The sequence below is a fragment of the Gavia stellata genome, chromosome 5 (assembly GCF_030936135.1).
Source record: "Gavia stellata isolate bGavSte3 chromosome 5, bGavSte3.hap2, whole genome shotgun sequence".
In the NCBI taxonomy this organism is placed as follows: domain Eukaryota; kingdom Metazoa; phylum Chordata; class Aves; order Gaviiformes; family Gaviidae; genus Gavia; species Gavia stellata.
This window is the reverse complement of record NC_082598.1, coordinates 55323866-55468044: the sequence shown is the minus strand read 5'-3', so window position 1 is coordinate 55468044 and position 144179 is coordinate 55323866. Positions and strand designations below refer to the sequence as shown.

The following is a 144179-nucleotide window of genomic DNA, read 5'->3' as shown; positions in this document are numbered from 1 at the left end:
GGAGGAGGTTGCGCAAGCATCTACCCAAAAGCAGTGGGGGCTTCGGGCCCTGGACCCTACAACCGAGTTGTGTTTGCACCAACGCTGTTACCCCGCTGCCCGTTTAGGGGCATGTGGCTCAACCCATAAGCCGGTGACTATTTTTCCTAATGCCACCACCTATTGCAACCCAGCCGGTCCCTTCTTTAAGTGATACATAGGCTACCCCGTCGCTGCCAGAAGTCATTGATTATAGGGTATGTTAGCAATAATCCCACAGTTAACGTCTGCTGGTTTGTTAGAGCAGCGAACACCCTCAGCTTTGCTTTTAGCTATTAATTAACCAACCAGTCATTAACTGCTGCTAACAATTGATTTACAGGGAATTATTGCTTAAATAGCGGGAGGTATTTAAGATGAAAATAAATTAAAACAAAGAACTGCTGGATCCTTGGGCACAAAAAGGACTCCTTGTAATATAGAGCATGGCTGCTACAGCACTGTAATTAGAGAGTGATAAACAGTCATTGGGAAGTACGTTCCTTTCCAGAGACAATGACATTATGTCTCCTGGAAAGAGCCCCTTTGTCTGCACTAATTGAATGATCTGAAATGAATGATGTTATCAGAAACCTAACCGAGGCAACTAATGTTATATTTATGGGTTATCAAAAATGTTTAATCATAGCTGCGGTCTCTCCAAGATGTGTCATGGACACTGCAGCATCCAAAAATATGATTGAGGGCCGGGGCAGCACATTATCTTAATTATAAAGGAGAATTACAAGTTATTCCATTGGTTCTGCCTCCCTCCATACTGGCAGAACAAATGAGACCTATTAACCTAAGTGCAAGCGAACACTGCCTCCTAATGACATTTTTTCCTTTCCATGGGCAGAGAGAGAGCAAGCATATTTTTTTTCCTAGGAAATAGTGACACAAATCAATTTAGGGTGCTTGTGACACGTGAAACCCCAATCACAACTTCTCCTTTTGAATCTGCCTGGGTTTGTGCCACCAAGGTCAACGTTTGGGTTGACTAAGTGGGCGCTGCTGGGCAGGTCAAGGTGCATGTGCTCTTTCCTGGCCAAGTTGAGCCATGTTTCACTGCCCTCTCCTGGAGCGAGAGGCTGCATGCTCTGCTGCCTTTTAGGCCCTTTTGATACCCCAGCACTAGTAAAAATGTACTTAATATGGGGGCACAGGGAGAGGACTGCTTTTTCAGACCTGAGGCTGTGATTTCTCTTACTGTGAGCTTCTGCACGAGATGGACAGGGAAGAGATGGGAAGGTATTGCTGAAAAAATAGATCCTGTGCTTCAACTTTTGAGATCATTTGCTTTTGTGGATATATGTCGTTTTTTCCCCCTCACTTGCATTTTTGGGAGTTGGTTTCTGTAAATAGGCTGGCAAAACTGTGACCCAGCCCAGGTGGTGAGCAGTGCCCATGGCAGCGGCTCCGGAATAACTGCTCGAGGGTTTTGCTTGAGGGTGATAAGGATACTGAAGTAGATGGTAACTGAGGACAACATCTGACTTGCTACGGAAGAAATGGCAAATCTTTGGTCACTTTGAGAAAGAAAATAGGCAGAGCCCTGAGCAGAGTCCTGCCTCCTGCCAGCAGCTGTGTCCTAACCTGTAGCCTTGCCTCTCTCCCTTTCATTTGCCTGGATAAATCGGTGTAAATCGTATACCCAAGCTGTGGGGACATGGAAGACCCCCAGTTTCAAATCTTGATGACTCCCCTGCCCTTTCATTCATTTATAGCTACAAGAATATTTAACTTTTTGATTATCTGTAAAATAAATAGCTGTTTATAAACGGCTGTAGAGAACAACAAAAAACTGAGGAGGAAGTGGGGATTGGGATATTTTGCATTTCTTCATCCTACCAGTCCTGCATGGCTGGATCTCAGTACGTTTTGGTACCAGGAGGTGGCACTGGTAATCCCAGAGATCTGCAGGAGATCTGAACGGAAAACTGTTTGGTAAAACCTCTTTGTTAGTAAGAGGTACAACGACAGCTGTGTGAGTCTTCGCAAAGGTCTGCATGTCTGTTTTGGCTTTATTTAGTTGCCTGCAGAAGAATGGGAGACAGCCCCTCTCTAGCCAAAATTCTCAATTCAATCCCAAAAAGGCAGTGCAGGAGTTTTATGGGTTATTATAGGATGTGAAAAAGTGAGCTGCTGCTAGCAAGGAGAGCATCAGTACCGTGGTTCCCTAATGCATTTATAGTATTTCAGAACATCATCAAACTATTATAAGGTCAGACATACTTAATCCTTCCAAAATATGCCTGAGAAAATTCCGATGCTCCTGGGGGAGGGAGAATTAAGTAATACTGGCATGATTTTTGGACTGAAAACTCTTTTGTGATGGTTGTAGAGCTAGAGCTAGAGCCTAAATGCCTTCAGGCGCTGCAGCGCTTGACTCCTGGGTCCCAGGGAGAGAAATCTAGATGCCTGGGGCAGGGTAGGTGCTTTGCATCTCAGGGTGAATCAATGGACATCAGAGTAGGGAATCTTATTCAAGGTGTTTCTGAGACTTCGGTCCATGGACTGTTGGTACTCTGTAAGACATCAGGAGGTATCCTGTCTAAGAACTGCAAAATTATTTTTAAACACTCATGTGTGCGAGCAAGGAAAGAAGCAAAATTGGAGAATAAAAGTAAGAAGTGAACAAGCAAATGTCAGCCTGCCTGAGTTTTGGTTCTGATGCAAAATATTACAGTAACACTGCACAGGGTAGTCCTTGGGAAAAAGAATTGTTTGTGGTTTTGGGTTTTTGTTTTTTCTTTTTTTTAAGATCTGGAATCACTCCAGGGTGTCCTCTCAGGGCTGCGAGGAAGGCCAGCAGCTGCCCGCCTCTCCAGAGGACAGGGCTTTTTTCCCCTTGGTCCTTCAGAGAGCAGAGAGGCCTACAGTCTTTTCTTGGAAAATGTGAAGGGTGCTTGCGGTAACTCCTGCTTGAAGGCGTTTTGGAAATAGTGGGAGCATGTTGTTCAAATCTCCCATCAGCCTAAGAAATTTTAAAGCCACGTTTTTGATCTCCAAAGAGAGTTTTGTAATTGCCAAGCCATAAGAGTATGAATAAGGGATGCCTTCTTCAAAGCTCACTCTGGGGCTTCCTGATTTTGTTTCCTAAGCCTGATGGAGGCATAAGCACTAAGCGCCAAAATACAGCAGCTGTGCACATACCCAGATGTGCACCTTCCCTGCACAAAAGCTGCTTCCAGTGCTTGGCTCAGCTCAGGCAGAGTTAGCTGGGCATCTCAAGCACAGCCCTATATTAGGCTTGGCACGCCTGAGGAGTAAGATGTGGCAGGAAAACTAAATAAATTGTGGTCTATTGGAGGACTCGATATTTTTAGACAGCTGATGTGACCGGTTTTAGTAGGAAAGAAAGCCCAGTCCCCCTCATTACACAAAGCCTATCCAACTCAAGGTGCAAACTGCTTCAGACTGGGGAGCAAGCAGACTCTCAGCTTTTCTATTTTAGCTCTGTGTGTGAGTATGAAGGAGCCAATAAAACTAATAAAATAATGATTGATTTAGTTTGTCTAGTGGCAGTTGTTTGTGTATCACCAGCTCCTCTCAAAACAGTTACCATAGTAATGAAAAATATCTGCAAGGATTTAGAGATTTTTAGGGACAACAAATGCACAATTTAGTCCGAGAAGTATCCAAGAAAGAAGTGATTAGGAGGAGGTCATACTGGGTACTTCTCCGACTAAAATCTCTCCATGCACATCAGGACTTAACCCCAGGCCCTGTTCATTTGCACACCTGATCTTTGCTCTTACATCCACATCTCCCAAGATCAACAGGGATTGCCTATTGAATAAATTTGCTTCCTTCTTTAACCAGGCTTTGACAAACTCAAAAGAAAATTCTTTGCCTAAACATTCAGCACCGTTCACTTTTTATGCAGTAGGAACTGACCTGCCATTTATTTAATGTCATGTTTTTTCTCACATTTAGTCAATATGAATTAATCTCTATTGTTCTTAATGCAACTTAATGAAGTCTTGAATGTTTGAAACAATCATATAGCTGATGAGGTAGATATAACAATTACTTTATTGTTTTTCTCTGTTATCTAATTAAGGCAGTTTTTTCTAATTTCAGCTTTACTTTGGAATTACAAATTCAAGGGAGTTAATACAGGGAGAATGATTACATTGCTATGATGTTGAACAAAAATATTAGAAAAGCTGCTAAAATACATGCTAGAGCACTAGTAGCAGCATTTAAAGTAAGCTTGTTTTCTGTTCTCTCTGGTCAAATGAGGTTTTTTGGTGACTATCGGAGAATTTATGTCAAGCTACAGTAAAAAGACTCTGAAGAGAGTCTGTCAGCAATTTTAGGGCCCCAATTAGTTTGTGGGTTCCAGGTACTTGAATGAGCTTTATGTGAGGTGTTGCCTGAAGTCATGGATAATTCACGGAATGGTCGTTATATTCTCTCTTCTCTCTTTTTTTTTTTTTTGTTATTTAAAATGCAAAAGGCATTTATTCACCCTTTCAGTTTTTCTTTGAGGCTTGATGTGTCATTAAATCCCTGTTTAAAAGTCCAAATAAATATTTCAAGGGTCGAGTGCCCACAGTAAAGACCATGAGCAGGAAAGGTCTGCAGCGAGGGCTGTGAGCAGCTCTGGAAATGCCTGCAAAGATTTTCCTCACTCCAAGCTATGCAAAATATTTGAGCGGAGGAGAGAGGATAAGGCTGACATTTGGATTAAGAGGAGTTGAGCACTAAGTGTTTTTGAGACTGAAGATCTGGCAGCAAATAAGGTGAACCGAAGTGTAGCTTATCTGTTTGGCTGGATTTCCAGGGCTAACAAGTCCCTTGTCCAGGAAGCAGACTGATTGCTGAGGGAGGAGTGGGGCTGGAAAAATATTTTTTTTACTGAGGATGCTTTCACAGGTGCTCTTCCCTTTTGCTGATTATTCCCAAACAGCTTTTTTCCTTCATCTGTGTGCAAGGCTCACCTACATCTGGGTGCCAGCATTTGCTCCTGAAGGGCCACTTTTTGACAAAATATCAGGGCAGGGGGCTTTACAATAGCCTTGAGATTGGTGTCTATATCTGTCTGGTCTTCTTATCCAGCACCTCTCACCAGAAGTTAATTCTGTTTCACCTACAAGATTTTGTTAAAGCTGATTTTATCCAGTGGAACAGTTAAGGCATTGACAAATAGTAATGAATAACAACAAAATACCAATTGAAACAGCAAATCTTTCCCTCAGCTGGTTTTATTTGAAACATCCAAAATTATTTCTGCATAAATGGAACTCCTCAATGAAGAAAACATTTCTTAAAGAAAAAGAAGCATCATGGGGTGCGAGAAGGATCTCGCATCTTAAATCCATGCTTGGAGGAAGGGCATAGATGTAAAATACTGGTCTCTGTAAATTCTCTGCAGAAAAGTGTTCTGTAATTTCCTGGTGATGGAATGGAAGATAGAGACAAATTCACCTAAAGGGGGTTTAACAGACTCCAAAATATGCACAGAAATTTTTTCAACCATCTTATGGTGTTCAGTTATGATGCTATGATTTTTAACTTCTATATGCAGAACATACTGCTCTTGGGAATGATAATTTGATTTCTATGGCTTACTTCCACAAGGGCTGGGCAGGTTCGTCGTACAACCAATCCTGCCACACCAGATCAATTTGATATTTCAGCTTAAATGGCTCCAGGACCAGTGAAGGAATGAGGGGGAACACCCCCCACACCTTCCTCTTGATCCAAAACTTGCTTGCATATAGAGGAATGATTCCGCAGAGAATTAACATTTGCTGTTAAATACATAGAGGCAAGGGAGACCTTTTAAATACAACGTTCACATCTTTGTGCACGTTATTTTCCCAAGATTAAGATCTTTTGGCCTTGAGCGCAGGAAGCTTCTCCTGTCATCTAATGAGCAAGCCTGAAGTACACATAAATGCAAATGTGACCCAGGAATTGAAAAAAAATAAAAACATGCAAGCGACAGGATCCTGATTCAGGACAGGACCCAGCTATCTGCACTGGTGCTTGCCTGAAATTGCTTTGCTCTGCTGCGAGACATTAGCCTGCGTTTTTGGATGGCCCCAGCAAAACTTGAAAGGTGGTGTTTTGAAGTGCTGCTGGCTTTTCCTACAGTTAATCACAGATCTTGTTAGGAAATGAAGGAGAGGAAACTGGGCAACCATGCTGCTCAGCCACGAGGAAACGCACAATGAGCGTGATGAAGCCAGCAGCTGCAGGACAATGGGAACAGGCTGGGGCTATTTTTGTTAGATGTGAACAATCAATTGAACGTGTGAGACCTTATCATGTTCCCTCCCCGCCTTCTCCCCCTTTCTTCATTTTCCCAAAGAGAAACAGCTTTCCTTTTCTCTTAGCAAAGTTGATTACCATAATAATTTTCTCTTTCATCTCGGAGCAGGTTTCTTTTGGAAGTCTTTGATGGCTTCCTCTGAGCACAGTTATTGTCTTGCTGTGACTGAGTGATTTGCAGCTGGGTCGTCCTCAGCATCGTGAAACCTGGAGCAGCATTTGCCAGTATTTACAAGTGGGTAAGGGTCCCCTCACCTCTCACTTGCTGGATGTGGATGCTGGAAGCATTTCTCCCAGAGTGATCCTCACGGCAGAAATCTGAATTTGAACTGGGCATAGCTTTCACAGATGGAAAATAATCAGCAAGCATTCGCATCCTATCAGATGTAATGAGAAGAAATACATAATTAAGATGGTAATCAGTGCTCCAATGGCTGAATTCCCCCTTATCTTTATGACTCTCTTCTCAGAACAGTCGTTTTAAATGTCACAGTAATATTAGCTCTGAAAAATGGACAGACATAAATACATGATTTATGATGTTAAATGAGAAGGAAAGAAAAAACATATCTTGCGCTCTCTCTAAACAGAACTACATTCTTCCTTTATGTTCAGATATAACTGTATAACCCCCTGATATGGTTATGTCTAATTTACGTTGTTTCAATGTTCTGTGTGCCAATAGCAGATATACTACCCTAGATTCTCATACTTCATAAATATGAAAGGAATATTAATTTATAAATGAGCTTTTCTAACATCTTGTGATATTTCAAGCATGCACTGAAGCAGCACTTCAGGCTTGCTATTAATATTTTTTATCTTCAGTTCTTCAACGTGTAAGTCCTTCTCCCTTTATTATGCAGCCTATTAGTCACTTAAGATCGATACTTTCTGCACTTCTACCTATTATCTTAATGTCACTGAGATCTGGCTAGAACTTCATAGCAGCAAGTAGAATTCTTGCTACTACTTTAATTTCATTATAATGACATGTTTACATTGGTAACAGTTCAATCAAAATTGGATGTGTTTATAACACTTTGTTATAAACACTGCAGTTTAGATTAACAGCTTACTTCTACTTTACTACAAGGAAACCACTAAATTGACTCTAATTCCTAATCAATATAGCTATAATTCTTAGAATTGAAATAGGTTTTTAAGTGGTCTTGCCCGTGCTGCTAAAGGTGACATGGCTGTCCTGTAATTTGTCATCCAGCTGCTGCAGAATCCATTTCCAAACAGTTGACTGTTTCATTCTACTTCTGGTTACCAAAACCAGCAAGATTTAATTACAGGTTCTTCTTCCAATTTCCCACTGCCTTTCCTTCACCTGGACTTGGTTTAATGAGCAGTGACGTTGTATCATGAAAGCAAGTCTTGAAACCTCTAATGACTGAATCCATCATCATAACACATCCATGCCTACTGCAGAGGAGATGATGCTGGTAGGTACAGCTGGCTGACTCCTCCTTTAACCCCTGGTCCCCCAGGGTCACTAACTTTCTCTTACCATCCCGTTTGGGTGAGTACAACTACTCACTCCACTCCACTGTCCAAATATGCTTCTCTGTTCCAGATTTGTCTCTACCAGTCACCATCATTTTTCTCAAAATCAAGCACAATTTCACTGGGAACAGCTGCGGCTCACACTCAGCTCAGCACTGAGAACAAAGATCACAGTTTTCTCAGAGTGGCGAAGTCGATGCTCTGACCTCACCGGTCATATCTGAGAAGCCCTAAACAGTGCTTCTGATCAGAGTTCATGGTTTAGGAATTTATCCTCCATTTCAGGCTGGTCTACAACACAATGACACAACTTGCAAGCATTGCAGTGTCATGGTCTGCACCTTGAATAACTATTTTTGCCAGTGTTTTGGCTACGTTTCAGCTGAGGACCCAAGTGTGTTTCTAAGCATGCCTCAGGCACACCTTGCTCTCATATCAGAGGGTACCAGTTCCTACCCAACAACTCCCTCTTTCCCCTCTTGTGGGGAAAAAAACCCAGCCACAGAGGACCAGGACATTTTTTTGGACAGGTCACTCATCTAAACAACCAGGCACTTTCCGGGCATGCCTTGGGACTTGGCCACTGCTCAGCTCAAATGCACCCGAAAGAGGCTTGATCAACTTCTCTCCCTCTGACTAATCTTCCCCACTGCCTTCACAGCCGTCATGTGAGAGGGAGTTTGGCCTTGCGTACTTGAGCAAAACTTCAGATAGACAAACACTGATCCATTGATCAGATGTAATATGGCATCTTGATGTAGATTGGCACTTTGTAGGCTAGGCAAAAGCTATCACTGAAAGTAGATGCCTAATTCCCATTGACTTCATTTCTGTGGCTGCTCAGCTCCATAGTGATGGAAGCTTTAAAGGAGGTGCTGGGTCAGACCCTGCCAGAGGTGTTTTCTTTTTGGATGCAGCTCCAGTGGACTGAACTGCTATAGACTAGGGAAAAAGAGCTTCCAGACAGGTAACCCACGTCTAAGCATAATAGCACTATGCTTACTGTTTGCTTGCTTTTTTCATCTCATAACTGACTTTTTCTGAACAGAATGAAATGAGTTTCAGGAAAGCCTTTTAACAGCCTACATACTTCCATAACGTGGTTTCCCAGATTTCCTAATGAAAAAGGAGCTTCAAAACCTCTTCCCTGAAACAGCTGGAACTAAACTTACTTCTTGGCACTGTGACCCTTCCCTGGAAAGACTGCTGACCTCTGACTTCGGCTCTGAATTGCACGGTGAAATGCCTAGAAACTGGAGCGCTGTTTTGTCGGTGCTTCTGGGTATTTAAGAGCTCTTTCATCAAGGAGAGATGACAGCTTTCTTTTCAAATCAACTCACTCAGGAAAAAAAAAAAGCAGGAGGAAGGGGAAGGAAAAGCACTCAGCTCACACAACACAAAGCTCATTTTTGATGTCGCTGCAGACAGAAAATATTTTTAATCCATTTCTCACAAGTGAGTCTGAGTTCAGTAAACCTGGGACCCCTTTCCACTGTCTCAGAGGTAGTGAATCAAAAGCAGGTTGCCAACAAATGCTGAATATACTGGGCTCTCTGTCATATTGGAGTAGGCAGGGCTGATGGGACCCCAGCTACCTAACTTTAACTAACACTGGACCTGTTTTGGAAGCTCCAGTGTGAGCAGATGGGTCCCTTCAAAGGCACCCACCTCTCTCTGCTGCTCACTGCTTTCTTAGGCACTGACTGCATGGGTGTAAACGGTGCCCAAGCTGGGCTGACTGGATCCTGTCCCATCTTCTAAGCAGCTTTTCTCTATCTAATGATGGAAAAAAATCTTTATCATTTCCAGTCTCTGTGCCTGAGACTGTAAATGTGAGTCCTTTTCCCAGTGAAGCAGCTTGACAGGTTAGCAATGGCAGGTTGTTAATACTTATGATGACTTCAAGTACAATATCAGATTTGTTGCCTGGCTTGGGGTTTGTCTAGACGGGTTGTTTTATTAGATAGCAGATGGTTTGGAAACTGTTTGCTGTGACAGGGCTGAGCGGAATTTGAATTCTCTTTTCCCAGACCAAAACAGGGTGGGGTAAGGGAAAGAGGAGAGCAAAACTCCCACATTTCCCATTCAGACTGAAAAGTGCATATACATGTATGTATGTGTGTGTATATTATTGAGGGAAATGAGCTTCAGTGTGCTGACCGCAGATCCTTAAGCAACTGATCAATCGCAGGATGAATTTCCTTAGTACACCCTCAGTGCCAATATTGGGAAAGTGAATTTACAATCTTTGAATATTTAATTTTTGCAATTTTGCACGAGATAAATGAGCAACAGCAGGGCGTATTGGCTGGACCAAAAAAACTGCATCACTTCAGATTCTGGTATTGGGTAATTGGATCTACTCTGTTTATTCGAACCCGTGTGGGCAGAAGTTGAGGCTGCCTCCTTTGCAGAGAGGTCTGAGAATAAAGTGTTTCTGGCAATGATTTTTGAATTTCTCTTTTGTTCTAGGACAATCTTCACACACTCAGATGAATTCATTTGCAGGGGAGGCAGCAGCTCTCTCCCCTCAGAGATAGCACAAAGCTCTGCAGATGGGCTTTGTATGTCAATATGGACTTAAGTGTGAAGTTTTAAACAATTTCCCCTCTGTCTTTCCTGACATAAAGGTCCCCTGGGGAGGAACTGGTTACTGAGTCGAAAAACTGTAAGTGTCGTGAAGCAATGCCTGTTCTCCAAAGAGATGTGAAGCTTTTGTTTCTGGCTGCACAGGAATGAAAAGCCATGTTTCTGAGCAGAAGCTGGGCCATCTGCGCTTTGAAGTATTTCAGATTTTATCCCCGGAGCCAGAGTATGTGCTGATAGAAAAAAAAATCAATGACAGGTTAAAATTGACAGCCCACAACCTCGGTTAGTATAACAGGGGTAGTGTACAACCACGTTTTGGGCTTATGATTCAGGGCTGAATAGTGCTTCTGGCTTTAAGTCCTCTGATAGTGCATCTGGGGGGAAAACCAGCTGTTTCAGGGGCAGGGAACTGAGGGCGAAGGCTGGGTGCCTTAGTCTAGGGCAGGCAGCAGAACTCGCAGCCTTGCTTGGCAGGGCTTGGGGTGGGAAATCTTTCATACCGCTTTCCTTGCCACCTAGAGCAAGGGGAGAAGCAGCAGCTCTGAACGTGACTCCCTGTTTCTCGGGGGATGGCATAATTGCACACCAGCCTGTATTTATATCTGTGTGGGCAATCACATTTTTAAAGAGGATTATGCACTGCTTTGGCTATTTCTAACCTTGTTTAATCACAGCATCTGCTGAAATGTAACTGTGAAATGTCAGGGAACTCTCAAAGGTCACATCTGGCTCAGGTAGGCAAAAACTATCAGAGTTTTTGTGTCATCTTTCTACACAAGACCTCGACTAACAAACCTCTGACACTTTTGCAGGGTGCATCCATCAGGAGAAATAGGCACCTAACTGCAGGCCTGTACTTTTGTATTTGTGCATTTTGGATTCCTTTTTCATCGCAGGATGATCCTGTAATGAAAGATTTTGGACTGGATTTTGTGGCAATGAGCTATCTACCATATCATCTTCACTCTGCAACCAGGTATTAGCAAACATTTTAATATAGAAGAATGTGTATCATTAATATAATTAGTGGTAATAATTCTTGTGCTTATTTTTCATGCAGAATCATGCCAGTGGCAAGCTGCTTATTCAGGGAATAAGAGATGCCAAATTTTGCAGTGATGTGCCAAGCAAAGTATTTGCTGACACTGACTGATGTCTGCCCTGGTGCTGAGGGCATGCAAACAATGTGTTACTTCAATCTCCAAATAGTTTAAAGGAGAATATAGGCCTTATGCTTATTTTTTTCTATAAAGGCATGCATTTGTCTTGTCTGACATAGTTTTACCGGTCTATGGCTGCTACTCATCAAATAATTGACAAAATGGTAACACCCAAATTTTGCAGATGCCTTAGTTCTCAAATATTGGGCTGCATTTTTGACTGGTGTTAACTCTGGAATGAATGTATGTGCATGATGAAGGGATTTAAGGTTTATCAGACAATAATACAGTAGCATCAGGATGTCTGGAGTTAGTACTGTTAATTTATTTAGTGCAATTCCCCAGGATGAGTAAATGCATTTTTTTTTTCTGCACATTAGAAGCTAATGCTTGATGATAGCTGCACATTGCCATAGAAACCAGGACAAGTACAGCTCTAAGTCAAAGGTTAATTTATAATTATTTTTAAAATCATCTCACTCAGATGCATCAGTGTAGACAGAACTTGCTCAAAACCTGATTCCTTACCAAAAAATCTATCGTTCTATTCTAGCTCTTCCAAAAATACATTAACACGGCTTCTGTTTGCTTAAGGCAGATTCTCCATAAGGTGTTATACAAGATAACTGTCTGGTTTTGAGTGTTTGTAGCTATGTTTGCAAATGACAGAATGACTGACAGCACAAGCTCTCTGTGGGATGGCTGTGGACCAGAGCACGGATGACTCATTGTGTATGATGTTGTTTCACACCAAAGTGTTTGCTCTATATACTGAACATGTGTGCGAGTCAATAGCAAAAAGTTCAAGAGCAAACACAGCTTAGGTGGAAATAAATTCACAGTGACTGAAATCATTATGCCCAAGTCAGAAAGCTAATTTCATCGAAGGGTGGATGACAAGTGAAACACCTGTTTAAATGCCTTTTTAAAGCAGGAGGTTTACTTGGGATGGTTCCCCTGTCCTCCACAAATGCTTGAGGGTTGGGCAGTGAGAACAGAGGGTCTTGGCATTTCCTTGCAGCAAAAGCATTTTCATTCCAGGGATGGGCAGAAGCGAGTTTGGGTCGCTGCTCAGATCTCCCCCATACAATGGCAATACCCAACAATTGGGTACTATTTTTCTCTTGGAAGCGCACACTTTTGCCGAAGACTGGCTTTCTGCCTCGCCTGTTTCCCCAACTGCCTTTTTGGTGTTCAGCAGAAATCTGAATAGTTGTTTGTGTATCGGGAGCTGTTTATTCACTTTGTTGCCAATTAACCCTCCCCTACAGCCCTTGCACATCTATAAGGCATAATTAAAACCAAACTCTTTTTGATTTGATGATACTGTTCACGTCCTCCCGGGAACAGCCCCAGTCTCAGGCTGGCTCAGTGGTGAGGAAGTGCCCCCTTCAGCTGGCTCCTCTCTCCCCAGCTGAATTAATAAGGATCTGTGAGAACAACATGACACTACCTCAGTCCCTCAGGGGCACTTGACTGTACCTCTGGGCCACATCTTCTTTCATTAAGAAACCCCTCCACAACGTATGTTGGGAGGTGTCCAGTCTTGAGGGACATTTTACTGAACATATAAAGGCAATTTCAACTCTTGTTGTGCCCCGTCTGTGAACGTGTGGCAAAGGGACACAGAAATATTCCTCTTATCTGACTGGCAAATAACAAAAAAAAAATCACTTTTACGCTAGTGTGGGAGATTAAACTGTATAATTTACTTTTTAAATCAGGTTTCTTGTGGGGTGTGGGTATGAGCCCACAAAGACTTCAGGAATCTTTACTGGGTTTTGAATTGTGTCTGTAAGAACCTGTTGTAGGTGAGGGGCTGGTTCAGACAGTGCTGTCCCATAGGGAGCACTGGGGTGAATAACCCCCCAGTGCTTGCATGGAGTCTGTTGTGCGTGGTAACGTGCGCAGGGAGCTGGGAAGCAAAGCACGTGTACCTGGAGGACACCTGTAGTCAGAAAGCCTCAAACTCATTCCCCAAAGTCTCTGGAAATGTCCCTTCTGCAAAGCCTGTTTCCACATCCCAGATTTTTTCTTGCAGCCCATGTGTTTCTGGAGCAATGCAGCCAATGAAGCTTGAGGGGTTCATACCCTCATGGAGTGACCCGAGACATGGCTGAGCTTCATCAGCTACAAGGCTCCAGATGTGGAAAGGACGAAACAGACAGGGAATTCCCATTTCCTCACGCCACAGCCAGGCCACAAGGCTGCAGTACCGTCCCTCCCTTTTCTGCGCTTGCAGAGGTTGAGCTGCAGCAATGGCAGCTTCACCCCAGGCGAGCCACCTCCTGGGAAGCTGGGACCAGCCTGAGGGACAAATTCAACCCTGAAAAACAGCCGGCAGAATGGCATGCAGATCAAAGGGGTATTGCAGAGCTCGACTAAACGAGATCCCTTAGAGACTTTTTAAAGCATTTTAGCTCACCCTTAACTTCCTTAAAATGGAGCACAGGTTTTCTCTGGGAAGAAAGGAAAAAAAAAAAAAGCAGAGGTTGGGACATGCCTTGAAAAACACAGGCACCTGAGGAGCATTGCCATCTTCTGCACCCCTGTCTGCTCAGTAACTCTGTTGCTTACAAGAGGTTTATTATTGCTGTTGTACCTTTTGAAATATGACACTGCAAATCTCTGATGCTGGAAAAAATGTTTTGTGATGACATTTAAACATTTTAAATGTGGTGTGTATGTATCCAGTTTCCCACAAGGTGTGGGCAATGTGTATGGGTGTGAAAGTGCCTTCTCAGGAGCAAGAGGTAGAGCAGTTATTTCAGCATTTCATGTGCCTTGGTCAATTTGGTTTTGATGAGAGGTAGAGTGGTGTTTTTTTCAGTTTCCATCCTCTAGCTTGGTTTATCAGTCCATCAGTGGACACAGACACCGTAAGTGCATGAAAGTATTTGCATGTCAGTGAAGATTTCCAAAAGCGTACAAGCTACAGTAAGCCATCATATTTTGCAGTTAAATTCCATGTCTCTGATGGATTTCCCCACGCTGTTGCTAGGAGATGAAGGTACTGCCTAACAAAGGATATATTGACAAAAAATTTTCCAGAACAAATCTATCTTGTTATGGGAAATAGAGCTTCACATAAAATGGATATTGCAGGATTTATTTCCCTAGTGGTGGCACTGGCAAAATTACACACATCAAATTAAGGTGAAATTTCCCTACCATGAATGCGTTTTTGTTTTGTTTTGTTGACATGAGGACTTTCAATGTGTTTAATGCCGAGAGCACTGTTGCCTTCCAGTGTGTTTTGTTGCTAGGCTAATAGGATGAACACAACCTACGTTAGCATTTTTCCCTCTTCCCTTCTCTACTACTTCTCCCTTCCAGGAAGAAATGTGGCTTATTATAGTGGTTTCCTTTTTTTTCATGACTCTTCTGGGAAACATGGATTTCTTTGCTTACTTTAAAGCAGGGAAGAAGTGTGCATGACTCTGGACATGTTGGGATTTGGCACAAAAGCAGCCAAATGCAATGGAAAAGCAGATCAGCCTCTTGCTTTACAGCTCTAGGCACATCTACATTAAAAACAACAGAACACAAAGTTGAATGGAAATCTAATAAAGAGAGGAACTTCAGGAATTCTCATGGAAAGATTAAATTTCTAGAGAATGACAAGTTTTCTCCCTTTCTTGTGGTGATGTAATGAACACACAACAAACGGATTTGAACAGCAAAAGCAAATGTGGCTTAAGTCACATAAAATAAAACTCTTTCCCAGAGAATAAGTTTAGCTCTGGTGTGGCGATTATGTTCACTAATCCACTGCCGTCCCATGCCACTGTAAGGGTCTCTGGCTCTAAACACATGGGAGTAAACAGTTCACTCTCCAGAAAGATACGTGAAGGCTGAAAATGAGATTGCCTCTTACCTTGCAGGGGAGGAAAGGAGGCAGGGGGAAACACAGACCCCTTCATTTTCCTACATGCATCATTGCACAGGGCGAACAGACAATTTGAACTTTTTTGTGTTAAAGCTACCACATCCCTTCCTCCACAGCTGTGCAAATGTTGGGCTGGTTTTGTCTCGGGCGTGAATCAGCTCGCCCAGGTGAGCACAGACCAGTGGCAGATGTGGTCCCCTCCTCCTCTGTTTGAGAATGAGTGGTGTGGAAGGGAATTAGGGCAGAAATCGTCACTTCTTTCCATCCCATTTCCTTGACCTGTCCCGTCCTGGGATGCACCCTTACCTTCTGCCTCGCAGGGCACAGTGAAGGTGAGCCCACCAGCTGGGCAAAAAATGCAGGTGGGGAAGGAGGTGACACATCAAACCTGGAGTCACTCGATTGCCATCTGTCATGGCCATTCCCCATTTCATCAGGAGAGGGGGAAATGCTGGTTTTGTGGTGTTGATGTGAATGCCTTCAAGAAGCACATTTTCCACAACAGTCCTGGATGTCTGTGTCAACTTTTGCAGCACTGGCAATCGCAAACAAAACTTGCCAGAAGCCAGAAATCTGCATTTAATTTGTCTATAAACTTGCACGGGGTTTTAGCTAGACACGAATGCATTCAGATGTTATCTCTACTTGTTTTGATGGGCGGGGGAGAGGGGACAACTGGGAAGGGCCTTGCAGCTCCCACTGTTACTGCACTTATCCGGTTTTCTGCTGTAATATCCTGTTTTTAGATGCTTACAGTTTAGCCAAACATTAACCATTTAGGATGAGACTGACCATGCTGGGAAGGTGCAGACCGGCACCTGCGAAATGTAAGTAAAAATAAAGTGATGTATTTTTTCCCAGATCAAAGCCAAGCAGGGGGAATAATTCATTCTATATTAAAAGATCACTGCAATCTCTTTGCTTTGAAATTTGGCATGGTGGTAGCAGTTAGGTCACAGTGCTGTTTGCAGAACATATGGCAAACCACGCACATTTAGCCAAAATAAAAAATAGTATTAATAAGCTCTTAAAGCACAAGCGGGAGCACACTTGCATTCAGCAGAGACCTTGGTTTTCATAACTACACTGCTTAAGGATTTGCTCCTGCCAGATGTGCCCTGAGGGTCTCCCCCCACTTGCAGCTCTGCAGGGTGTGGATCCCCTCCCCACCGACCTGTCCACCAAGCCTTGAGCACAGTGTAGGAGGCACCAGTCAGTTCTGTGCAGAGGTACAGCTAGAGGGTGGATAATGGAGTGGAGCTGGGAGCTCAGGCAACCTCCACCCGAGCTAAAATAGAACTTCGATCTCTGCTGAGTAGTGATGTCTTCTCTGGGCTGGGGGCCGCCTGCGATGGGATGACATAATGCAAACAAAGTGACACAGCCAGTACATTACACCAGGCAACCTGGAGCGGGAGGTTTGGGAAACAATCTGTTTGATGGGAAAAGAAGGAGAGCCAAGGAAGGAGAAAAGATAGCCAAGGTGACAAAGGAGGTTTGGGGAGGAAGGGAAACTTACTGGGTAAAATCTGAAGACAGATTGTGAAAACCAGGAGCTCTGAGGTGAGGTAACAAGTTGCATATTAAAAGATGACCGTGGCATAGGAGCAGTGACTACCAGGAGACAGTGGAGTAACAACATCAAGAAATTAATGGAACGGGAAAGGAAAAACAGAGAAGAGAGAGTTTTTCCTCCTTCTTTTACATTTATGCCAAGTGCTTATTTTCTTTATCCAGCACAGTGTAGTTCCCATCCAAGGGTGATTCATGGGGGTGGTTAAAAATCAGTGTGAAGTTTTCTTAAGCTCTTTCCAGCTTCAGGCCAGGCACAAGAGTAACTCTCTTTGCTGGACTCACTGGCCTCTGCCATCTTTGTGGCACTGGTGACTTCTTTTTGAAACGTTGATAGGGAGGTGGTTGTAAAGCTCCCATTTTCTACTGCCTGCTGTAGGTCAGCAACTTGCAGCTGCTCCCGAGATCTGTAGCCACACCATTGCTCAGCTTCAGAGAGCTCCCACTGTTGTGAAGGGCAGTGCTTCAGGATCCTACTCTCCATGACTTTTGGGTGTCAGCCAAAGCTGAACAAGGACTTTCAAAGCACTAGAGTCTCTATTAGTTTAAATGGAGCTTAGAGCATCAGGTGTGACGGCTACAAAGTATTGTGGAAATGTTGGTGACTAGGGTGCATTCACAAAGGACAATTTTTGCTTACCAAAGAGTTAATCTGAAAGATGCTCACATATAGCAGTGACTATGCCTCGCTGTCATTTGTCAGGTATTTACTGAACTTCAACAAATTCTGTTCGGCAGGCTTGAATCAGCATGCGGTAAGTTGGTCAAATGTGGCTGAACTCTGTGGCCCCTTAACTGTGAGTTAAATATATTTTTTGTTCCACTGAGTGTTTTTTAAACAAACATATTTTCCAGAGTGCTCCCTGTAGGATATGGGCTACCATTGCCCATACATTTATTTAGCTCATGCATTGGCAAGTTAAAGTGGAAAAAGCCTTTTCACAGAAGCTGCAAATAGAAGAAAATCCTAGTTATATGCAAAATCCTATTTCTTCTATGATCCTGCCCTTACAAAGAGTAACCACAATTCTTTTCCTATCCATACCAAATTAGACATTTTTTGGTACTTGTATATAGTATTCATCTGCTTTTAGTGGCTCCTGACTTAGTGAAGAATGGATGGCCTGTGATACCAGCGGGCTGCTCCACTAAGCATCTCAAAGCTCACTACAGAGTGACTTTAGTCACTCCTACGTTCCTAACGCTGCTCTTCCAACGTCTTAGTTTATTAAGCGTGCCTTGGGCTACAGTCTTGTCTCCTGCTCTTCTATTTCCTTCCCTCCTCGGCTCACTCATAAGTGTTATTAATTCAAATATGTTTCAGATACCTCTGTTCACTGAAACCAGTTTATAGTGCTCTTTACAGAAATGGTTGGAGCTGACTTCAGTTTTCCACTCTGCTCTCAAAGAATTGATAACTAGAAGATTTCTGTGATCTGTTCAGGTATGTTGGCGTAAGTAAAAGATTCCTCAAATTGTATAAGATGGGAAAATTCCAGAAACAGAAACTATAGTTTATAGTTACCTGTAAACTATGGAACACCAGACCATTCCCTGACTCAAGTATGAGCACATACACACTGTATGATAGTCTTCATACAAACGATACTGAACTCTTAAAAAGCATTACAATGTCCTAAAAAGATTTTTAAAAAAAGAAAAAAAAATCTCTATTAAGGTAACTTTGTTTTCCCTGATCAGACAGTAGGAATTAATTGCATTGAAAGAAAAATCTTTTCTAGTTTTCCTGCTTCGCTATGATGTGGGTTTTTTCAAAGAATGGGTTTATTTATGAGGAAGGTAATTAGTCATTAATGCTTCATTGCAGTTACCTCAGTAATGCATGAACTTCAGCATGTATGAAACCGGCCTGTTCTGTTTTTCAAAGACATGCTATAAAATTCTTAAAGCACATTTTGAAAGAAATACTAGTTGTGTTCAGCCACTAAAAAAGTTTCTTTATTGTTCCCTCTTCTACATTCTGAATTACTTAGAAACTGCAGTTACACAATCTTTATTTAATGTAAAAAGTAATTTCTAATACTAGGACCATAATGAAGACCTTCCAAGAGAAGGATGCAAAGTTAACCAGGTTGTGGAAACATGTATTCCAAGTAGACAGAATGGGATGGTAAATGTAGTTCCAAAATTTCTTTGAGAAGTAAGGAAAAATATTCAAAAGGTTTTGTTACATACTTCCATGATCAAAAGATGACTTATCTGTGACCAACTAAACATATCAATGGGTATGAACTGAGAGTTAGCAGGGGGCAAATATTTATTCTTATTTATCATTCACTTGGAGACATACTGGTGGTTACTAAAGTTAGCATTAGCATTATCAGCTGCAAGTGATTGTACTTTTGTTGCATTGCACTTCAAACATTTCCAGCATTCTAAACATGATTTCACTTGCTCTTCATCAAAGCAATCAAGCTGGCAATGGATTTTTCCCCTTTCAGTTATATACTAAAAAACCTAATACACGTAATACACTAAGAAAAAAAATATTCATGTGAATTCAGGCATTAATGCCATACTTTGCCTTTGCAAGCCAACCTTTACTTTAAGGGGGACCAAACATATTACTGAGCTATATTCTTCTTCTACTAGGAGTATCTCTTTAGCTATAGATGAGTCCTTGGAAAGTACCATTTAACTTGTTACAAAAAAGTAGGACTAGTTCTGTTAGTTCTGCAGCAGTTGCCTTGGTGTTTTCTGGGGTTTTTTTCCACTTTTCCTAGAACCAAAAATATTTCTAACAATATTTTGTTCTGAAATGCTATATTATTTAAATCACTTCTTTGGTCCTCTCCATTTGCATGCTGTCTTCTACCTGACAATTGGTTACCATGAGCAATGGAGAAATTTCTGCACTGACTACAAGAAACCTTTGGCAGTTCTTCCTGTTCTGACTGGTTCTGTGCAAAATCATCTCTCACTCCTTTCAGAAAAGACAAAATACGGTCTTCCTTAGCAGAGTGTCTTGAATTCTTAAGGGGACATGACTGTGATAGCACTGTTGTGGTCTCAATCCAAAAGGGACATTACAAAAAGGGACAACAAATTCACAAAGACTGTAACATATATTATTATTATTAGACTGTATTTCTCATTATTATTATTAGATCATGATCTTTCTTTCTGCCTTGCATTTGTGTCCTGATGATGCGGTTATCCTCCCATACAACTGCTGTTTAACTCATAAAAACATAAAGGATAAAATCATCTTTGGATACAAATGTGGCATGCAGAGCAATCTAGCGGCTGTGCTTTTAATTAGACTACAGCTATTTTGCATATCAAATATATCTGTTTGAATTTCAGCAGGAGGTGATATAATTTACATACAAAGACTGTAAAGAGATGTGGAGCCCTCTGTGTTTAAAGATACCGCTTAAATGTAAACCACTGCTCTTTGATATTAAGTACACAAGGTTTGGTCAACCAAGTGGCCTGGGGAACACCAACAGCTTTCAGCTGAGGACTTGGGTCCTCACTCAGGGGGAAGCATGTCCTCTCCTTTCCTCCCCAGGTCCCTGCTCAGGGGCCCTGGTTCAGGTTCCTCAGCTGCAGGAGCAGCCTGGCAAAAGGACCTAAGGGAAGATCAAGTAATTTTTTTAAATGAATTTTCTACCTTTGTTTCTCTATTTACTTCCCACACAGTCTTTGCTGTAATACAAAGAAAATTGGCTTTCTAGCACGCTTTCAAGTCCAGCGCTGGACATAGCGCTTACTGAGCCCTTGCACAAAACCCATGCTGCTGCAGCTGTGTGGCAAACACTTGCTGTTTACATAAACATTAACAGTGAGAAGTTTTTCTTTCTCATTTGCCATTTCCTTGCCAGGTTTGCAAGTGCAAAGACAAAAGATCTGGGGAAATACTGTGTTTAAACCAGTGAAATCTCAGAGGAGGAAGACACATCTACGATTTCAGGTGCGCACTTCAGTAGAGCAACACAAAGGGATAAGTTTTCTCCTTCTCACTTGCTTTCAATTTCTTTAATTTTTCCTAATAGTTTAATTAGTTCAGGTGATTTAATCAACAATTACACTGCTTGGGTTTGCTCTGAAAAGATCTGAGTGAATCAAGTCTTCCACCTTCTTTTGCAGCAAATTAATAACGTAAGGACCACTCGTTAAGCAAGTGGGAGCTAATCAATCTAAGCAATAGATTAAGAGAAAATGAAGCTTAAAATCACAGCCTGGTAGCCACAGCTAGCTGCTGGTTTTGGCTCCCTGTACACTGCGAGGGAGAAGGCAGCATGTAGCATAAAAAACAGGGTTTTTTTTCAAGTATTGACAAGGAACATACTTTTTATTTTTTATGTTACATTCACTTCAGCAAAAAGGCCTCACCATTCAGCTTAGCAGCCAGTACCTCCTGCCCACCGCAAGCAGAAAAAGCATCTTGACTAAATGTTGGTGCCATCTGGGGTGGGCCGGGGAAGTAGCAGGGGTCTTCCCTCTGGCAGCAGCGTTCCTCTGTGCTGCTGTGAGGAACCAACTGGGGTTTTTTTTCTGAGAAGCAACACCTTACAACTTGATGGTCATCATGTTTTACCCCCTGAGGTGGCGAGCACCCCGATCTTTCCTCCTTTCCCTTCCCGGGGGTGCGGGGCCGGGAGGAGCAGGCCCCAGCCAGGCCTGGCCCGGGGCGGCGGCGGGCCCCCAGGGCGGCTGGGCCGGTGAGGCCTGAGCACACTGGTTGTTCACAGCTTCCATCGCTGTTAAGGTATGCTTCAACGTTGTTGGTGTTTATTAACTAGAGACGTATTCAATAATAGTTATTTCATGGTTTTGTTTCACGAGGGGAGCCCAAAAGCCATGGTGCCAGAGGCTGGCTCAGGGAGGGCCCACAGAGGGGCCTGTCGGTAAACCCCAGGCACAGTTTCTACTGGGGGGTGCGTAACCTTTAACTCTCCTCAGGAGAGCAAGCCTTATGTGTATTTTTTTTTCCCTCCAGCAGCTCCTGGGTACATGGAGTAACGTCACCCACAACCTGGCAGTGAGGGCGAAGGCCTCAAAGAGACGAAACCCTGAAGAATTACATGAAAACTGGCAGATGGAGAGAGGATTGAGAACCCCTGAGTTGTGTCCCTCATGAGGGAAATAAGCAGTGCCAGCCCCGCACTTTGCCTTCTCCAGTGCCCATCCAGCAGGTACGTTTTGGAGCCGGGCAGAGGAGAGGTGCCCAGGCAGGGGATAATGCTGGTAGGAGGGGTTGGGCATGGTGGGGGCATGTGGGGAAGGATTGGAGTGGGGGAAATGAAAGCATTGCAAGGGTGGGGGAAGAGCATGGAGGTGGAAAGGGAGAGAGGGGGGTGACACAAACCCTTGGAAGACCAGGCTTCACTTCACTTCACATCTGCTCACAGCATGACCTGTTGGGTCCTCAGAGCTACACCACCCTCCCCTCTTGCTTTCCTAAATGGAGCATGGCTAAATTCCTGCAGTTGCAAAGATTTGGTTATTACTGAAGCTCCTTTTCCTCTTGACCTCTGTTTCTCTCCTGTCTGAAAGTTTACTGGCATATCCACATTACAGATTTTTGTTTGTTCGTTCTTAGGAATTATTTTTACCATCCAGACAATTTGGGATGGTACCAGGAAGGCAGGCAGCGGCATGGCTTTTATTTTGTCGACAGTTGTCATGATGGGTGGTGACAGCAGAGTTTCCATCCACTGTGTAGATAGTTATTTGACTGTGACATGACCTTCAGATTAGATAATCATGGGCTGTTGTTTTTATCAGATCTGCCAAGAAAAAAGATTGCTTCCTTCAAAAACAAATTAGAATTCATGATTTTCCCAAGGAAACTGCATACTTTTTGGGTATAACAGGGATATGTTTTTGTGACTAAAGTCCTTCTTCTTTTATGTATATGAAGGAAGTAGAGTAAAATATGGCCTTGACATTTCTTAATGATGCTGTGCACATGTGATGCTGTACAAGACAGTGGTTCCTGGGATCCTGGAACTTTAGATAATGTAGGCACAGGCTTGTACTTCATTTGCTTTTTAATCCACTGGGCAATGTTATACAAGGGAAATATTTATTTCACAAAATAACCAAAAGCCTGTCTTCATTCAAGGATTATTGCAATTAATTCATATGTGAAGAAAACATTCTAATAGTAGTTGCTGTCAGTGTTTTTGGAACAACAGCCCCCAATCTGCTTGGGTTGTGTGCCTAAGCCTTCTCTCTTTTATATTGCACATTTTGCTGTGAGATTTGTTGAAAAATAAGAGCTTAGCCAGTGCGTCTGAACATCATAGACCCTTGCACACTGTGTTCAGACTGTGCCATGGTTTTCTTCGGGGAGTATGTGTTAACTGCCAAATATTTTATTGACATCAGGAAGTGAGCTTTCTGCTACTGGAAATACGTGCTGCCAAGTATAGCATTCCTAAGTAAATATGGAAGCAGAGATCATTGTTTATGGTCCACCTATTCATCCATCTGAACCTCTGTACCCTGATGTCCGAAAGCAAAAGGGAGTTTCAAAAGTACACAAGACCACTTTTCTCCTCATTTGACTTTGGGCCTGATCAGACTCCTTGTGAAATCAATGGGCATAGACTCTAGCGCTGTGCAGTAGGAACTCCTTCCAGAGGTTTCATTCCTCATTTGGAAGTGTGATGCAATTTAGCAACCATCTTGGGGTGTTTGACTTGAATGAGAGACAATTTTCAGCATTATCCTAACTCCGATTCCACCAATTTGAGGCAGGCCAGGGCTGTCCACCTGCAAATCCCCACTGTCATATTTTTTGTGATAAGTCACCTGAATTTTTATGAAATGTGCTGTTTTCATGGAAACAGGGACTGATGCTGCAGCCTGCGCATTGCTTCACGCAGTAGTAATAGCTGTCTTCCTGGCTTTCCTCCCTATGAACTGTGATTAAATGGCTTGCGATTTTTACATACATATATGTGGGTGTATGCGTACGCAGTGTAGTACATTATTAATATGAAATTAATATCTCTTAAAATGAACACTACCTGAAACAAAGAAATGTTTAACTTACTTAGCACTCAGCTCAGTTCTTGCCCCGGGATAAACTCCCACTAGCTTTGCCCGAGTAAAGAATGAGAAAGAAAAAAAGAAAAAGGTTGTGGAAGGTAATACACCTCTGTAGTTATACAAATAACAGCTTTGCTGGACATATGTCTAATCTGAGACTGTGTAGTCTAGATTTATTCAGGCTTTGGTCCACCTGCCTCAATTGCCGTAAATACTTCCATTTAAATACGGAAAGAGGTTAGTATAGAGAAACATTCTGATTATATGCAGAGTAGTGATTACACCCACGTGGATGCTGTGGGATACATTCACTTCATTGGTCCAAATGGACCCGATCCTGGCTGTAACAGCCAAGGAGTCCTGTATTAACGTCTGGCAAAGAGAAAGAGGCTGTTCTTATATCCAGATGGTTTCTCGCTGCTGTTCTGGCCCGGGAGGGCAGCAGGCATTCAGGACGGTGCAGAGCAATGTCAGAATCTCTCCAGCTACTACCAGGCAGCTCTGAGAGAAGGAAACTGGGTTAGTGCCAGATTTGCTTGCTTTTCCCACTGTGATATGCACCCAGCACAGCTCAACCGGTCTAAAAGATCTGGGGTGTTATTTCAGTTCTGTCGGTCTCTTACAATTGTTAACTAACATAATTTGTTTATTTGAGGAGATAGAGCATTTCATTGTGGCTGCTCTGTTGTTTGTATCCTATTTGGGGATGTTGCAGAACGTTCTTTAAACAAAAAGCTTTGACCTTTTATTTTTTAAAGTCTTTGTGCAAAATAATCCGCTGTACATTTACATCTTGCGCTCACCAGTGTTGCTCTTGCTTTCACGTACTCATCTATATTTCCATAAAAAGTGTTTTTCATTCTATGCTTATTTAATATGTTTATACAGCAATATTTCTATTACATATTTAATACATATATACACTTATATACATAAATACATAAAGCTATTAAAGCCCTCCTCTTTTGGGGCTATTACGGCCTGCATTTCAGTAGACATTTTAAAGGTCCAATTAACCAGCTTTAAAAGTCCTGGAACTCCACAACTCAGTTATGCCACACTTTCTATACACAGCTTTGTGAGCGTAGCTATTACTGCATTGTATGACTTGTTAAGTGTAGTTGAGTGCAGTGGGAGCCAGGGAGGCTGCGTTTTAATCATTACATTTTAAAAGTGGCTGCTTTTTTTTATGGAACTCACGTATATGCAGTCTCTTCTACTATACATCATGTACCACTGTAGTCTGAGCTTTGGCTTAACATGTTTAAATCTCCAATCTGTGCTTAATGGCAGGATGAAGAATGATGTTTTTCTGTCTGTCCTAGGAAGAAAGGTATTACTTGTGGTGGCAGCATGCTCACTATAGACACTTACTATCTTAGAAATTACTTTAGAGAATTATTAACTATGATTTATATTTGTATGACTGGAAAGAAAGAAAATCAATTAGTACTGGCCATTACATAGCCCTGAGCTAGTAATATATAGGCAACAGATCTTATCAGTTCTTTTGGGATTGCCAATTATCCAGCTTGGACGATACTAATAGGCTTAGTATTTGGGACACAATTCTGCTAGGAAAATTCCTTCAGGACAAAGCTTGGCATCTCTGATTTCGGAATGGAAGGGTTGCAACACAAAAAGAAAAAGGAAAGAATGAAGCTTAACTACCATTTTAACTAAAAAATTGCCTTTGAGACTAAAAAATGATGGTATTTTGTACTGAAACATTAGTTTACTTAAAAAGATACTAACATACAGATTAACACAATAATGATGCACACCCCTTATACATGTGATATCACATCCTGAGCCACTTGCAGTGAGGGGAGTCAGCGGGATTTGGAAATGAGTGAGAACTGAAGTGTGACTCAGGACTTTCACCTGTAGGGATAGTGTTGCTACTGGTACCTTGAACAAGTTTTTGGGAGGATGATATCAAGCAGCCAACTTAAATAAGTGAGGAGCTCCTCGCTCTGTTTAGAAGAACAAGTAGCAAATTTTCTCCTCTCTGCAAAATATCTAAGTGATGGAATTGGAGCAGACAGAAATTTTACTAAGTAACTTAATTCAAGTTGTGTCAGTCTGAAATAAAAATAGAGCAAAGCATTTCTTCCCAGGAGCGAGGAGCTGCAAAATACAAAGACACATACAGTTACAGGGTGCAGTCGAGTCTGTATGTCCCCTTCAACAACTCCAGTGGTATTGTCTTAATCCCTGCTGCTCTGCTGGACCTATGATGGACAACAAGTCAGTTGTGAACCTTAGCAGTAGCTCCAATGTCCTGTGACAGTTGTGTAAAACCCATGGGTGTATGATTCTTCCTTATGTCCGGCCCTCCTGTTCAGGCCAGGGCTATAGCCACCCTTCACTTTCAGAATCATTAAAAAAAAAATCTTGTGCATAGCTAATTCCAGTATCTCAGCTAGTGATTTGGAGGAAAATTAGTTAGAGCTTAGTGCACAAGAAGCTTGAACGGTTCTTGATCTTGTTTGTTAAAATCATCCCATAAATAATCAAGGGCTTCCAAAGACACAGGTCGAAACACAATTCAATTCCAGGCACACAGCTGGACTATCAGGCAACCCTTCAGCTGGGACATGAACATACTGGTGTGTTTCATCATCGTGAAATATGTTGTGAACATAGCCTTGCCTGATTTTTTTTTTTTTTTTAAGCAGGCATTGGGGTACAGTTGGAGAAATCAGCTTATTGCAGGACCTTTCCAGGACAGTTTGGAATGCTGTTTATACTCTTACAGACATCATAAGCTCATTTAAGCCACGTACACATTTGAGTTCCCCTAGGCTGATTTATTTAAATACTTTTCTTTTTTAAAAAGGAGAAATCAGGACTCAAGAGCTGCTTGGAAGATGAACTTTCACACAGTAACACCCTTACAGGTATCTCTGATGTAAATGGAATAGGGGAAACCTCTTTGGAAGCCAGGGCTCAGTGGGAGCGTTTTACTGAGATTATCTGAACTATTGCAGCTAAGAGATGCCTTGGAGAAATCCTGTTTGACAGCTCAGAGAAGAGAATACCTTCAGAGGTATTTAAAACTTACATTTTCTTACTTTACAACTTGCTTTTGTAGTAGGTAACCTGAGCTGGTAATCCACCACCGTGTTTCTCAGGCACATGGAATAGAAAGGTCTTTCAGGCCATGAAAGCAAGACAAGGGTGGCGACCACATGGCTGTGGCATGCTTGTCTGCTGCAGGGTTCATTGGAGGGGAATGCAGAGTACCACTTAAAATGAGAGGTATTCCTCAGAGAGCCTTATGGTTTGCCAGGAGGCGCTGGGGGTGCCTGTGGAGGACAGTGCTGGTGTTGCCACTGCTCTCCCATGGAAGGCAGGTAATGGGCTGGTGGGTCTATCTTGTGTTGGGCATTACTTGACTGCAGCACTATGCACACTACCATGCAGACTTGTCCGGTAAAGCTCTAGCTGGGGATGGAAGGAAGGAAATCAATGAGTCACCAAGAATCAGTGCACAGCCCTTCCTGCTTTCTTTTGAGAAGTGTTGTTAAGCCTGTCACTAACGAAAGAACTGAAAACAGACATAAGACCCTGGCAATTACTGTGGGGCTCTGCTTTAAGCAAATAATAGGTGGTGTCTTTTCACAATTGTAATAATGTTTGCTCATATGGCTTCCTTTGCTGCAGTATTAAACTGCTTTTTAATATCCACCAAATCAGACACATTAGCAAAGAACAAGCTCATCTTGCATTTCAGCTACTGCAGTTATCTTCCACTAAGTAGTTCTTATCAGTTTACTAACTTTATTTCACCAACAAGGATGGTGAAACTAAAGCCAGGATGTGGCCATCCCTGAATTCATGTTGTGAGTCTTGCATACCTGGCAATGCTCCAAGAGGAAGCCCTTGAGAATTGATCTGCAAAGTTTTTTAACTTTGTACTTGGGCACAAGCATGCACTAAAATCTGTCAAGTGACTGTGTATGGGTGAGCTCTTGAAAATACAGCTTCCACAGTGCACTGCATTTGTTCACTTAATCTATGTTGTCTCACATTGTCATCCTCATCTTATTTTCTTCATCACCCTGCTAGCTCTGCTGTTGTGGATTTCAGAGGGTCAGTAGTTCTAGGAGATAAACCCAAAGCCATTCTACAAAGTACAAGCTTCACTCTTCTGTGAAAATTGTTTTCTCCTTTTATCTGAGGGATATTTAAGGGTTTAAGCTCACATCAGTTGCCTTTTAATCTTTGTTTTGTAAACTTTCCATGACCTGTCAGCAAAAATGTTTGCCACCTTGCTCTACTCACTGAGTAGGGTGGCTACAGTCTCAAGAAAGCTGCTGCTTCACGCTATTTTTAGTGCCCCTTTGGATTAATTCCCTACCTCTCTATGACCAATCAACACTATTATCCCACAGTCCACATTGCAATCCTGCAGAGGGTGACTTACAATGAATTCCTTTAGACATACAGGTGTTACACTAAATTCAATTAAGGAATTCAGAAAGATTCTTACTCTTCATAAAATTATTCAAATGTAGTCACTAAAAACGATCCAGACAGAAAATATATAGTGTGTTCCCTCTGAGGACTCCAGAGACAAAAGCTGCCCTGGTCTGTATTAGGAATGAATTAGGACAAATTAGTGCAAGGTGTTCTGAGAATAATCTAAAAGGACATAAAAAGTCTGTCCTAACTAAAATAAAAATCAGCTTCTAAAGGGGTTAGTAAAATGGTTACAGCTTTTGTGTATGGGCGAGGCTTGAGAAAGTAAGAGTGTAATTACATTTTTATTTGAAAAGAGGACTTTCTAGGAATAGAGTTACACATTTGGTTTTCATTTGTGCTTCTGGTTTGGCTTTAGCTTTGACTTCTGCTTAAGATTTAGCCTAGGTTTTGGTTTCAAGCGTAGCTGTACCCTGGAGTTATGCTTTCTGTGTTCCAGAGAGTCTTGACAAGGAAAACAGAGCCTCTTTAAAAGTAGCCAATTAAAATAGCTTATTTTTATTTTTATCTTCCAATTCCCTGTAGGGCATCCTGTTAGCAGTTCCATAGCAGAGACAAACCCACTTCTTCAGCAGAAAAAGGCAGGTAGTTTTGGCTGCTGGAGTGTCTGAGATCCCTGGGGCCTCAGGGGTCCCTTGTCTTGCAGGAGGTAGGAATGGTGCCACTGCATGTGCAGAAAGCTATGTGAGAGCCCATGGAGCCCTGCTGAAGGCCAGGCAGGCAGATAGACCATGAGTGGCTTTTGCATAGATAACAAGAGGGAAGGAAGGAAGCAACTGGGGGAAATGCAGCAAGACCTAAGACAACTTCACAAGAAGCTGGAAGGAGGAAAGGAAGCAAGGCTGCGGCCCCAGAGTTGTTCTGGTGCTCGGGAGTGCACCATGGGTCCTGCCATCCTTCCTCTCTTCCACCTATAGAATAATGACAGAAATGGTCAAATTTGGGGTTGCATCTGAGATGGAACTAGAAAATTACAGCCCTTCTGATTTTGTGTTTGACCTGGAAGTAAAACTCTAACAGTAACTGAAAATCCTGGCGCTTTTATTTTTCCTTCGTTGAGAATGCATGGCCAAGATTTCAGACTTGAGAGACTAAATTAGGCTCCTAAACCTCACATTTAGGTGCTTAAATAAGCTACTTTCCCAGAACCTGCTGGGTGATTACCAGTAGCAAAGATCAAGCTACTAATCTTGGTGGCTAAAAAGGATTTAGGAGCCTAACATTAGACACCCACTGTTGAAGCGTGCTGACGTTGAGTTTTAGCCCATTCCTGATTTATATATTTTTATTTTTGTGAAGTTTTTTCCAAATGCAAGCCCGAGACTCCTCTTGATGTCTTGTGTTAATAGATAGTGTTTGCAAAACTCTTGCCCTCACCCATCCCACAGCCCATCGTCAGACATTACAGGAGTTCAGACATATTGGCTGAAGGCTGCCAGCAGCTCTCCCTGCTTTTACTGACAGAGGAAATGCATTTGGCAAAAGGTGATAACTGCATTAAACTGAAGGAGGACTTTAGCAGTAAAATAGCCCCACCTTTTCCACATCTGAAGTAATTTTCCATAGTAACTTGAGAAGGAGTATCAGCCAGCTACAGAAGTGTGAGCACTATCTTCATTTTTGTCTCTTGGCCAATTATTTCTCATGTTTTTATGATCTCCAAGAGAATAATTTGGCTAGTGAGACCTCAGTTGTGTAGGTTTGCCAGGTAGTCATATGGCCAGAACCCACTCCAGCTGAGTATATACTGCATTGCCTGTTGTATAAACAAGGAAAAATGTTATCAGTGCAGGTGCAAAGGGGAAAAGTGAAATTTGAGTATAGGGAGATGCAACGGGGCGGGGTGGGGGGAACCCAGAAGCAATGCTAGTTGCAGGGAAATGGAAAGCATATCAAAACTGTTGAGAACTGGGAAACAAAATGTTAAAAGTCTCTCAATACTGAAAGCAAGACAGAAAGAAGTGTTCGGCCAAGTCTTTAGCTCCATGTTGTTATGGGAGGTGCACAAACCAGGGAGAACTGGCCATGTTAGTGTAAGTGCCTTCTCTGTTAATTACCATGACAAGTCTATATGCAATGGGTTGCTCCTTCATTACTCTAGCAGTTGGGCACTCAGATACCTGTCAGTCACATTAGCAAGGTCATGTGTGGTTATAAATGACAGCTGATTCCTGCATAAAGAGCAGTTGAATTGCAGAAGGGCAATATCGAGTGCTTTCGTTGACATGTAGCTCATGTCTGTCTTACCTTTTAAAGCAAATGTGATGTCTGCTTCTCGTTCCACACCCTGCTACTTAGTACTGCCTATATTCACTCATTTTTGTGCATAGTGAATGTCACAGGCCAATGGTTCAGCGAGTTCACAACTATAACTCAATCCTAGATCTGATGTGATGGAAACTTCCTGTTGTTGGTAGTATTGTTTCTAACTTGCAGATTCTGTTCTGCCCCATAAATTGGGCTAATGCCCAATGGAAATAAAGATAATCCCTATTCCATGTAGTTCCCGCTCTCAGTGAGGCCAACATACTAATACGCATAGGAATGCAATATGAGGCTGGAGTAGGATGCAGGAGGTTTGCACAAAATAGAAATACAGGACTCCTATTCACATGCCACAGTTTCTTCTCCAGGGCCTAAAACTATAAACACCTGCATGTATAACTTTGTATGTTAAGATGTTCAGCTGAATTTAATAGGAATAATCATTATGCACTCAGAGTCCAGATTTGTTAAGCTGTCACTAAAATAAGTATAGAATAGGTGTGAGCAGAATTTTCCAAAGTGATCAGCCCTAATGTTGCTCACTGAAACTTGTTGGTTTTGCGTTTTTTAATTGACTTCCCTGGGAGCGCAGTTAGGCCAGTCTGGAAGGAGTTGAAGAATCTGCCCTGTAACTTTGGCTAGAGAGCAGATCTGGTCTGGCTTCAGCACAGACTGGGTCTGGCTGAACACCCGAAAACATTATTTTCAGTTAAATTCCTTAGCAAATATTGCTATTTACTCTCCAAAACATGTACTAAAAGGATCTATATCGCCAGCACTGAAGATGATCAAATGTTTAAAAAATTCTTTATCAAATAAATCTTTCAACAAAAAGCAGAAAAACTCACTAAATAGTCAGCTTGATAAATAGTATTCCATCAGCTCTACTGTTTGAAAGATTTTGTGAAAAAAATCCATTTTAGAAGAGGGAATAAAATAAAAATATGGCCTGAAAGAAGTGTATTTCCAATCCAATTGCAAATGTTGTCAGTAACCAGCAATCTAGCCTGGATGAAGACACCTCCCAGTCATTGTTATTCTTGAAGGATTTTGTGACTCTTCCTGTTGTTTTGCAGTGGGTGGCTCAGTGACTCACCCAAGGGCCTCCCAGCCAAACAGGATCCCAGGGAAATGAAAGTCTTTCTAACACCAATTGCTACGGAGTGATTGAAGTGCAGGAGCCCGCCTCCCCCTCCAAAAGCAAGGAGTGATTGCTATAAACTACTCGATCAAAGTAAGGAGACCACAGAGGAGGGGCTGGCTGTGGGTTGTCAGTGAGGTATTGCTCCCCCTGCCCCTTGCTCATTGGTATTCTGCTGGAGCAGTACTAATGTCTATATATCACTTCCTGAAACACATGTGTATTTTCCGATGCTTTTTTCTTTCAGGCACTGAGCTAATCCAAGCAGTCTTAGTTGTACAGCAGATCCAAGCATCAGGTTATATAGTGATTTCCAGCACCTATAGACTATGTTGAAACAGTCTTTTCTTGTAAAGCTCTGTTGTGCAGTGAAGATGACAGAAAAGGGTTATGCCAATTAAATTAAATAAAAATCTTAGGCTTCCTCAATGAGTACGTGAACAATTGCCAACACTTTACATTTCTTCTAATGCGGATGAAGCTATTCTGCAAAATTGAACTTTCTCTCAGTACAGTAATACCCCTGCAAAGGAGGAGTTTTGTGCTATCATTACATCTACTTCAGTAAATGTGATGATACAACATGTCACTTCACAGGTTTTGGCTATTTCTACCCATCTTTTGTTAACATATGGTTTTGATAGTCTGCGTATGAGCAATTGCCACCTGAGGTAGCCTTTGATACACTGTGCATTTCATCTTGTTACTCTAATGGACTAACCCCCAGGCTTCCCAGCTGTGGTCTGCACGTGCAGGCTGAAAATGGGCCTCCAAATCTGTGGGTGATGACAAAAGTTAGATAACCAGTGGATTAATAAATAGATAAATGATACATTTTCCAGACTCAAATTCTACCTCATAGACTTGCAGGATAGCAAGGGACCTACAGAAATGGGAGTCAGGTATCTGCCATGAACCATGGTGCATTATCTCTGACAGATATTTAGCCTGTTTTTACATGCTCCCGGTGATGGCAATACTCCCTGTCTTCAGCCAAACTATTCAAACAGTAGAAAGTCAATGAAAACAATATGCCGTAGTTTTATTGAGTGCTTACTTCCTTCATGAATGTGATTAGGGTACTCAGCCTGAAACTATAGTTGTGTGGACTGCATTGTCCCAGCCTTGTCATTGTTCCTCCCTTCTTTTCCCATCCCTCAAGAAACAAAAATAACTAGTCTGTAGAAGCAATTGATGTCCACCTGCTATTCCCAGCACTGAACAAAAAATGAAAGCAAAGTACTAACTTCAGCATCAGAAGTGCTGAACTTCAGAGTGTAACTTCAGTTGATTTACCGGAGCTCACTGGGGTTTTGCTTTTCAGCTGAGCCATGGGGATTAACAGTCTCCTAATCTGATCCAACTGTAGAGGAAAATATGTTGTGTTAACTTGTCAGAGCATAATATGTAGATTGTATGTTATTCATGGAGAGCTGTAGGAGAGAAGCAATTTTTAAAAACTATTCTTTGCCTAGCCATCTTCTCATGGTACCCCAAACTTATTTGCATAGGTCTTGACACCAAATCAGCATTTTGTAATGTTACATTGAGATACGGTGTTGTTGCTGCAAACACCCACAGTGCTAATGTCCCTGAGCATAGTTTTATAACTCCAAATATATGATGGCGTATACCATAAAGTTAATTAAAAAAGGTGATTGGCATAATATGTAGTAGTTTATTAACAGCTTTTTGTTACTACAAGCATTTTCCATTGCTACTGAACAGTCCTAAGTACAGTATGTGGCAGCACAGAATGCTGGTAGTCCATTTTTATCTGCTGGCTGTTGTTTTTTTCCCTTAAAAAGTTTTAGTCTTATCCCAGCTGTCTGGAACAAAAATTTAGATGAGTGTAAGCAGAGATGAATGTGAATCAGTGCGTTCCTGATGACAAACTGTCCAGCAATATAAAAAATTACCAAAAGCAGGTATGTGTGAAAATTTTTGTGCATTTTCCAGCTATCTGTGGATGATCTGAAATACCTGCTTTTAGCAGGTGCCCAAGATGCCTTTATTTTCAGTAGGCTACTTACTGCCTAACTATTACAAGCTGTGGAAAGCATTCAGTCCCTTCTGTATAGCTGAATAAATTGGAAAGTAGAAATGCAGAGAACAGGAAAATGCTTATGATATCTGTGAAGGAGCAGATACACAGTCTGCTAGGAAGCTGAAATGCTGGGGGTATATTTTGGCACAGAGATTTTACCCACTTTTCTTGGCGACTTTGTTTCCTTATCAGACCGGACATGCATTGTATTTTGCATGTGTCAAAAAGTGCTTGCCAGCAGGTCTCATTTGGATAGCGACAACAGGAAGTCTGAAATACACCAAAGGAATGAAGGCTTGGGAAGCCAGACACTGAGGAGCAGCAGTAATAGCTATTCTGGATAAGGAGGTTAAGCCACAAAAAGTTCAAGCCTATCAATGCTGGAAGTTGGATTGGAGAAGATGGTAGATAGCTGCAAAAAAATAGAACATGAGGAACAATGCCAAGCAGAGAGGAGCTGTCTTAAGTTCAAGAGCAGCTCTGTGCAACAAAATGTCTCCTAGACATTGTCTTGGAGCATAACTTAGTCTCAAATAAATAAGATGTGAATTCTGGCTTCTTGTTACGAGTTCCAGAAAAAGCTGTTCATTATGAATTGTCTCTTTACCTCACTTCTGTGACGGAATAAGAGATGCAGGAAATGAGTGTGCTGGCCCGGCAGTTCCTGCATACTCTCTATCTGTCGATCATTAAATTCTGTGTAGCTGCCAAATCTCCTGTAACTCTCCCTTTTTCCAACCCCACATCCTGCAGCTCAGAAGTTCCCAGGGTCCTCTATTTCTTCAAATCTCACAACGTTGACAAACAGAAACAAAACTGGGCAATGAGGATTCTGAACATGTTTTTTTCAGTGACTCCTTTTATGAGTGGATGAAAACATAGGTTTATAATAGATGCTGGGACACTAGCATAGCCATAATGTTGGCTGCTGAGAAAGCTATAATACTGTGTTGTATTTAGGTACAATAGGCTTTTTATAATCAGATATTTTATAATGTTCTAAGATGTTCTTTTATGGCACTAGTGGTCTGAAAACAAAGCTGACACTGTTAAAAACTATAGCTTAGACAGACCAACGTACAGAGTATCCCCTCATGGGACTGACGAGAAACTTGAGACATTTTTCCACTGCTTGTGCAGAGGAAACCAAATGGAAAAGAGAAGCCACAGAAACTCAGCTCGGCAGAATTTTAATGTCCAACAACATCTTGCCCAGGAAAACTGACAAGTACGGTTGGAAGAGAAAGTACATCTTGCTTTTCAGTACTGAGGTCCACTGCAGTCTCATTCTACTGCCTATGTTTTAACCAGGCCCAAAAAGAATGAGCTCATTGCAGTTTACTGCAAAAAGACAAGATATATATCTGGACAGATAGTGGCGCGATTAATTCAGCCTTTTTGAAAATTAAGGCATGGTTCAAACACATACTTCTGTTTTGTTTCCTCTGAGACAGCCAACCTTATAATCATTCCATGCATTCCAAATAACACGAGAAACTGAGGCTGACTCACTGTTTCCCATTTCATTATCTCAGGATGCAAAGCCTATAAACACATTCTGTGTGAGTCTTTACATGACATGAAGTTCCTTGCTCTAAGTTTGAAAGCCCATGTTTTTTTATATTCCTAGAATGACTTTATGGTCTCTCTCTTCCAGCTCTCCTGACTCCCCATATGTAAGCATGAAATATGACTTGGGGCAAGCAGTACCTTTCCTTCCATAGCTTTCTTCTCTCTGCCACTGTAGTTATGCTTAAGCTTCTCTCAGACTAGCAAGATCAAAATATCTGTACATCAGTAAGTCACCAATAGAGAAAGAATGGACCTAAAATGCTGTCCTTAGAAGGACCATGGCTGTTAAGTGGCACATTGCAACTCCAAGCGAGGAGCTCACAGAGTCAAGGGACAACCACAGGGTGACTAGTCAACAAAAACAACCAAGTACACAGCTTTTCAAGTACATAATCCAGATCTGAGTAACTCCTGAAGCCAATGAACCAGGTCATCTGGTATAGGATAAATTGGTGTCCTTCCATTAAAATATATTGTCTACTGGATTAGGAAATAAGGACTGAACACAAAAATGCAGCTGTCTTTATTGACACCCAAGACTCATGAGAAGGTGAAATAAACTGTGGCTCAGGACAGAAATAGAGGTTTTGGAACAGGAACATGAAACGCGTAAGCGCACAGCCCTCTTTCTACCTCTCTCGTGTTTTGCTAGAAGCAGCAATAGAAGCACACCGTGAGAGATGGACAGAGGTAGCTCAGGAGTATAAATTTGCTGCACCCTTTTGTCAGTGACATGTATCTAGTGAATACCTCAAATATACAACATCCCTTGAAATCTGGCAATCCAGCAGAGTGGCAACTACATTTCGACAAATATGGTCCTGACTTGTATCAATTGCAAGTGAATAAACATTGAACCAGTTCCTTCAAACATGTTTTCACTCCCTGTAGTACATCAATAGAGTTCCAGGTATGAAAGAGTAGGAAAAACATGCTCTGCAGTAACAGATATCCTTACAGAGTCTGTTGGTATTGCAAATAAACAATATTCAAGCCTGATAGCTAGAGTTGCAGTAATTCTATTAGATTTGGCCTTGAAAAATATCTTTTGTAAAAAAAGTAGTGAATACAGGCTAAATGCATTTTTGGTCTTTAATGCCTACATAAAGGTATCTAGGCACTTAGAGATTTAGTGGAATTTTTCACATTAGTAGCTGGCTTTGAATCAAATCAATGACATTTAAGCATTTCCGTGCTACAAAGACAAGGTGGCTATCTTCGTTTTTTAAGCACTTAAGTACATTTGTGAGCCTGATCTTTCATATCTTTAATATTATTGTGTGCAGAGGAATTTGGGCACTGACATTTCTATTCCCTGAGATGTTCCAATGCTTCCATAAAAAATTCAGAACAAATATCTACATTTTAAAATGTCCCTCAGCATGAATTTTCAGAGTAACTTCTATACATGACCATCAAAATATCTTGGTTTTGTACTGCTATATTCAAGTTCTTTGGACTTCTACTTTATATTAAAATTTTAATATATGTAATAGAGTAAAACAAGTGCTTTTAAAAGTGATTTTAAAAAGGAACAGAAAGTGTAACTAAACAATGTATTTTGACACTGTTACAACTGCATTTTTCAATGTAAATTTACCCTGCTTATGGGAGTATAACCAAATGTACAGGTAAGTCATAGGTAATTTCTGATAAAAGATGACTTTAGATATATTTGCTGAAATACAGACGTAGCAAAACAATAGGAGTTTGAGATTATCTTGCTCTTTTTCAATCATTCTGCTATAAGAGTTAAAATAACCATCAGTGGAAGGGATAGCAAGCATCAATGGGAAAGGCCAGCAAATTTAGTCAGTGTGTTTGTTTCTTCACTTTAGTAAATCAGCAAAAACTGTGTGTCTTTGTATCTTTTTGTTTTTGTAAAGACTTTGACAAATTTACTCTTCACACCCACATTGGAAATTGCCAGTAGCCCATAGCAAGGCAGCATGGCTGTCCATATTATTTCCTGGTTTATGCAGTGGTGTTGAAGAATATTGAACAATATGTAAAATTTTTACATTCTCTAAATCTGAAGGGGATTATTTGAACCTCATAGGAGAACTGTGCATAAAAAGGCAATGTTTTGCTCCAAGCAATGTGAACTGAGAAAGAATATATAAATACAGCCTGAGACCAATAAATCTGTAACTGCAAATCCACTGTGGCAGTAAATGGTTTCCCTTTAATAATGAAATACCACACTGGCAAAAAAAAAAAAAAATATTGTAACTCAGGCTACCCCAGCCATTATTGGACTACAAAATAACGGTATTTTAAAACAGAGAGTCCTTTCATTCTCTAAAGTGCTCTTTGGTCATGTTTCAAGTTTTATTCTGCAACTAGGAGGGCTAAAATCTTACTTCAAAAATGTGGAAACTGAGACTGTCACACAGTCACTTGTTCTGGGGCTCAAAGTGAAACTCCAGATATTCCAACACTGGCAGTAATACCACAGTTGGCAGCAGTACTGATGACCAAATTTCTCTTTATAAAACAAAGCACAAGTTGGCACTAAAGTGAAGTTTCTTGGTTTGAGGAAAGAAAGAAAAACATTTATTCAATAAAGGAAAACTTATTTGTCGGTAGGGAGAAAGAGAGAATATTTCTGTTCAGTGAACACATAGAGGAATAATCTTTTGCTACAAAGATCACTGTAAGTTTTTAAAACCTTTAATGATTGCTTTTTAAAGAAAAAAAAATGTTTCCATTGACAAGAGTTGTGAGAATCTCTCTTCTGCAGCTCAGATACTACAAGCCAGAAGCTACAACCCAGCTTTAGCCAGAGGTTTTCTTTCAGTGACTAATTTGAGCTGGTCCCCTTCTATTCCTATTATTCCTTACTGTGTGTGCTACTGCTATTCATACCCAAGTTTGATCTTGCAAAAGTTAGCTGCCTTTGATGTTGGCGTTAGCGAGTATCTCAGAGGGGCACAGTTCTTTTGATGCTTTAGGGAGGCAGTAAATTGCCTTAGGACTCTCTGAGGTACAACTCGAGTTGCATGACATGGTGTAAGGCAAAGACACTTGGTCCTTTTTCTTTCTTTCCCTCCCAACCCCTTGCATGAGGTTGGGGAGCCTTTTCCACACTTGTACCTGCAATATGGGTAGCTGCTGCAGGGCCACAACACTTTGTGCCCTTTCTGTCTTCAGTGAGTTGCAGGTAACCACCACCATCATCATCTTCAGCAGCAGCAGTGCGCTAAAGATCCCTTGGGATCCCTGTTCATCTGCTACTCAGATGAACAGCACTGAACTGAATCAATACTCTCTCACACATTCAGATAGTTTCTCTGGGTCTCAAAACCCAAGGAAAGGATCCTATCCTCAGGCCTCTTAGATTTTGCAGAGGTTTCATTTCAGTTAATAAAATAATATTCCTTTCTGTATCCTTCTTCAGAATTAATATTTCAGGTGGTGGTTTGGCAATGCAGTAAATAAAAGGTTAGATTCCCTCTTATCACATCAGAAACAGCACTAACCTGGGATGAATTCACTTTCCATGTTCAGACTTATTTTTTTGCTTGAAGGCTTTCTGCTGCAGCAGTTACTGCTTTTCTAGCCCGTTCTAACTATGTCGGCACAAAACTAGCATAAAAACAGAGCACTGACGCTAACTCCCTGCCATATGCTTTGATCAACTTGACGGAATTGTCATTGTGTGGCCCACCTCTACTCTGAGTCAAGTTTGTATTACTGTGTGATCCTTTCCAATGATGGTGAAAACATAGTCTCGCTAAGGAGAACTGGTATGTTTACACCTCTCACAGATGGAAATACCTAAGTTTGTCCAAATAAAGTGCCAGAAATTCATTGTCTACCATCAGTTTTCTATTGAGCACCAGTTTCTGTCATCTGCAATGGGCAGAGGATGTGTCATAGCCTTAAGATGTAGAAATGTAATTTCTTTAACTAAACAAAAGTCATTCCACACACGATGCTGAGCTGCTACCATTTTCCTCATCCCATGAATAAAACAGTACTGTTGTTGGAAGCACTGTGGCTTAGCTCCTGGGAGTTCCTGCATGTGAAGCCATTCCAAAACTTCCCTTTATAGAGAGAAACAGCTATGAGGAAAAAGAAAATCTTAATTACTGCAATAAGTAGGGTTGACTATTTAATGAGTCAGGCTGTTTGTGAGGTCAATTTTTCCACCAAATTTTCCTGAGAGAGGGATATGAGCAAACATACTGCACTGCGTTCTCATTGTGATTGAAGTTTTGTGATTAATTGCCATCAGCTGCCTTGAATCATTAAGGCACAGAGCAAAACAGTACTACGAGATCATGTTTTGTTAGCCTTTAACTCTAGACCTCTGCTTGGGTTTCTTACAGAGAAGTCGAAGAAATGGCTGTGAGAAGGAAGGATACCAAAGTTTCCCAGATCAGCTGGTCCTGAGGAGTAGAGAGCGATTCTGCACTGGCTTATTACACAGCCAAGGTAAGAGGCTCACTCTGGGAATTGTATTCCCATCCCATGGCACAACAAGTATCTATATAGAAGAATAAAGAAACTTTTCCATTACTAATGGAGCAGACACAGTTAAGGCTAGTTGCAACTTTTCAAATTAAAAAAAAAAAGAAGCCTGGTTTTCATTCAAAGAAAAAAAACCACACCCCCCAGCCTTAACTCTGCAGATCCCAGAGCCTCTCCCTGCCAGGGCACCTTGCTGGAGTCACTTCCTCGCCCTGTGCTGGTGGCCCCTCACATCCTCTTGGTTGCAGGATGGCAGCTCTCTCAGGGAGGCACTCTCTCTGCCTTTAACGTGAAGCAGCTGTGATTTTCACCAAAGCCACTTTACACAACACAGAGGAGCCCAGTGAAGGCTCCTGTTGCTTGTTTTGCCCCTTGGTTCCCAGCTGTGTTATCTCCCACTACCTGGGCTCCCTTGCTGCTCATAAATGTTCCCTTTAAAAGTACCCCCAGCTACAGTATGGAAGTTGGTGATGTGTAGCATAGTCTAAAGAAAGATTTGCCTCTGTTCAAAAACCTTCCTGACCTCGTGGCCGAAGAAGAACAAAATAACGTATTAACAAAAACACGGTTCACTGCCAAAGAAAAGGAGTTCCTGTAAGGACTGAAACAATAAATCTCCTCCGTACTGAACTCCCAGAGGGAGTATGTTGTGTTTCCTCCTGTTCTTTATCAAAGTCCCCAAAATAAGCAGGAATGGGCAGTGACTAGGCACAGTCTCTACACACCTTTTTCCATGGAGTAATTAAGGCCTGCCTCAGAGTGAGAGAGCACTCCCTGCCCAGCTGTGCAAGGGAGAGCTGACAGCACCACCACCACCACCAAGCATGAAGCTCCTGGGGATTGCCTTCTTTTTCCTAGCTGTACTCTGTGTTTGCACTGTGGGAGGTAAGTTCTTTGGCTTTTTTGGATAGACTTGTCACATTTGTGGGGTGTTTTGTGAGCAAAAGCTTAGCTGTCAGTAGCTGGGTGCCTTTTTTTTTTTCCTTCAGTGCAGTGATTGAAAGACTGTGTGTTGGAGGAGAAGAAGGTACTAACTGGTAGTTGAGTTATATGTGTTCTGTGAAAAACTTTTCTGCCATTGTATTTTTGTGACAGCTCTCTTTCTAGGTGTCATGAAGCTCCTCAATCTGAGAGGATTTAAAAGTAGAGGTATATTTACAAAGGTTTTCTGTTCTGTTTTTCATCTTTGAAATAAAGCATCTTTTGTAGAGATGGTTTTAAGGGTGGAATTGAAATGTCTGTCAGATTTTGCAAATAGTGTTCTTGCAAATCATATCTATCCTGATGGATTTCCCTGGCACTATGCCAGCAATAAGTTTGGCCAAGGGTGTATCTCAGAAATTGTTTTAGTTTTGCCCCCAAAGATATAGGAGCTTACAGCATTTATCGAGTGTTAGATAATGAGGAATGCAAGCCTAGGGGTGATATTAGTTACTGAGTGCAGTATCTTTTAAAAGTTATTCTCAAATGCACAGATTTCATCAAAGTTTGTGGTGTTCATATGGTCACTGAACTGTTGTCTTCATTATTCGTTAGCTTGAAAGAGCATTCTTTTACAGTGGAATTAACTAGTAAAACTAGTAAAACCTGAAAGGCTGAGAGAAACTGTAACAAGGGCCAGAGTCTATCATCACCTTTGTCAAAAGAAGTCAAATCTGCTTTTTATCTGTACTTTCATTTGCTGACCCTCTGGTGTGAATACTCATAATCAAAGCTTCCACAAATGCCTACAGGTTGCCTATAAGGGAATTAATGAATCAGAAGTTAAAAAATTGATAATACTAGATTAACTGGTCTAAAAAAGGTAAACCAACTTTTGCTCAGCTTATTTGTAAAATCTAGAAGTGTCTTTTGTGGTGTAGCTTATGCTATTGCTTGGGGTCACTGCTGTTAGGAAAAAAAAAAATCAATAAAGGAGATTAAAAATAAGATTGTGCCACAGAAAGAACTACTTTTAAAACTATGTTAAGTAAGTACAAGCCCCAAAAGTCTGTGCTGAGGTACTATTTATTCTCTGTCTGCTACTCCTAGTAAAAATAGCCTTCCTGTCATTGTTAAACCTTTAATTTCACAACTTCTGAAAAGCAAAGTGGAGTTGGATCAAAAAGAGCATATTTAACACAACAGTCCATAAAGCTTATCAGAAAGCAACGTGCAAAGGTGGGAGGAATTCTGTTGCTTTTATACAATCCTTTCTTTAAAAAGGATTTTCTTTCTGCATGATATGAACAGGACAGAACTGATGACATTGAATAAGCAAATTTCATATAGGATACATTTGCTCTGAACAGTTTTGGTTCCGTAAAAGTATTTTTTTAAAAATGCTTTATTGCAAGGCAAACATAGTAGTGAAATTCTGTTGGTAAATTCACATTAGAAAATGAAGAATATGTGTGGGGAATTTTGGAGTATGTTTCTATCTACCTTGTGAAAGCAAAAGAACATAATCTGATCAAGCTTCCTTCAGGCTACCCCGTGCATCACCTGTTAAGACAGAAGCAGTTTTATTGTCTGTTATATGGGGCTGGACCAAAGTCTTTGGATTTCCAATGTTTGTGATCGCTGAAGTGTCCTGGACATCTGGGCTGTAACGGCAAGATCTTATAATTTGAAAAGAGGAATGGGTGGTAAGGAGGCTGACACTAGTCTCCCTTGTGCTCAGTCTCCCTTTTTTGAGCATTGGAGACAGCAGCAAGACATTTCTCCAGTTGCTTAGAAACACTTCCAGTATTTTAAAATTATGCTCAGTAAAATCTAGAGAAGGTCAAATCACACCCTGGTGTTTTAATACTTCCTCCCCCAGGTTTTGGGGTAGTTTGTCTTCAAAGTTTACCAAGACAAGCAATATATGGGCTTGCAGCCTCTTCACATAATACACACAAGCTGCTTGTCTTTGTATCTTTTGTAAATCATGCAGAAGTGGACAAGGATGTTTCCATTGTGGTTAGGAAAGAATGTACCAAGTCTCCTGCAGGCCTTCCACATTTCATGCTTTGTCTTCAGCCTGTATGCTGGTGGTGCTTTCTTGGTAATTTTCTAATTCATCTTGGGATCTTTCATCCTCAGAAGTCCCTAATGTTTTGGTGGGATCTACCCTCTGTCAGCAAATTACTAGAGGCTCAGTTATGTACAGATGTGGAGGCCAATAGCTTCCTGACAACTTGTCCCTCGTCTTGAGGCTTTTCTCAACCCTTTGAGAGCTAAATGGCATGCTTAAAGCAGGAGTTCCTTCATGCTCACCTCAAGTTGTTCAGTCTTCCTGGCATATTGCCCGTTATTCTTACCTGCTCCAAAATGTATCTCGGATAGAAATGCTTCCTGGATTGGTTCATAGAATTTCCGGCTTTAAAAAACAGACAGCACTGGAATGGGTCAAAGAATATATTGCCAAAAGATTGTAATAAAATATAAATGCTCTTGAGTCTGCATTAAGACGTAATTACTTTTAAAATGTGTAAAGGTGAAGTTTGCTCTTCTAAAATACGAGGAGAGAGGAATTGGCATGTGCTTATAATGTAAGTGCTTAGAGGTTACATCTTCCTGTGCCTTGGCCTTGTAATACATCATGGCTATGGCTACACACCATAGCAGATGTCGTCCACAAAGTGCTTGTAGCACACCACAGCTTCCTTCTCACTCAGGCACCCAGGTTTCTTTCTTGCAGAAACGACAGCAGAAATGAGTGGGGTTGTGCTCCTTTTAGCATCAGTCTGGATGCGTTCAGATCATGCACTCAAATGCGGGAGCTGGAACTTGCTGTCTTGCCTTGTAGGCATACAGTGGGTGGGTTTATTAACGTCTGATTAGTGACCCCTGTTGACAGCTAGCAGTACCTTTCTCCAGGAGTGCTCTTGTCAAAATTGCTGGCACTCCAAAAAAAAAAGGGTGCATCTCTTCTGGAAAGGTAGGAGCAAATCTAGGCATTGAGAGCCTGGTCCAAAGGCCACTGAAGCAATTTGGAGCTGTTCTATTCCACTGTGGATCAAGGCTAAGTTATGTGCTTCCCAACCCCCTTCCCCACTAAGGGGATGCTGTGGAGCCTGGGACATCATCCCAGCCCTACAACACAGCAGATTAATCCTGGCTCCCAGGCTGATAGCTTGAGAAAAGTTCCACTAAAACAGGGCTCCTGTAGTGATTACATACATTTGCAGCCGCCTGAACTCTGCTCTTTTCAATGTTAACTAGAGGAGATAGATAGCCTTTTCCATCTGCTGTGCTCTCAGCTCACAAGCTTCAAGTCTTTTAAAAAATTCATTTTTAAAATTAAATACTAACTAAACCGTTTTGAGCAGTTAAAGCTTTTGAGCATGGTCTCCCCTCATTCTGGGTTATTATTCATGGCTGTGCTCTGGGAGAGACCAGCAAGGCACAGACTGTCACAGTCGGGTCGTTGTCTCATCTCTGAAAATTTGAGAAATGTGAATAGGCTTTAGATAACCAGCTGCTTTCTCACACTTTTAGCTTGCTTGAACCCAAACTTTTAATGTCTTGAGAGTTTGTCTGTTGTGAAAGAAGTATGTGTTTTTGTTGTTTCCGCCATTCTTAGCAGTTTGCAGGACTAGCTTTCTCAAAAATCAAATGGTAGTGCTGGAGCTTACTGTAGCCTTTAATTGAGTTTTTGTTGCTGTACAGATTTTTTTCATCCTTCCCCTCCCCCCCCCGCTGCCACATTTCTTTCCTTCATTAGAGCTTTCTCATGTTGGGCCAGTTTTGCCTAATGGTGTAAATGTGTATTTATTACCTTTTTAAAGGTGTATTTATTACTGGACAGAAGAAAACTGCTTGTTCTAGCCCCAAACATGAATGCAAGTTTACTGTATTTACTGAGGATAGAAGCAGATGGCTTGATACCTGCTTGATAAGGAGATTATGATTTGTAGCCAAAATAAATAGAAACTGAATTTGAAGGGCAAGTTGCCTGCAGCATTCGGCTCCAAACCTGAGAATACATAATGCCATATAACATGCCCAACAAATGGTTCTCTTCTGAAAATTTACAGGAATGTTTTCTCTTTTATTTAGCTGTCTCTTTTATCTGGGTTAAAACCTAGAGTTCTTATTAATCTTTACTCGTTTATAAATTAGGAATAAAGATCTCCTTAGGCTCATGTTTTGGTTTGGTTTTATGGGTTTTTTTCTAAATAGGAAAGGACTTTGAATTTGGTCTCCAATTATTTATACCTCTGAGTCCTGTGTGAAGAACCTGCAAAAATACAAATTAAAAATAACCTTTAAGTACTTCTTAACCTAGGAAAGGGAGTATTTTTAACTGGTACCATTGAGTAGCCAGGCTAACTTGACAGTCTAAAGATGAGTAAGGCCCCACAGTAAAATCACATGGGAAAGATATCCCTATTACTTGTGTTCCTCATGAAGGGGGGGTGGGGTGCTGTTTGTTTGTATTTTTTGCTGAGACAACTCAAGGAAGACCCTTTAATGGTTTTATTTTGCTATTCTGTAAACAGAGAGACAATGCTGGATTTGTGTGCATAGCAGCTGTTATTTCCAAATACAAGTCAAGAATTAAAGACCTGGCTCCCATGGAGGACAAACATTTACTTTTGGTTTCAGCTAGGACTCTAAAAATAGGTGTCCCAGATTTAAACAGAAGAGTCGAAACCCTGAGTCTCACCATGTCCTGCCATGCAAGCCACTGTTATTGTCCCAGCACCTGAGCTATCAGGTAGCGATACCTTGGCATTCATCTTGTGAAAGTGGATCCTTGGATGCCCTAACAGTGGCACACTGTATCAGCCAGACCTACCTACAATAGGAAAAGAGGTTTGACACAATTTAATATGATGCTATCTTTATGCTGTGCCTTCCAAATCTACCTCCCCATGTGAGAAAGCTGTGCTCTGATGATCACTTGCTGATATAAAGGCTCTAAGGGAACAAAATTCAGCAGGTGTGATCTGCTCGGGTACTGTCCCCTTCCAGGAGAGGTAGAAAGGGAGTAGGAAACCCTCTGATGCCACGTGCATATGTACTAGATGCTGGTCTGGAGGGGTCGAAATTAATTCCAAATAATTTTTTTCTCGGCAGCCAGCCTAGACAACAGCCCCTTTCAGGCCAGACTAACTAGTTAATAACGTTCCAAAGGTTACGTTTCAAACTAGTAATAGGGCAAGGATTTTCTGATTGCTTTTATGCAGAAAGTGGATGCTTGCTTGACTTTGGTACAGGTGAAAATCCTAACCTATTTATCAAAAGAGTACTTTTACAACAATTTTTAATCTCTTTTTTCCAATGGCACTAACACACTCCTGGGTGTTAACTGCATGTTGTAGATAGCAATGCATCTCAGGTTGCTGAAGCCACAAAGCAAATGGCACATAGTTTTGCATCATATTTATCTGCTGTAACCTTTCTGCCTTGTCTTATCACTCTAATGAAATTACGTGTTTTGCTGGGATAGGAGCACTACACCAGCCTTGCTGTCTGAAGATTTCTACAAGATATGTAATCGTTATAAAAAGCACATTCAGTTTGTCTTAATGTCATGATTTCTCAGCGAGGTACTTGGTTTGAGGAGTGTCAGTGTAATCAAAACTTTAGGGTTAAATCAATTAAATTCCTCATTATATTAATGAGATGTTTATGCTTCCTGCAGATCTCTTCTTTCATAATCTTTAGCAGGAGATTAATATCATATTTCAGCTTGACAGGTCTGGCTATTGAGGCAACAACTGATCAGAATGGCAAAAGCTTTGGATTTTAGTTAGTCTGAGGAAAATGGTGCCAGGAGATTTACTAACCTTCCTGGCCAAGGATTTGCATTATTTTCCTCTGTAAAATACCTTACTTATCTATTGAGGTGTGTTTTCATGGCATGATAATTATTTGAAGTGATCAAAGCCCCATATATTCCTTCATTTGTAACTAGTTTTCCCAACTCTTCGCATGCTCAACATTGAGTTTAGGCTTTTATTTGAAATACAGTGTTGATAACCTTCTAAATGTTAATGTACGTGGTGCTATCTAGCCCAGTGTGAGGACAGTCTGAAATCATCTTTCTTTGACAAATTAATTATCCCTCCTCGTCTTAGCACAGGTTACATATCACAGCAATGTTGTTGATGTGTAAATATCAGTGTTTGCGAACTCATTCAAGGGTTGTGGGAGCAAAAATACTAGCATTATTAGGCGAAATGGCAAAAAAGTTGGATTGCTCTGGCAAGAAATGAGAAATTAAAATGGTTTCATGCCCAAATTCCCTGTGTCACATCCAGTAGAGAGGGGTGACTTTGGACATGATATATGGCTAATGCTTCCACTGCCATTAAAAGTCCCCAAAAGCCAGAATCTGGGCTTTTCTTTCCCCAGGAATTAAAGGCTCCTTGAAACTCCTACCAAGCTGTCCAAACCTCATTTCCCCTTTACTCCTACAGATGGTCGTAAAGGACGAAGTCTGTGGCACATCGAAAGAAATCTTTGGGGCCAGCATGCAGTTCAATTGTAATTACTCATTTCTGCACAGGACTGTTAAAATGTCTTTCTGAAAACTACGGAATTCTTTGAATTGTGGAGCTTTCTAGACATCCTATGGAATTTAACAATGCTTTGCCACAAAACGCATAGATCTTGGAAATTATAGCCAGCACCAAAAGCTGGCTGCCCAGACATCTATTACAGTACAGCAGCTTCAGGTTCTCTTTAGGAAGGCTTTTTCTTACAAGAGTAGTATATTAACATATTTGCTGTGGTTCAGAAGGCAGCAAATGTATTTACCAAACCATTGGGCTTCACTTGCAACAACTCACTAGAGTAGTTTCCAACATGTAACAGGAGGAAGAACTTATTAAGGATCTATGCCAAATAACCCAATCCCCAAGATGTGCCGATGCCAGCAAGGGAAGGACACAGCACAGGTATTAGAAAAATCTCCCAGTGCAGGACTGTTTTTTGGTTCTCTGCACATTCTATTCTGTCTAGTTGAAATGGCTTCAGAAGAATCCATTATTTCCCTTTGCAAGCCATTCCCTGTGCTAATGGCGTCATGTGGCTAGTGCGCCTCAACGCTGTTGAATTTGGGTGAACTAGTGCGCAATTTAGCTTACTGGCTTAGTGGCACTTTCTTGTAACGCAGTGTCTGCTTCCTCCCTAATTGCATTCACCTTGCATTTCCAAGAACTGGCAGAAAATACTGTTTTCAGGTGCAAAAACTGGAAAATGAGGATTGGTCATTTATGCAAGAAATGGCAAAGGGAGAAGAGAAGGGTTTGAGTAGGAATGGAACAACTCATTTACAATACTTGTAATTTTCATGGGGAATAAAATTATGTGAATTGCCAAAAAAAATACAAGTTATGTCTATAGCTGTTCACCAATATGAGATGATCAGCTCCCAGCTCACCATGACTTCCCAGTGCACTGACTGGGACCTGGAGTTTTGACAAGCCTGAGCATCCTGAGTATGGTCCACTTTGTGCTCCGCTAGGAAGCTGGTTATCAGTGTGGGTGCTGGCGTGGCTATCACAGCAGTTCCCACTGCTCTTTGATAGTGTAAGTCCTCAGTGCTGACCCTCTGCTTCAAATGCTCTCCTAGTAACAACTTTTCGTTTTAATTCCTACTTTGGAATATAAAGCATGTAAGAAAAGCATTTCAGTTTTGTATCTGAGCTTAGCAGTTGTATCAGATTGGTAGAAATTCAAAATCAGGAGTATTCAATCAGCTTTGCAAGATACAGACAAGGAGGTCTTCATCAGCTATATGTGCCAGTTACAGAAATCAGGTATTTTCATAGTATATCCTTCATCCTTGCATATAACATAACTCCAATTAGACTGTACTCCACTTTGGGCTTGCAAGTCCATTTTGGGCATTCACTGTGGGATATTCTGTACGATTTAACCTTTGTTCTAGGAAATGGGAAAAAGATGACGAGGGACTCAATTGAGCATGGAATTACATTAATTATAGAAGCAATTTACAGTGTTTCCACAGAAGTTTTCTGATGGGAACATGTTTTTGATGCTCCAGAGGCTTTCAGAGCTTTGTCATGAACAGAGTGGCATGGGCGGGTGTGGCTGAAATGGGTGTCTAGGCTGACCCAGGATATGCTAAAAATAAATACATCATAGCAGACACTGCAATGACCCTTTCCTGAATTATACAATTAGTCATGTTGCTGGAGGTGCATTCGGATCACAAACGTAGAGCAGAAGAACTATGATTTTACTAACTGCTGCAGCACGTTGCAAAGAAGAGCTACTGATTGACCTGGGCCCAGCTTCCCCTCCAGCTGTTTCATATCTGCCCTACCCAAACACACTCTTTCCTGGGAAACAAAAATAGGCTTGCAAATAGCATGGTAAGGAAAAAGCATTGTAAGCATTACCCAGAGAAGGACATAGTTTTCTCTCTGCCTTCTGGGTGGGGGTGACTTACACCAAAGATCCTGTTCTTTCCTGTTGCAGGGGAAGGGGCTCTACTTTCTTTCTTTTCCTTGTTCTACTCAGCAATGCACAATATGTAAAAAGCTCCTTCTATATAAAACTGCACCCATTAAAGACATTTTCATATTGATTTAGCATGACTAACACGAGGGGGGTGGTGGTTTGTTTTTCATACTATAAAATAACCCTTAGTAACTCCTACCTTTTATCTTAGATATGGACAGACAAATATATCACCATCAAAGGGTGACAATCTGGTGGTTTAAATAGCTTTAAAGGGTTTAATTAAAACCTATTAAATAGGTTTAACAGGTTTAAATAAAGAGAAACACAGAGCTTGGAGCCTTTGTCTAAGGCAGGCTGGAGTGCTGATGAGCATGCTGAGCACATTTATTATTTTATGGAGTGCAAACAACGTGCTCATCCCTCTGTAGTACACAGTAATAAAGGTACCCACTAAGCTTCACGTAGGAGCAGAAAGTGCACTGAGAAAGCTTGTGATTAAAAGCCCTTGATAGGGAGTTCGCATTTCTTCTGAGTCAGATGAAACTGGCTGGTAAGTGCCCAGATTTCTATGTCCACACATGCAGAGAGGCAAAGCATGCTGTGCTTGGGTTGTTTCAGATACTCAGTAAAACATGGGGGCACTTGTCCAACCCTTCTCATTACTGTTTTTGTTGAGGGGGAGCCCTCAACAACTTACAGCCATGTTAGCTGAGGCCGGTCCTTGGCAGCTGCTTTTTCAGTATTTCTCTGTGTGGTGGCTCCCTATGCAAGAGCTGTTTGCTGGGTGCTTTGAGCAGGCTTTGTGGAACAGTGATGTTTGCTTGGGGAATCAGTAATTCCCAGCAGCTCTCTGCTAGTGCTTGGTGTTGGGTCATGCTAGCCACATGCCTGGGTGAGCAGGAGGAGCACTGGGGCAGTGCTGGCACCAAAGCTGCGTTTCCTGCCTTCTCCCTGTTCCCTGCAGGAGAAATTGTGGCAGCTCCCTCCCTTTCCTTCCTCTCCTCAGCTCTTGCTGCCAGGTGCCTCCAGCCCACCCAGTTTGCATTTCCTCTGCAGAGCCCAAGTCCCACATTGCCCCAACTGCTGCTATCTGTTCCCAGGCCATGCAGGAGCAGTCCTGTCACAGTCTCCCTTTCCAGCTACGGGGCTTTGCATTTATGCTCTCCCTTCCCTAACGTCTTCCTCTCTCTCCAGTTTTCAGGTGCTTTTGCTTTCTGCAGGGAGGGTGCTATGCCCTTCTGGCCCAGGAGCTTCTCCTTCATGCCTTGGTGTCTTCCCCCACGCTCCTGCCCATGTTTCTTCCCACGCTTTTATAGCAGGTCATCTGTGTCCTGTGACACCAGCTGGCAAACCAGGACCAGGAGATAAAGTGGAGAAGTAGAAATTTGAACTTAAATGTAAGATCTCTAACATGTAGGATTTGTATAGTATGTTTTCAGTTTGCCGCTAAAGAGAGGCGTGACTGAAAGGAAGGTAACAGCTTGGCAAACGGGAGGTGGTTTCCCACCTCCCTAGGCAGTGGGAGTCACAGGCTTCCAGCTGGTTGGCATCAGGCAGCAAAGAATGTGGTCTCTCCCCCTGCCTTATGGTTTTTAGCATTGCCAGTAGTATATGACTACATCTCACAGGGGTTCACCTTAAAAACGTGACCAGTGTAACTTTGTTCAGGGTCCACATAGTCCTTCCAGTCGCTGTTGTAAGATACTCACAAGAGAGAAGAAAATGGCTTATATTGCAGAAGGCTGTGTTAAGAGCATTTGTAGAAGTGCAAAAGGATTGTGAGACCAGGCTGGAAAAACACTTGGCAATTCTGACTTGTGATGATATTGCAGTGGCGGTGATCCAGGATGGGACTCTTATTAAGGACGCAGCTTTCCTTTCACCAAGTGCTATCACAGCGCGAATAGTTGTGTACTATTACAAATATATCTGAATGTATGTGTGAGGCATGCCATGCCTTGTGTATTGCTTTAGCATACTGGAGAAATATGAAGACAAGAAGGTTGTGTATTTTTCTTTGAGTTTGCTTCAAATTCATGAAGTTTGCAAATGGCTTTGTTTAATTTAACATCCTTTACTACACACTGTTATCAGCTCCAGCCGTTCATGGGATTACATCAGAACCTTGATTCCCACTTAAAATCTAGCTGATATGACTATAGAGGAAAGATTTAAAGTTTGAGTCCTTGAGGATTAAATGTACTAGAAAGAGCATTACTTTTATAAAATTAATTCTTTTAGAACACAGCATCTGCAGGTTTTTAATATTTTATTATGGTTTTTTTTTTAAATTCTTGAATGTTTAATTCATAGATTTTGTATTTGTGATCTTAGAGGTTTTGAATAGGAAGAAGGGAGTTGATGGTTTCGAACAATGCTGTTAAAATTGCGCGTAAGCCTCTTCTAACAGTACAACCCAAATGGAAGTTTTTGTGATCTGGAAGCATGTATGCTTCCTCTAAGATTTTTTGCAGTCATTACTGGTTTTCTAAATAATTCACATAGCATGGGTTAGTAATTTTTAGCCAACCGGCGATTGATCTATGACCACAATTCAACACTGTTGTTTGATTTTTGGGAAGTTTCATGTCATGATTTCAGTCTTAACAAAATACTCCAGCTGAAATTCAAATTACTTCAGGGATGACTGTTCTTAAGATTTATCGAAACACTGTAGATAAACCCCTCTGCTCTTAGAAACATGCCTGTCTTGAACCTGCAGATTTCCTGGCAATGCATTTCTCTTGGTATTAGGTAGCTCTTATTTGTGCAATTAGAATGTGGGGGGAAAAAAGCTGTATCTAGGTGAAATAAAATAAGCTGCAGAAATGCAGAGGGAGGACTGAAATAACAACAGTTATCTAAAATTAATCCCATTCCTTGCTCGGTCCTATGTTACAGCTTTCTGCAGTATTTTCAGAGGATTGATTCTGCACTGAACTCATGCTCCAGGCAAAGCGAAATATTGAGAAAGCTGAGATCAGTTGCAAATCCAAGTTTTGCAGCTTGCATCCATATTATTATTCTGGAAGATCCAAATGATAAAAGCTGCAGATGCAGTTGAGATCGTGACCTGCAAATCTCTCCGTTTCTTGCGTAACTCCATTAATGCTAGAGTGCGGTGCCATTGTGTGTTGCAGTTTGTAGTCCTCTAGAAAATAAGAACATACTGTTATTCCTCTTTTATCGATTGGAAAATGGGACGCAGGGAGTGTCTATGTGGCAAAATACATAGAAATACCCAAGCTGATCTGACTGAGGCAGATTAAGTTCCAGAAGCTCCATCTAAACTAATTAAACTGTATTGTTCTACATAGACATACCAGGGAGGATGGAGTAATCTCTACTCTGCAATCATAGCCATTTATCTTATTTGTGACGATATATCCAGGAGAGCTGTAAACCAGCAAGCTCACACACTATTTATGGTAGCACAGTACTGCAGTGTGGATGCCACAGACATGCAGGAAGTTGGGCAGATCCTTGGAGAACTGGCCAGCACCATATCGTTACAAACCAGCCATAAGCATCAGTGGCAGCTACTTTAAAGCTATTTTATATGTGTCTTGGCAGAATATTGTCCTGAAGCTGTGCAGGAAACTAAGCCCGGGTTTTGCAAACACTGCTTATAGCACTCTGCCATCTCCCTCTCAGCTGAAAGTGCAACCTGAAAGTGCAACATTACTGAGGAGGAAAGCCCAAAAGCACCTAAATGCTAAACCTCACCAGGTAGAAGACCCATGTAGAATGCTTATTTCTACACCTGGAATTAAATTTTAAGCTTGATCCCTAAATTAATGTATTCAGGTGCACTTGAGTTCTGTTTGGAAGGCTTCAGTAGGGTTTGAGCAGTGTCCAAAATTTGTTTTTGCTCTCTGCACATGGGAGCGGTGTTTGTGTAATGACTGGTTGATGGGAGATGAACTACTCATGTTAGTAAACGATGGGGTTTTTTTTTTTTTGGAGGATGTGAGACCCTTTACACAAAAATGCATTACGAAAGAAGAAAGAAATTCATCTCAAGGTTTAGGGTAGAAGGGTAATGAACCAGGAAAGAAAAATGGGTGAGGGGTAAAAACAGAAATAAGAGAAGTGCAAGAACTACACTGGGCCTCAGGAAAGATCAGATAAGAGAATGAAGATATGAAGCAGGAATAAATGAAAATTAAAGAGAAAATATAATAGACAACAGCTCCAAGGTAAGAGTAAACAGGTTGTGTACATTGTCAGGCAGTAGCTATTTATTGGGAACTCTGAGAATATCAGTACCAGCTTTTCTCACAAGGACAGCTACAACTTTCTCCAGAAAGGGCAAAATGTCAGATGAAGTGTACAGTCTTCCCACGGATACTGCTGGAGCAGCTGTTACAGGAGACTCTATCATGGTCGTGGGGGCTGGCAGAATTATCATTTGCTTGCTTGAAAAAGATCACTATTTCTGATGGTGTGGAAAGACAGAAAGCAAGAAAGCAACGTTGACTTCTCCATGACTTGTGTATAATTGCAAAGGCCCAGGGTCACACAAACAAATATAATATAAAATGATATACAATAAAAAAAACATAACAATGCCACCTGTAGATTCTGCTTTATAGCCTTGAAGCAGGGAATTAACGTGTACAGGTTTCCTCAGGACACCTCCTTGGTAATTGCTCCCAGCTACAGCCTTTTGAGTATTGGTCTAGTTTTTGAGTGGGAATACCTTACATCCTCATCAGGAAAATGGTTAAAACACTAGCTTCTGGCTGTTACACGATCAGCTTGACACAGGCACTGAAAAACCTGCAAAGTTTCTGGTCCAAATTTCCCTTGTCCACTACCTCTACTTTCATCCTCAGCAGATGTAATGAGAAGTTTATTCCTTTGTCTTTGCTGCAGCCCCTCACCTACTTGAGTGCTGCTGTCATGCCTTCTATTAATCTTTCCCTCTCTGGGCTAAACAAATGCAATTTTTGCAATCTTTCCTGAGAGGTCATTTTTTGCTAGACTCCTGATGATTTTTATGGTTCTCCATTAAGCCCTGCTCCACGCATCCACAACCTTCTCAACACCCTTCTGAAGCTGGACCAAGTACTTCAACTGTGGCCTCACCAGCGCTCATCTGAATGGAGGGATTTTAATATGAACATATTCTCCTGTCTACCTAGTGCAAGGTCAAGTGAAAAAATGTAAAAAAAAGTCACTGTTTCTGTAGTGATAGTGACTTTTTCCATAAAAATAATTTCTTTTCAAAATCAGATATTGATACCGAAACAGACAGCATTTAAATTCAGTAATTCATGTAATGAATATAATCAATATATATGTTGAACAATCTATTAATCTTTAAAAATGTTTTTGTTTGGACTTTTTGGCATTGACTTTTGTATGAGCTGTTTCACGTGGTTTTTTTAAACTTAGTGGTTTATGCCCTGTAGTATTCTGTAGTGTATAAACAGAACTACTGATATAATATCATGCAGTCATTTCTGCTTTTTTTCTGTCTTGATTATAGCAATGACAGGCACCTAATTAACACAAGGTCAAAACCCGCTTATCTTAGTCTTCCCAGTGTAAAGGTAATAATAATGAGTGAGAGAGAGGGAAGAAATGATGAAAGCTCCAAGCTCAGACCTTGGAGACTGAAGCCTACATCAAAAGCTGCAGTTTGAGGACAACTGTGGCCATTGGTCAGCCCTGGCTGAATTCAGGGGCTCCTGAATTTTAAAAAAGAAAGTAAGTTCAGTGTTTCAGTTCGTTCATTTCAAAATCATATCTGAAGGCCACATACAAATGATTTCACTGTTGCTTTAATTTTAGAACAAATGTACCATTTAAATCCAAGCCAGAAAGGACAATAAAGGGCAATTCTGTGAACCTGAAAGAAAAAAAAAAATCCAACAGTTTCTCTTTTTTCATTTTGGCCTTGTGGCCATGGGGCGGATGTTTTTCGAGCTCTTCTTAATTCCTTCTTATTTTTCCCTGCCACCCTTATTGTCTTACTGTCTCTGGGCCTTCCTGCCCTTTCCCTCTTATCTTCTTCCTGTCCTGTTATCTTTCCCCCAGTTCTGATTTCTTCTCCCCTTTTTATCTACTTTAAGACATGTTTTTTTCTTTTCGGATCTTACCACCACCATCACCATCCCTTTATTCAGCCCAGTGTCACATCTGAGCACCTTTTAGCTCTGCGCGTGTTCTCCAGACAGAAGGGTGCTACATCACAGGTGACCTACACTCTTTTGTCTGAGTTTATTGCCAGGGAGCACGGCAAACGGGAGAGGTTTGTGTGTGGGAGCAGTTGCCGAGTAGATTTTGGCTACTTCCACATCAGAGTACATCAAGGTGCTCTTGTATCAAAGGGATCACTGCATCTAAACTTGCTGAAAACCATGCAGTTGTAACTTAATTGGTTGTCCGTCATCTGAGGCTGCAGCTAACCTGACACAAGCAGGAAAATTAATATTTTGGTCTCTCTCTTTGTCTAGCAACAGTCTCTAATGGGCCAAAGTTCTTTTCTCAATCATTTTTGATCTCTTGCTTTTAGCCCCTGTAGGATTCTCCTTAGTCACAACTCAACATTGCAGATAAGAGCATAATAAGCCACCAGTTCTATCACTTCTTTTAATCAGCCAATTCCCCCAAAATCCTGGCTAGTTTTAAGCATTTTTGCCTGTTGCTTTCAACTTTTTTTTTAAAGTATACTTAATTATCCACCATTTTAAGAAAACGATTAATTCATAAAACTCCACTGTATTCTACTCTGCTAATCAAATTTACCTTAGTTTAATCTCTAGCCTGTGATAAAATCAGCAAATTGTGAATCATAACAAAACTGTGACTTAAATTCTCAATTTTTTTTAGTTTTGAGGAAATCTCGGCCTATCAACATGGTTATTAAATGGAATGCCTTTAAAGGATGAATAACCTAAGTATTGCAGTGGGCTTTCCACAAAGTCATGCTGAGTTAAGGGAAGAGTTAGGGAATGAGCTAATTGGCCAGTTAGTGCATTTAGCTGGTGTTACAGACATGGTAGTTACTGAGAGATGTTATAACAAACCATATGAAATGTAGGCACTGTTGAAAAAACATCCTGTTTTAGTGCTGTGGCCTCGTGGCGTGGGGATTTACAGGAGCTTTGTCAGCAGCTCATAATGAGAATGAAGAGATGGAAAAATGCTTGTTGTTTAGGGAAACAAGATTGCTTTTTGGTCTATTTAGGTAAAATTTGTTTTCAAAGTATTTCAAGTGTGGGTTATGAAGCATTATTCTGACTGGGTAACTAAATGGCAGGAAAAACAGTATTTTAAATGCACTGGGCGAAGGGCTGTGCATGGCCCAAGTGTATTCATGCGCCCTGGGGAGTAGGGCTGGGGCAGCAGCAGGCCCATCAGAAGTTGATTTAATTTGTTATGGGATATACCCATGTCAAACTGGGCCAGCATGTGGTGTGACAAGGCCTTGTGAAGGCAGCAGCGTATCTAGAAGAGATCTAAGAGAGTGGGGCTCGCTGGGAAGGGGCAACAATCCAGCTGAGGTCCATTATAAATGCACAGGTGCCAAGAGGGCTGATAATACCTTACACTGCTTGAAGAGGAGCTGCAAAGGCTCATCTGACTAGGCCTTAATATGTGCCTGCAGAACTCCTGCAATTGTATTATTTATTTTTTTTTTCCAGGTTAGATCTATGACTCTGGCAGGCCTCGGGTGGTGCTCATGAAATGTTAATCGGAGCGCAGCGTGCTGAGCAAAGGGAACAAAACTGACTGTTCTGCCCTGTAACCAAAAAAAGAGAGAATGCCAGCAGATATTACCATGAATGGAGTCACACAAGAATAGTGACATGCTGTCCTGACTCAGTTTTGCGATGTCTATATTACAGCACGCTAATGCAGCTTGACAGGATGTCATGCTCCAAACCTGAAAGCACTGGGGGATTAGTCTGTGCCATTTTGCTCTTCCATTCAGTCACAGAGCTGATCTTTCCCCCCAAATATACCCATCCTTGTTTCACAGCACTGTAAAATGGTTGTGAAATGTCACTGTTTCTGACTCAATGTAGTTTTTTTACCCTCCTTACCTTCTTTTAGTAGAAAAATATGGACACCCCAGAAATAAGACTGAAAATCTGATTTGAAACCAAAACACTAGTTGAGTTATGCTGTTACTACTTTTCAGCACAACCAGAAGATATAGCAATTTTTTTGGTTTGGTGGGTTGGGGTTTTTTTGGCCAGTTTGTTTTGTAATATTGGAGACTTTCACCTACTAACTTGATCTAGGATTTTTAAGACTGGCATCATTTACTGCAGTAAACTCCCAACAGCTGGAGCACTGCCTTGAGGGCAGTGGGGAAAGTCAGTCATTACTCAACTTGGTGCTTCCTGAGCCATGTTCTGTGGATTGTCCTCTTCCCCTCACATATAGGGATCAGGATGGTGCTGAAAACGCCTCCTAAAGTGCTTGTACCAGCCAGGGAGCTAGTACAATTTGCAGCCAGTTCTTTTAGTTAATCCTTCACCCTGAAGACCCAGAGCAACTGTGGTTGTACTCAAGCAGAGGAGAAGCTAGCAAAAAACCTTTAATTGCTCCCCATACTAGTCCTACAGACAATAATACCTGTTGGAAAACAACCCACAGTCCAAGGGGGGAGGCTGTAGCAGATGCTCCCCATTACAGCAGTGAGGGCAAAGCTAAGAGATTTAGGATACAGCTTGAAAAGGTTGCTAGCAGACTTGTATGATTTCGTTGCTTCTGCTAATAGGCTTCTTAACTCGATCTTCCAGGAAGGTCCTTGCTGCTCTCTGCCTTATATGCCTATGTAGTGCTAAATAGATCTGGAAGGTGGCTGAAGTAACATGATTCTTTCTGTGTTTATTTCAGAAACTGTTACTCTAACCAGTACCCTCCATGCAACCGTTTCTGCATCAACATCAAAATCTGGTAAGAGCTCAAATTCACTGTTATCTGGTATTCTGAAGCTCCCACTGCCTTTTTAGCTTTCAGCTTTTCCAACTTCTGGGAGAAATTAGGTGATTTCATTTAAGGTGATTGTAGAGCAATGTATTTCCCTGGGCCTCTTATAAAAGTCTGTTGAGAAGAAAGGATTGAGGGATCTTAGTAAGAAGAGGGTTAATTTGAGCAGGCTGCATTTTTTTGTTTCAGGTGAACAAGGCTGAAATTCTGTGAGTTCCTATGCTCTCAAGGAGTGGTTCAAGTGTGACCAGATATTAAAAAATTAGCTAAGACTTAGAGTTCAGGAGGTTGTCAGATTGAGAATAATTTGGGAAACAGCATCAGTTAAGGGATCAGGCTGCAGGGGGTAGCTGATTTGGTGGGTGTACAGTGATGGAAGAGGACATGGACTTTAATAGTAAAGAATTACACAATATATGCTAATGTTGGGCCTCAGTTAATAGGAAAGAATACACGTGCATAAAGCTGTCATTTGCAAAAATGCTATTGGTAACTTCTTCAAACTATTGATGTCAAGACTCACTTTTGGGGGCAAGGGGATGGCACCAGTGCCCTCAGTTTCAAAAGCTGCATTCTCTCTCTCTTTTGTTTGTGACTGGTTTTACTAGGTCAAACTTAGTCCTAAAACTTTAAAGACTCAACACAGAAAATATCTGCTTCATATGGTAAAAGTCTGTGATTCTGGTTTACGTCTTCAACTGACACATTCAGTTCTCTTTATTTTGTAGCTTCGTAGTTATGAAAAATCAATATTGACCATATTTCATTCATGTGAGCTAAACATCAACTCCTCCATTAGTTTGAATATTGAGGACTGCTGCATTTAGTAAGTGATGAGAGAAGAAAACTTGGACACAGGATTATATTATTTGATAACTAGAGATACTAATGAGTCTGTTCTGGAGCTGAAAACATGGAGATGATAATGATGTATACACTTGAAGTGCTAGTAATGGAGGTGAATAAGATGCAGCCTGGTGAAGTATGATGTTATGTTTATTACAGCAGAAGAACTAGTCCCTTTCAAATTGTATTGCATTTCTTTTATGTTTCAAAAACCCTGATGTTCATGTCTGTTTCAAAGACATTTAATAAAGGCCCAACACCTCCCAGTGAATGAGTTCTTCAAATGTTTCCCCGAAACGTCTCTTGCAGCTTTTTGTCGCAGAATGGAAAGCAGTATTGTTATTTATGCCTATGAGAAAAAGCATCAGAAGCCCACTATGAGATTAAAGCACTTCATAGGTGTGGAGCAAGCTCCCAAGGAGGTGCATTTTTTGAGGTACTGCTAGTCTAGGTGAACAGCCAGCACACTGAGAGCAGAAGAAGAGAGTATAAGTTATATTTTAAAAGTTCCGATGTGAACATTGCATTTAGAAGTACTCAAGTCATATGAGGGAAAATGACATGTCATGTCATGATTTGTTCCTATTCTATCATGTTTCCCATCCATGAAAAGTGCTAGAAGAGGTAGTAGGACACATGTTGGGTTGTTGTCAGGGATTGAAATGAACCTCTGTAGCTGACAGTACCACTTTCTGTTGGTATTAGATTACAGAATTGAAAACTGGGCTCCTAAAATGATTAGTTATGGGGTTTTTTTAGCCCAGATCCCTCGGCAGCAATTTGGCTAGTCTGTTCCCTTGAGCGTGTGCCAGGGGCAAATAGGACCTGCAGTATACCATCCATGCACAGCAAGACATGCTGATTTAAACCTTGCTATTGCCTTAGTGATGTTTGGGCAACTCTGTTCCCCTCTTTCTGCACCAGCAGCAGCTGGAAGTGATCCCTGCTGCCTGAGGGAGTCCCTTCCCCTCCCCTCAGCCTCCAAATCTCACCCCTCTGGAGAAGAGAACTACCAGCAGCCAGCTTACAAAGGGCACCAAGTTCACCCTGGGGAATATCACTTATTCATCCCATCCAAGATATCCTAAGCTTTGCTGCACACCTCAGAGGAAGGCCTGCCAGGTGTTCTTTTTTCCCCAGAAATCTGGGTGCAGAGGAAGAGGGTCTGGGAAAACTAGCCAGAGAAGAAGACTCAACCGGGGCTCGAGGTAGACAGCAGAGAGAGGAAGAAAAAATTGCACAAAGACTGTTAGAGTTTCTTCCCCTTCAGTTCTTTACCTGTAATATATAAGCTGTGTTCCTGTGTGTCGCTCAAACTTCTTTCTGGGGATTTTACATTCCTCCTCCTATTAAAAAGGTACACAGCAAAGTGCTAGTCAGCAGTCTAGTCGGGCAGCACAGTGAATCCATCCATCCACGCCAGGCTCCCTTCCCGTCACCTCTTCCCTTGGCAGTCATGCCAAGCACCTCTGCATAACTCCCAAAGAGCATATGCCTCTTCCTTAGGGGATGGCTGGAAGGCGCAGCTGCTAACTTTCATTGAGGAACTTGTGGGTTGTCCACAGGCCAAACCTTCCCTTTGATACCAACCATACGCACTTTGAATCCTCCTAAAAAATGTGTGGGTAAGAAATCTCTGTAAGGGCCAGACTTGAAACAGAAATTCACTGCCTTTGTGAGATAAGGCAGCTAGAGTTATGTGATGTTTATTTATCCATGATAAAATAAATCAATAAAGATGTGAATGCCTTTCTTGCAGTAATGGAAGCTGCATCAATTTCACAAGCAACAGCATTGCAAGTGTCAGTGCTGACGACAACTGCAATCAGAGCTACAAATGAATCCATCACAAGCAGTAAGTGAAAGTTTCTTTGAGCTAATTGTTGATGCTGTCCCAGTGGTCGTTCATGAAATTAAGCAGCAGTGCCTTTTGGCTCAGGAATTTGTTTTACAGACTGTGAACTCTTTGGTGAAATCTTGCAGGCGTGTGCAGGAGCTTCATCCTGGTCAGGCTCAAGGCAGCTCCAAGCCAGGCCTTGTAACTGCGTTATCACTGGCTTGTTACCAGTGTGATGACCCAACTATGGGACACGGAGTGGCTTTCTCTGCAGCAAAGGGAGCCCTGTTCCTGTTGATCTTCAATTTAAATGAAATATTCTTTTGATAATTTAAAACTAGGCTGCAAGCAGGGGAATAGGTGTATTTTGTGTGTGTGCATATGTGTGTATACAAAATTGAGGAAATAATTTGAATGTCGTTCCTTTATTAGACTCCACGACTTCTTCACCTAATACTACACAACAAATAACACAAGGTACAACAACACAACCATCAGTAAAAGCGACCACTACAGCAGCAGATAAAAGTGTCAGCACAACAAAAAGTAAGTGATAATTTCATTGAGAGATTTCTGGTTTATTGTATGCTACATTTCTGTAAAACAGTGTAGAACAACAAAGGGAGGTCAAAAAGAGTAGTTGGGGTTATGGATTTGGAGGTTTGGGGAAGCAGAGCTATTCATCCTACCGTATTACATATCTTTAATGAATCTAGCCCTAGAATCTTACACAAAGAATATTATACCTTTAATTTGTAGTGGAGGTGCTCTGAAGCCATTACACAGGATTTGAATCTCCCTGTAATTGGGAGAGATGTATTTGGAAGGGGTTTAATTTTTTACTTTCTTCTGTGGTTTTTTAAATAAGTATTTCATCAAAAAGAAATGATTCTATGTGATCAGAGTGGTGTCAGAACAGCCCCCTTTGTTTTTTATTTTTATATATGTTACAAAGCTACGGTTAATTATGTTCTATATTATTATGAGTCACAGTACTGAAAGCAGAGAGGTGGTACTAATTACCCTGCATCAATCTTAGGAAATACTTTTGTTCCCCATAAATCTTCAGAATAACACGTGTGTTGGCCCAGCACATCAGATTGGATTCTAGAAAAAGAAAATTTTTGAAAAAAATCCCGCATACCCAGTAAGTAGTTGGATTAATTTAAACAAGTATAAGAACATCCAAAAGGAGCTCAGTAAACTTAAGATGAAATTCAGTCTCCCTTTTTTTCTATGAACTACACTGTAAATGTTTGGTCAAGTCTTTTGCTGAACCAGAGCTTTGAAATACTCCATTTTTTATACTTAATTGACTCAAAAAATTTAAAAATAAATACTCCAGATATTTAACTCAGCAGTCAGTGGTACATCAGTGTTCTCAGAGTTGATATTTACAGCATACTGAACTGTGACAAATGGTAAGAACTTGACTTCTCTTCCCTTGGTTTCCTTGCCTAAAAAGGGACTCCTATGAAACGGCCTGTGTACCTTCTCTGCAAATTCTCCTTTAAAGTGACCCCTCATGGACCCAAGCCTGCTAAGCTGCCTGGAGAGCAATTACACTTTCAGTTACTGGTTGCATCTTCTACTGATGCACCTTTCCCCCGCTGTGGTTGGTGTAGGAAGGAGTATGATTGTCAGCCCAAAGTCTTTTGTGTTTTGGCTTGGCTTTTAAATGTCAGTATCAGTGAGTCACAGGATACAGTCTGCCCGATGTAACAAGCTGCTGAAGTGATACTGAAGGCCCAAAAGAATCTTTTTAAGCTTGTGTTTGTGACCCTGTGGGCCTGTCAGAAAGCCCACGGCATGGTGCATTGCATCACAGATGCAATCTCTAGTCCTTTCGGTTTGGCGGAGGTTCCTGGCTTGCGGGTACCGGAGCAGCACAGCCACCTGGAACTAAACCTTGGTGACATGTAGAGCTCCCAGCAGGGAAAGAAAAGCAAACGAAGAAAGGCATATTTGCCAGTGCAGCTTAGCTGCAGCCACTGCTCTGCACTGATGCCCTGAAAAACTGGTGCTGGAGGTACTATGGTGTTGGAGGTACGATGGGTCAAGGCATGAAGTTTTCACCAATGCGCCTCCTTTCTATTCCTCTCATGTCCTCTTCCCACCAGCTAGAGTTCAGTCCCTAGTTGCTTGGGTTGTGATTTGTTTTTAAAAATCCTCATTTAAGCTAAAAAAACCCCAAAAACTTGTCATAAAAATGGTTGATAAATGAACCTAAAAACAGGGCTTACCTGCCTCTCACTCCTCTTTGTAAACAGGAAAATCAAAGAAGACATTAGGAGCTGCACTGCATTAAAAGACTTTATATTTTCTTTCAATACTAAGTAGTATTTGGAAAAACTGTGTATGTGAAAAACAGTTTTAGTGGATTTTAAGACAAAATTCTGGTCTACCTTTCAAGAAACTTATAGCCTTGGCTTCAGCACAAAGGGGTGGGACAGGACGGGTTCATGAAAGGCAGGTCCTGCTTGACCAACCTGATCTCCTTCTATGACCAGGTGACCCGCCTAGTGGATGAGGGGAAGGCTGTTGATGTTGTCTACCTGGACTTCAGTAAAGCCTTTGACACTGTTCCCCACAGTATTCTCCTAGAGAAGCTGGCGGCCCGTGGTTTAGACAGGTACACTCTTCGCTGGGTAAAAAACTGGCTGGATGGCCGAGCCCAGAGAGTTGTGGTGAATGGGGTGAAATCCAGTTGGCGGCCGGTCACAAGCGGAGTCCCCCAGGGCTCAGTTTTGGGACCGGTCTTGTTTAATGTCTTTATTGATGATCTGGATGAGGGGATAGAGTGCTCCCTCAGCAAGTTTGCAGACGACACCAAGTTGGGAGGGAGTGTTGATCTGCTTGAGGGTAGGAAGGCTCTGCAGAGGGATCTGGACAGGCTGGATCGATGGGCTGAGGCCAACCGGATGAAGTTCAATAAGGCCAAGTGCCAGGTTCTACACTTTGGCCACAACAACCCCAGGCAATGCTACAGGCTTGGGGATGAGTGGCTGGAAAGCTCCCCCGCAGAAAAGGACCTGGGGGTGTTGATCGACAGCCGGCTGAATACGAGCCAGCAGTGTGCCCAGGTGGCCAAGAAGGCCAACGGCATCCTGGCTTGTATCAGAAATGGTGTGGCCAGCAGGAGTAGGGAGGTGATCATGCCTCTGTACTCGGCTCTGGTGAGGCCGCACCTTGAATACTGTGTTCAGTTTTGGGCCCCTCACTACAAGAAGGACATTGAGGTGCTGGGGCGTGTCCAGAGAAGGGTGACGAAGCTGGTGAGGGGTCTGGAACACAAGTCTTTGAGGAGCGGCTGAGGGAACTGGGGTTGTTTAGCCTGGAGAAGAGGAGGCTGAGGGGAGACCTTATCGCTCTCTACAACTACCTGAAAGGGGGTTGCAATGAGAAGTGGGTGCTGGTCTCTTCTCCCAAGTGACGAGTGACAGGACTAGAGGAAATGGCCTCAAGTTGCGCCAGGGGAGGTTCAGGCTGGATATTAGGAAAAAGTTCTTTACTGAGAGAGTAGTGAAACATTGGAATAGGCTGCCCAGGGAGGTGGTAGAGTCACCCTCCCTGGAGGTATTCAAGGAGCGTGTGGATGTGGCATTGTGGGATGTAGCTTGATGGGCATGGAGCTGTGTGGTGTTGGGTGGGTTGGTTTTTGGTGTGTTGTGGTTTGTTGTTGTTGTGTGGTGTGGTTTTTTTTGTTTTTTGTTTTTTTTTTTTTAAGGTTGGACTTGATGATCTCACAGGTCTTTTCCAACCTTAGTGATTCTGTGATTCTGTGACACAAGGTAGTGGCTTTGGGACAGAGCACAGGGGCTGTGCAGATGTGCAGCCAGTCCTTGTAGAAAACCCATAGACCCGTCGACCACTGTCTGGCTGCTAGCTACAGCCATCTCTCTGTTTCAACCCCACACGTTGGCACAGAGAGATGCCGTTGGCTTTACTGGACCCTCTCAGCCCCTGCCAGCATCCCCAGCAGCAGCTCAGGGCTGGGGGAGTTGTGCTCCCTGAAGCAAGCACAGGTGTAGCCAGACTTCTGCTCTCAAAATGGACAGGAGGTGAAAGTTGTCTACTCTTTTTCACTAGCACTCACTTCTCCCTCTTTTTGGGCTGGCTGTATGGGATGGAGGCAGAAATCAGCAGTGCCTTTATGACACTTCAAAATTTACCTTTACTACACCTGATTTTTAATAAAAAGCGGGCACCTGCTTTGTAATGGAGGCCATTGCTTTCTCTGCTCCAACCCCTGCTAAAAGCTTCAGCGAATTATTGCATTCACACAGCAGAGATTTGACAGGGCTTCCTGTCTCCACTGCAATTTCTGTGGCTGCTGTCACCTTTTATTATAAATTCAGTAAAAGCCCCCAGTGCTCTGCACACTGTGAAATCATGCAAATGACTTTGTCTTTCTTTTTTTAAAGTCTTCAGTATTCTTTTCCTCTGCAGGCTATAAGTACAATCTCTCACTCTTTGCCCTCCTGCCCTGTTTACTGTATCGGAAGCCAGCAATTAGACTTGTCTCCTTAACCTTCTGATTTATTAATATAAAGGGTCAAATGCAGTAGCTCACATTTAGTCAAAAGAGTGACCTCACTTGTGCAGTCCAGGCCCCAAAACAAGAATTTATATGATACACACTACAGCAAGTTGCATCTGCAATAAGGATTTAATATCCTGGGACACTTGGAGTTGTCAAAGAGAATATGAAATGAAATGCAACAAAAGATTATGTTCTTCCTCCCTTGAATACGGAGCAAGCATCTTATGCAAGGTCAGTGCTCAAGGTATTAAATTACAAGTAAGAGTGGATTTTTGGCTGTTGTATTTCTAATTTATCTCATGCCACTCTTCTGGATGATAATATGTCATGGTGCAATGAAATATTAAATATTAAAAACTGAGAAAAGGGAAGAGTGGAGGAGATACTTTTTCTCTTTCTATTAAACTACTGGTGATTGAGAAGGAAGCTTTACTTCAGTAAAACTACCGGAAGACAGTGGTGGTAACATGTATTTCTCAATTGTCCTCCGGTCATTACTGCATGCTATAGGTAAACACTGAGTATAGTTGGCTGCTGAGACATGTTAGGCAGAGAGCTGTTTTAAAACATACATTTTTAAATACTTGGGGTTTTTTGCTTACCAGAAAATGTAAAGCTGGCAGAGAGCAGATACAATCAGCTATGGGTGTAAACATTAAAACTGAGATCTGCTTGGTTACCTCCGTAGCCAATTTCCATTTCTCTGAACGGGTGTGTAGTTGCTTTGGTTTTGCTACACTGGTATTTTTCAAAGCTTTCATGAATGCACTTGTTAAGGCAGATGGCTTCTCAGGCTATTGATTACAGGGGCGAGGCCTGTATGTGCGTTTATGCTAAAGTTATGAGCTCAAGGGAGAAGGTTTAGCCTTCTGTCTTACAGAGCCCTTGTACTGATGTTTTAACGTGTTTTGGGTGCAGTTCCTTCTGCCTTTTAAAGGTGCTTGCTTGATTCATTGATTGGCCAAGTAAGGTTTTAACACATATACAGATGACTCTCTTCTTTGCAGTGCATAGAGTATATGCAGAGTATTTGCTGCTTGCTTGAAGCATCTTATGATGTCAAAGCTAGTTAGGTAAGAGCCTGCTGTAAAGAAAATTTAAAGTACTGTTGGGAAATGCCAAAATATGTGCAGATTATATACAGGTTAAGTAGAAACTCATGCTAAGATCGAGTCAGGATATGTGTCAAATTTCAGCTGGTTAAAGAAAATGAAGGGTTTTCAGAGCACAAAGAGTAAGGAAATACCTGAGGCTCAGACAACAGCTTTGCAGAGCAGCTTCAGGTTCCCTGTTGTTGATTATCCCTTTGACAGATACATGTTAACACACTGTCATTTATCTTATCAAAATATCAGCAGGGAGAGCTGCATCACCACCAGGGAGTTCTGCCACTGCAGCAATCAGCCCCATTCGGACAGCTATTTTACAATCTTTACTGCTTTACCATTTTTATTCATAATCAGCTGTTGACAACAAACCCATTAACCAATGATATGAGTGCTTTGGCAGCAGCAGCAGCCGCCCTCCTTTGCTGTGCTGCGTTTCTGCGAGCCCAGGCCTCCCCCTGTCAGTCAGGCAGAAACCTTTGCTGCAGCTGGCTGAGCTGAAGCATGATGAATTACTGCAGCGATGTGTCAGTGGGGACGGCAGAACTGAGTCACCGTGTGCCCGCGCAGAGTCCCCCGCCTGTTCCCGTGCAGAGCACGGGCACCGTAGTAAGGACTTGCGCTGTTTCCTCCTGTTGAGATCAAATTAAACCTTGCATAGATATGAGTTATGGGATTTACCAAAAAGGCAGATTTCTAGCAGGCATACTGTGCTGTCAGTGCTGCTGTCACGTACGTGAGCAGTGGCTGGATATGGATGCTTCTGTTCCCATAGACTTTTGGCACAGAAGCTATTTGATCTGCTAAATGTATTGATGGTAGAGCCTATGCTGTGTATTAGGCATAAGGCTTGGATGCTGCTTAAAAGCTGCTTCAAAGCCACAAGTCAGAAAAGAATTGGGTTGCTAGGATTTAATCTTACAGTGGAATTAAGGGAACCTTCCCTGCTAGGTTGAGTTTTTCGTCTTGGAAGTGGTGAAAACTGGCACACAGACTTTTGCACTAAGCACCTCTACTTCACCCCTTGACGCTGGGAGCGGGGAGCCTGTTCTGCAGTCTGCTGAAATAAATGCAACAAGCTTCATGCCAAGCCCTAGGTAAAGGCATGAGTCATACCTGGTGCTACCCAAGTTGCAGGAAGAAAATCACCCAGGCTGAATTAAAAAAAAATTAAGTGGAAATGCTATCATCCCTCCCCTCCCGATCCCCTGCCGAGGCATATCCAGCGCACAGCCTATGTTCCCAAGAACAATCTGTTCTCGCAGCTCCCAAACATAAGAGGAGCACCCAGGGCTGGGCTGCTGCCAGGACTGATAGGACGCCTGGAACGTGTGATCCCCATGGGAAAACAGCTCTCCGTGGGGTTACAAGGCACCTGGCTGCCTCCCTCCTCGTCTCTCCCACACACCTGATTGTTTTGCAGTGTTCACAAAGCGTATTTGTGTTCGAATGTCTCTGCACATGAAGGCTTACTGTTATTCTGCCTTTTCATTCTCCCATGCAAGCTTTTACTGTTATGGTAAGGGAGCCACAAGATGGTTGCTGTTGCTGTTACTGTTACAAGCCTATGCATCTTAAAGGGAGCAGAAGATTCTTTTGTGGTTTTTTTTTTAATTGACCTCAGATTAAAATTCAACAATTAGAATTTGAGTCTGAAGCAACCACATTAAGAACCAAAAGTGGAAAAAGTTTGCTTTTAAAGATTCATTCAAGGCTTCTGTGATGAGAATGCAGGAATTATTAAAATCCTCAAATCCTTGCATTATACCATAGTAAAAAATGAGGTAGAGGGGCTTTTTACACTCATCTCTACTGCAGATTAGGCTTGCATATTGAAGGGGTACAATGCTGAGGTTTCTGGAGAGAGCTGATAGTGAAATCGTGCTTCTCATCACTAGAATCCCAGTGAAAGTTTTAGGCATTTAAGCTTGTTTTGCATAATTTTCGGTTATTGTTTCCTTCCATGCCTCGACCTTCAAAGACACTATCCCTGGTTGTACAGCTCCTCTCAGTTCCCAAAGTTTTATGAATCCCCCAACTCCAGTGGCTTCAGCTCACTCTTTCTTAGTTCATTGATTTCTGAAGCTTGCCTCTCCAAGGTATTGCACTTAATAAACAAGAGGGGAAAGGAAGGGTCAAGTTAAAGGTCTGTGGTGGTAGAATAGGGAGCTTTGGGTGTTGGGCTTTTTTTCCTGAGACAAGGGTTCTCTGAGGCGCCAAACTGGTAATCAAAGTTTCTGAATAAAGCGTGGGATGAATCATTCCTCAAGATTCACATGTTGCGTGTGCATGATGTTGCACTCATTTGACTAAAACATGTCTTAAAGTTGTTTTAGTTCCAGTGTTTGAAACGCATATGAAGAGGCACTGAAAAGTTTACAGCTCAGTTGCATCTCTGATTTATATCAGAAAGGAAGTATAAGGTTACTCTTGGGCACCCCTATGTTTTATTCAGTAGGTACTGTCTTGCCTGTTGTTATGCTGAGGTTTGAGCTTAGACGTAGGAATTATCAGCTGTGCTGGAACAGCTTAAATTCTTTCTTGTTGTCATTCGGTGACCTTCAGTTCCACGGGCTCAGGCGGTGCCCTGCACCATCTTCTTGGACTCACCTTAGGCTGCAAATCTTGTGACACGGATGGCCTTGATCCTCTATTGACTGTGTGAGAGCAGAAATAAGACACTTCAATTTTTCATACATTAATTTGCAGGGATATATTATTTCCTAGGCCTTAACAGCACAGAATGAAATCATTAACTCTGTGCTTAATTACAATACCTAAGGCTTTTTACAATATCACATTATGTGACAATTGTGCCTGATGCTTGCTTTTTTTTAATTATTATTATTATTTTTTTAAATGAAGGTTAAAGAGAGAGGGCAGTAAGCGAGCTTCTCTCTTCTTGCTTATGCTGCTCTTGAAGCAAGACTGTCTAGTTATTCTGGGGTCCCGAGTCAGAGCTCTAGGCTGTCTTCTGGCACAGATGTAAGGCTGTTTCTGATGCTAGGGTATGCTTTAAAGATGTCTCAACTATGACAGTAGTAATAACTCCATAGGGATGGTTCATCGCTTGACAAGCAGTTACCAGAAGCTGTAGTGCTTTCTGACCTTAAGTCTCTTCTATGATGGTGGGAGCGTTTATCTGAGGGATGGTCCAGGATCTATGACAATGATTAAAGAGGTATCTTACCTGAACATCTGTCTCATTTCCAGCTACACAAGCAAGTGGAACACAATTGGCACAAAATGAGAGTTTGGATGCTTCATCTACTAAGGCGTGGTCTTTTTCTTCTACAATGTCTCCACAAAAAAACACTTCTGCTCCTGGAACCTCAGGTAAGTCTTGAAAACATATACTCTATTTTCCTGTACAAACAGTTAAAAAGATGCAAATAATTTCAAATCTTTTCTTCATTTGTTGTGAATTGTCCTGGAATGAGGGCCACCTCCTTATTCATGCAGGATACGCTGTGTCCATGTCATCTAGCTGTGAAGTTATGATGAGTGATGGGTGAACTTCAAAACATTCAGTTGGGATACTCAATGTCATTACAGGAGGATATAAATTACGAAAGATAATAGCAATCTTTATATATGCTCTATGTGGTCATTGTGTAGCATTGACTGCCAGAGGAGGTCATCAAGATAAATTCTCTGGCTGCAAAGCAAAGGAGACAAAGGAGAAAACAGCTATAATTTTTACAATTGTTAATAAATCTGGAGGGCAAGTTAATGCATATTGCCAGTTAAATGACATTGTTCAAAGTACAACATGGTCACATGCGATCAAAAAGATATTAATCCTTCCCAACTCCAGTCTAGTTTTATTGTTTTTCTGGGTGTGTTTTGCTGTATTTATCCACTAGGCAGCAGTGTGGTAAATGTAGATGCCAGGTCATATGAGTGATCATTTATTATGCTTCTAGCTGGCTTAACTTTCCTAGCTTTTGAAGAACCACTTATTCATATTTTCTCAAGGTCTCTTGAGCCTTCACTTCACTCAATATTTACTTTCAGCTACATGTGTGTAAATCCAATAAGGACACTGACTTTGTTTGAGTATCCCAATTGTTACTAATGTTTAACATTCCCCAAGGGATGCAAGACTCTTTTTTACAACCTCTGGATTTTGTTTATGAGAGATAAGCATGCATGTGATTTTTCCTCATAGAGGATAGGATTGGATATGAAAGTGGAGTAATATCATATGCTCAGTGCACACTGAAATGCTTAGAAGCATGCAAAAAGATATTATAATGATAAGCATTTTAAGGAAGTTGGGATTTTTTATTTCTAATCCAAGGCCACTGATTTAGAGAGGATACTTTGCAATTATTTCAATAAGCCTATGCCCCATAATGCATATATTATGAGCTGTAGTTACCTGATTAGCCTGTTAGGTTTTGTGTCTTTTGGCAGACACGTGCATGGTATGGAAACCTTACCATTGGTACACTGCAATAAAGCAGTAAATCATGATGTTTTTAATTAAAGGTTCTCTCACACAGGTAAATTCTCCAGGTTAAAATGGTATTGTAATACATATCTGGCTATAGATCTCATAGAATCATTTAGGTTGGAAAAGACCTTTAAGAGGTATTGAATTACCTATTACATTGTTTGTACAATTACATTTTACATTTAAATTTTGCCCAGTAAGTTTTAAAACCTTCCTTGAGTCCGTTTGCGAAAGTCATCATCTTACTCAGCTCACTTCTCTGTAAAACCCCTAAATCTTCTTGAATTTGGGGACTACCCAAGATGCCAGGACTATAATTGCCTGGCTGAGAAAGAAAGGGCCCATCTATCCAGGGGCAGTCAGTCTAGGTGCTTGGCATAGCCAGTACTCTGAGTTCCCGTAAAACTGCCATTTCAAAATCACTTCCTCCCGCACCAGGATTTCCACGCTTACACCTTTCCTGTCTCCTCACAGCACCAGCTCCTCGCTTCTTTCTTGCAGCTTAAATATGCAAGAGATGGCATTACTCACCCTGATGAGTTAGGTAGCTTATCCCAAATGGGTCCACCTTCAGACCACCCTTGCTCCCTTATTCTCTGTATACGTTAAAGACTTTAAGAAAAAATGTTTTGCTTCCCTCTACACAGATTTTTTCTTCTATGTGCAGTTGCTCAGGGCCAAGAGAAGCCATATGCTGCACCCTAATAACTTAGAAAGCAATGCAAGTGTGAAGCCAGTTGTTTCATTCTGTGCTGAGACTAGAAGAAATGCTGACTCTCTTGCTGCCGTTAGATTATTTCTTCCCAGCTCTTTGAAATTTCACCTTCAGGGGCTTCTATAGGGGCTGGATACCTTTTGTTCACCAGAGTAGAGGCTGGTAGGCACAATGGGGCTGGCACTGCAGCCCATAGGGGATAGCAGAGCTTGCAAACTGAAAGCACCCAAGCCACAGCTTCTGCGTGGGAGCTCAGGGGAAGACGAATTAATGTGAAATTCATCCAAAACAGAACATTTCTATTTGGTATGCTCAACCAAAATAATTCAGCTGGCTACCCTCAATGCAAAAGAATATATTTAGTTTTGAGACCATCTTCCATTTTTAAAAAAAGCCATTTTGGTGAAAATTTCCTTTCTTCCTGCAGAAAAAGAAAAAAGCACATTTTGAAGAGAAATTTCCAACCAGCCATATCAAAAGATCAGGGTGTGGGAGGAGTGCCACAGAGAGCTGGAGAGCGACTGAAATGAGTGGGGGAGCCTAGGAAAGAACTTGGATAAACATCAGAGAACAGTATTGCTGTATTAAAGAAGATTGAAACCACCAGCCACGGAAGAGGGGCTGCATAGTGCTCACCCAGGCTAGAGAAGGCAATAGGGACTGTTTTTAGCAAAGAGCAACCTGCGTGCGTGCCACTGACACATACACTTCAACTTTAACTTTGGCTGTCGTGTATGATATACCTCCTACTCATTCTCCACCTCCACAGAGGATTGCTTGCTACTATTTAATTTTCTCCTTTTGTTTAATTAATGAAAAATTGGAGATTTAATGGATCAGTCAGAATCTAAATACATCTGAGAAACTGCAAGTATTGTAGCTTTTTATTCTGTGACCTAAACAACAAAAAATCCATAAAGCAATATGAGCTTAAGTTCACCTAGCAGGGTGGTAAGATCAAGTGATCTATTATAATAAACTGTCAGATGAATCAACCTGCTGCATCTATTGATATCTTTATTGCACTCCTCCAATTATAAATCCTACTCACTTGATTCACAGGAGGCATCTCCCTAAGAAAAATTCTTATGAGTAAGACAAGGAGGGTTTGACTCTTTCTGTACGCAAACTGTGTAGGAACTCTGGATAGTGATATTAGGTAAAAATTACCCACTGTATCTTCAGCTTCTTCACAAAGAGAGACACAAAAATCAAAGTGCCTGGGAGATGGAAAATTATAGCAAAGCCCCAGTTAACACAATTATAGATCTATGCCATGGTCAGGGTAAGGAGGGGTTTTTTAAAAGTTCTTAATTTTGCTTTGTTTTATATTGTGGTATCCCCCCTGAGTAATCAGCCACATTTATTCATTTGTTTTGCCAGTGAACACAGTTTCATGTGGCTGACCTCCAAAAACAGAAGCAGCAAACTGCAGAATATCCAGGCTGCTTAGGTAGTGGTTGTCGGAGAACAGAGTGGGGAGAGGTTAGTTATTGGTCTCTTTCTCCATCTGTCAAGCTTCTAACCAGCGCTGAACTGACTCAGGCAGGTATTTTCAAATCAAACCACCGTCATGTGCTGAATTTTTTTATCCTCGTCCTCCTTACTGCACAATGAGGACTCAGCACAGCCAGTGTTACACAGCTCACTTTTCATGATGAATCTGGAAATCTTCCCAGATTATTTATGCAGAGCATCTGCCCCCTAACTCGCAGCACCAAAGGATGTGCTAAGCTCTGAACAGGCAGTTAGAACAACTACGTAACTATGTTAGCAAGCAAAATGCTGCCTTTCCTCCTGTCCTTCTCTTTCTGTAGAACAGCAGCGTGTGACCCCACCACCAAAAAGGGCACTGGATGGTTATTTAAAAAATGCAAATTGAAAGTACCTGCTGAACCACTCTGATAAGCACAGCTTTGTTTGTGTGGCAGGGCTGAGCAATCTCCAAACAGAGGGTGAGCTGGCACCTTGCTTGCATACTGGAGATGGGGGGAGAGGGAGAAGGGCACAAGATTTTTCCTATTTGATTATTCATGCTCTAGCAGAATCTGGGTGAGAGACCTTTGGGAAAGATGCTTGTAGTTTTATTGTGTGTAGACATGTGCAGTTTTAAAAAAATAACAAAGGCTCAGGAGGCTCCTACAGTCCTTGAAGGAAGGGCAGGGATCTGTTGTCATGTTTCCTACCTGGGATTGTTTCTGCTGACTGGGTTTATCGAAGTGGCAACATCTGGCCGGGACAGCAGTGTGGGTTTTGGTTGTGCCTGCAGGTACTGACCCGCAGGTTGCCTCTCCCTTGCTGTTCACAGAGCCTAATGTTGCCAGCATACAGCTTTGACAAGCCATAAGTATTTGGGGTGAACTTGGATATCAGTCTCAGGCTTGACGTGCTTTTTGTTTATTTGCTCTAATTTGAGCCAAAGTGGTTCACTTTTTTTGCAAGAGTGAAGTTAAGGGAAAATGTCTAATTATGTTGTAATCTTGGCGGGTTTTCTTAGGAAAACTCAGGCTTGGGAGACAAGGCTTGACGTTTCATAGAGAAGTGACCTATTTGTAAGACTTGACAAGGTCTTCTGCCTTTCTCCAAGAAGATGCATACCCAGGGCTTTACTGTTTGCTTGTTCAACCATTGCTGTGTGACCACATGGTACTTTTTCCATGGGATCCCATTCCTTATAGGCTGAAGGAAAGGCAGTATTCGGGTAACAAGCAGTCATATCATATTTGGATGTTTCCTTAATGCCAGGAATGTGTCCTGCTGTGTTCTGTACTGTGTGTCGTTCCAAACCTCCTTTGACAGGCGAGTTATTAACTTCCTGAAAGCTTTTCCTTGGCTCTTGTTGTTAATGTTGCCCAAACGTGCTATAAACATAGCCTAATGAATCATCACAGAGATCTCCTCTGAGCAAGGTGACACTGTTTTTTGCAGATGATTGATGAGATGATAAAAGGCTTAGGAAAAAAGTCTCCTCTGGATCCTAGGAAGCCAGGGTGAGGTAACTGTATACCTTCAGAGTACTGAGCATTACTAATATTTAGTATGTTCAACAAGAGCTCTTACTGCTGACTTTTAAGTACTTGGCTTTTGAATCTGAACATACTTTTCATGCATTTTTGTGATTAAAATGCAGTTAAAGCTCTGTCACATATATCATTATCAAAAGTGGTTATTTGCACCCTGGTGGCTCAAGTGATCTATGTTTTTAATTGGGTGTACAGAGGAGAAAAAGACGAGCAGCCATTCTTGTTTTCAAAGACTACGTTCACAGCAGTAGAATAATGTGCTTCACTCATGTTACAGCTTCGGTGGTAGGAGCTGTCTTTGTGCAAAGCATCAGTCCACAGCACAGAAAATGCAGCGAGGGCATAAAAGTGGATTTGTACTCCCCAGGGACCCCGGTCGAAGGAGGAGGACTGCAACCCTGGGCACTCAGGGGAGAGGCTCAGTGCCTGCCTGGAGTTACACCTGCCTTCATGCCGCTCCCTCTGTGACCTCCCAGCCTGGCACAGCTGGGACACGGAGGATGTGCTGGTGGGTCACGTCCTCCCAGGGAGCTCTAGGGACAGGGTCAGATGCACTGCGTTCCCCACAGATGCTGCGGCAGCAGTGAACCCTGAAGAGACCCAACAAGGGAGCTTTTATGGTGCCCTCCAGCCTAGAGGAAGGTGACCAAATGCTGTGATTTATACCTCAAAATAATGAGCAACTGCTGAGGTTATAGTGCCTGAGGGATTTTTTTTTCCATGGTAGCTCCAGTAATCCAGTGTGAGAGGCCTCACCAGACAGGCAGAGTGCCAGTCACTCACCCCGGGCAAGAGACACTCTGTCTTGTACAAACAGATAAATGTTTTACTGCCAGTTCACACAGGTGGATAGCCTCAAAGACACAGATGAGTTAGGTGGCCGGCTTCCTTTGACTTTACAGTGATCACAGAAGAGATTTAATGCAATATAATAAAAAACACTGTGGGAGCAATGGTTGTCTGTGGCTGGCCTCCAAATGTGAAGTATTCACAGCCGCCTCAGTTTCCAAGCATACTACAGTCTAGATGCACAAAAGCAGCAGCATACTAACAAAAAGCTAACAAAAATTAGTGTTCTGCACCAAAAACTTGTGAAGTGGCTGGGGGAAGCTGACAGTAGTGAGCCAGTAAGCATTGTTCACAGCGCTCTGCAAGGTCCATTCCTTCTTCTTTGCCAATGCCTCTTACTTCTGCTGCTTGGCAGTCTGCTAGCCAAAAGCACCAAGCTAATTAATGAAGATTCATTTTTTAAACGGTTTTGTGACACTTGAAGACACGCCTCAATTAGGCATTTGAGTTTCTTCTATTAAAACACTTATTTGTCAGTTAAATGCCAGCTATTCACTCCCAGGCACTTATTTGGTTTTGGCAGGAGGAATTTTTTAGGAATGTATCAATTAATTCAGGATTTTCTTCTTTTAAGCAGAATAACAACCCAGCGTAGGCTGTGCTTTGGATTCTGCTCCCATCTAGAAGAGATGTCTGCAAACTTTCACAGCTCAGACTTTCTGGGCTTGGGAACAGTGTCAGCATGTCAGTTCAGGGTCAGCATTTCTTGTGGGGTTACTGAGCACGTTGCTAGAGTCTGCCAGTTTGTGTGATGTGAAGACTCTGGACATCTAACCTTAAAACAGTTACTAACAAACCTGTTCCTTCTGTTTTATTGCAGGCCTTCACATGAGCTCCCCGACAGAATCGACAAGTAAGAGCTCTGTGCACACTGGCAAAAAGGGCTGGCGTGGGGTGGGAGGGGGACAGCCTGAGGAAAGGAAGCATTCAGGGGAACAAGGAGGCTCTGGGGGAAGAATGAACCTGAAGCGTAGTACAGAGAAGCAGAGGAGTGATGCTCAACTTGTAGCAATGAGTAACTTTGCTGTGATTTCAGCTGAATGCCATGTTGGACTAGCAGGTACTGAAAAGAAAACAGGGTGGGAGCACAAAAAAAATCAGGCTTGGTGTATTGCATGATGCAATGGGAAATTGATATAAATAGAGTGTTTACCAAGGAGCTTGTTCTTGTCAGTGGCTCTCATTCCTCGTCCTGTGGTTGGAAGCAGCAGGTCCCAGAGTAAGGCAAGAGTTTCCTGTGCTAGTGAAGCTGTATTGTCCTATTTTCCTTTCTCTGGGCTTATCAGGAAACAGTCTCTTCTGTACTGGTCCCTGCAGTTCTTGCTGCTGCTGCCAGCAGAAGTTTGACCCTCCTGTTACCACGATGGATGTATTATTCCAATTGTTATTCTGATCCCACATCTTCCATCACTGGAAAATATCTTCCAGATTCACTTTCCAGATCCAGAGAAAGTAGAGATGATGGGCTGGCTTGTGAGAAACTTCAATGAATGAAGTGGATGACTGAGTTAAAGGTTTTAATTTCTTAATCCATTTTATTCATTCAGTAGTGCTTCTTTTTAGCTACTGCATTTCTAATTGATGGTCTCAAGTAGTTAAAATGCTAACCTATGGATTTGTCTTTCCTGGACTACTCACATCTTGGTCATTTAACAGAGAACTGGGAAAATAACCAGTGAATTTGAATCCTCAGGTTTTTCTCCTGAGGACATGCTGCACAAATGCAGGCATACACATTCCTGTTTTGCAGTGTAATTTGTTTCTGTTGACATTTTCAGTCAGTATCCAGGATAACTCATTGCTGTGATAATTGCCAGCTTGCCCTGTATATCATGCAGTATATCAGGTAAAGTAGTGAAAAGGGCAGTAGTATTTCCCTGGGAAATCTAAAGCAATCACATAGAATTATGAATTCATAAGAATTATTTCAGTCACTTGATAATGGCTCACAGTTTCCATCCTTACATTATCACCCCTCAGCAGACAGGCACCACAGGGAGAGAACTTCTGCTTCAAAGAAACATAGTGATTTTTCAGAGATAAGGGTCTCAGACAATTATTGTTTCCTACACTATAGCACCAGAAGGTCTCAGCTGTGGCTGTATTGTTTAGGCACCACACAAGCACATAGTAAGTGATCATTTTTCCCCAGGAGCTTTCGGTCTCTGGCCAGACAAATGAAAGGTGGGGGGCAGGAAGGGGAAGAAAAAAAAAAAAAAGTGAAAGGAAACAGAGAAGCTAAACAATCTGCCCAAAATTCACACAGCTACACAACAGCAGAACAAAAATGGAAACACAGCTCTCTGAAATCTTTCCCTGTGCACTACCAATCAATTCACATAAATTTTTAAGTAGGACCATGTGGCTCCTAGTTACCTGGAAAATCCAGTATACTGGCATATCCAGCAAACCTGTGGAGAAACTGGCCCCCAGCTGTTGCCTGCTTTACTCCTCTTGCATCAGGAGACAACATACTCTTACACATCTGAACAGACCAGTATGTTGTGAGAAAGGGAATACGGGCAGAAGGAGAATAATGGGGAAAAAACAATCACCAAAACATTTATCAATAGTGGGCCTGAGTTTTTAAAATCAGTGCAGCAAGGAATCCCTACAGGGTTGGGACCAACAAACCTTGTTTGTTACTCTAATTGAGCAAACTAGAATTATGTGTACTGCCTATATAAAAAAGTAAAAAAATCTATCTGTAAGAAAGATGGACCTGTCATTCAGAGACTTAGCAGAACAAAATTGTATTCTAGCCCTCAAAATGGCCCTGGGAAATTGGTTTTAATGACCAGGCTAATTTTGTAGTTTGTAGTTGAGCCCTCTTCTGTGCATCCCTACCAGTGTATGGGGTATGAATGGGTACCTGAGCAACGGATCAGAGCCTGCAACAGAGCCTCAGTGGGTGCTACCATGTTCTCACTACCTATATACAGAGCACTCTCTACTAGATCCCCTGCTTAACGGAGTACCTTCCCCAGGCGCCTTTGTTTGAGAGCTATTTCTGATATTTAAATGAGCAATGGAAACGCTCGGCTTTGCATTACAACTTTGATGCTAGACATCTATTTGTCCAGCTGGCCGGCTTCTTCAGTAGCAGTAAGCACACATTTACTCAAGCCTCCATCCAATATGGAATACAATCCTGTGTGCTGTATAATGTAACAAGGGAAGCACCAACATTTGCTTTTTCTTTTTAATCTCTTGAAGTTCAGTGATTGTTTTTCCACAGACTGTATGCAACAAGGTAATAACCGTCTTGGGTTGTTAATACCTGACTCAAATTCAGATTAGCACCTGAAGGTAGAAGGTAGGTTCCTTTAAACCCTGCCCTAAAAAACACCCAGAGGCTCCCAAGAGTCATTGCTGTCCCCAAATGTGGCAGAGAGAGCACGCACATCCCTTTATAACACTCAGCTCTCAAGAAAATCACTAGCTACTAATATTGCACTTCTTTAGAATTCTTATCTACTTTCTACTTTCACCTAAAAGTGAAAAAGTTGGTAGCTCATAACCTGTAAGTGGACAAGCAGATGATCCTAGGGAAGACTGCACCCATGCAAAGTGTGTGTTTCTTCTAGGCCACACAAGATAAACTTTTCCACCCCTCTTGCCAAGTTATCCAGGTATTATTGAGAAGAACTATAGCTGTGGAGCACCAAATAGCTCCAGAACTGGGGATGCAGAAGTTGGTTTGGGAGGCTAATTTTTCAGGGGGAGCTGTTTGGGGAGTTCTGGCAATTACATGTTAACTTGAAAGGCAATATTTCTTTTGCAAATCTAGCTTTCGGCAGTCCTGGAAGCAGTTCTGGAAACAAGAAAGTGCCAGAGAGTGCTATCCACTATTCTAGTGAGTGTTCCTTCTTTGTTGTCCAGCTTTTGAGTTTTCAGTTGATCAGTTTGGCTTTTGATGAGTGATTGGAGTCGCAGAGAAGTGAAACTGGCAGTTCTATTTCTAGCCTTACCAGACATAGACCCTATTACAAACCCAGTTTAACTGCCTGTTACAAAACTCCCCTCAAAGAGAAACAGAGCTTAACAAGTTGACACCACTCTCACTGGAGAGCAGCACGTTTATTCCCAAGGACTGAAGTCAAAGTGATAAAACTGACAAAAAATGTGAACAGAGTCATCCCCTGTGGGAGAAGACACAAGAAAACATATGAAAATGTTGTTCATATACCGTTATGAGTAATATTATATGAATATATTGTTGTGAATATATTATATGAATATATTGTTCATATTGTCATGGGAGAGAAGGACTAGCAGGGAGTCTTCTGCAAATTCCTCAAGCAATTGATATTTGCATGATGCATGTTATTTAATCTTTTATTTTAATATTATGCATCTCTAGGGCAAGAGTGTTGCTGCAGATCTGCTATTTCCTACCCAAAGTACTGGCTTAGCAAAATATGTTTGATGTTTTTCCACTGTAAACTTGTCTCCAGGTTCTCCCTCTAGTTCCATAGATGCACACACGCAGCTATATGAATATTAAATATTAATTGCATCAAGAGCCATCGAAGATGCTGTTTCTAAGTATCAGGTGGGCATGACAGCTGATGCTGAGGAAGGCTGCGGGAATGCAGCCGCAGCCTCCCCTGACACAGGGCTTAGGCCAGCAAGCAAGAGAGCACCTGCTAAATTTGAATGTGGCCAATTGTTGCCAGAAAAAAGATAAATGGGGAGAAACTGGGCTTATACATTTCCCCGGGAAAGCTTCTCTTCGTTACATAATTCTTTCCTTTTTGCTTCTTGGCTGGGAAACACCTGTCAGGAAATGGCAGATGGTGGGAACTAATAAAAGGAAAGAAATGTCCTCATTTAAAAATGAGATCTTGCATTTTCTGTCCCTGGTTGTAAGTACTGTGGGGAATGTTACTGATTTATGTAACTCCTTGGTGTCTTTCTGGGCGTACAATGTTAAAAGAGAAATAATCGCTTCAGTTGCTGAATTTCAGATGAGTCTTGTTTTCAAAAAAGAGGGCGAAAAAAAAAAAGTATATATCAAAAATTTATTTCTGAAATATGACTGTTCCGCAAAACCTTTGGGGGACATCAACACTGGCCCCCAAACTGACACTACGTTCTCCTTCTTTTGCAGGCGTTATCTTGCCAATTGTCATCACCTTGATAGTCATTACCCTTTCTGTCTTCTCACTGGTGGCTTTGTACAGAATGTGCCAGAAGAAAACTCCAGGTATTTGGTTTGCTTTCTCTGTGGGGCTAAAAAGATCAATGTGCTTTTTATTATTAAAAGTTCTCTGGGGTCTTTTTAGATTACCTTAGCCACAGATAGTGCAGTAGTCTGATAGGAAACCTTCTTGTATTTCAAAGTATTTTGCCTAAAGTAGGAAAGTAACACTTCATTTTCAAAATCAGTAGGAAGAACAGAGGGAGCAAAAATGTCTCTGATTTTTGGAGAATATATAATGCCATAAAGCTTTTTGTTCATGCTTTTGCAGCTACAAAGAGCTAACAAACAGCTGTGCTAACACAATCAGTCAATCAGGTAGAAAAAGACAGTGAAAACTAAGTTTGGAGATACTGTTTAACAAAATCACTATATTTATTTTATCTCTGTTCTAGATACAGGTAAAGAAATATCAGTGCTTTCTTTTAGGAAATTCATGATATATACATACACACATGCACATGCATATAGAATTAAAATTTTCCAGTTACAGTATAATGCACATGAGCACAAAAACCCTGAGCAAACAATATTTTCAGAAACAGTCATTTTGACAGATCAGCTAAAGCCAGCATCTGTTTTGCTGCTGTCTGTGAAATACTTAAGATAATGGGGGGTGTCATTCCGTTAAATTCCATTTGCCAAATGTTTCAAAGAGTTGCCCAAGTGGGCCATGAGCAAGTGTAATTCTCCATTAAGTGAAAACCCCGATCTGAATCCAGACTGTGGTTTATCTCTCCCTGCAAGCTGGCATGAGTTAGGAGACCTGTGCAGAGTTTCAGCTGTGAAATCACCAGGCCTTGGAAATATAGAATCACAACAGGGTGTTGAAGCTGTAGACCAAGGCAAACAGTATGTCACAACCATTTAGCCAATGACATGGCAAACCAGACCCAGATAAACAGACAAGGTGTGATCCTTGCTTAGGAAATTACTTAATATTTGGAGTCAAGAGGTAAAGATATGAGGTGAAGAACATTTCCCCATCAGCCTCCCCCATGCACAAATGCCAGGCACAGTACTAGAAAATTCACTTGGAAGCTAGAGTGGATCGATATCTGCGGTGTTTCCTGCAGGATTTGTTCAGGTCTACCCAGTGTGCTTCCCCCGCAGATGGAGAGCCCAGTGCCATGGGGCTAGAATTGGCTCCATGTTTCTGATGTAACCCCTCAACCCCATCCATCTGCCTGTATTTGCACAGAAGAATAAAATATGTTTCATATATGATTCATTCTGGGGAGAAACCCATTCCTCATTGGCGGGGATGACGGACTGTTCTCAGATGTCGTGCCAGGTTAAACCCCCCAGAGCGTACAGTCTGGCAGCTTGTTCTCTCACTCCCCTCACCCTGTATCTTTTAGCTCAGTTGTTATATACTCAAGAACTGTTGCACGCTCGCCTCCTCTGTGCCAGCTACCCAGGGATTTGGGAGCTGCAGGGAAAAATGCGCTTCTGTTGTGCTCTTGCGCAAGTGACATATCATTCTCTCTAGTTTCCAGAAGTATCAATTTGAGCAATATTTCACTTTCATAGATGACATGGTTATCTTTTGGGAAGACAAACAAGGAAAGTACCAATTACCACTCAAGCTGGTTGATTGTGTTAATGTACTTAATGCAATACTGCAAAATCACAACTAAGCCTTCTGCTGGCAACTGCAATAGCTGTGTCTAAATGTTTACTTAACTGAGTTCCAGCAGTCAAAATGATATTAACTTTGTTCCTTCTTCCAGAGAGACAAGAAAACGGCACTGAACAGTAGGTTGAATCCTGTCTTTTCGTTGCTTTGAGATCTATCATGGAGCACTTGTGAATGCAGCAGATTCTGCATGAGATTTTCTTTGATATTTCTCTGTTTAAACATAATAAGTGGTTGCCACCCCAAAGAGAAATATCCTGTTGAAAGTGATGTGCTTGCAGTTATTGTACGCCTGTATGCACGATAAGCAGCTGTTCCAGCATGGATAGAAATGTGATAGCTCTCAACTGTTTTGCAGGGGATCCTTTTGAAATGGATAAATGGCTTATGCTGTGCCACAGGGCAAATTGGCCCAGTATTTTTTTTTTTTTTTCAGTTTTTGCCCCATTGATTGTTTTCTCTCCCTATCCTTTCCCATCCCCTTTCTTTTGTTCATGTTTTCTCTCTTTTTAATGTTTATTTATTCTGAATTATTTTTCTCTTTCTTTGTCTCATGTTCCCCATTATTTCATTTGTCTCTGTCCCATCTTTTCTCCACTAGTCCATTTGCAGAGGCTCAGTTAAAAACGGTATTGGCATAAGGAGTTTCAGGAGAGCAAAACGAAGAAAGATCCATTAGAAGACATATACTAGAGGCCACTGAGTCTGGCTGTGGCCTGTATGTTTTGCATGATCAGAAGCAACATTTGGGCTGCTGATTTACTTGCTAGCCCTGACTCCCTGGACATCTGAAGTGGTCCTTCTTGCAATTCAACATGGCTAAAAGCCTTGTATTGACAGAGAAAAAAGATGACTCCCTCTTTTCCTGCAGATGTACTTCTTCTGTGGAGCACTAGATTGAACCTGGAGTCATGCAATTTGATTTATTACATATTTTAAGAGAAAGGTGTTTTTAGAGATATCGGTATATGGTGTTTTCCACCATCAAGACTTACACACGATCCTATGCAAAGTCTATTTCAAGCCCGCCAATGTAGACTGGCATAGGTGCTGCCTCCTCCAGATCATAATCTTAGAGTTTTGTTTGGCTGACCAAGTTGCATGATGAGCTGCATGCTGACTGTTTGCTTGACTGTTCGCTTAAGTGTTTTCTGACTTCAACAGGGCCCAATCAGATAAAGAAGGAGTCAAACTTCTTTCTGTGAAGACAACTTCTCCTGAGACTGGTGAGTGTTTCCTGTGTGTATGTCTGTCTCTCTGAGCCCAGAGAGGAGCAGTTTTGGGGTGTCATTTCCAATAGTAAAACTATCTTCAGTTCCTGTCAGGTCAAAGTCACTGCAAACAATTCCTCTACAGTGCACATCCCCAGATTGGGAGCCTGCAGAGCTGCAGTGCAGCTGCACTGTGTGTGGTATCCGTATTTGGAAGTGAGAAGTATGACTGTTTTGGGGAAAATAATTTTTTAACCGTCATTGATGGTAAGTGATCTACAGCTAGGCATGTTCAGGAGTAACCGTGATCATGATATTTATCAGTTAGATCTGGCTATAGAGGGAAGTTTGAGGACTGGTAATATCCCGGGGCCAAAATGTTTGGGAGTCAGTGCTGTATGTAAAGAGGGCTCTGCAGGAATTGGTGTTGGCAGTGTTCAGTCTGCACTATACCCACCCACCCTTTGCATTCAAAATCCTACTCTCATTGCAAATTCCTCTGTCCTGTGCTTCACTGATCCTGTTTCTTGGAAAATATGTCTGTAATAAAACCTAAAGAAACAGAGGTTGTAGATAACATGCACAAAAGAAAGCAAAACCTCATCAATATAAACTGAGAGATGGATGCAGTTATAGGTTCTGCAAGAAATAGAGTAGCGCAAAATAAGACTGAGGCAGAACAAAATTCTGACTAATTTGATTCCCAGCTATTCAACAAAAAAAAAAGAAACCTCTAATGGTACAGCTACACATTGCAGTTCACTTCCTCAGCTGTGTAGGTCCCACCTTTGCTCCTGCCTCATCTACAGAAGTCCTCCAGGAAAAACAGCCTCTTACTTTATGCTTTTTTAGGTATAAACCCCATTTTTTTTAAGTTTTTTGGCCATCTGTTTCCCCTACTGACATTTCAGAGGTTGCCCTATAGCTGCTCTCCCCTTTCCTCTAAATTCTCGAGAAGTCCTCTGAAACACAGCACTTGATCTGAAATAGCCTCTCTTGCTGGCGAGGCACAGTTTGCACTTTCCAGCCTTCTTTACAATTCCTGGAAGCTTTTGCGCAAAGCAAAAGACCCACAGGGCAGCTCTGGAAGCCCTTGCAACAAACGGGAGTCGTGCAAGGTTTCTGCAGCCTTGCAGGCACAGAGCAGCATGCTAGCAGGCAAGAGGGGGTAGAGAAACATGCTCCATTGCAGGTTGCATCATTCCGCCCCACTGCTGCTGAACAAATGCAAACCACGCTTTGGCACTTCAACGACTACACTTCAGAGGTTTGTGATTTGGGAATTTTATATAGATATATATTTTTCTTTTTTTAGTATGTCTTTGGGAATGGACTTTTAGCTTTATTTTAAGCAGTATGGAGTTGTGTGTATGTTTACATTTAAAACCATAGTAATGTTTTTGAAAGCTAAATGAAGTCAGAAACTGAAATTCATAGACATTTTTTGATTGATTCTGCCCTCCTACCAGTTTCAACAATAAAGTAACTTCATTGGCAGCAGCAGTATTATTTGTGTTTTACAGCAGGGCAAATGAGAAGATTCAGCCTCACTGTTTTTTTATCACAAGATGAGGTCTGGTGCCTGTTTATCAGCTACTGGTTCACCAAGTATCTGAATTTCTTCCATCCAGATGCTTGATATTCTTTTTTGCTGAAGTATGATGTATGCATGCTATAATTGGAAGGTATGAGTCATAACCACTTAGAAGACAAGATTCTTGCCCTCTTCTCATTAATACAATTCATATTTAAACTAGCTACCATTTTCTCTTGAATTCTTACATCTTTATATGTTTCAAAATTAAACATGCTTTCACAGAAATGGAAGTCCTGGTTTTCCCCAGGTTTTTAGAGACACTTTATTTCTTAAATTAAAAGCACTCTAAATGAAAGGCCTGTTTTCTCACAGAAATATTTGTCACTTATACAGGTATGTTTGAATAGGTTAGGATGCCTGCCCATTTGAATAAGATTTACTTGCTTCATTAACAGCTCGGGCATAAAGACAAGTGTTTCTTACGGTACAGATAGAAACTTGAGAACTGTCTGACTTGTGATCCCTCTTGCAACTACCAAAACCAATTGCACTGTGTCCAACTTCTTTGTATGTGTTCTTCTTTTTCCTTTTGAGACACATAAAATCCAGCTCAATTAAAAGGTGAATTCATTGTCCAGCTGTTTAGAAAGCGTGTGTTATAGCTGCCTCTGATTGTACATACCAATGAAACTACAAAAGGTTTTGACTAAAATTAGAAAGTTCTTAAGAGCAGCCTTAACTTTACAGATAGACCTACATCATCCTCTTACTATCAATAGGCTGCTCAGCTGCCTAAGGTCAAGCATACGTACAACAAAGTTCTGCTTTGACATGTATTCAATTTAAGCTTAATTATGAGTATACTTTATGTTTTTAATTTTTACTTTTATTATTCCAAACAGAAGATTTTGAGATTGTGTAATTGTTTCAAAAATGTGTAAAAACCATATATTCAAACCAAAAAAGGATATGACCTACAAACTACTAAAGCAGGCAACCTAGAAAAACCCTCTGTCAGTGTTGTGCATGATATATCTTGATCAGATGTTATGGTGAGTTTAATCTTGCCTTATTTTATCTGTCTAAAAACTAAGCCAGCTTCACATAGTCAGTTGAAAGAGATATATGTGTCCAGAGGGCTATTTATCCCATCTGTCTTGGACATGTATCTTGAACTGGAATGAGCTGACCTATGGAGGTCCATTGACTACTGAAGGATCCTATTTTAGGACTTCTAAAATTAGTTTCTGACTATAAATTAAAAGAAAAAAGAAAGACTCCTTTTTCAGAAGCATAGCTGAATTAGATTTAATCAAGAATATTATTTCAGATACCTACAATTAATGTGAAACAATGCAGGAAAAGAACAGTCTTCAATTAAGCCTGGACTAAGGTAATGGTTTTTAATCGAGTGATATCATCAGGAACACTAGGTAAAACTGAGCTTTAACATTCTCATTTTTTTAAAACTCTACTTAGAAAGATGGAGTTGCTGATGGCTTATGAGCTCTAAGGCACTACTGGTTGAGAATTGATGTAAAGTAAAAAACCAAACAGACAAAACTAAACACTTTTTAATTTTTCATGCACATTTGCCAGTGAACTGCAATACCTGATGCAAGATTAAGTGCCCGAACATGCTGCTTATCTGAAAACTCAACTTGGATAAAAATGCTCACAATAGTGAATAGTCTCAAAAGTTTTACACTAATGTGCAAATACAGGATTAGCTACAGCCATTCCGTGCTGACTGTACAGACAAATTTAGGGTGGCTCTTCTTAGGGATAATAAATGGTCTTCTACAATACAGAGCTCTAGAAAGTCTACCTGCAAAAATATTTCTTATTTGGGATTCAGTATAGCCCACAGAACTGCATGTTTGGCTTGTCAGTGGTGGATATGTTTCCCAAGAATGTAAGGTGGAGGGTTTTACTTGATGACTAAGAGATTAATACCATCAGCCATGATGTTAATGATAAAGTATTGCCTATCTTGAAAACATACCTAACTTTTGCTGTAAGAGTTCTTGCGTATTTCACTGAAAACAAGTGAAGGTATTGATCACCTTTTAGGACTCATAAAAAATCTTGAGGGATGGAAATTCCTCAGTAACAGAAAGGTTGAGGAATAGAAATTGGGGTAAGGTGACTCCGTACAGATGAATGATGTCTGATACAAATATTGAAACCTGAGTAATGACTTGACAATTTTCTCTTATGGTCCTTGCCTGGAGTACCCATTCTAGAGCAGGTAAAATGTTTGAAGGGCCTTTATACCAGCAGCACACCAGTTCAATATTCAATATAAAGTCTCATAGGAATGTGGCAGGTGACATAATATTTCAGAGTTGTTAGGTATAATCCTGGGACCTAAGCATAAGCTGATTCATTAGGGCATGTTTTCTAACCAGTGTGTGCTCTTTTGAGATGATAGGGTAGGATATGACTTACTCAGCTTCTAGGGGTATTGCCTGTTCTGCGTTGAAATTGCTGGGAGGATATTAAATGTGTCAAAGCTGATGTGGCTCAGATTTTGGTGAGGCACCTGGAATGGTAGGTGGCTGGAGAAGGTGATACGTGTCTGCATTAGGGCTTCCCAAGACAACCACTGTGGACACAAATGAAAATTCAAGTGTTGTTACTAAACAAAGCTGGGAAAATATACCAGGCAAACATTGATATTTGAGGAGACACCTGATCTGTAACATGTGAAACACCCTTAACTTATTGTAATCACATTGGAGAAAGGGATCGGTCAATCTCTGGAGGTGCTCTCAGATGGCAGTGCAGTACAAAATAGTATGAACTGAGGATGTAGAAAAAACAGCATTCCGCATATGCTCCACATCTCTTCCAAAAGCTGCTGTTGGTTAGCAGTAATAACCACCTTAGAGCTGTTATCTGCTTCTTCAACTGGATGTACATCCTGCCTGTAGATTTTTCATAACATTCCTTGGGTGCATTCCTTGCACAAGATGAGCTACCTACCTTGAAGATATGTGGGATTTCATGGTATAGATTAATTGGACCCCCTAACTTCAGTCACTTTTGAGATGACCCTAGTTTGTGCCTGCAGCATTACTCTGAACTTCCTGAATTTCCAAAGCCTTCTCTGTAAAGGCTTCGAGGATTCCTAGCCTTCGATGTCAGAGGCTGATAACTGTGCTATACATAGTGACCGAGCACCAAAATCATCACAGAACAAAGAAAAAAAACTTATTCTCGTTTGGTACAAAAACTTGCCTTGGTCGTTGGAATACACATGAAGTTCAGCACCTGACAAGACAGTCCCCTGTGGTGCTAGGGTTTGGATCTAGAAAATCCTGTGGTCTTCTGAAATGTGATTGAATGACAGTATCTTCATCACTGCTTTCTGTGAATCTCCAAATGCTGAGACTGTTAAATTATTCTGCCTGTGGCTGTGGTAGAATGGGACAAACCTGGAGCTGGGGCAGAGGATTATTCCTCCTTGGTTTGTATTATGCTGAGCACATCTGAGCATGGACTGTGGCATTTAAGGAGGTAAGAAATCTTTGGTTTTTACCTCATTAGGGGCCCAACCCAGGGAAACATCCCTGCCAAGGGGCATGGTTCCATAGCAGGCCATGGGGTTTCTCAACATGTGTTGGTAGTTTCATCTCTCTCTCATTTTGTCTAGGATCCAGGTGGATGCCTGTAGGAGCCGGTGAAGAAGCCGGGTCTCTCGGTGTGGCACTCTGTCACTGAAAATTCCCTTCCCTCCTCCTCTCACTTGCAAGATAAGCAATGCAGGTCAGCGGAGAGCAGTCTCCTGGCATGCTGCGTGCCTAGAAGTGGTAAGAGCAGGTGTTCCTACTAATGTGAGGATATGATATTGATTATTTCTTTTTCCTATTATGAGCTGTACTTTCAGTGTCTTATTTTTTTCCCTGCAGGTAGAAAACCTAGAAGCTGCTTCATAGAAAAAGGTCCCCTCACAACAAAGAGAGAGATCAAGTACCTGCTTCCCTTTCCTTCTCTTTCTCATTTTCTGATACTCTATTTTTTAACCTTGTATTGTATAATGGCCTAAAGTTGTGTTTTCTTTCTTCATAGAAACTGAAGAATAAACTTTCTCAGCTTGCTGCAGCTTATAGATGGATTCTGTTTGTGTTTACTCATACCACAAAGATCTGACTGCACACACTTCCAGCTGAGACTTTGGGCAAAACTGTAGTCAAAAACATTAAATAGTGTATGCTTCCTTCTATATTTCTAATTCAGTTTGTGAGTTGTGCATATTTACAAGAGTTTTTAAAGCAGTCTCTTACAATCAGAGACTGCTGAGGGTCAGGTGAGGTTTTCATCTGTGGAGCGTTTGCTAACTTTCCAGCCTGCGGCTTTCTGAGATGTTCCTCTGTTGGGGGAGCCCCCTCCCCACCCTTTGCTGGCCATTCAGCAGCAATTGCCTTCCTATTCTTCACCTCAGAATTTCCATATGCGCTCTCTCTGCCGTGGTGAATTGTACAGAACCTTCTGTCCTGTTGACTGTGGGAAGGAGCAGTCTGCAGGGGCATGGGTGAAGTGCGTGGCAGGGCCCACACCAAACCCAGCCGGTGCATCCAAGCGGTGGGTCCCACTCAGTGCTGTTCTCCAGCATCTGTAATGCACCCCTCTTTCTTTTAGTTCAGCATGGTAAAAATAGACATTTAAATTCCTGTGTCTGCACAGGTAGTTTTATACTTTTATAAAAAATAAGTTTCTGCAATCATATTTTATGAAAAACTTGGTTTAATTCTGTGCTCCATACCAGATTGCCACTTATGAGCAATTTCTCAGCAGCAGATATTACGGTGAAATAACAGTGCAACTCATTTTTTCTTACAGACAGTGTAATCTGAGATGCAGTACAACCTATTTTTTGTGTCAAAGACTATTTTTTATATCCTTTTTCTTCCAGCTTTCCCAATAATGTCAAAGAGGGCTTTGCCCAGGTCAAAGACTTTCTGTACTCACAGCAGTACGACCTGTTAACTCTCTTTTATATCATCATGTTCTGCAGTGTATGTGTATTCTGAATAATAAATTAAGATTCTGAATCAAACGGGGGGGGAGGGGGGAGGGGGGAGAATTGCAGTGAGGTTAATACAATAGCCTTCCACAAAGGTGAGACAAAGAAATGTTTGTTTCAGGGTTTCAAAATTGATTTTATACAATCTGTAATTTCAGCTGATTATGTGCTCATTACTTATTCACATATACTGGCATCAGTATGCAATATTAATAGTCAGAAACGAGTATTTTTGTGAGAGTGAAAAATCAAATCAAATACTGCACAAGTGAAATTTTAATTAGGAAGAAAACCTTGCATTTTCATTGAAGTACTATTACTTTCCTGGTTAAATATTTAACTTTGCAGAGTCCTCATTATCTGTGTACTCAGTCTACTTCCCATGCACTTAAAACAAATATGTTGAAGGATCAGGAGTTATGAATACAAAATTTTTCCTATTACATCTTCCTTATCCTCATCCTTTTTAAGCATGACTGCGTTTTAGAGGAGGATGTGTGCAGTGTGTATTGAATCAGGCCCAGTGCTAGGCTGCCAATTTACTTGGGTGAATTGGCGACTGGGACTCCAGAAGAAGTGTTTGAGGGGTGCCACATGGGAGGCTGTGCATATGAAAGGCCGGTGCTGTATTACAGTAGTTGCTAAAGCACCTTCTCTTTTAATGTTGAAGCTGTGAAGCTATGATCTGAGCCAGCTGTACCTGCTCAGATCCTGGATCTGTGTAGCCTCAAATCCTGTCACTGAGGGTAGCTAGCATGAGATGTGAAGGGAAGGATAACAAATAGGGAAGGAGTCCACTAATGTGTCCTCCGCTGTAGCCTTCTAGCAGTCTGTGACTTGGCGACATCCTGAGCCAAAGGTTGTACCTTTGGTGCTTCATATTTCTCAGTGGCTTTTACTTCCATGAATTTGTCTTGTCCCCCATGGCATCCGCAGCCTCCTGCGGCGATGTTGGACAGTTTAACTACAGATCTGTCTGTATTGTATGACAGTAATGTTTAGAGATTTCATGGTGCCCATGTCTTTGTGTTTACAATCCCATTTCAGACAAAAATCAACAAACAGGTGCAACATCGGAGGATGAGAGGGAGAATAAAAGGTTTAATGGAAGGGTTTGCTTGTCAACTAAAACTTCCATGTCAGTGTCAATCTGATCTCATTTTCCAAATATTCTTCCTAAGGCCTCTTTCTCAAACTGTGCATCATTTCTTTCAGTCTTTGTAGAAGTGCGTGATACATATGAGGTTGGCTTCTCACTGCCCTCTGCCAACCTATATGAGCCTACAACTCCTCCTCCATCAGGAGAGGTGTCACAAGGCAGGACCGCAGGTAAAGGGGGTCACATTGCACTTGCAGCTGCGCAGTTGACAGCGCTTTGTTAACTGCACCAAATACTTTCTTCCAGTTTCCTCCATCTCCACTTTATGCCATTCACTCATTTACTTACCAAAGTAGACAAACGTGCAATGAACTGTCAACCCGTTATCAGAAAATTATTGTCATAGCACCCATCAAATGGGATCAGCTGATACTAGGTTACCGTTACGCAAGATGCTGTATAACTACATTGTGAGACATTGATGGTTCAAGTCTCTCTTGATACCTTCCATCTCCTAGTGTGCAACACTGGACTTTAAGTGTCACCCTCCCCTAAATGGATAATCCAGAATCACCAAAAGTCAATTTTTCATTGATGTTGTTGTCCAGCAAATTTGCTCTTGCTGGTATTAACTATACCCTTTCTCCCTCGACAACAGCCTTCAAACCATGTAGGTAATCCATCTAGACTGGTTGAGCACCTCCACTGCACTGTGTATTTTCTCCATTGGCAAACAGTTTGGTGTGAAAAAATTCCTTCAGTCAATTAAAATATCATCTGTTCTAACAAAATACTAAACACAAGTATTTGTTTTTCATTTCTTTTACGGGAAGCAAGGTCTTGTTTTTAGTGTGTGATGGTTTGGGGGCACGTTTGGTTTTTTTGCAGACTTGGAATTTATTTCTGTCAGTTAAGGCTACTTTGAGATCAATAAAACTGCCTTCCCACTTGCAACTAACCTGAATGTTCTTCTTAATTTGCTCTTTGTGTTGCAGCTGGATAGTTAGCACAACATCAAGCTGCTGAGCCATTAGACTCCAAAATTGTTCTAGACACCTCTCTGTGCAGTCTTAGGTGTACTGCAGCCCTGTATCTAAAAACGTGTGTTACCCTTGTTTCTCTTACCAGAGAGCATCTGTGTGACCATTTCTTCTACAGCACATAGTCATTCTCTCTTCATCACTGAATTGCTAGTTGGCACTAGCGATTATAGACCCTGTAATGCAAATATCTTCAGACACCTTTGCAACCATGGAGTAGCGATAACTTGGTTTTGTTTCAGAATTCTTACAGGCTCCTGCCCTCTTGGGATCGCAGCGGCAAAGCAACACAGCATCCCTGTCTACATCGACAGGCACTCTTAGGACAATCACTGGTATTATAGGGGGACGCTGACCCCAGCAATAGTTCGTAGCAGCTCCCTATTTCCAGAGATTATGTGTATAGCACCAGGAAATCGGGACAGGGCATGTGAGTGTCTGTGTGCTGCAGTCTCAGGGTCTGCAATAAGGCAGATTCACCACTCCTGTCCTGACCGCCACTGCCGGCAGGTACCGCTTGAGCAGTCTGCCTCCTCCAGCCAGCACTGCCTCACCCATTTCATGCTCTGATCCAAAGCCTGGTGACATCAATGGGAGTTATCCAGGGAGCTACACTGGCTCTGGAGCCTCTCCTTAGACATGTTATTTTCCTGTGGTGCAAAGTATCAGTCTTCCACGTAAGTCTGCCTAATATCTAGCGTAGGCAGAGCAACCAGTTGAGCGTGGAACTGATAACAAAGTATTGATATATATTACAACTATTGAATGTTATCTTCTCCGTGGTAATATATTTTTTCAATGAATTTCTCCTACACTTTCTTTTTTGAACAATCTTGCCAATTTCTGCCTTTCACGCCTATTAAATCTTCTGTTTCTGCATATTGAGCAAGGAAGGTAAAAACATGCAGAAGGAAGAAATAATAAAGGAAGAAGTAAAAATAAATTAAAAAAGAAATGAGAGTCCTTGAAAATCTCATTCCTTTGTTAGTACAAAACGATACAATATTTGAACTGGTTCACTTTATTTTAGCTTTTCAAAACAAGATTTTTATCTAACAAAAACATTTCACCTACCGAAAATGTATAAATCTTGGTTAAATGTTTCATTTTTTTCTACCAGAAACTTGAGCTTTCCTTTTCTCTAAAAAATTGTTATGAATTATTGAAGGAGTTGCTGAAGGCCTTTTTAGCTGAAATTTAACATCATCAGAACTTCTGAAGCTCTAACTTAGCAACACTTTATAATGTTTTTAATATAATTTTATCCAAAATTGCACACTTGAGAAGCGAACACCATTCCAGCATATACTGTTGAACAATTTTCAGTGTTTCTCACTGAACCCCATTAGATACCAAGTTTTCTACTCATCTCCGAAAGGCTGCACTAAATTAAAGAGCCCTTTTTGCTGCCAAGAAAAGCTGTCTGAAAACCATTGACGAGCCTTTTCTATTTTCTTCAGGAGTGCAACTACTTAATTTGACTGCTAATTATTTAAATGCCTAATCAGTGAATTTGTTATAATCCTAATTTGTATTACAATTTTCAACCCCAGGCTATAGATGATATGCAAGCTTTTTAATACATACTCACTTTTGCTAGAATGTAGTACATCTCTTCACTTTCTTGCCTCTCATGTATGTGTCAGGCATTAAATTGTCTCCTGCAGGTGAGCGGAGAGGCAGCAGGCAGTCTCCTTGTGGCATTTGGGATTTCCCACCCTTGTGCCTGTTTTCCATGGGGCTCTGTCCACTCTGGGGATGCCATTCCCTGTTCATCTCCATGTACCAATCTCTGACACAAAGAAATCCTACTGCTGTTTCTGAGACATGCGTTTGGAAATAGGATAACTGTAAACACGTCCTCATCTGGAGGCTTATTTGTCTGCCTATAATTGCTGGCAGCGGCTCCGCTTCTCCAGGGAAAGAGGAGTGAGAACTGTCTGTAACCCCTGACTGAAGTCATTCAGTGTTCTTTTTCCTGCTTTGGAGGAACTGAGCTGCTGTCAGTGATATCAGCAAAAATTAATTTTATTGTTGTATCTTTTTCTTTTTACAATTTAATGGTCTAATCATATTTAAAAATTAATTAAAGGCTTATGCCTTTTCTAACCCCTTGAGAACTGCCTTGGAAATACTTTGTGGTAGTAACCCACCATTTGAGAGCAAATCATAGAGGAAATAAGCTATAAAACACAGAGAGAGTAGTAAAAATCTATTGTGTGGACAGTTTTTGCTGGTTAAGTAAAAGTCTGACAAGGAGACTGGCTAGTTTGTATGGTGGTCGATGATGTGTTCCCGCTAGACTCATTTGTCCTTTTGTCTTTGCATGTTTAACTGATGCAAATATATTTTCTGTTTCTTAGGAGAGCACTCATCTCAGGGGAAGAATAAAACTCGGCAACTCTTCACACCTCAGCAATAACTATGTAAGTTTATTGCTTTTTGTCTTATATCCTGTAACATTAGTGTTTGTTAGTCTTGGTAATACTTGTTAGTCTCGGTATTGAGCCATGTAACTAAACAAAAGGGTTAAAAGCGCAAAACAAAAGGAGCAATGACTTCAGTTGGCAGCAGCCTCAAGGAGCAATGGCTTAAACAAAGCTCAGCTTGAGTGCACCATCAAGAACAGAGTCCCAGGCAAACCAAGGGACTGAAGAAGGTGCTACCTTGCAGAGGTAGACCTTTGTAGGCGTAGCATTTGGCTTTAACTGTTTAGCATTTCCTGTTTGTAATTCCTTAGGTGAATTTTTGTTTGTGTGAGAAGTAAGAGATTTTTAAAGGCAGTTACTCTAAAAAAAAGGAACTTGGTACCCAGAAGTGTTCAGCTCCTTTGGTTTCATGAAAAAATCTGTGTCTGTCCCACATCATGCAAAAGCAAGCACGTTCATTGAGATGGTTTACTACGGCTTGAAATCCGTGGTGGCTGACACGCAAAACTGGCAGGTGTTGGACAGTATTTTTATGTGTATGAGGGCAGAGACCGTCAGAGCACCTCTGAAACCCACTATTTCTGATGTGGGTGCTGCATTTTCCTTCATGTACGAAGCTTTCTCGGGCACCACAATCTCCACTTCCCATGGAGTTGCTTCTCTCATTTGTGGGGAAATGAGGTCCTTTGCTGAGGGTGAGAGAACAAGGCGGCTGCAGGAAAGCGGTAGGCTGTGGGAAGGGCTCTGTGTGACCAGGGTATTGCAGGGAGATAGAGGAGAAGGATGGCCTGAGGAACAAGGTGTCACAGCATATGTGGGATGGATGGGACAGAGGCAGCTATGTTGGGCCCAGACAAAGCCCAGCCTTCCACCATCGTTGTAGGATGAAGCCCCTCTACAACAGGTCCCATCACCCTGATAGAGATCTGGTTGACCAGAAATGTGGAGAGACCCATTTCAAAACATCTTTGATGTTTTTGGCCTATTCTCATTTCCGGCAGGGTGTACAAACAGAGCTTTCCTGATGCCAACAGTAAGGACAAAATAACTTTCTTTGTCCCTTGAATTAGAGCAGCAGAATGCAATTTTGCCAGCATTACTGAAAACCCAGAGGTGGTTCTGGTTTTGTGGATGCAGGACAATGTCCTGGACAATGGATTTACTCCTTATTGTCTATCCCATATTGGATTTACTCTATGTCGTTCATTTCATCTTACTCTTATGTTCCTGAACAACCTTACCTGGAATAACAATCTTGAAATGCTGTTGTCGTTTCAGATGTGAAGCAGCCTGTTTTATCACAATAAGCAGGAACATCCCACCAAAGTTGCAGTTCCACAGGAAATGTGGAGCAGCTGAAGCTTTTTAACCAGGCAGGACATTTGCGTTAATGACCAGCTCTTGACTTCTAAATCTTAAGGGTCTCGTGTCCCTTTGGGAATGATACATAATTTTTTGATGGCTTAATAACTGGTATATCACATGTATTTATTATTTTCACATATAGATTGAAGAGAATGTAAAAATCAGGTGATGTTTGCATAGTAGTCACAAAAAATGTTTTCTGTACATACAGGAAGGAATATGTTAGCATACTTTGTTGAACTTATGGTAGATAGGGTTCTTTTAATTGTATGTAGCAAAATACAAACAGGGCCTGACCCTTGAAACAGCACTGGGCAAATTGCCACTATGAAAATTAATTCAGTGATTTCCATGAGACTCCTCACTGTAGCACACACTTCATTTGTCATAAATGTTTACAGGATGGGATGCCTGAGTGAAATGCTGAAGTGTTCGCTTTTTCTGTGAAGGGGGGAATATACCTTGCACTGAGGATCTTTGAAGTTCTATAAATGACTGAGTATAATCCTTGTAATGAAGCAGGCAACATAGGTTTTTTTCACCTGTTCCTTGGCTAACTGCATTACTTGTGCTATAAATATGTCTCCTATATAGCCTGGGGCGCACAGTGGGGCTCAGCAAGATAAGCAATTTTACAGATGAACCTTCTTCCCTCTGTTCCAAGTAATGCATGGGATTCCTGTGGGTTATTGAATAACTCTGGAAGTTTAAAGAGTGTTTCAAGTGCTAATTACAGACTCTTAATTTGTACAGAGCTTGCAATTCAAAAATATCAAGTAGTGTTTCTACCTGCATGTATCCTACTTTTCTAGAACTATAAATGTTTGAAAATTATATTACTGTGAGCATCTGCTCAGCCTCAATCCACTGACTCTGGTAGTGTGCCAAGAACCTCCACTGTTTTATTGGTGAATGGAAAGAAGACAACTGGTAGTGTAAGTGCAGGACCAAGAGCCAGGACAATGATCTAAGTTTTGATACAATGCTTTTGAGCTCTGAAATAATAAAACTTACCTAGCAGTATGGTAAGAGATTGAGCAGATTTGTTAGTTCATGTTTATACACAAAGCTGAAAAGTGTTCATTTCCCTGCGCTTGACCGTTGCTCTTATTTCCACTTTGACGGGTCTAATAATCCTCTGTCTTAGCGGCACCAAGAGAAACTTTTGATGAAGCTCTGTAAAAGATGGGGAACCAACATGTGTCCTCCATGCTGCAGCTGAACTTCTGTGGTTCATTCAGGTATTCCTGGATCACTTGGGTTGCTCAGGAGCAGAGGAGTCTTGGATGCCTACTTTGGAAAGGTCAGGCCATCTAAAATACGCCACTTGGCATCTGCAACTATTCAGATTCCTGATTGCTGAAGTTTCCTATGACAAAAGCTGTCACTGTGGATTTTCATGTTGATTTAAGAAAAGTATTTTGTAACATGTTGCATCGTACTGAAAGGACAGCAGAGAAAAGCAGAGAAAGATTGTGAAATATATATATACGCGTAAAATTTGTTCAGAAACTACCATGGTGTGTCAAGAAAAAAAATTTAACTGCCTATTAAAAGTTATTCTCTTTATTAAGTGGCTCTTATTTTTCTCTTTGCAGAAATGCAATTCATTACCCATACCTAATACAACTACTGTTCATTACTCCACATTCCTGTAGCACAGAGTCAGCTGAACTCTGTGAGCCTAGAGAGCAGACATTAGATATTCTGGGCATGGTGGTGGCAGGGGGAGCATGAGACCTTGCAGAAGGCATGCTGCAGGTGGCAAGTGGAATACAGAAAACTCCTCCTCATTACAAGAGTTCATGGGGCTCGCTGCAAATCTTGGTACTGGAAAAGTGAAAAACGCCAAAACAGGGGAAGCTGTTTGGGCTTTTCATGATAAGGGGCATGACAGACAAGCAAGCTCTCATCGGAAGGCTGGGAAACGTGCCTCAAAATGATTGCCTTATGTGAATGTGTGAAGCAAAAGAGGTGGGTTTAGTGGAGAGCAGAAATGAAGAATCTGTTATCCTCTTAACTCCTGAGGTGGCAGAGCTTGTGGTAAAGGGAAATGTATGAACTTCTTCCATCCTTGTGAAGGGTCAGGAGGGAACTGATGTTTATGTGAAGGAAAGAAGACAGATTTGCTTGAAGGGTATCTGTAAAGCACAGAAAGGACTTGGAAGAATATTCGGGGCTCTTCTGCAAAGCTGGAGATGCTGGAATTGGCTTTAATGAGAGGTGACAAACTGACTGCAAAGAGAACTCAGTTATTAAAGAAGAGAAGTTACACGCAATGGCTCAGGTAGATGAAAAAGAAATGAAAAATCAATTCTAGTTGTCTGACTCAACAGCTCTAGTGTAATATGTGTCTGAAAGAGCCACTTGAGTTTTTCTAGTCACTAGCGTGGCAAAAAAAAAAGCAAAAGTTGGTCCTCCACATGCGAGGTTTGTCTATATGAGGATACCTAGGAAAGTGGATCTACATTTATAAAATACTTTCCACTAAAATTTGACTAAATCTTCTGCAGACAGTCCCACCTAAATTGAGTGTTCTTCAGTTTCTATGTCATAATTTGCTACAGAAGGGAATGACGTCCACTTCAGCATGGAATGAGCATGCCCACGCGAATGTGATTGAACTGGATCCAGTTTCAAATTAGTTCAGCTCATGAGTTACTAGTTAAACAAGTTTTTAGGTCAAGCATATGATTCTGATCTACACGTTACAATCCAAGACTCAAGAACATAACTGGCTGGTAAAGACTTTGTTTGGGATATTGTTAGTCGCTGCCAGTAAAGCCTGTGGGGCTCAGTTTTGCCACGAGAAAGGCATTTTCAGCACTGTTCGTCTCCGGCTCAACTTGAGAATGCGAGTCACTGTCTTCAAGGACAGAAAAGTTTCCCTGAGCCCTTCCCAGAGCCCTAACCCTGTTCAGTTAAAAGAATTGCAATATTTGGGGAGTGATCAAATTCATGCAGCACACTGGGATTTTGGACCCAGTCCCAAACGAGACAGGTGGGCGCTAAAGAAAACAAACAACAAACAAAAAGGTGTGGTACAGCGTATTGACTATTGGCTTTCTACTCGAAGATGCTGTATCAAGCAACTTACTTGACTCACATAAGAGAAAAAATACCAGAAAGAAAAAAACTTTGATCATTATTTACAGGAAAAAGGTCCAGAAACGAGAGAACAGCATAGAAAAAAGAATTCTTTCTAAAAAGTAGGGGCTGAAGAGATAGACATTAGGTGCTTTTAAAAATTCCATGAGCAGCTTATTAGCCTTCTGAGTACTTAAATGTTTATTTTTGCATGTTTGGCTGAGGACCTCATGTGAACTGCTCATGAATGGGTCAATCTTTTGTTCATTTTTATGCTTATTGTATCACAGGAATCATTCCGGCCCCTGACACCCCAGGGTCCGTGGGCAAGACTATTTACAGGCTGCTTATGGCACCGCTCAGGAAGGTGTTCAAATAAAAAAATATTCCCCAGGGGCCCTCTGTTTGGTGTGGGAAAGGCGTACCGCCTGCCAGCGAGGCCGCTGCGAGGGAAACTGTGGCACCATCCAGATACTTCACCCTCCAAAACCCCCAAAGGCTTTTGTGGTTTCGGAGCGACTCCACCCCACTGAAGAGGGATGAACCATTTAATCGCACACTGATGCGCAGTAGACTTAGAGAAGGGAATAAAGCACACACGTCCCACTGGTGTGGGACAGGGAGAGTGTTTGCAGCATCTCTGGGACAGCCTTCTGCTGTCCCCAGGATCTGGCTTTTCTACCCCGTGGTGGCAATGCTGCTGTTTGCAGCGTGCCCTTCAATTCTTGGGTGAGGGAGCAGCGCACTGCACTGGCTATTGAATTGCTGTTGGATTTCTGTGGCACCGGAGCGTTCCCCGGGGCTCACCCACCGGAGTATGCCCCCGGCCCCGCTGCCGTGCTGCAGCACGCTGGGCACTTCCAGCACGCTGCGCCCTATGGGCAAAGCGCTCCTCTCGGGAAGCTTTAAACATACATCTCAGGACCTCTCTGGTACCATTAATTATGGCTCCTCAGTTTCTTCAGATTAGGACTCTATATCTAATAAAATAAATGAGCTTAAAGATTACTCTATTGATTCCCAATTGAGGCAGCTTTTCAGTTTATGGCCGAGGGCAATCTATAAAACAGAGGCTTTAATTAACCCCGGTGAATGCAGCTGACATGAAACGCCAATACCCTCAAAATATTCAGCACAGACAGCTGAAGGATCTTCTCAGCTCCCTCGTGCCCACCCTGCACACTCCCCCGGGTGAAGAGCCGTGGCAGAGGCACTTCCCCACCGGGCTGCACCGGGGCCAGGGCCAGAAATCTCTCTGCTACCACCAGCATCTTCGTTGCTGGAAGTGCTGGCTATGCCTGTTGACGTCCCCATCTGTTTGTGTTCATCTTGAGGGTTGAACTAGATGGTCTTTAAAGGTCCCTTCCAACCCAATTCTATGATCTTATCTGCCCATGGCTTTGCAGGCAGCCAGGAGAAAGACCCATGAGCAGCCTGCAAGGGACACCAAGCAGGTCATGCTGGGACATGGGGACCCCGCGCCATGGTGGGCAGCTCTGGGGCTGTTCTTCAGGCGGCTACAGGTAACCCTTTGTCCTGTGGCTGTCACGTTGGGGCTGCTGCATTGTGCTGTACCTGTTCCCTGGAAGGATCTCCTGTAACTTAAGGGTGTTAAGCAGGTCCAGGTGCTGCAGAGTTTAGTTATTTGTGGTCAAAGCTACTGCGGTGCCTCAGCAGGGCAGCCCCAACATGGGCTCTGATGCACGCCAGGAAGCTCACGGGTGGCAAAATTCATTTCTTTCATCAATAGCGCATGATCCAGACTTTTCGTCCACCCCTTTTAGTCTCCATGGGCAGACCTTCCAGAGGAGGAAAAAAAAAAGATGCACTTTCTGCCCAACTTGCGCAAGCGCAGGGGGGCCACGTCGCACCCGTCCCACTCCCTTGGGTTCTGCCTCTGCCCCGCCGCTGCCATTGTTCCCTGTGCCGTGGGACAGCCTGCAAACGGCCTTTTCCTTCAAAACCTGCCCTAGGGAACTGAACCTGCAGCATCTTTTGGGGAAGAGAAAGGAGCAGCACTCAGGACCTCTGGCTGGCCAAGGGCGAGACGCAAGCCTGCCCGTGGGAAAGCATGCCTTGCTGCTGCTCCTTTTTTTGCTCCACGGTGCGTTAATTTTTTCCAGATGTGGTGCTTTCTGATAGAAAAGCAACTGTGTTGTTGTGCTTTTTATTATTATTAACAACTTTCAGCTTTCTTATTGCATCAGTAGGATGCTTCCCTGGTCAGGGTTGCTGTTCTTCCAAAGAACATGGCTTATTTGTCTCCCTGATTCCCTCCCCACTCTGCTTTTTGTCTGCTTACTCTTTGGGTAGTAATTTGATGTGTTGAACTCTCACCACCTCCGCTGCCCCCAGGGCTGAAGTTCTGACAATGCTAAACAATTAAAATGCAATGCAATTACAGTACAGAATAGCAGAGAATAAGCCGGCAAAAATTCAGCCGTGCATAACGCTGCGGAGACTGTGCGGCTGTCAGTCTCTGACTCCAGGAGATAATTTGGTTTTTCTAAGAAGCAATAATTGAGCCTTTCGCATGTGCCACGGTTATGAACTAGTCAAAAGCCTGTTTGCTGTGCACCCAGGAGCACCAGATGGATTGGATAGTCCCTGCAGCTCTTCGGGGGCTGCCAGCGTTACACTTCAAGCCTTTTCTAGCTCCTGTGCTTGTAAGTTATTCTTTTGACAGCTTTTATGCATACGAGCGCCTTGTCTGAATTTAGCTGGCAAAGTGAGGGAGGAAGGGGGAGGAAGAGCACGCCAGATGAAACCCGCGTGGCTGGGGGGAGTTCAGAGCCAGAGCTGAACTCTGCTGCTCACATCCACCCCAAGAAAAACCCCGGGAGAGAGAAAACTGTCTCTGACCTTCAGCCCTCAGATTACCATCAGTGCTGTTTGCTGCAGGTCAGGGTGCAGCCACAAACGCCCCACGCCAGCCAGTTTGATCCCACTCAGATACCTTCAGTGCTATTTTCATGAACCCCATGCGTACCTTTCCAAAGAAGACTTCGTACCAGGGAGCTGAGCAAAGAGCTGCTCCGATCAAAAAGTAATCGGAGGGAGACTTTTCAGCTGAGATTTAACGGCTTACCTCAGTGAGGCACAGGGCAGAGAAGAGGTGATTGCAGGTACCTGCAGCTGCTCTGCACAGAGAATCCTGAGCATCAGGGCTGCTTGGACTTGCAGGTCAAATCTCAGAGGTGAGCTACAGAAAACTCTAAATGCTCCCCCCTGCTTAGCCAGAGCCCCTGCTCACGGCAGGGGGGCAAAGAGGCGGGATGGGGAGGGAAGGCACCTCCTGGGTACAAACCCTGCGTGACTGCCCAGGGCAGCTCATCTGCCCCGGACTTGCTGGGCTTGCATCCCGCACCCTTCCCAGGTCCCTCCCTCGCACCCCAAAATCCGTGGGCATTCAGTGCAGACATGGAGAACAATGACTTAATCCTATTGCACTACAGTGATTTAATCTCTGCCTAACGCTCTGCACGGGGGGCCTGGCCTGGACCTTCGGGAGACGGAGATAAAATGGAACCGGGATGTTGTCTGGGCCACGCTTCCGTGCTGATTAATCCAGGTGCTCTACAAGCCATGGCAAGTTTTCATGCTCTTGTGCCATGCTGTGCTTGTTCGAGGGGCTAGGAGAGATGCCGGGGAGCTGGCCCCGAGGCACATGTGTCCCCCATCACCCTGATCATTTCCTTCAGGTGCCACCGCTGCGTGATCACCAAGGAAATTCTGCCCCGTGCACCGCCCTCCCTCCCTCCCAGGTAGCTTTCTTATTTCTGGGGTTGCTTTGCACCCTCCTCCATGGTGGTAAGTGCTGCTGTTTGCAAAGGATGGAGGCTTTGGGGCAGCTTCCATCCTCCCAAAGCCTGGATGCACTTGGGCCCCCCTCAGTTGCCTGGGCGTGGGTGCTAGCGTAAGGAGCAGGAGGGCTGAGCACTGAGAGGAGGGGTTCGCTGGGGGTCTGGGCAGTATTTGAACACGTCTTGGCCCCTGGTGCACAGCAACGGTGTGTCCCACTGTGTAACTACGGTAGGTGAGGGGAAAAATTGTTATTCTCCTATATCTTTGTTCTTTCTCTTTTTGAGAGGTGCTGCTTTTGGCTCCTCCCTTGGGTGGTCTGCTCTTGCCCTCTTCTGAAAAATCACGGCATTACAGGGTGGAAGGCACCCGCGTCTATCCAGGCAGCACCCGCTGCCCTCGCACAGCCATGAAAGCATCCGCGCGCAGGGAAGAGCTATTTATGATGGGCACCAGTGGGCCCTCTCCGCACAGCCACCATTGAGCTCTGTACCTAAAAAAATACAGTTAAAAGCTCCATTTTAAACTCAGCATTAAAGTTGGGAGCCCAACTCTCTGCTTGCTGTGCCTAGCCTTGAAACCCGTAAAAGACGTGATCTGGAATGATGCCTGCCCCCTTCAAATGGGTTCTCAAAGCTCATTGTTGTTTTCTAAACTTCTCTTAAAAAGCATTTTAGCAGTTCTTTGCAACTTTGCTGGCCTGAAGCAGTAGCGTGTGCAGGAGCACGACACAGCAAAGGTGATGGATTTCTCTTCCCTGCATGGAGCGATGTGGAAGGAGCAGCAGAAGTGGGAGCCGGGCAGGTTCAGCCTGCTGCTTCAAGCAGTGTCTTGGGAGCAAAGGTAAGGGATGGCTTTTGATGAATGAATAGGGCAAATATGCTGTCTCTCTGGTCTGGGCTTTCAAAGTTTCAAAGAAACAATTTTCCTGCGCCTACAGATCACCGACGGCGTGAGCTGTGCGGGGATTTTGCCCTCAGTGGGGTGTGCACCATATACTTTTTGGAGGATGCGGGAACTTGCACCGAAGTCATCCCTGTGCTATTTGCAGGGCTGTGTTTTTGAGCCTAGCTTTCTTGGGGCGGCTTTGCTCACCGCTGGCCATTTCCACGCAGGGCTGGGTGAGGTATGGTGACGCTTCTGCCACATGCTCATCTTTCCGTCCCTACACAGGTTGTAAATTAAACCCAAAGTATAAGGAGGAGAAATCCTGACACTGAAAGTCAGTGGGGTTGCTGTGTCCTTCGGGCAAGCGGGTGTGTATTTAGGTACCCGTGCATCCTCTGGTAGAATAAAATTCAAGTGCATGGCCCTATATATTTTCTTGAACTACGCCAGGTGATCTGACAATATCACAGCCCTCTCTGAGGGGCAGAAGGACAGATACCATTGCAAGGCAGAGGTGTGATTTGGAAAGAGGAAAGAAGGATCTTTGTTTTCTTGCACTTGCAAAAAACTTGTGTGAAAAACTGCTGCTTTCGGAGGCTTGCTGTGGATTGCAGAATGAAGGTGACTTCTAGATCCAGAAATATTTGATTAAAAATATTCCAGACTCTTTTTTTTTTTGTTGTTAAATGAGGTCACCTAACCAGCTGGTTTACTGTGCCAGTTTTAGGAACACGATCATTAGGATTCAGCTGCAATGCAAAGGCAATGCATTAACTTTAGCTGAGCCTCAGTCATTAGGCACACATGTTTTTCATTTTCCATAGCTGGGTCTGACATACAAAATTAGTTATTTGTGTGTTGGAAGCAGCAGGAGTTAGTGTAGGGTATAAACAGCATATCTGATGGAGCAAAATAAGGACAAGTTAATGGACATAATTACTGGAGCGAGCGTTTCAGGTATTCAGGGTGGTGTTCAGGGAAGAAGAAACCCTAACTATTATGCATGAAATAATTTCTAGTCTTTCAGAGATCCCTTTCAAATGGAGCACATTAATACTTAGAGTCTGTGTTTTCTAATTGAAAATGAGTAACATTATCCCCATGTTACTGAGAGGAAAAAATGAGAGTGAAAACGCATCACATTGCCAAGGCATGGCGTGCGTCTGTGGCGGGGACAGGGACAGCAGCTCACCACGGCTCACGTAGGCCCTGCTTCTGCTCTGCCCTGCACGTTTAATGCCCAGGAAAACACCTTTCAGGCCTGAAGTCCTGCAAGTGAAATGGAAATCAAGGGAAGTTACAACTGCTGGTCATCTATTTAGAGGATAATTTTGGGATAATGTTAACTGCTCCCCTTTTATTTTTTTCCCATCCAAATCGTTCATTCCTGCATGGTGTTTGCAGCTCACCTGATGCTATTGGCAGCAGCTGCCTTACCAGAAATATTTGGCAGACAAACTTGTTGCATCACCCTCCCAAACTGCCTCTCACCACCTCCGAGCATCTTTTTTTGCTGGGGCAACAGCCAGTGTGAGATGAGACCAACATCATGAAGCTCCTGTGCCATTTGCATTCATCTCCCATATTAATTAAAGCTGGTCTATTTTTGGTTAAGCTGACTTGCAATTTCCAGCATGCCATAACAAAGTGCCAGAGACGCAGTGAAACCTTCTGGTGGAAATACTCCCTCTCCTTCGAGAGCTAATACGAAGCGGTCTCTGACAGCCTCTGTGCACTTGCATGGCGAAAACATGGCCCCATCGCCATCTGATAACGATGGCCCAAACCCCCTGACAGGTGAGCCTACAGCATGTCATGTCTGGGCTCTCAGTCGGGTTAATTTTCTTAATTATGTATGTTGTGTTAAGCAATACTCTGAAGCGACACAAAATACCAGATACATAACTAAGAAAATTAACCTCAGTCACTTCATACAAATAGAAATGTTACTGGGACATGACATGATCCTGGGCTGGCTTAGCTGGAAAATCTGGAATCGCCTTCCCTGCTAAAACCAGCCCGGAGCCAAAGAGGTGCCATGGGGAGGGAGGGAGTCTGCCATGGGGGGACCCTGGTGTTTATTTATTTGCCATACGTATGTGGGTTGTGCTGCTGGTATTTTTGGTGCTGTGCAGGTTCTGATGCAGCTCTTGGTGGGGCAGTGCCTTTGCTTCTGCAAACAGGCAGGGGGTTGTTAAAACAGCAGAACCTTAAGCAAAGGCACCAAAGACTGTTGTTTATTCCTGTTGTTTATTCTAACCTACTCTCCTTTAATGTTGAGCCGTGTCAGACAAACTAGGGTGGGTGGTGATGGTCCGGGTTAAACGGATAGTGTGCCTACCTGCCCCTTTCTGCCTCCTTTTCTCCTCAAAAGGGAAGTTATCTTATCGCTGTCTCGGTCCTGCCTCTGAATCACACCGTGCAGGATTTGGGTTTGGCACTCTCTGCTTTTATAGGAGCAAGTCACAGAACCAGCCACCCTCCGTTTTCCATCAGACGGCGGGGAGGGAAGACGCAGCGCCGAACTGGTTTTATCGCGGGCTGAACTGGTTTTATCACGGACCAAACTGGCTGCCAGCAACGCTTCCCACGGCATGCTGGTGGCAAGGCTCGAGTCCCAGGGATGGTGGCAAGGCACAAGCCTGGGTACTGGCCCTGAAGTCAGCGCAGCAGCGGAGCTCAGATCATTAGGAAACTGGAGGCGGCTTAGCTTCGTGCTGCGGAAAATGCACATGACCCTCTCTTGCAGAGGGAGCAGTGCACCAAAGCAGCTCAGTCTCCGCACCCAGGCAGGGAGGGCTGGGGTCACATGGGAGCCCGGCGGCACATTAGGAAGCAAAAGCTGGTTCGACAAGCCAATGCCTTTTACTAATGCATTTTAATACCTGGATAGGAAGGTAATGTTCTTTGTAAGAACACCACCTCTGGTTATGTTGGGGTCTCTTTTTGGTACAAAACTCCCCAGGCAGATTTCTAGACACTCAACAAACCAACAATTTCTTGCCTTTGATTCACAGCACTGCAGGGAATGACAGCTGGTGCTCTGACTTTAACCAGCGTTGCTTCCTGCTACCCGCTGTACGGCCTCCCCAAAATGCCTTCAAGGCATGGATGGCAGCTGAACTGCTTCAATGATCTCACATCCTTCTTGCTTTATTACTTTGTGAGATCTTAAAAAAAAAAAAAAAAAAAAATCTTTGCCTTTTGGTACGCACAGCCCATGCTGCCAGGTGGTATTTCATCCTTGCAGGCAGAGACCACCAGAAGGTTGACAGCCATCGCTGTGTCAATATGCTGTTGTGCTGCGCGGGGCCATAAAAACAGTGCCGCTCGGTTTGGCAGGGGTTGCAGCAGGTGGATTCGGGTTTTCCCAGCCCGTGAGCTGCTCTGGCAGGGCGCTAGAAAAGACTCTGCAATACGAACAACGGGGATGCCCAGCACGCGCTCTCTCGTTGTGAGAAACATCAACAAGGAGTTCCATCAGCCTTCACAAGCAGCACAACCATCCCTGGTTTGCCACCCCAACACCGGTGCGATGCTGGGGTGCAAAGATCAAGCATGGTTTCCAACAGGCAGCACAACGCGGTGAGGACCAGCGAGCAGCCCAGCCCAGCGTGCTGACGAACGCTCAGCCGACGGCGGATGATTTCCCAGGCCTGCTTTCTCTGCTGAGCAGCCCGGCGTCACGCTGCCGTACCTGAGCTGGCTCCAAAACAGGAAAGGTTTTTGCCCTGCCAGCGACGCGCTGCAAAGCCAGGTGATAAGCCTGGGAGCTGCTATGCCGCACGGCTACCCCGCTGCTGGTCATGCTCCTGGCTGTATTTTTGTATGCAAAATGACATTTCTGTGTGGTTTTTTCCTTATCCACATTCACTTGCATCAAAGCCTCAAGATTAGGCAGACACCGGCACAGCTGTGAAGGAATGAAAAGCTTCTTCTAACGTGATGTACAACAAACCTCGGGTGTCAGTGTGTTGCTCGGTGGGCTATTTGTTTGCAAGCAGGTCCATTGCTTTGAGTCTGCGATCAAAAATAACAGTAGCCTGAATGTGCTCTCTTAAGAGATCTCTCTAAGTCTGCTTATAAGGAAAGGAAAAAAAGAAGGGAAGAAGAAGAAAGTGTCATTCCCATTGGAAGAGATATCCATCCCCTGTCTTTACCTGGGACTTCAGCTGGCTCCTGAGCTGCATGTTGGTGCTCGGCACAGAAGGGCCGCCAGCTCTGCAAGCAGAGCCCTTGTTTTACACCTGCCTCAAAAAAACCCTCATACCTGCCTGAAAAATACTACTGAAGCAGGATGGTGACGTTACCTTTTCAGGTCATTTATTCAGCAGATCTGGTGGACGGCAGGTAGCGCTTTGAATTTGCTTTGAGTTAGTTCTGGATGCGAACACGGTGGCAAAAAGACTTGTCAAGAAGCCTTGGGTTTTCCGGAGGGATTTGACATCTTGATGTGGGAGAAGGGAAACAGCCCAAAGCATTACTGAAGTCCAGCCCTGGGACGGAGACAGGGTGAGCAGACGCGTGATTGTAAGAGCTGAACTCCCTTAACTGAGAATCACAACCAGGCACCCTGAGCTTTTCTGTATGCAAAGAAACCATTTCTGTTCCCTAACAGCCATTTATAAACCTACTGCCATGCAGATAATCTTCCCAAAGACAAGTGGGCTTGGCAAAAACTTTACATCCATCCATTTCACCATAGTTCCTTCATAACACAGATGCGAAATGAGCTAGGTAACAGCTATTTGTATTCACAATTACATGCCAGCCTAAACCATAATGCTTTTAGCTTTTGCTCTCCTTCTCTAAGGCAGTTTGGTGTCTTGTTTCCACCCCACTGTTTGTTGGTTGGGCTTGGGGTTTTTTTTCCTTGTCATTTCACGTGGGAGATGCTCTGGGGAGTAGCTCTCAACCTGTGTTTCACACCACAGCTGTCTCATGGGTGTGATTTTTATTTTATTTTTTTTAGCTGGAGCGTTTGCTGGGCTTTTGCTTGAAAAGGAAGATTTTTTTTTTTTTTTTGCTATCTTCTGAAAACAGGATGGCTACCGAGAAGGGAATATTTGCTTTTTTTTTCCCCCCCTTTCCAGCTGTGTTGCCTGCTCAAGCAGCTGGTGTGAATGGTTTCTTGCCCCCCTCCCAGAGAGCATTTAGAGGCTGCCGGAGTGGCAAGGCACCGGGGCTGCCGCCCCGGCTTGTCCCGCGGCTGGGCCAGGAGGCACACAAACCTGTAGGCACTTTCGGGAGCGTCGTGCCAGGGCCACAGCAGGAATTTGCTGAGTAAAACAGCTCTGAAGAGTCAGTAGCTTCCCCCAATGCTCTGGGGCACGTGGGCTGCCCTGAGGTGGTGCCCCCGAGGGGCGTCATTGGGGTGGCACTGGGGACGGTGCCCCCTTGGCGGCCATCCCCGCATGTCCAGGTGACTTCTGTTCACATCGGCTTTACGTTTGGTTTAACAGGTTCGGCAAAGGCCCGTTTGCATGACAGGCTGCTGGTGTAAAACAAGCGAACAAAATTGAAGCAGTGGTTTAGATTGAACTTCCGTGAGATCTGTCGGAAGAAGTAAATGTATAACTTACCCAATATACAACCTATGAAACCCATAAACTGCAATGGAGAACTAAATAATTCCTATCCCAAAAATACCTAATAAAAAGTTGCTGTAGAGAAGAAAGCAGTGCTTTTTGTATAGGACAACTTGCGGCAAACTTTTATCTTTTAATCCAAATAGACCAGAAATGTCAGTGTAACAATGCAACCATCTTTCATTTTTGTTTCTCCCCAAGCAGAGAGAAATTTGGCATTCTGACTGCAAATGCCCTTTAGGTCAACCCTGGACGTGCCGCATCCAACAGCGGTGGGTACGTAACGGCGCCTGAAGTCCGTGCCAGTTTATTTTTCCCTCCCCAGAAACTGAAAACCCCACTGATGAAATAGAAGATGTTTTCAAGGAGCAATGCAAGACGCGAAGCCACTGTGCAGGGCCCCCACGCGGGGAAGGGTATTTCAGCTGTGAAGCATCGCAGCCAGTTGGCAGACGGCGATGTTTGCAAGCAGCGAAACCAAGAGCTTGGGAAACGTGTGGGTCTCACTTAGCCCTGCAGGCAATTAGAGAAAAGACCTGTGCTTTCAGCACGATGCTTTCTTCCAAAAATATGGACGGGTGGAGGCCGTAGGCACTCGCTGGCGAAGCACCGTGTACCTCCCCGCGGCTGACGGGGACACTTGCTGCCAGCCCACGTCAGCACCCCGGGTCTAGGAGCTGCTGATGGCTCCTCGTTCCCTCTGGAGACAATTTGCTTTTTCAGTGGGAAAGGTAGATGGTGATGAAGATGACAGTGATGGTAATGATCATGGTGATGGTGTGCTCCCTGACGAGTTGCTGAAGGTCTTTGCTCCACTAATTAAAGTTTTGTCTGTTTTGCAGCCTAAATGTTGAACACACCAGTTTATACCGCTATATTCTTGCGATTGCCCTTAAGCTTACAGGCTTTTTAGAAGGGGAAGAGCTTCATGGGAGCTGGCAGTGCTGGTCTCAAGGTAAGGATTTGGCTTGTGGAAGGGCTCATGCTTTCTAAACGTGCAGATTTTAGTTTGGTAGCTAAAAAAAAAAAAAACCACCAAAACCCAAAAAACCTGAAAATTAAACCTTTCCTTATCCCTCCTCCTGAATATTTATTAGTCTGCTGCTGAAAACTCTTATGAGACTGTTTTAACTTTAACCCTAGTAAATAGCAATTAAAATTAAATCAAAGGATTTGATTTTTTTTCCCCTAACTGGTGAAAAACTAACAATTTAGATCCTTATTTTGAGTCTCCAAAGTCTTGAAGTTTTCAGCTGTTCGGCTCTTCCTCTGTGCCCATGTTTCACAACAAGGTTGGGAGGAGGTTTGCTCTGCTCCCGGGGATGGCACCTTTCCTTCCCCCTGAGGCCCTGCTCTGTTATGAAATAGGGTGTGGATCAAGAGGTGACACAGGGAAAAAAGTGAAACTAAAGTGAAAGTAAAATTTGGTTTACCTTCTTGCCAGTCTGCCAGTGGACCTGCGTTTGGAGGGACCGGATGGGGCTCCCAAGAGCGGCGGTGACCCCATCTCAGTCCTGCCGGATGCGGGGATGCTCCTCAGCCCCTGGTCCCGTGGGTGCTCTCGGGTGCAGGGAGGATGGTGGAAATTATTCCAGTGCTGCGGGCAGCGTAAGGATGTTTTCAGCTCATGCTCTACATGAGGAGGATTGTTTCTTACAAATTTCTCCTTTATTACTACTGTTGCTTTTAGTTAATTGGCAAAGCATTGAGTGTTTAAGGATGGGTGGACATGACCCTCCCGTTTTTCTCAGTCCTGTGTCTGTCAATTGATGTAAAGACTCGTTTCAGTTGTCGTATTCACATCCTTCATTTCTCATATTCAGTGCCTGGAAACTGTTGGATATGAGGTACTTAATTATTCATGTATTAAATGCGTATTTGGAATTGCTCTAGCACCTTAGCGTTTTTATGTCACAAATTAAATCACTTTTAGGCTTTTTCTTATCTAAACCTCTGCCCTTTGCACCCAACATTTTTGGAAAGCAAAAGCATTTAAGCTGAGATGAAGCACAAGAGGATTTACTGGAGTTTGAAACATCCCACATGTCAAAAGCCTGGCAGGGACCCTGTCCACGCACGCTCCAGGGACAGACGAGGTTGGCCAAGCAGACTCAGCTCTTCTTGTATTTTGGGGTAGGACTGGACAGCTTTTAGCAGGAGCGTGTTATGAGGCGCAAGGGAGGAGGGAGCACCGAGGAAAAGGAGGGGCAGCTTTTAGTCAGTCGGGCATTTCAAGGCAATCAGGTTTGATCTTCCTCATTGCTGCTAGACGATCACAGCAGGGGACTGGGAGACGTTTGTTGTAAGGCTCAACACTTTTTAATTAAAGCTGCTATTGAAAACATTCATCACTCGATGGTGGGAGGGAGAGAAACCTCCTGCACCTTCTCTGCACATTGCAGGGAAGCTGAAAAGGCCACGTACCTGCTTTATCTCCTCCCATGCAGGCCAGCTTTGAAGCAAGGTGGTGGTAGCACCTCCGAAACACCACCCTCCCCTTGCCATTTCGGGAAGGAAGAAGTTTGCGTCTATTAACTTCCAAAAATAAAAGGTTAATTAAAGCCAACAGCCTAAACTAAGCCCCGACTGAGCTGGCTTGGTGTATTAATCAACTCGAGCTACCGCATCAGGATTTTCACACGATGGCTAAGGTTCAGTGGGATTTTTCAGCAGGAGAAGACACCTCAGAAAGTGAGAAACCCACAGTTCACTGGCCAGGGGTTGTCACTGTACTCTCCCAAATCAGGACTACCCTGGGGATCAGATCAAGTGTCATAAAGTAATTTAAGCAGGGTAAATTTAATACAGGACGTCATATACGGAAGTAGCCTGCTGCAGGGTTATCACTGATGACAAGAAACTCTACAACGACATGAGAAAACCCACTTGCCACCCCAGCTGGGTCGGTGCTGCCCCTCTCTCATTGACTCACTATCTTTAATAACCAAAATGACTTTGAGCTGCGTGTAGGCAAGCGGCTTGACTCCATGAGGTGGCAGAGGTCCGGTCCAGCGACTAGCCCCGTCCTTCAGCCCCGCAACGCTGGCTGTGGTTGTCCGCGGGGACCCTGCCCACGGGTAAGCTGGTTTTGCTACCGCGGGGAGCTGAGTGAAAGAGGGCTGCATGGCCCTCGCTGCTGCCGGGGATGGGTGGCGGGTTATCGATGGGAGGGAGCGAGCGCGGTACTTGGCTCCCCACGCGGCTTGGGACAGGGAGCATCCCCAACGCAACCCTGCAGACCAGTCCCTCTAAATCCACAAGAGGAATGCAGGGAGATAGTCAAGGATTACCAAAAGAAGCCCAAAAAAGGTGATGTTATTGACTAATAATGGTTTGTACTAGCATCACTGAGGATTGCGTTTCACTTCATGCGTCAAAACGTGCCTTTGCTTGACTATATCAATGGTTGTGACTTCAGAATACATCTCCCAAAATCTTCACAGGGAAGTGCTGGTAGATGGTCTATTAGAAAAATATATATTAAGACTGTTCAAACTAAGTAAAACTGTTTAGGTTTTTTTTAACCCCCCTGATGGTAGGCAATAGTGGGTGGTTTGTTCTACAGGACAAACGTCTCTGATTTTCTTCTCTCTGTTTTTTCTGATTCTCCACAGGGGTTTGAAATTCTTCTGCAGAGTCTACATGGGCTTGAAAGCTGAGCAAGATTTGTACCTTGCACCAAATCTGAGACAACGTCTATGAGTGTACTTGCAGGGAAATGTGCATGTAAGGCGCTTCAGGCGGTAACCAAAAGGGTATTATTTTTCCATATAGCCTACGTTGCTTTTTCATACCCAATGCCTAACACTTGGAAAACTCATCTTCGCAAATTACTTTCTGTGAAGGCAGGTATCATACAGTGTTTTATACGGCGTTGGGCAAAAATTATCTTGAAGGGTTGGGTCACTATGGTAACCGCTTCTTATCTCAGAATCAAAAAGCGGTTATGATTGTAATTAAAAAAATGTATGCTTTCTACCAAGAATTATTCTCCACAATAATTCATTTTCTGTTGCATACTGGAGTTATTTTGTTGCCCCCAAAGGCATCAGCATTTGTTATAATTCAACAATGCAACACTTCATAGAGACTATAACTAATAACTAATAACATAACTAATGTACTGTCAGAAATTGTGGTCAATGACTTCAACCTCTTAAATACTTCAGCAGACTCCAGCGCAACACCAGGAATGCTTTTTGTTCTTACAGACGGGAAAGTGTAAGATAAACGAGGCCTCCTGAAAGCTCGCATTTCATCGCAACTAGCCATGTATCCTGAGCCCAGTGATGCGCAGGGGGGGTCCAGCTTTGCTGCTGTAAGCAGGTGGGTTGGCCATGGATTCCTATTTACCCTTTGGCTTAAGCAGAAAAGTTGTTTGTTGGGTTGTTTGGTTTTTTTTAAAAAAAAAGGGAGGGGAAAAAAAAAAGAAAAAAGGAAACCTCTCAGCTTTTCTTCCTCAGGCATTTGTGCCCATCATTTCTGTTCCCAGGACCAGGATCACACACGGAAACTTTGGCAGACTGCTGGGACGTGGTGGATGTTCACAGGTGAATCACTGTGGTCGCCTTTCAAAACTGTACCACACGTAAGAAGAGCATAACGCTCCAACCGGCCCCAATCGAGCTGGTGGGAAAGCTGGTTTTCCATTCAAGGGGAGCAAACCCAGGCTGGCGATGAGGTGAGCTGCTCCAGCTGGCTCTGACGGGAGCTGTCCACAGGTGGCTTCAGGGAGGAGAGAAGTCCCCGCTGCTAATATGAACCATTTCCAAGGGGCTAGCAGCAGGGTGGCCCCATCCCCTCCTCCCCAGCCTGGGTCTGCACCGGGCCAGGAGACTTTTAGCTGGATTTTTGGCACTCATCCCCGGTATTTCATTTTTTTGGGGGCTGCAGCCTATTCATTCTTCAGCTCACACATTACAGAGCCAATATCCACCTATGTTTTATGTAAATAGTAATAGAATTGTTTGCCTAAATGTTTATTTTTTCCACTCTTTCCAAGAGGGAGGCAAAACAAATGTCTATTATCCTGAAAACCGGTAGCTTTCAACATTTTTTTTTTTTTTGGCTCATTTCTCCGTAATACAGTGGTGAATCCCCACGGACTCCTCAGCGTTTTCTCCTGGAAGCGGACTTAGTGCTCAGTGACTGCAGCTATTCCAGCAGGACACTGCGGAAAGCCTTTTTGGTGCCTAAAACGAGGGGTTTGCTTTTCCTGGCCTGGGGGAGCAGACTCCTGTTCTCCAGATGAGCAGTAATCAGTCAGGTTAATGAGCCACGGACTAATAATTTTTATCCTTTCAGAGCCATTCTGGCCACCCATCCACCCAAACCCGGCTCTTGGTGAAGGAGGAGTTGTAATTCATTGAGCAGGCTGAAGGCTTTTGGGAAAGGGCCCTGTAAAAACCCTGTCCCCCAGTCACCCAGAAGAGCCCAAAGATGCCTGTGGACCCTGAGCACTGTCCCCAGGCCGGTGGTAGTGCTGCCCGCAGCGGCACAGCCCCTGCCTGCATTTTGGGGCTGGCACAGGGATGCTCCCAGCAGCCTTCCCGTCACACAGGCTAAGGCCATGGGCTTTCCAGGTGAACCTCTTGCCACCTGGAGAAGGTAAATACTTAATAATGGCTATAATAAAGTCGAGTGGCAAATGACTTCATTAAGCCTGGGGTAATAATTAGTTTAATCAGCTGAAACGCAGCTCAATAAAGCACACTTCAGAGGTGAGTTAGCTCCAGCGTGCCGTGCTGGGGGCAAGGGAGGATGCTGGCAGTGGATGCTCTGTGGACCCATGCTGTGCCGCTTCCCAGGCGCGGAGGGACGCGGTGTTGGGGGGGCAGCGCCAGAAGGGTGACCTCGGGAGAGCTTTCCTGACCCTGCAGCTTGCCCCGGCACAGCTTGGGGACAGGACTTAAGTGGAAGGCAGCTCCTGAAGCAGGGGAACCAAACCCTCTGGCTCTGAGGCATGCTTCACCCTGGGCATCCATCCCTCAGCTCCACTGGGAAGCAGCAGTAATTCGGCCTTTCCCCTGCGGGTTTTTCCCAGAGCCCCCCCAGGGGTTTCTCTGTTCTTCTTTGGCAGCTCAAGCTAATGGTTTGGTTCCCAAAACCCAGGTTGGTGGCTGCTTTTTTCCTCTTTCCACTTTTTGAATTATCCAGCAATTCCCCTTTTATATGAGCTGCTGGGAAAGAGTCACAGCTGCGCTGCAGTTCAAGCTATGGGAAAAATGTCCTATCCCCCCCCTGCTTCCCGAGTGCAACTAGGTTTTGCGCTTGTGATGGTTTTAATGTCAAGCAGTGTCTTCAAGTTCGGTACCACTTGCAGAGTCTGGATCTCCTGCAGTGCCATGTGTTGTTAGCCTCCTCCGCCACCCTCACCTTTCTAGTACCGTGATGGCAGTTGCTTGCTGGCATAGCCCTACCCTTAGATAGAAGAAATGAGTTTGTCTGTGTTGACACTAAAGACTACGTTTTTGGTTTTCAACATAGGGTGTCTGCAGTGTGAAATCCTGCTTACCACCAAGGACGTGCATCATAGCCCCAGCCAGCGGGGACCACAGCTCCTCCCTTAAAGACGAGCTGCTCCATGAACGGTGGAGTTGGGACGTGCTGCAATGAGCAGGACAAACCGGTGCCTTAGTGCCGCTGCCTCGAAATGGAGGAAAGGATGCTGAAGCTCTTTACCCTGCCCAGGTATTGGGAACTGACCTCCTCCTCCCCACTCTCCCGGCAGTGCTCAGGGTCAGAAACGCAAGAGCCTGTCAGAGAGGGTTTGGCTGGGGAGGAGGACTACGGCTTTGGCGGTCCTTGCGCTGAGCTCTGAGGAGCCCTTATGAATGATAATTACTCGAGATTGTGGAGGCTTTTCAAAAAGAAAAGACAAATTTATTAAACTGCAAGTTCCTTCACCTGGGCTTTCCAAGGCGAGTTTGGATCCAGACACCCCCGGGGTGCGCTCAGCGTCTCCGAGAACACAGTCCTGCAGGCGGGCATGGGACCAGCAGGTCTCACCACAGCTGCCCATCTCCCATTAACCATCTTCTACACGAGCCTCACGGTGGAGGTGGCTGAGGCAATGGGATGCTCACACAGAGCGGGGACATCCCAGTTGCACCTCCCTGCTGCTCCCACCATGCGAGCTGCAGCACTGTGCCAGGTCGTGGGGCTGTGGGACCCCAGGTTGGTAGGCTCCATTTTTATCTATTATTTGTTTCCCCACTCCTCCAGAGGATCTCAAATGTGAAAAAAGGAGGTTTTCTGGAGCTCAATCCAACGTGCACGGAAAATAATAATTGCATTGCCGACAGCAAGGGTCTTCTGCGCTGCAGTGTCATGGCTCGCTGGGACACCGGGAAGGCTGCTGCATCTCCAGTAAGTGAATCGGACACCTGAGATAAGTGAATCGGACACCTGCCGTGCTCCTTGGCCCTACAGGTAGGGGTAATTCTTTAAACATTTCAAGTGCAAACCGGGCAGTGATTATTTAGGCTTGAAAGTGGAACAAGGACGAAAAGAAAATCCCAAAAAACTATTTTTGAGGAAGGCAGAGGAGTGTAAGGAGGGATTTGTAGGCACTGCTTGACACCCCAACTTGGGAGGGTGGGGGGGAGAGCAAGAGGGATGAGTGGAAAAGAGGCAGCCGTGCCATAGGGGAGATTTCTCCGCGTGAAGCAAGCAAGGCAGGGTCTCTGTCCCCCCGACATCGGGTCACCTCTCCGCGTTTCCACTGAGCTTCGGACAGCAGCAGGCACTGAAGGCTTTTCTCTTTCCCTAATCCATAAATACCACTCCGAGAGGTATTTCAGTACCATCGTACTCTTGTATTCCCAAAGCAGGTCTTAGCCCCACCTGTGGGTCAGGAACCTAATATGAGACAACAAAACGCTTGACATTGCTTCAGGGGGTTTTCGGTACTGTCTAAATAATGTGACCTCAACAGGATGTATGTGTGCAAGAAAACCACAGTGTGCCCTTCTCTTCCCCTTCCTCCTTATCACTTCTTCTTTAGCCTTACATTCTTAAAGAAACTTTTCCCCTGATAACTACTGTAGGTTAAATATTTCCTTGCCTGCCTATGTCCAAAACAAACAAAAACCCCCAAAGCAGGACAACGGTATCCGCAGGGCCAAGCCGCGGCCGCAGCCCAGCTCGCGCTTCCCCAGGCGGCGGGGCAGGAATGCGAAGCAGAGGACTGGCTTTCAGCAGGGAGGGGTGCCGAAGTCCGCAAGCAACTTCTGCAACGCCGAGACGTTGCACGGCAAAACACATCGAGGTCGCGTAAGGATGCGACTCATCAGCAGGGGATGGTGGGTTTAGGGTTGATGGCAGCAGCAGCGGCAGGCGGGACGTGTTTTGGTACCGTTTGCAGTTTCAGCAGCTGCTGTATCAGCTTTACAGCCACAGCCCGGATTTCTGCTGCCAGAGAGCCTGGGCTGTGGGCAGCCGGGCGCTGTCTTTACGGCCATGGGCATTAATGCACCTGTAACTCACTCATCCTTTTTCAAAGGAAGGGTTTACACCAGAGATCCTGGACGGATCATTGGTGTCCTCATTGCATTTCTTTAGCTGATAAAATTCTCTCGTCTGGGAAAGCCAGTACCCTGCAAGCCTGCAATTTAAATCACACGTTCAGGCTGGGTTTTTTAGAGAGCAGTTACAGGCACAGGCCTTTTACAACACCTTTTATTCAAAGGGAGGTAGTCAAAAGACTCTTCCCACTTCGCAGATGTGCTGTTGCATTTAGTGATGGGAAGCATCACTGTAATCACCTTAATGATGCTTCTGCTGAGGCTTAGAAAATTTACGGTCTCCTGCTGTCTTCCCCTCTGCCTGAGTCTGCTTCCCCCTGCTCTCACCAACACAAATACCCTCTGCCTCTTTGCTGAACAAATGCAACGGGAAAGGGAAGAGAAGCCCTTCAGGAGCGTGTGTTCCTGCACCAAGCAGAAAAAACTGGATGCGTTTTGCCATGGGGCTGCAAACGGTGGTCAGAGCAAACTGGAAAATCGGGTGCGTCTCCCATCGCAAGGGCCAAGGCACTGGTGGCTGCTGTTCAGCCCACCCAGCCTCCCGGAGCAGGAGGGGAGCCGCAGGGATGCAGCGGGGCGTACGCGGTTGGGAATTAAGAAATATGTTAGTAGTTCCTGTAATATGATGTAGGAAGTGTATCTCGTTCATGGATGCTGCTGCCACCCCAGCTGCACGCTGGGCTCCTGCGATGTTGAAAATTGCCCTTTTTGTTATCTGGGAGGAGGCAACAGGGTGCTGGTGGATGTATCGGTGATCTCCGATGTTTATGTGTCTGTGCTGGGTTTAAAATGTTTAAAGCTCACCGGGGCTATGTTATTTCATCTGGTTGAACCAGGGCAGCTCCCGAAGTCCCCAGGCCTTCCCTGGAGCAAGTCACTGCTCAGCCCCGCTGCTTGCAAGGATTGGCCCCATTTAGCATTAAGCGCCAGTGGCGGGTGGGGGCTTGCCATGGTTGTTTTAACTCAGCAAGTTAGATCGAGAAAGCTTTGAGAGGAGTTTCCAGCAGGCGTTACGCCAAATGCTGTGGTGGATGGATTTAGCTCTGCTCATCCGCTGCAGTGTGCTCCTGCTATTTGACCAGGCGATCCGAGTGCTAGAGCTGTGATGGTGAGGCATAGAGAGAGAGACAAACAAAATTTCCATGCTTGGGAGCCAAGATGAATGTGGAAGAAATATCTGAAAAGAAATTTTGCACAATCTGAGCTCACCGTTTATAAGGTAGCAATGGGCTGATATTGCTGAGTAGCTGAGTACTTGCCGACTTCCAGGCAAGCCGTGTCTATAAGTGAATACGAGGATAGCAAAGGCAGGAGCTATCATTATATATGGGCAAGAAACCCAGGCATCTGTGGGATCTTTTTACTTGTGTCTGAGCAACAGCAAAGTTTGCATGGAAACACATCGCAGGGGCTCCGTATTTACTTAACCAACAGGAGCCTACTCTTCAGCTGGAATTTTATTAGCTGTTGAGTGGGACTTGCGGAGCACCAGACTGCACACCTGACGGGTTGTGAACATGGGTTTTGTTCACAAAACTTGCTCCTCTCGTACAGCCAGGTGTAAAGCAGTGGGGAAAGGACCAGCTGGGTTGACTCTGCCAGCACTGGCGATGCTGTGTCGGTCCTTGGTGGCCGTGGAGCCTGTCCTCCACCCCTCTGCACTTCCCCTAAGCCAAGCACTCATCCTTTGGGTGAAGGGAATACATTTCAGTGGGCTTTTTCTAAATGCTGGAGCATCCACAAGAGGCTTTTCATTCTACAGTTTTTCAGCCATTATATATAGAAAAATATAAATCCTAAATCATATCTTGCAAATGGCTTCAGAAAACTACTTACTGGTCTGGTTCCCATCTCACATAAGAAGGAAAATGTGTGCGCCTGGGTTTTCCCCCCCCCCGACACCTCTGAAAAAATGAGTTATATTGCAGTTGTTACTGCTGTTTTGTGAACAAGCTTTGGGCAAACAGCCTGGGAACTGCTGAACGTGCCAGAGACCCAAGGCCCCGACTCAGTTGTTCATCCCGCTTTATAAAATAATTAATTATAAAATAATTTAAGCGTTGACTTAAGTGCGTTACTGACTTGGGACTTTGGGGCAAAACCTGCTGGATTCGGTTCATCTTAAGCAGATATTTATCAGACCTTGGGCAAAGCCACTGACGTTTTTCTTAAAGTATTTCCCCAAAATCCTGTTGGTAATAACTTGGACACCAGTGCACAGGCATTTTTGGGAAACAGATGAGGATCAACCAGCGTTGTGCTGGATGAGTCATACGGGAGAGGGGGGAAATTGGCTGATTTTGCTGGTTTTAAGGCAGTCAGCCATGCTGATGCTAGCAGTAAATGGAGGAGAGCCAGCCATGGTGGAGACCATGACGGCCGGCTATTCATTTCGGAGGAAAATTGGCAGTAAAAGGGATCTGGTCAGCGTTAAGCTCCGGCAGTGTTTATTCTAATTTTGTTGAGTTGACTCCTTAATTAAACGGTCGCTTTACGGGGAGTAGGAGAAGTATTGGCTGTGCAGTAGCAAAAGGTGGAGGCTGCCATCTCAATTCACCTATTTTTTCTGAATGCTGAAACAACATTTTCCATCTCTGAGAGGCTCTTCTCCAAAAATCTACCTATCCTTCCCTGGGCGGCCACCCGCTGCTGTACCCCAGCCATGGAGCATAATTTTGCCTCTAGTTTTCAAACAGCACCCAGGCATTTGTCTTTCCCTAAGGGAGAACTTAATACCTTTCCCGGACTTATTTTGGGCTATAATGTGGGTATATTTCAATGCCTCTTATTAATCCCATATCAAAGGCAACCATAGTAAAGATGTGGAAACAGAGCTACAGCTTACTTTTTTCCTTGCTGAAGGTCTTGTTTCCTTCTCCCCGTGCCTGGGGCTTTCTCCGGGTCTCAACCCAGCAGCCCCTCCATCTCACAGTTCTCTTCCAAAAGGATTGATATAAACCTCAGACATACAAGAAATACAGTTGTTCATATCTTTGCACTGCTAAGATGCACCGTTGGGTCTACATAACTTAAAAGAAACGTTTTAGAAGGTAATCTCTATGGTTGGCGGTAAAAATATGACTGACAGCGCAAGACTGGGATTGCCTCTATGGATGGGGCTACCAGGGAAAATGGTCAACTGGAAAACCTTGAAGCTGACCTTCTTAATGGCATACAGCAAACTCAGAGTGGCCGGCAGCAGCAGAGAGGCCAGGGATGGTTTCCCACACAGTTTGGATTTTGCAGGTCACTGGTGCTCGATTTCCATCAGCTCCTGCGGGGCGGTGATGGGAACCCGAGGTTTCTCATGCAAGTCACTCCTCACCAGGGAAGAGCATCCGCGTCCAGGTGAAACTTAAAGCAATAGGTGCGTGCATCCGCCTGCACACATGTGATGCACGTGCAGGCAGTGAATTCAGCAGTTTGCTCCGTCGCCATAGCTGATGCGATTGCTGATGTGCATAGCCGGCGCCTCTCACTGACGTCTGGATGATGGACGGTGATTCTGGGGAAGGAAAACCGGATTTCCAAGAAGCTTTGAGGCAGATCCAGCCAGTGGTGAAGCCGGGAGGGTACCTGTGAGGATGGTGAGCTGGCAGCAACATGTGAGTACACAGACATCACTCGGAGCTATTCTGGATCTCACGTTTGGCTTCTGTCTTAAAATAAATTAAATATCTCTTCATTGTGACTGGCGCTCGGCCAAGGACGGCTCAGCTGTGATGTTCCCTGGGACAAGCTGTGTGCCTTGTACGTGGCTTGTTTTGTTCAACAAACCCTAGGCAGGGAAAGAAAAATTGCCCAAGCCTGGGAGAACTGGACCTATTATTTCTAAGGTCCCTGAGCTAAAGCACCATCTGCCCTCGGCAGAGTTATCCAGGCACAGCAGAGGAGATTAATTTCTTTAAAACGGGATCTCCTCAGCCCTAGGCTCCATGTTGCCACGTTACTCTCGGCCAAAACACCTGAGGTATCATGTGGCGGATACCGCACCCAGAGAGATGAATAAAGTATCACCTCTTCATTTGCTACTGACCCCTGTGCAGCTGGTTCGGTTTTTTGGTGAGTTTGGAGGGACTTCTGTCCAGCCAGTGCCTACAGCTGATCTGCAACGGGGCGACTGGCTTCAAGCACCCCAAATGCCATTGGGTCCTTCCCCGTAAGCCACCGCCTCGCTGTTTAAGGCTAGCGCCGACGGCCCCTCACCCCATACATGGCACTGTCTGGCTTAATAGGATTATAACACCATCCCCTGAGCATGGACTTTTATTTTGTCTCGGGGGGGGTTATAAAGTGCTGTGGAGTCTGGTCTCAAGCTGTTGGGGCAACTCAAGGAAAAGAAAAGCTCCTTGCAGCGAGGAGGGAAGAGCCTTCCTCCCTGGGCCAGCCGCAGCCACGGTGATGCTGCTTTAGCGTGCCGTATGTTGTGCTGCTTTTAGGCGGCACGGTCGGTAATGACTGCTGGAGCGACTTTGTGTCAGGGGATGACTTTATTGGGATGCTTAATCCTCAGCAGGTGCTGTGCAACATGACACGCAGTTATGTCTTGGAGGTAATAATGCTGCATTGATGTTTTACTATGCTGTTAACCCTTGGCGCGATGAGGTATTACAAACATCATTTATCTTCTGCTCCGTTACTGATAACGTGCTCTCTTGCTTGGAGCCATCTTACCAAAGCAGTAATTGATAAGATGCAGGAAGCGGCTCGCTTCTCGTGGCCGTCGTGTTTTATACCACTCTTATTTTCCACGCTTGCAGTTCCGCCTCTGTTCCAGCTCCACAGGGTCTCGCACCGCTTTACAGCCATGCCTTACTGCTGCACGGATCTCGTAGGGTCTCTTTATTTTTGTAGCTGTTCCTGCCTCTTTTCTTTATTAGGCTTAAGGCAGAAAAATGTATGAAGGATCATGGCTTTCTGTAAGAATTTACATTTATATTCCATTAAATACTGACATAGTTCCGCAAGAAGTGGGATAGAGACAGGTTTGGATCAATCTAGAGACGTTTCCCATATTGCAGGTCACACCTTAATACAGTGCATGTTCAAGGTGTTTACGGAACGTGTGGATGTGGCATTGTGGGACATGGTTTAATGGGCATGGTGGTGTTAGTTCATGGTTGGACTTGATGATCTTACAGGTCTTTTCCAACCTTAGTGGTTCTGTGATCTCCTTGTTTTTTCCCTGGCCAGTGAAACTGGTGGAGCTTTGACTACGTTTCAGTGGAGGACCAGGACCAGGATCACATGCATTTCAGTAATGACTTGTGTGTGCATGCAATATTTTTCTGATTATGGTTTTGGATAATTGGGGAAAATTTCACAGGAATCAGAAGCCATTACAGGGACATGAACCTGCTTTACATAGTAAGTTGACTGCAGTATGGAAAATTAACACTGATGAAAACAGGCAAAAATTTAGGGTGCCACCTTTATACTGATTGTGTCATTACAACACTCAGAGCTTTGTAGCTTATAAATCTAGAGATCGTCTTACAGCAAACCTCAATGGCATGTCACTCGTAGGAAGTCATCCCTATGGCTGCAACCCATCCCCTTCCTCGGCATCTGATTTTTGCATTGCTCCTGCAGCTAATAGCTAGCTTGGATCCCACCTTTGTGGCTTGCCAAAGTTTTCCCTTGGGTTTTTGTGACCAAGTCACCCCCAGCTCTTCTGCAAAGACAATGAGGTGAAGGGCTGCGGTCCTGTGCTGAGGCTGGGGCTGCAGTTCTGCCTCCACCGCACAGCTCCTGCCAGGGCTCCCTCCACCTCCTCCTCTTCCCTCCTGCCCATCCCACCTTCTTGGCAGCCTCTAGGCTGGATCGCCACCTCTGGGCAGGGACATATGGATATTTGGATGGCAGCTGAAGGCAAAATAAGCACTAACATCACCTATTTTTAAAAGGGGCTGCTGACTGTACAAACTGCTACACTGCTCATCACCGCACTTCTTCTAAGCTGGGGCTATCCCTAAGATTTCCCGGCCGTGGCTGTCTATCCTCCCTGGCACTGTGCTGCAGCACATGCCAGGTTCAGAACGTCAAGCTTGATGATGTTGTATTTTCAGGTTTTCAGTAAGTCCCAGTTAAGATATGTAGCACTGGAAGATGCTTATTCTGCCTGTGCTTAAGCCATTTCTCAAATAGGTTTTGGCTTTGAATGCTCAGGAGTCCGGCTGCAGCCCATTTCTTTTGAGGGAGCTGAGCGAGGTATGAACTGAACTGAAAATGCCCACTTTGCCACTTTCAATGTTAAAAAACGGGTTTGTGAATGGAAACGGGGAGTCGTTAAGCCTTGTTCTAGCAGAGACGGTGTTTGCAAAAGGTCCAAAATCCTGCTGGGAGCAGCTGCTGGGAAGCACCCCGTGCAGAACACTGAGCAAGCAGAAATGCAACGCTCATCTTGCGTCTGTCTCGCATTAAGAATTTCTTAATGCACTGAAGATGCAACACTGCAGTACTTGTCCCTTTTTTAATCCATGAGGGGAAGTGAGGCGGGTTATCATGTGCGATAATCTCTGAGAGCTGAATTACAGAGCTGCCAGCCGCGGGACACTGAAACCACAGCCCTTTCAAGCGCTGTCGGGCTCTTGTTGGACACTTGTCTCAATACTCATTTTAGCCTCAGGAAGACAAATCCACCCCCTGCCTGCTCCGGCGCCGAACAGCCTCAGGCGGCGGTCGGATCTTCTGGGGCTTGGCAATGTGCTGGCCTGGTGCGCTCACTAATTACTCACCGGAGGGATAAGGAAAGAGGGGACGCTGTCCCCAGTGCCACCAGCGCTGAGCTGGGCTGGGAAGAGCCTCGCTAGCTCCCCAAACCTCTAGCACGCTCCCGTCCAGGCTCGGACGCCAACGCTTTGCCTCTCCTTGCGCCCACCCCTCCTTCACGCGGCCGTGACCCGGAGGTCGAGCCGTGCTCCCGGTGTGTACCCGCGGTGTTTCACGGGGCGGGAGAGAGGGACGGGGGTACAGCCGGGCTGTCCCATGCACTTAAGACACCTGATGGATGTGACCAGTGTAAACGAGCTGCCTAATCTTGCTGCCGGCTCCTCTCCCGCAGGAAAGCCCAGCTCCTCGCCGGCCGGAGGAGGTTTGGCACAGCATGGCGGTGCCGCAGCAGAGCTTCCCCCGCGCCTGCCCACGGCCATTAAGTCTCCATTACAGGAACACTGAATTTGCTCCACAAATGAAAGATAATGTCTCCTGAGGAAAATAAATCAAAAGGGCGGGGGGGGGCAAAACAAAAAGAACCCTTCGTGCTGCAATAGCACTTGCAGTTAAGAACAAAATGGGGCAGAAAGCTCTGCAGCTTGACTTTGGGCAGGAAGAAAAGGCTCTCCCCGAGAGCCCCGGGTTTCTGTAGGCACAGCGCGGCGGCTGCTGTCTTCGCTTTACGTCAGAGCGTTAATGCTGTTGTTTCGCCCCTGGTATCAACAGAGCTCGCCTGGTAGGTGGGTGGGGTATTGGGATTTATATTGTAGAGAAATTCAGGAAGGCTTCAGTCTCTCTTTATTTTTTTTTTTCTTTTTTCCCTCTCCACAAAGCTTTTGAAAGTCCACTGGGGACCCCTAATGTTCAGCTGCTGCTGAGCACACACTTCAAAGCCAGAGCTTCTTTAGCTATCTATAGGTTTGATCGTTTTGATGGGCTTTTATTACGGGCAATAACGCTTCCTTCCCCCCGCCAAAAGTCATATTTCTGGGAAGCTCTGAGAGCTCCTCAAAAAATTTGGTAAAAAATCATTTCTACAGTCAGAAGACATGCCAGCTGCCTTAAACGGGGATGCCCCTGGAGATGCTTTGGGAGGCAGAAACCTTCATGCTGCCCACGTAGGATCCCCTCCTGCGCCGAGCCGTGGTACCAGGCACGTCCGACAAGCCCAGCAGGAAAGTTCGCAGAAGAAAAGCAGTCAGAAGTTATGGTCTTTGTAAAAGGCGTGGGGAGGAATAACCCTGTGGGTTTTTTAAGGACCTCGTTGACGGATTGACAGGTGCTCAGCCCTCTGTAAACTCCCACTGCCTAGTCCCTGTTCCCACACACCTCCCTGTGGCTGCCTCGCTTCCCCCCCAAAAAAAAATCTCCATTGCCCATCTTACAAAGCCCACACTGAGCTGGGCAGCCCCCATGACCAAAACCTACAGTCCCCCCATTGCACTCGGCCAGGGCAGGTGGGAATTGCTGCTTTCAAGGGGTTTTGCCCCAGTTTCCTGGTGCTTCTGCTGGCAGGGCACACAAACCTCTTTGCCACAGCCTGTTTGAGGAGGTTTTTATCCCAGACCCCCAGGGTCAGCTTCCCTCCCTCTTATCCCTGAAATGTATCATCTTTTCCAGACCAGCATCATTACCATTGTAATTTTCCCGCCGCAGCCAAAGGCAACAGCGCGTCCGGTTACTGGGAGCGGGCAGCCACACTGAACTCACCCAAAGGTTTGGGCAGAAAAATGTTAGAAACGCAGTTGCAGTAAGTCGCCCTCCTCTCTTTCGTGCCTCCGTCCCCAAACCCAAGTAAATCAGAAAAATCTGTACTTTCTAAGTGGCTTCTAACATAATGAAAGTCAATTAGAGTGATGAAAATGGAGCTGATAACTGCAGGTTTTCATCACTGACTCCATGCTAAATGTCTGTTCTGTGTGGTTTGCGAGGAAGTAAGGGTGCATGGAGAGGAAAGGATGGGGTTTTTTTAAAGCAGTTAAATTGCCTCTAATTAGCAACACAACTGTAGTCAAAACATAATGTGAGGATAATAAATTGATATTTGCATAATGGAAATGCTACCAAAATGTACTTCAAATAAGCTGAATTAGATTATAATTAGAGCTGTGTTTTGGGAAAGAAAATCCTTCTAATTGCCTGCGTACAGGCAGTGCCAAGGAGGAGAGGGCTGGCAGCTGCCAGGGAGGTCCAGCCAGCGCTGCGTGGGACAAACGCCCCGTGACCGGGGACCATTCCCTGCGGGCGGACACGGTGCCCGCACCCACTGGGAGCCAACGCAGCTCCAGCGAGGCATGTTGGTGGAGAAAAAGGGAAAAAGGTAGGAGGAATGTGAATGTGCGCACCCTCGGCTGTTGACTGCCAAACTGTGTTTCATGGGATTGGACTGAAAGAAAATCCAGGGGGAAATGGTACGGACAGCAATTAGGGTGGGAGATGCTCGTTTCTCAGGGGAGGTGGTGTGAGGGTACAAGACAATGTGTACCAGTAAGGAAACTACAGCTGAGATAAAGGAAAAATGTCATATTCCAAACCAGCTTTTTTGAGAAAGTGAACAAAATAAGCAGCAAATGAGTAACGTGCTGATGTTACACCTTGCCACCGAAGCGACGGCACCGTGAACCTCGAGGCCGACTTGTTGCTTGGTAGCTGCAGAGTCTCACGGTTGGTGTTAATGCCCATTTTGGTGCTGGGCAATGACACGGTTCAGGTGGGAAACTTGATCAGCACACAAAAACCTGCTCACTCGCTTTGACTGGGGGGGCAGAAAAAGGTGATTTCTTAAGTCCTGTGAAATGCAATGACCCTGCCCACCAGACCCTCAGCATATTTGCTATTCAAATACCCAAATGCCGTATGCCAAACCTGGGCAGCTAACAGCATCATCGCAGACCCGGTGGCAATAGGAAAGTGGTGTGAACTCAGCCATCGCCGGCTGGCGGAGGCATGCAGCAGGGCTCGGCTCTCCCCGACCATGCTTGAATGCCCCTCTGACATCGGCTGCTGTGGTTGGGGAGGATGGAGAAAACAAGGGGGATGACTTTGGGGGTAGAGGAGAGGCAACAGACACCACGGGTCCGGGTTTCGGCGGGCTTTTGACGCAGCCCCTCACACCACTCGCCTGGTGGATGCTGGCTTGCGGGGACAAATACAAGGTTTTCCGGCTCGCAGACACAAAAAGGAGGGTACCGCAGGCCTGAAAAGGATGCCCGCTGCGCTTAACTGGTGCGTCTCTCTATATACGATAGATATATACACAGGCCTAGTTTCCAAATCAGGAGCTACAGCTCACGCACGTTTACTGTGTGAGGAAAAAAAAGGGGGTATGAGACATGATGCAGCACTAGCCTCATGTCAAGGGAAATATTCCCCTGCCTTCGAAGGGTCCTGGCTTGGGGCCCCAGCCCACAGCCGCTGCAGAGGCCGTGGAAATAAACTCCTTTTTGAGCTGGCAAACGCTGTCTTGCTTTTATGCTTGAGGGGGAGAGAAGAGAGAAACTCGCCTGGTGCTCTGCTCTGCTCTGCTCTGCTGCGGGTTTTGTGGTCCCAGATTTAATAAAGGGATGCGTGGGAGGGAGCGCAGAAGGGAAAGAGAAAGGAGAAAAGCGGGTGGGGGGAGCAGGCGGCTGCACTGCAAACCGGGAGCGTTGGTCTGCAGCAGGTGCTGGCAGGGAGGAGCTGGGGGAGGCAGAAGGACGGCCAGACCCCAGGTCTCCTCTGCTCCGTCCTCTCCTCCTGGGAGCAAGACGCAGAGCTGGCCCCGAGGACCCCAGCCTGGGGACAGCCAGGCGGAGCAGAGGCAAAGCCTGGCCATCCCTCGCTTAACGTGTGCCCACCGGCCCGTGCCAGCCCCGCTGCACCGGGTGCCGGCGTGTTGTGCCTGCGGGGTGCCCCCCAGGTCTTGCTGGCATCGCCCTAGAAAGATACTGAGGCTCACAGCCGAGAGGGGACGGGGAAACGGGAGCCTGGGCAAAATCCTTCACGCCTTTGCCTATGAGTCACGGCGCAAAAGCAATTCTTGGAAACCAAAGCCTGGCCTCCGCCGCGGGCTTGCTGTCCCTTTTGCTTCCTCAGCAACAGCCCCGGGGTCTCGGGCTGGCCAGCATGGCCTCAGGCACCTGGGGGGAGCGCAGGACCTTGTGTAACGCGACAAGTGAGCTGGATAATCACGGTAGGGAAAAAGGAAGGATTGTACACCAACAAAGGCAGCCCTGGGAAACAATTTTATTGCTAGCAAAACGCTGCGGATCTTTGTTTAGTGAGTGCACTTCCCGTGAAACACAATTGCTCCCACTGTGGTTTTAAACCAAGACCACCCTGAAAACGAAGGCAGTTTCCATTAAATTGAATTACTTTTCCCCGAAACTGTCATGGCAATGGAAACGTTGATAAGGAACGATAGCTATTAAGTGAGGGCGTCATTTATATTTTCTATTAAATCACTGTCATTTCTATTTCAAATGACATCATGCATGCATGTCATGCTGATTTACAGTGATAAAGCCTCAGTCGTGATCATTTATTGCAATGCATAAGCAGAGCATGAAATACGCGCAGCAGAAATGCACAAGCAACGCTGTATCAAGCCCAGATCAGTAAGTTTAGATCTAACTTAGTATTAGCAGATCAGTTGGTGCAACACTAGTGGTGCTTTTTCAATAACGTTCATATGCCCATCGCCAGTGTAACCCTGAAGGCTATTTGTCTCCTCCACCCCACCTTTCCAGCGCTGTGCAGAAGCGGTGAGCCAGGAAGCAAAAGGAGAAGGAGCAGCAGCACATCACTGCCATGGTCTGACCATGGAGATCCACTACAAAGCGAATGTCATGTCCAATGAATGATTCAAATGCCTAAAGGCTAGACACTCGGCAAGGAGAAAGCGGGGTTGCTAAGCACAGAAGGCGGCAAGGTTGGATGAGCATTGGTGTTGCAGAGGTCATTCAGGAAAGGTTTCTGCTCTTGAGGATGTTTTCCAAAAGTTGCTGAGCTTCTAGGAGCCCATGGGCTGCTGCCACACTGAGGAGTTTTTCCACTTCCCTGAAGGACATGAAACCTTCATCAGGAAAAGCTAGGAGGAGGTTTGATTCATTCCTAGCTAAATTTTATTTACCTGGGTTTTTATAAGAGGACCATAGCTACTGGATCTGAAAGGGTCTGTAAAGTTTTAACTCTCCACTATTCAGAAAATGATCTGATTTTCTTTCTGCTTTTCCCTGTGGTCTGAGCATGTATGTTTTGGGTTTGGTGATTTTCTCGTCTCAGTTGAATAGAAGCAGAGATGGATTTGGAGCTCTTGAAATACATACTCCTTTTAGCACTCAATACGCGAGTCTGCCTGATCACGCGACGTGCAGCAGAGATTGAAACAAAACGCGCTGGCTTCAACACACAGGGTTTGCCCAGACATTGCTTTCTTATTTTCAGTTAGCTTAAAACTGCTCTCTCCAACCTCAATTTTAATTTTCAGACTTGGAGTAAATGTAAAAAACTCAAAACAAAACAATGCAAAAAAAAAAAAAAAAGGACTGGGTTCCACTGTGATGGGAACTCGTCGGTTGTTTTAGCTTCACTTAGCCCCAGGACGAGTCACCACAGCAAATGTACAAAGCAGAAGGCGATTTTTCTTTGGCTATGGGACTTGCTGGGAACGCTGGTGTGCAGTGTGGGCAGGCACGTCAGGGAGAGAAACGTGTCCCGGACGGTTTCATCCCAACCTCCAGGCAATCAACAGGAAACTTCTCATTGACCTTGCTGGACGGGAAGGAGAGCGAAAAGGGGGCTCCCCCAAAAAGAAAGACGGGTCTTTCTAGCAGAAAAGTCACATGTCGCTTCAATAGCTCTTTCTATACCAGAACGGGTCATGTCCCTTGCCTTGGCTGGGAAATCACCAATGGAAATACATACATAATCAGACCACAGGCATTTTAGGTATGTGTCACCTAATTTTTAACATCTTGTTGGGCTAACTGGGTTTTTCAGTTTTCTTGCCGCAGGTAGGGCTGCATTACTGACAATACAAGGAAAGGGCATTAGAAATGCTGGAGTAGCTTCATCTGTGGAGTGTCTACAGCACTGGGTTCCCCCTGTCCCCAGGAGGATCTGGGAATGCAGCTGTAATGGAAAGGAAGAGGAATAGCTCAGGTTACCCTTCTTCCAGTGCCACGGTCATATTTCTGAGTGCCCCCACCGCCAGGTTGAAGGAGGAGTGGGGATGGCCCTGCCCCGCAGCCTGCCTGCCGGGGGGAAGAGAGAAGCAAAGAAAGTAGTAAGAGAAAGTACGGAAGAAGAAAACCTGAGTTTGAATGCTTTAAAGCGAGGTAAAAACAAATAAGGAAACAGGTATGTATAAATCAGCGTCCTGAAATGTGACCCCTTTAAAATTTTCAGGCCCTGATTTGGGAAACATCCCAATTCAGAAAGGCGCCAAGGCTTCAGCGTTTCTCTAAGTACGGATGTCTTTAAAGATGCCTTCTTGGTTCACAACCCCTGTTGTCACAGGCACAGTTATTTCAGCCCTAAAAATCCTGCAGCTTGATGCTGTTCTACGCCTTGAGCAAACACCGAGGAAACATCCAACGTGCCCCCCCTCTGCCCCCGCTCTTTGTGTAGCACAGTCACAGTTTCCCCGTCTCTCATCCTTCCCGTTTCTCAGCAGAAGCAGGAGAGTTTCAGGGGACGCAGCCCAGGCTCCCGTCGTGGCTGTAACCACAGTGGGTACCGCAGCAAATGCGCACGCCAGCCACGGCTGCCTCGCTGATGTGGCAGAAAGCTCTTGGGAGCGTGTGCCGAGAGCAGGAAATTAATACACTGCCGTAACTTGATTTTCCACTGCCTCAGCAGCTCCTGGCCCTCTCTGCTGTTGCGCCTGTGCATTTTTCCCACTGCCCACTGGCAGCTCAAACCTCCCCAAAAGGCTGTAGAGCAGTACCGGCATCCCTCTGCACTCTCGCTGTCGAGGCGCTTACTTGCCTCCTGCTGATCTAAAAAATAGCAATAGCAGGTGGGGAAAGCGGAGCAAAGCATCTGACCCACAGCAAGAAATTGGGAGCTCCTGGTCTCCCCACTGACACCCTGTGCACCTCCCTCCCGCCGGCGCAGGATGGCTCAGCGCAGCTCTCCCTCGGGAGCACTGCGGGCTCTTTTTCCTCCTCCCACACCACGGTAGCCTTTCCCCAGGAGAGGCCAATTTCCCATGGCAGGAGTTGGGGTTTTTTTTTTTTTGCACCTCACCTGAACCAGTGCATGGCCATGTCCTCATTTTTTTCCACTCCAGCTCCTGGGTGTGAGACAAGGTAGCAAAGTAATAATTAGGATATAAAATACGGTGTCCAAAATTTAGCGGTGTAGTGGTGTACCACATAGCGCACAGCCACATTTGTGCTTCTGGCTTATACCTGTACGTACTCTGGCAGCAAGTTAGCCACAGCTTGGAGAAATGTTACCTTGCAAATACCTCTGTCCCAGGATGTGCTGGGCATTGGGGTACCCCAGGCGAGCATACACGTGAGCCACGCGGAAATGGAAGTCCTCATAGCACAGCGGGATGTACAGCAGGAGGAGGCCAGCGGTGATTACAGCCGCCAACTGTAAAAGAGAGGAGCAGTCGTGATGCAAGGAGAAAAAGAAGCTTAGGACCAGCTACAGCAAATATTTCATCTGAGCTCTGAATCCTCCCGAAGCTATTCCCCGAAGAGAAACGGGAGGAAAGGCTCACACAAGCGCAGAAAATCAAAGTCGCCTTTGATAGAGAGCCGGTTCCAGCACCCACTGAAGCCAGCAGAACAGGCGCCGCCAACTTCAGCAAGCAGTGGATCAGCTCCCGAGTTAATCTCCCCTTTAAACTCTGCTGCAGCAAAGGAAACTACAGTCATTTCATTTTCTAGTGGTCCTCTTGAAGAAAAGAAAAAAAAAAAATCGTAAGGCAGGATCAGGCTTTTATGAGCAATCCATCAAGGGGGTTTGCCAGAAGGAGCCTCGTTCCCCAGGCAGCCGGGTCCTCAGCCCACCGCTGCCCACTGACGACCACAGCATCGCCGTGCAGATGTGAATGCTCCCTTTGTGAACATCCCCTGTTCATAAACCCTTTCATCCCGTGTTACAGCGAGGACACGTCGCCAACATCCACACCTGACAGGAGAATAACCTTGGGTCGGAAATGCTTCTTGTGCCCAAGGTATAAATCAGTGAAAATCCTGATGTATGGCACCAGCAGGGAAAAAAAGATGAGAGACCAGAATTGGGCTGTATGCTTTTTGAAGCCAAATTGGATTTTCTTTGTTCAGCGAGCTAGCCATTAGCTTCCAGTGAGAGGAGCTGGCAACTTGAGCAACCACGTCTTGGCGGGGTCAGAGATCCTTGGCTGGGGAAAGAAGAGGGGGATTAGGAAAAGGCTGTAGGGGCCCCCCGCAGAGCCTCCTGCCCGCACAATTTACCAGGAGCCCTTTGCCTCCCCACGGGGGAAAGCAGTGTGTCTCGCCAAGGCCGCCAGCACTGCAGAAGGTAAAACCCTCCCAACTACACGGGGAGACGGAGGGCAGGTACGGTCCCGGGTGGAAGACACCGGTCTTTGAAAACAACACCGGAGGCAAGTGCTGATCAGGTTTCTCGGCGCGACCCTGTGCTGAGAGAAACCACGCCGATGGTGTGCGATCCAGAGAATCCACAAGGCTGGACTCTTGGGTCTGATGTCTGTGGGGATGTGCCAAAGCACCTGCAGGCTCCCTGCGCACCACTGTCTTGCAGGAGCAGAGCAGATATGAGCAGCCCCATTTCAATGGCCAAGTCAGAAACAAGTCCTGAGGCCCATCCGGGTGACCGCAGCCATTGCAGAACAAGCGCACTTCTTCATCTGGGTATAATTTATTGCTACGGGTACTTGTGAATAGCAGCTACAAGCGTGTATGTGGGTTTGTCACCATGCACGCTCAAAATGAGACAAGGGCACAAGAGGCAGGTGGTAAGGATGACAAGACGCAAGAGCTTTACCAGCCAGGGGCTCCTCTGGCCGCTACGGATGGTTTGATACGACTGATGGGTGCAAAAACCAATGCCCCCTCATTTTTTGGGTGGGGGTACGGCACACAAGGTATGTGCAGACCATTGCAAAGCAAACAGCACGTTTAAGTCCTGATCTGCTTCTCAGCTGTCCATAGAGCTTGAGGGCAGAGGTGGTGTAGGTCTGGCATTTCCTTGTTGTTTCAGGGGGACTCCTGCACACCCCACACCGCGATCAGCTGCAGCAACCGATGGAGGCAGCAGGTTGCCAAGAGCTTGTTATCTCCTAATTGGGACCCATGTCCTGGTTCAGGCCCATCTCTAATTGGGATTGGTGAATGCCAAGGATTAAATGACCCTAATTAGCTAATTAGGCTAAGTAGATAAAACAGGTAAGCAATAATGACATGCAAACTCCCCAACATTTGATCTTCTGGCTGATGAGTGTAGGGATGCAGGAAACTTTGCTGTTCTGTGCTGTTCTGATACCCCCCATTCAGCCCATGTAATGCTGTTGCTCAGGCAGGGATGATTCCCAGATGTTTTGACAAAAACAGCTCTCCTGTAATGCAATGGGGACCTGCGGGACCTGAAAGCACTGATGGGTACGTAAATCCCTGTAAGCCAATGGCAAGTCCAAGAGGAAATGCAAGTCATAGATGACCCGGTTACTGCTGAACACTTTTGCTCTTTTTTAAGAGGTGCACAGCGTTCCAAGAGGCAGCAGTGGTGCTTTTATGGGTGCAGATTGGGGGGCTGCAAGATGCTCACAGCTGTGGCGTCTCCTTTATGCTCCCCGTGAGGCTGCCTGAAGTCTCGGGAAAGGAGTGGGAAACATGGTGTTTGGGAGGAGCTGTTTCTGTTGCAGGTCTGGTACATCCACTACACGTAACAGCAAACAAATGACTGACTATTTCTAAATGAAAGGGAAAATGACGTGGTGGGAAAGGTGCTGCAGGTCACAGGGGAAAGCTCTACAGCCAGGCTGCGACCATGCACCACATCCCGGCGTGAATGCTCCCTGAGGGACGCTATCTCTCTGTGACAATCAGCCATCTGCTGCTGGCAGCTCCCGCCCTCACTGCGGCAGTGACACTGTGCCTGACTCCTGCAAGGTGGGTGGCCCGGGAACCACTGGATGTCCGTGTTTTGTCTGAGGCCGGCTTTTGCAGGGAGGCTTTCAGCTTTTTGCAGTTGTGTAGGCACTGTCAGATGTGGCAAGTGAGATATTTCACAGGCAGTTCCTTCAGAAACGGCCCAATGAGCATCCCTAATCTGATTTTTGGTTTTTGGTGGGGTTTTTCTCTATTTTCTTTTCCTAAGCCTTCCTAAAGGGCGAGGAAGACCGAGCCCTATGCACAGCAAAAGGCAGGTGCACAAAGTGCTGGAGTGCACTGATGCCAGCTCTGGGAGATGGCACCACCAACAGTCCTCGCTTGGCTTCCCACCAACATCTGAACAGCCATCTAAAAGCACACAGCTAGTCCCGCAGCAAGCAGAGGCGTTAGCACACGTTTTCATCATTAGTTAGCAAAAACACTCCTTTGCCCTCAGCTGTGGCTATATCTGTGTTCAGGTAAATGTTGTGCTGTTTTAAATGTCTCCAAGACCAAGAGAGAGGGGAAACATAATGACGTTTCTCAAGAAGCAGCTGCTGACGGAGGGTGGGCACCCTGAAGTGAGTCCGCAGCCCCTTGCCCTCATGGCTGGCTCCAGGGACTGAAGGCGCAGTGTAGCAGCAGTCCCCGAAACCGAGAGCTCCTCGGAGACCCCAGCCAGGCAGCGAGCGTTAGTCTACCTCAAACGCAGGAACATGGGGAGCTTGTTGCACTGCCCTACGCAGGGGTGGGAAGCGGACCACTGGGCTGAAACCACCTTTGTAGTCTTGGGTGGAGCTCTCGGTTGCTCATCCCACCCTTTTCTTCCGTGCTGACTCATTCGGAAACTACTTTGCATGTTTCAGACCTTGCATTGTGTGGGCTGCTCTAAAGCAAGAGGAAGCCCAGTGGTATCGGTGGGGCTACGCCGGGCAGTGAGGGAGCCAAACCAGGCTGTGCATGCGTATTTAAGCAACCCGGTTTCTATGGCAGGTTTGGCATCTTGCCTGCACGGTCACCCATGTGCCAAAGCCAGGGGATCAGGATCAAAAAGGTCATCAAGAGGAATGCCTAAAAATCCCACCCGTAATGAGTGCCCTGGAAGATGCCACATTACTGTGCACTAGCAAAAGCCCCTGCTCCACACCCCGACCCCAGACCCACACTTACCTCCCACCTGCTCCATGCCGAGCCAAGGGCTTTCCCACCCCCTGGAGAAGGATTTTCCCGGCAGGTATCGGCACTGCCCCTTCCCTCCAGTCGCCGCCGCACTGCAGGCTTCGTGTCCGCCATCTCTCCCTCCCACAGGAGGTCTGAGTGCCTCATTTTAAGCCGGTCTGCTCCCCATCTCGCCAGGCACTGCCACCGCCCTGCCGTAAGTCTTCCCCATCACCATCCCTTAGTTTTGCTCCTGATTTATGGTAGCAGTAGCCCAGCTGCTTCACTAAGATAAGAGGGATGGATACACATCCCCTCGCAGAGTCACAGAAAAGAAGATGATGCTCCTGCTGAAACCCTTTCAAACTGTTGATCTTTAACTCTCTCCGTGCTGAATACTTCTCTTCCTTCAGACTGCTCCCAAGTATTGCAAGCCCTCACCAGTAAATCGTTGTATTTGACAAACTCGACGAAGTTTTTTTCTTTCTGCTTTTCGCATGAGAAGGAAAGTGCTTCAGAAACAGTGATAACGTTACCCACTGCTGCAAATGTTCACTATCTTGTTATTTCAATTGCATGGCCTCCACGGGGACGTGGGGTCTGATTTGTCAGGTTTTGGACAAATGCAAGAACATGCAGGCCCAGCCTCAGGTGAGAAAATTAGAAAAGGTGCAATGATGTATAATCAGGAAACTATCAGAACATACAAAAACCCCACTAAATTTGACAGGATGGTGTTTCTTTTTTTTTTTAAGCTAGAAAAGAGCTTCCTTGTTAAAGGCGGTCATTTTATAGCTGTATAATTATGCCTCTATGCATCTGCAGTAACTCCATCTAGTGACTTTCAGACACTAAATTCTGTTTTGCCTTCACATCTAAGAAAATATCTGTTTTTAACACAAGATCCCTAATGCATGCTACCTTTCCTGCTCTGAAGTCCTAGCAGAGGCTCTTAACTGGGTGGCTGTCAGACACGGTCCATCTCGTGTGAAGTGCTGACCTTGCCTGTTGCCTGACAGTAAAAAATAAAACTTTTTTTCTTTCCAATTTTACAGTAAGGTAAGTGTTGTGCTTTGGTTTTAAAGGCAACCCCACCCCCAAAGAACAAGGATAGCTCTTTGGCAGTGATGACTCAGCCTAAAAACTGTACTGAGGAGGAAACCCTTCACCCTTTTGTATTTTATTTCTTGTGTTATGCTGCCACCACTGGGCCAATTTAATTTGCTCAGTCACAGCCCTGTTACAGTTGAAACAATCCATCTTTCTGCCCCTTGTCGAAGTGTGAAACCATTTTCACAATGTATCATATTTAATTGGACATTAATAGTCATACTGCAGGATCAATTGCTTCCAAGTACAAACCTCTGCATTAAGGAAACTAAAATAACTCAGAAATTTCTAAAACGAATCCAGAGCAGAAGGACCTTCACTGCAGCAAAGAAGAGATGAAATAACGCGAGGAGTGTAACACCCACTTACCCTTCTTTTTTTTTTTTTTTTAGCTACAATTATTAGAATTTAAAGATAAAGAAAAATCACCTCTCAGGGAATCATCCTTCTTGGGAATGAACCACCCTATAGCTGCAGGTCCCAAATTTTGGCAGAAGTGAGCTCGTGAGTTATTCTTATCATTGCTAGTAAAGGCATATCGGTAATAGTTATATTCATACTGACACCTCATCTACCTCCATGAAATCAGTACTTTTCTCGGTGTAAAACAGACCCTGGGGCTTACAGTTATTTGTTGCAGGTAACTAAAAATGAGAACGTTATTATTAATTACTCATAATGCAGTGAGGGCTATGCCGTCTGTGTCACAAGCCAGGTCTGGTTCAGGGTCTCATTTCAGCTGTGAGCTTGAGTTAATTCTCTACAAAAACCAACTTACACCACGAGGAAGTAAACCGGGTTGTTACTCTAGAAACAGATGATGGCTGTAGTAGCTGCCTCCCACCAACAAAGAAGAATCGGATCCCTTCTACCTGCAACAACTTTGGCAAGGAAAGGACAAGCGCTCCAGTGAACTTTCTCCCTGCTTTTCCAAGGGGCAGATGGCATTTCTATTTTCCCTTTCATCTTCACAGAATAATTTGTAAAGAACCATTTGCAGCTCCTACAAAGGAGCATTTTGATTGAAAACCTGGAACCAGCCACGTTCAGGAAAAGACAATTTTCCTCTCATTTCTTTTTCACATAAAGGATTTCTCTTTTCCTCCTTGCTGCATTGGTGTGGTCAGGGCTAGAAGCATGCAGATTCTTCACTTCAACTGAAAGGTGGATGTCAAGTGCTAGAAGAACGGGTGGCTGTGAGTGTAAAGAGTTAATAGGACAAAGTCACTGTTTGGGAGAGCTGATGACTAGACTGAAGTCCCACAGAGAAGAGAAAGGATTTTCTTTTCTTCTCAAAGGATTGCACTGAAAGCCAGATGTGAAACACTGCGTTCACCCTTTCTCATTTGCTCTTTGTTCCAAATTAACTTAAATCTTTTAGTAAGCAGACTGACTGAAGAAACATACAATTATTGAAAGAATTATATACTACATATTACTGAAATAATGAACCAAAACAAGACATGCTCATAGCACACTGCCACTTCAAACCAAACACGTTGACTTTACCACCTCAGGCGCAGACTGTTTACAATGTTGGCTTTGTCTAGGAGTGATAGTGGATTAAACAACAAGAAGCGATAGCTCAAAAAAGATTTTCCATGTTGCTTTATTAAGAAAAGAAATGGATATAACCAAATTGCTGCAACTGGTTCAAGCATATTTAATTACAATGTCCCCTGGGCACACGTGTCACAGGGCAAATTAGATCCACCCTGAGAGTTCCTCAACTTGAACACAGTTGGAGTAGGTACTCGTATATGGCTTTATAGCACAACACAAAATATAGTGTAAATATTACTTCAGTTACTACACTGAATGGAGCTCAAATATGGGTAACAGGGAGGACCAAGGCACACAGCAACAAAAAGGGAATGGGGGAGGATAAGTTTCTGTGTAAGACAATGGGAGGGATGAGGGTAAGGACTTCTGGCTGACACCCTCTCTGACAGATGCTCATTTCATTTTGCCTAACTACCTATAGCTTCCTTTCACAGCTGGCTAAACAAGAACAAGATAAAAATCTATTCAGACTAGTCATTATGACACTATTAATAGCAGATACAAGACTGTACAACGAACACCAGCGTAGATAAAAGGGGAGTTCAAGTCTCTCTGAAATCAATATGCAAGTGTTATCCGCAGATCTATTACGGAGATGTGCAAAGCTGTTTCCAGATACCAGATTAATAAATGTATCTGTTAAACCAAACAGTTGCATGCATTCATCACCACACACAACACAACAGTGCAACCGGAGAGGATGTGATCTTTCTGAACCCAAATTCAGCAGCCAGCAGGGAGACCCAACAGAGCAGAACCCTGTTATTTGATAGATGTCCTGCAAAAGGGCAGCAGGGAAGCCCTCTGCAAGGGGGGAGGACCCCAGGGGCAAATACAAGCCGTATTATAATTGATCTCAGCACAAAAATAGAACCTAAATGAATGTAAGCAGTGGTTACAAACTTTAAAAAAAAAAAAAAACACAACAAACTTAATCACTCCCCTAAGGTGGAGTTAGGTCAAAGTTAGGCATACTAAAACCTCTGACTAATAACTATGCTAAAAACTAAGCTGCCTCTGCTTAGCTGTCACCTAAAAAATTAATTCCCCAAATGCCTTCCCCTGGGTGGCTTTGAAGTTCCCCAGATGTTAAAATTTGTACCGCAGGAATACCACAGCAGGGCTGAGCACCTAGGCATGTATCTTCCACATAAACTCGTTCAGGATGCAGAAATTGCAGGATTCCCTGGGGAATGTGATACAAAGAGCTTTCTGGGAGCGCTTCATTCGTTAGTCTACTAATGAAGATGACCTCCACCACTTCTGCAGAAACTAAAACCCTGCAAGAAACGAATTCAAGAGAGAGTCCAAAGAATACCGTGTTCATAGCTTAGTAGTTAGTGAGGGGTGAGAAGTGGTCTCCGCTTTAGAGAGTGTCCATGTTTTGCAGGTGAGTGAAAATGAGCGTTAGTCTCCAAGGAAATCATATTAAGTAGCAGACAGAGTAGAAAGGAAAGTGGCACTACAGCCCAATTCTCCTAAGACACGTTGAAAAATGTGCTCTGAGAAGGTAGCTGGGTGACTGAACGTCCCTCAGCTACAACTCTGTCTCCAAAGGGGAGGTAATCTTTACCCGGTAGCTCACCCTGCAAGGCTGACTGCCTCCCAGCAAGGACCTGCACAAAGCCTGCTACGGCAGGGCACAGCGCTCAGTCAGAGCTGGCAGGCGTACCACCGGCAAAGCCATCCAGCTTCACAGGGTAGGTGTGAAGCACCTGCGGGCCAAGACACCGTATCAGCAGCCTGTCTGTTGGATTGCACATAACGTACTGCAACAAAAGGAGGTCAGTCACAGGATACCTAACGCAGACAATGGTTTAGTACAAATACAACATCCTGTCATGAGAAGCATCAGAAGAACTTAATACTAATAAAGCAGTGGCACAAGGGCTGGGTAAATGATGCAAAGCCCTTCACTGCTGTGGCCTTCAGAGATAAAAAGATAGCCAAGCACACCTCACCACTGAGACGACAGGGCATGAATACCATTACACAAACCCAACTATCAGCAACTCCCTTTCTAGACCAACTGCATCTTTCCTCACCAGATTCCCCATAACCTTTCCTTTTAGAGGCATTTTTCACCTTCTTAAAGGGACCTATTAATGTTAATTAGACCAATAAAAGCCAATTACTCTGCTCTGCCCACCTTGAAGCATATCTTCCTTCTCCCCCGTGAGGTAGTTACATTATAAAAACTGGATAAGATACTTGGGGTGGTAGGCTTGGGGTACTGGTTTCATTAGGAAGATGGAGGTGGTTGAGTTATTTGTGCTCACAACTTGTGTCTGAAGTTGCTTTGCGGTTGTTCCTGGTGTACCTAAATTAGTTTTAATTTCTCAGTTTAAATATCGGGGGGGGGGGGGGGGGGGGGTGTTGAAGTTCAGGCTGTGCTTGTTAGGGAGGCTTGTTAGCTAGCATAGGGTGATCTGACGCTAGTTCCATGTACTCTGCCTGACATGTCCCTAACCTGATCTCTTTGGTAAATAGACACCCTTGCGTTATCTTAACCTTCAGCATGAGACTGCCTTGCCTGCGTAATCCCAGCCGTAAGGAGTCCCGAGCGGCTGAAACCGTGCAGCCAAAGAGAGCCGTTGGGAAACCCCATGTGGGAAGCAGGGAACGTCTGTGGCAGGAATTATCTCCATCTGGTAGGAGGCCTTTTTGTTCCGCTTCCTAGCACTTCTGTGGACAGAAACCAGGAAGAAAAAATCAATTTTTCTCCTCCTACATCTTGAATGCTGTTCCCAGAGGGTCTTACGGCCTGCAACTTGGCTTCACTTCCCTGTAAGGAAAAGGGCAAATGGATCCTTGCTGTAGGCACTTTGGATAGAAATAATTTTTAAAATAGCAAGTTGAATGAAATCTTAACTTCTGCAGGCTTCTGTAAAATCTTGGTTTGTTTTTAAACTTAAAAAAAAAAAAAACAAAACCCAAACCCTCTTATCTTCTTGCTTGCTGAAGGAGAGCATAAACAACTAATGCTTCAAATAGACAGAGGCACCAGACAGTTACATAAAAACAAACCGCAGATTCCTGCATGTAGGAGTGTCTGCTCCCAATTCGGTCCTGCCTCTCCGTGTGTGTGCCTGGAAGTAGGTCTCCCCACCCTGAAGCGGTAGCAGCTAGCACAAAATGCCCAAACTGGAACATGGGTGTTGAAGGCTTTGAGGATATGGCCTTGGGCTGTCTGGAGGCTCAAGCAAAGAGTCCTTTGTAACCAGGGGACCAAGTATTTGGGGTCAGCCGTAGGAGCGGAAAAGCCACAAAGTTTTAAATATTTACTATTTCGGTGAACAGCTGGAAAGACCTTGAAGTGGAGCTCTAGGGATCAGCACGTACCCTCCTATCTTAGAGCTCTGAGTATTTCACTTGATATAGACCTGAAGAAAGTGAAAAGTTACGTCGAGGAGACTATCCTCACGACAACTTTATGCTCTCAGCTCTATCTACCATTAAACATCTGTCTGTAAGAGTAGTCATCATGCTTGGGACCCTTTGATATCAAGGTAAAGGAAATACATACCTTAACGCCTACTAAAGTGGTGGGTTTGTGATTAGATTGGTAAAGTGCATGACTGATCGAGCTAGTCTTCCCTCTAAAGAGCTATTCAGCCATTGAAGGGCCAGGGTTTCTCCCTGAGCTCATTGCATACTCACAGATGAATGGGGTATCTCTCAGATAGCAGAGATTTATGATGTTCTGTAAGAGCACAATGAATCGTTACTTTCTTGGAGTTGAAGGAGGTGGATTATCTGAGAACACCCCCAGCTAAGCTCTGAGGTTAAATGGCTAGGCTGCTTTTTTCTGAAGTAGAAATAATGATGCTGTACTGAAAATGGCACCTGGGAAAAAAAAATGGGGGTAAGAATCACAGAATCATAGAATCACAGAATCATGAAGGTTGGAAAAGACCTGCAAGATCATCAAGTCCAACCATCAACCCAACACCACCATGCCCACTAAACCATGTCTCACAGTGCCACGTCCACACGTTCCTTGAACACCTCCAGTGACGGTGACTCCACATACAGGCAGGGATTTGAAGTGCCCAAGCTGAGAACACCTGCACTGCATTAATTAAATATTACACTTGGAACCAAATTCACGACGAAACGTTTTTAACCACAGTTTGTTAAATATCCAGTGAAACAAATGGGTCTGAGGCAGGGTTACCGTTGGTCATCACGTGTCTCTTGCGTAAGATGGAGGTAAAAATAAAAAACAGTGCACGTGTCTGGAGTTGTTAGCCTTGCTGGCACTTCCCCACCCCACCCCCAGCATCACGAAAAGCAGATGCGACTTCATCCTTATTCAAATGGCACTGGGTGGCCTCACGTCTTCGCTAATGCAGTGTAATAGCTCCTCATCAGCCCAGGACATAATCTCCTTCAGGCTGCTTCTGGGTGCTTTGTACACTAAGTCAATTAACTTTATTGGAGAAGGCTTCAACCGGCGGTGTGAGCAACTTGAGTAAAAGGGGAGGCAGAGCTAGGTTGGGTACAGGCACGGAACCTGGCAATAAATAACCCTCAATAAACGAGCTGGGGCTCCCGGTGACTTCTGGCAACCACCTCTCGGGCCGGTGATCCCAACGAGCCGCAACACCCCATCCCCTGCCCGCGCCGCGGCGGCCCTCGCTGCGTTTCCCTGAAGGGGCAGCCGGGTCTCTCTCTCCCCAGAAGGCCCCGGCGGGGGGTGGGCCTGCAGGACCCGGCCCTCACGCCTCGGTTTGCGGGGCGGCGGGCGGGGGCCGGGCGGCCGCGCAGCGGCGTGCGGCGGACGGAGGGCCGACACCGCGGCCTGCGGGCAGGGCCGCCCGCGGCCTGAGGGGACGACCGGGCGGCTGCCCCTCGGGCAGCAGTTTCGGCTCCCAGCCCGCTCCAGGTACGCTTGGTTTCTATTTTTTTTTTGTTTATTTCAGTCAGACTTTCGCTATCGGAGGGTGAGACCCGCTATCGCGGACTCCTGAAGCGACTCCCCCGCCAGGCAGCAGCCGGCACGCCCGAAAGCCCGCCCTGATCGCGGGCGGCCGGACCCGCCTGGCGCCCCGCGCCACCCCAGGCAGCACCGGCGCCGCGGGAGCGCGTCCCCGGGCCGGGACGTGCGGGTAGTGCCCCTCCGTCCCCCTGAAATAACGGCGGAGGACGGAAGGAGGCCTGAGGGGGCTCCGGGCCGGGCAGCTCGACCAGGGGACACCAGGCGGGAGCCCTGGCGTTGGCCGGCGGCGCCGGGGCAGAAGGCGGCCCCCACAGCCGGGGCAGGCGGAGCCCCCGTCGCCCGAGACTCAGCACCCGCCGCCCCGCCGCTCTCCCGGGCCGTC

At 44.1% G+C, this 144179-nt stretch overlaps 1 protein-coding gene across 1 annotated transcript; it reads left to right on the top strand.

Annotated features, from left to right (window-relative positions):
- The first annotated feature begins 40781 nt into the window (after nt 1–40781).
- On the top strand, nt 40782–89171 carry EMCN (endomucin). Its single transcript, XM_059818039.1, has 11 exons — nt 40782–40925; nt 58308–58367; nt 61006–61101; nt 61516–61629; nt 69946–70068; nt 76599–76631; nt 79569–79634; nt 80892–80987; nt 82715–82739; nt 83785–83846; nt 89027–89171. The coding sequence occupies exons 1-11, from the start codon at nt 40865–40867 to the stop codon at nt 89092–89094; spliced, it is 804 nt and encodes a 267-aa protein (XP_059674022.1). The 5' UTR covers nt 40782–40864; the 3' UTR covers nt 89095–89171.
- Nucleotides 89172–144179: the final 55008 nt, after the last annotated feature.

Bases quoted from the DNA above. Each gene is read 5' to 3' on its own strand.
- EMCN (XM_059818039.1), top strand. From the start codon at position 40,865: ATGAAGCTCCTGGGGATTGCCTTCTTTTTCCTAGCTGTACTCTGTGTT. The intron at 70,069-76,598 runs GTAAGTCTTGAA...GTTTTATTGCAG, and splicing joins TTCTGCTCCTGGAACCTCAG to GCCTTCACATGAGCTCCCCG. The intron at 79,635-80,891 runs GTGAGTGTTCCT...CTTCTTTTGCAG, and splicing joins GAGTGCTATCCACTATTCTA to GCGTTATCTTGCCAATTGTC.